The sequence below is a fragment of the Labrus mixtus genome, chromosome 7, assembly GCF_963584025.1.
Source record: "Labrus mixtus chromosome 7, fLabMix1.1, whole genome shotgun sequence".
Classification (NCBI taxonomy): domain Eukaryota; kingdom Metazoa; phylum Chordata; class Actinopteri; order Labriformes; family Labridae; genus Labrus; species Labrus mixtus.
The window spans coordinates 17,341,101-17,485,279 of record NC_083618.1 but is presented as its reverse complement, the minus strand read 5'-3'; the positions used below and the strand labels follow the sequence as shown (position 1 = coordinate 17,485,279).

The 144,179-nt window shown below is 39.4% G+C and overlaps 9 protein-coding genes across 11 annotated transcripts in view; 3 read left to right on the top strand and 6 right to left on the bottom strand.

Annotated features, from left to right (window-relative positions):
- Window positions 1-21,498: 21,498 nt before the first annotated feature.
- On the top strand, window positions 21,499-36,776 carry apcdd1l (adenomatosis polyposis coli down-regulated 1-like). The gene is made up of 4 exons (XM_061043345.1): window positions 21,499-22,026; window positions 32,112-32,295; window positions 33,736-34,255; window positions 34,603-36,776. Exons 1-4 carry the CDS (start codon window positions 21,942-21,944, stop codon window positions 35,368-35,370), a joined length of 1,557 nt encoding a protein of 518 aa, XP_060899328.1. The 5' UTR covers window positions 21,499-21,941; the 3' UTR covers window positions 35,371-36,776.
- Window positions 36,777-46,111: 9,335 nt separating this feature from the next.
- LOC132978214 (vesicle-associated membrane protein-associated protein B/C-like) lies at window positions 46,112-68,001 on the bottom strand. Its single transcript, XM_061043344.1, has 6 exons — window positions 67,742-68,001; window positions 61,910-62,062; window positions 54,193-54,296; window positions 52,026-52,106; window positions 51,106-51,285; window positions 46,112-48,831 (listed from the first exon to the last, which is right to left on the bottom strand). The coding sequence occupies exons 1-6, from the start codon at window positions 67,797-67,799 to the stop codon at window positions 48,676-48,678; spliced, it is 732 nt and encodes a 243-aa protein (XP_060899327.1). The 5' UTR covers window positions 67,800-68,001; the 3' UTR covers window positions 46,112-48,675.
- Window positions 68,002-70,601: 2,600 nt separating this feature from the next.
- Window positions 70,602-84,737, bottom strand: rab22a (RAB22A, member RAS oncogene family). The gene is made up of 7 exons (XM_061043343.1): window positions 84,397-84,737; window positions 83,068-83,147; window positions 80,945-81,026; window positions 76,772-76,843; window positions 75,565-75,671; window positions 74,900-75,009; window positions 70,602-74,241 (listed from the first exon to the last, which is right to left on the bottom strand). Exons 1-7 carry the CDS (start codon window positions 84,430-84,432, stop codon window positions 74,144-74,146), a joined length of 585 nt encoding a protein of 194 aa, XP_060899326.1. The 5' UTR covers window positions 84,433-84,737; the 3' UTR covers window positions 70,602-74,143.
- Window positions 84,738-84,874: 137 nt separating this feature from the next.
- ppp4r1l (protein phosphatase 4, regulatory subunit 1-like) lies at window positions 84,875-102,887 on the top strand. 2 transcript variants are annotated; one of them, XM_061043341.1, is made up of 20 exons: window positions 84,875-85,024; window positions 86,953-86,997; window positions 87,507-87,636; window positions 90,214-90,320; window positions 90,518-90,660; window positions 90,816-90,962; window positions 91,330-91,437; window positions 92,529-92,594; window positions 93,026-93,184; window positions 93,959-94,083; window positions 94,580-95,058; window positions 95,143-95,477; window positions 96,101-96,187; window positions 96,343-96,528; window positions 98,056-98,217; window positions 98,400-98,500; window positions 98,716-98,836; window positions 99,540-99,674; window positions 100,238-100,379; window positions 100,799-102,887. In XM_061043341.1, exons 1-20 carry the CDS (start codon window positions 85,018-85,020, stop codon window positions 100,942-100,944), a joined length of 2,931 nt encoding a protein of 976 aa, XP_060899324.1. In that variant the 5' UTR covers window positions 84,875-85,017; the 3' UTR covers window positions 100,945-102,887. The 2 variants fall into 2 exon arrangements, with proteins under 2 accessions (XP_060899324.1, XP_060899323.1); XM_061043340.1 differs by having other exon boundaries at window positions 84,876-85,024; window positions 94,541-95,058.
- Window positions 102,888-103,165: 278 nt separating this feature from the next.
- Window positions 103,166-104,735, bottom strand: LOC132978212 (pre-miRNA 5'-monophosphate methyltransferase). Its single transcript, XM_061043342.1, has 2 exons — window positions 104,488-104,735; window positions 103,166-104,200 (listed from the first exon to the last, which is right to left on the bottom strand). Exons 1-2 carry the CDS (start codon window positions 104,686-104,688, stop codon window positions 103,643-103,645), a joined length of 759 nt encoding a protein of 252 aa, XP_060899325.1. The 5' UTR covers window positions 104,689-104,735; the 3' UTR covers window positions 103,166-103,642.
- A 978-nt stretch (window positions 104,736-105,713) lies between these two features.
- LOC132978210 (cytochrome c oxidase assembly protein COX14 homolog) lies at window positions 105,714-107,430 on the top strand. The gene is made up of 2 exons (XM_061043338.1): window positions 105,714-105,867; window positions 106,947-107,430. The coding sequence occupies exon 2, from the start codon at window positions 106,957-106,959 to the stop codon at window positions 107,131-107,133; it is 177 nt and encodes a 58-aa protein (XP_060899321.1). The 5' UTR covers window positions 105,714-105,867; window positions 106,947-106,956; the 3' UTR covers window positions 107,134-107,430.
- Window positions 107,431-107,475: 45 nt separating this feature from the next.
- Window positions 107,476-132,138, bottom strand: cers5 (ceramide synthase 5). Of its 2 annotated transcripts, XR_009673876.1 has the most exons (11): window positions 131,868-132,138; window positions 118,994-119,099; window positions 117,829-117,959; window positions 117,471-117,528; window positions 117,293-117,343; window positions 115,701-115,793; window positions 113,728-113,860; window positions 113,075-113,177; window positions 111,901-112,057; window positions 111,261-111,409; window positions 108,421-108,558 (listed from the first exon to the last, which is right to left on the bottom strand). XR_009673876.1 is itself a non-coding variant. In XM_061043337.1 (10 exons), the coding sequence occupies exons 1-10, from the start codon at window positions 132,038-132,040 to the stop codon at window positions 108,394-108,396; spliced, it is 1,170 nt and encodes a 389-aa protein (XP_060899320.1). In that variant the 5' UTR covers window positions 132,041-132,133; the 3' UTR covers window positions 107,476-108,393. The 2 variants fall into 2 exon arrangements, 1 of the variants encoding a protein (XP_060899320.1); XM_061043337.1 differs by lacking the exon at window positions 111,261-111,409 and having other exon boundaries at window positions 107,476-108,558; window positions 131,868-132,133.
- A 2,916-nt stretch (window positions 132,139-135,054) lies between these two features.
- LOC132978208 (glycerol-3-phosphate dehydrogenase [NAD(+)], cytoplasmic-like) lies at window positions 135,055-141,129 on the bottom strand. The gene is made up of 9 exons (XM_061043336.1): window positions 140,986-141,129; window positions 138,219-138,396; window positions 137,944-138,084; window positions 137,669-137,807; window positions 137,041-137,153; window positions 136,571-136,807; window positions 136,355-136,461; window positions 135,434-135,616; window positions 135,055-135,387 (listed from the first exon to the last, which is right to left on the bottom strand). Exons 1-8 carry the CDS (start codon window positions 141,027-141,029, stop codon window positions 135,520-135,522), a joined length of 1,056 nt encoding a protein of 351 aa, XP_060899319.1. The 5' UTR covers window positions 141,030-141,129; the 3' UTR covers window positions 135,055-135,387; window positions 135,434-135,519.
- A 2,457-nt stretch (window positions 141,130-143,586) lies between these two features.
- Window positions 143,587-144,179, bottom strand: part of smarcd1 (SWI/SNF related, matrix associated, actin dependent regulator of chromatin, subfamily d, member 1) — a 14,348-nt gene continuing 13,755 nt past the window's right edge. Inside the window, exon 13 of the mRNA XM_061043335.1 lies at window positions 143,587-144,179. This exon is cut by the window's right edge and continues 887 nt beyond it. The gene's annotated coding sequence lies outside the window, so the exon portion shown is untranslated.

The following is a 144,179-nucleotide window of genomic DNA, read 5'->3' as shown; positions in this document are numbered from 1 at the left end:
CATATATCTGTGGTGGGCAGAGGTGACTCTATTTACATGCAGGCTGTCTTTCAATATCATGACCTAAATAGATGGAACATAAAACATACAGAAAAAAGATAGTTCTTTGGATATCCATCAAGGTCATAACAAATGGTGGACGTTACATTATGAAAAAAGGCTGTAGAAGATGTGTAGAGACATCAAGACAAGAGAATACTGAGACTATTGGACCGACAAGGAGAACTTGTAGCAATATGGATGAAAGTAAACCATCAAACATGATGAAAGATATGATGTTGTTTATTCTAGATAGGCTAAATCACGACTACAACTCTTACCTGTGTGTTTTTTTTAATTATGTCTAAGCAGCTTTACTTCTACTTGAGTTAAAAAAAAAATCTGCTCTTACACAACCTCTGATTATTCTTGGGTTTACACTCAAAATTACCCCATTGGTGCATAAATTAATAAGAACGTCACATAAGCAGAGGATGTCAATTTACTAGGTGGCCCTACGATATGGCCAATTACGTATACATGTGGACACATGGTGGGCAGACTACGTTTGACTGTGCTCTTGCTTAATGAATCTAAAGATTCTGAGTGAAAAAACACAACAGATATTGAGTATTTGTTTACATCGGGGAGGAGGCAGAAGGGTCAAATGTTAGATATAACGGTGAACTGACCCTTTACTGCATGTTCAACAATGTCTTTGGATAATTAATAGATTAAATATTCTGAAAACTGTGACATATTGGGGTCAGTTTTGGACAGAGAACAGAGTGTGTCTGCGCTCACTCTTACACAGTTACTCCATATCGACTCAACGTGATGGCGTGTCTGTTCCCATACAGCAGCCCATACATCAGCCTGTGACCGCACAGCCTCCAGTGGTGCAACAGGGCACAGCTGAGAGCCCACTGCCAACAATAACAAGGGCCTCCTTCAGTGCCACACGGCCTCCTGCAGCGTCGCACCTGTCGCCATGTGTGCTCGTGTGTGTGTGTGAAGCATGCAACTGAAAAGACATGTGGTGCTCATACACATTCCTTCCGCCCGGCTCATGAATCACTCTGCCCCCTCCCCTGCAGCCACCAGCCCAGGGTCCTGAGAGAGGGAGGAGGAGGAGGAGGAGGAGGGATGGGAGTGTGAATGAGGAGAGTGTCAGAGGTTTAAGTATGTAGTGTGTAACAGCCATGTGTCATGTGCGAGCTATCCGCTTATCTAGATGTAAAGGTTCAACCGCTTTGATACAAGATAGACATGTTGTTTTACAGATTGTACGATAGGATTAATCTGAGAGAGATAAAGAAAGAACAAGCTGTTTAAAAAACACACATTCATACCTACAGTATGTTTTAGACCGTGTTTCCTGTGAACAGATAAACTCCAGCTGGCTGTGACACTGCCTGAGAGAGTTGTGAAAGGAATAGCATGTTACAATCTGCCAAAAACTTCTTTTTTTTCCAGAAACTTTTAAAATCTACTTTCCTGAGGGAAATATTCAAATACAACTTTCTCACAGCTTTATGCTTCTGCACAGTTCAATCAAATGTACATATAGGCTTAGTTAATAATCCATTTTCTATTTAAAAAGCCAGGGCACGATTTCAAATCTAAATATATAGTCGGGCGCTTGCACACACTTTAATAAAACATCTCTCAAAGCTCGGGACTAAGATTAAGGGAGAACCAACAAGTCGTAATTTCACTCACAGAAAATGTCTTCAGGATAGTGGGCCTATGGCAACCCAGAAAAAAAAACACCTTACACCTGTAAGCAAAAAAATAAGCATACAAAGTGAATTTCCAAAATCCTAGTTATTGCTTTTATTGCAGTACTTTTAGTAATTCCCACATGACTGCAGCCCACTCTTCAGATATTGCAGTTGTGGATGTTAGGTGCTTGACTTAAAAGTATTTCCTTGTAACTCATCCTGACATCCTGACATCCAATACAACAAAGAATACAGACTGGAGCTGCTGTTTTTGGAAAGTGTCTTGTGATTACATTTGTTATAAATTGGCGATATACATTACAGATAAAGAATGATTTATTGACTGATTGATTGACATATGTATGTATGGAAACTTGTGGGTTGTCCTCTTGAATCGAAGATAAAGTTTAGTGGCTGTAAACACATACTGGCTGTTGGAAAATATGGGAAACTTTTGTTTGTTTGTTTGTTTGTTTATTTGGATCCCAATTAGCTTCAGCATGACCTATGGAGCTATTCTTCCAGGGGTCCACAGTCTACCTATGACAACACAATTCACATTTGAATTATTCATGACAAAACACAAACATTACATATTGCACACAAATTACAACGGATGGTGCTGGATCCAATTCTGATACTAGATTATGTATGAGAATATATAGAGTACGTGTAGCTATTGAACTTTATATGACTGACGTAGGCAGCGTGTTATTCACACTGGCTTCCATTAATGACCTCATTAGAAAAGGAACAATTCAAATGTTGTCTAAATGGTTTGCTTTAATGATTGACCATGATGTCTACTGGTTTTTGTTTTCAATCATGTCAAGAAGAAATAACAATTGAATTGTCTTGTTGTCTTAGTAACTGTTATTACAGAGAATTTCATCTCATTATAGTGTAGTTTAGTTTATATCTTTATGTTCTTGTTTGGCCAGGCAGAATGATACAGTGTGAAGTCCCAGTGCTGTTGTTCTGTTTATCAGCACTCACAGAATGCCTCTGGTCCAATCAGACCTTCTTGTGGTTTTTTAAAATATAAAAACAATGAAAGCCCTTTTCTTAAAACCAGTCCAACACTGTGTCCTGAGGAACACTGACACTGGCTGTCTCCTGTCCTCTCACACTCTCCCATCGGGGGCCCAACGTGCCCCCGGTACATAATGTCAAATTCCACATGGCTGAGCTACCTGGCTGAGCTATTATTGGCAGGCCGCATGCCTGACAGGACTGCAGGAGAGAGGGGCCGTGAGGAGACAAAAAGCAACTGTGAAGAAGTTGATTAGCAAGGTGCTGGAGACAGACAGGAGGACAGGAAGCACCCTGATAGATAGATACAGTAGATATTACTCAGAGAGGGAAGAAAACTGATAAAACAAGATACAGCATGACCAACTACAGTGACATGATCTGCACCAGGTCGGCTACTGAAGGCTTCAAAACTGACCACATGAGAAAAAAACTAAAACAAAGGAAGCTTAAAAGTAGACATACCACAACATATTGTGTTAATGATGCAGAGGCTTTACACTTTGATGACATTTGTCTTCCTTATCATGTGTGTGATTAAAGGTATCGTCCATAATGTAAGTACACAACAGCTTTTTAGGAGGGATAGCTAGCTTAATTTGTTAGCATTAGCAGTTTAAAGGTTAAAGCTTTTTTAAGATAAGCTAGAGATAGATTTTATGATTGTTCATGGCTGCTCAGATTTAAAATGACTTACCGTTATTAGAAAATTCAGCTGACAGCAATCAGAATATTCCAAAAGGAAAGTATTTTCATGAAAGCCTCTTCTTTGCACATTTGAAATGTTTTCAATGGACAGTCGGTTAATTTATCTGTTCTTCTCCATTTAAACAAGAACCTGAGATGCTGTTTAGAACGACTGGAAGATAATCTGGTGCCAGAAGAGCATGAGTTCATGACTGAATCAGCAGAGCTGTGATCCATAATAACCACACATTACAGCCAGACGTTGTTGTGTTTGGAGAAAAATGTGACGATCCAGTGCTCTGGTTTCCACAGGGCAGCCGTTTCTCACAGGGAAACTCATATATTTGTTGCCTCCTCTCAGTGCTTCAGGCCTCCTCTTCCTTCCCCTCCCAGGTCAAGGATGAATGCAAGAAATGGATCAAACTTCTCTTCAGAGAGAAAAAAAAAAATCAAACGGTTTTTCAGGAGGTCTGCTGAGGAGGACAGAAGAAAAGTGGAGCTGTGGGAAAGCTGCACCGGCCAAACACAACAGATGTGCTGCTGTGGACATTTGTTTCAGCTGCAGGGTGTGAAACAGAGAGATAATAATGTGAACTCGTCTCTTCCTCCTCTTTTACTGTCCTCCTCTTTCCTCTTTGCATTTCTATACTTTTACCCCCCTACATCCTCCTCCTCTCTCCATTCCCTCTCTTTCTCTTACCCCTTTCTTCCTCTCATTTCCTTGGATACTCCTCTACCATCATCTGCCCTCGTCCTTTTCTCTGCTTCCTCCTCATCCTCATTACCCCTTCTAGCCTTTCTTCCCCAATCAGTAAATCGTTCTCTCTCTTCTTTCCCTTTTCTTTCTTTGCTTTCTTCTCTGTCTTCTCGCCCTGAATTCTTTTATCCCCCTTTTTCATTTCCAATTTTTGACCCTCTTCCATCCTCTCTTCTGATCTTTCATCTGTGGCTTTATGGATTAGTATTTCCTAATGTTATTTGTAGTTTTAAAAAGTCTTGTGTCATTTGAAATTCCAGGGATATAACTCTGCCACAAACATCTTGTTGATGAACAGTTGACCCAGTTATCACTGAATCTAAGGCTTGAGGTTTTTTGTTTTCAGTCTGGAGAGATGATTTGTGTTGAGACAGACTCAAACACTCCCTCCAATCCGCCTGCAGCTAACAAATGGATATCATTATGTGTGATTGGAGGGTTTGGCTGACTGTCTGTGGGACGGACACACTGGACTAACCAGCAGCTCTTAGATGGAATTTGGGATAAAGAAATCCTCCTTTGAGCATTAAAAAGGCCTCTATAATCTCCATATCAAACTCATTCACTGTTAAGGGTCTCTATTGTGTTTAGCAGGGATTTATCTGTGTTTATCCCACATGCAGCGATGCTTTGTGTTCAAGCTGAAGATTCCCATCAAGCAGACAGAAAAGTCCACATGCCAGAGTATGATAACGTCTCAAACTGGATAATTAGCTCAGACCTGTGTTTTTTTTTGTCTTGCTCTCTGTGTTCCTGACCTATACTTTCTCTCCTCCTCCTCCTACAACAGTTTAATCTCTGTCCCCTCTCTACTCACCCTTCCTCCCCCCCCACTCCTCTTTACTTTGATGTTTAGCATCACTCCTCCCTGTCCGCCACTAACCCCCAGCTCCCTCCTCTCCCCAACTCCAGACACCCTGTTGGTCCAGATTACAGGCTGGTGGAGGGAAGCAGACACACAAAACAATCATTTCTCCTTTTTGCTGTCTATACATGTATATATCTGTGTGTGTGTGTGTGTGTGTGTGTGTGTGTGTGTGTGTGTTTATTCCTGTTAGTTTTTATATACAGTATACTGTATATATATATATATATCTTTTTCAACCCTTTTATTTGGCCAGTACCCAAAAGCACAGAAATACATTTTGGATTTGAAAGACTACATTACATTACGAGCATTGTCTCGTTTCCTCTGAAGAACCCGCAGCCTTTCACATTCTTTTCATTTCAACAAGAAATAGTCACAAAAGAGGAGAAATTAAGTTGATGATTTGAGCAGGTGGTGCAAAGATTTATAAGGAGTCAGTCGTTTGGGTTATAAGGTCACAGTTAGTCAGACAGGAAAAGAAGCAGAGGACAGTTGACCCACCTGATATGTCTGTGTTCACTTGTGGTTATGTGTTTATGTTGTCATTGAGCTACTGTATATGGATTCCTGTAAATCTACAGGGGGGCATCACAAAAATGTCTGAAAACGCTTAATTTGGGACAAGAGTAAGTATGTCTTTAAAGTCAAGAGTTTCATATTGCCATAGAGTTAAATTAACAACAAATCTCATTGTAAAAAAAAATGTATCATGATGTACCCCATTACTATGTACTGTCTATCTTTAAAAAAACATTAACTGTTTTATTTCTTTGTGCCATAGACTTCTATTGCCAAGCCAATAACAGAGACACTTACGGTACAAGTCCAAAAAGTTTCCAACAATGTCTTTAAATTCCTGCTTGGAATTGAGCATTTTGTCATATAAACGATTCAGTATGATGGCCTTTGTAAATGTTGACAGTATATTTTCTTGGGAGCAAATTAGCTAAAGACAAGCCGGGACAGTGTTGAAAGATAAATTTCCACTTTGTTCGTTTCAGTGAATAATGTGGAATTGGCTGATAACAAGAAAAAATGTGACATAATTATGGCCTAATCCTTCAACTGCAAACAGCAGTATCAGATATAGAAGAAGAAATTTGGTCAACACTTTTTATGTTTTCTATTTCTTATTGTTCTCTGATAAAACGCAATAGAGCAGCAAAGGGGCTGAATCTTCTGCCTCCAACATGCACCCTTAAGAAAAAACAACTGTGAAGAATAATTGAATATTTATCAGCAGCAGTCTCAAAAGTAAAGGACTACCAAACCAACAAAAAGTGAATTAACTAAAACATTCATGATGAACAGGTGCAGCCAAATAACATCTACCTAGATAGAGTGCATATTTGAAGTTCTAATGACCAAGTTACTAAAAGTCCCTGAAGTGTTTACCTCATTTAGTCTCCTTTTGAATGTGGTTTTGTTAATGAAATTCCTAAAGTGTGGCCCCCTGCATCATCCACATAAACCCTTGTTCCCTTAATCCTCTTGGACTAATGCAGAGACTTGTAAAAGAACAAGTGAGATTTTCTTTAGCGGCTAGACTGCTGCCATGGAGCCTTATCCCCTTAAAACCCCACAGAAATCTCCTTATCTTAAACCCGTCCCCTTCCCCGCCTTGTCTCCACCGTCCACTCTGCCCTAACACCCTAATCTTGACCCCAGCTTCACTCAGCCCCACTCCCCTAATCCTGACCTCCCTCCCTCCCTCCCTCCCTCACCCTCCTCCTTCCTCCTCTTCTGGTCCCCCTGGCTGTGTCAGAATAATGAATGCACCCCCGTCCTGGATCCCAGCATGCCGCCGGGCCGTGATGGATGTGCACATCACAGCAGCAGTTTACAAAGCCTCCGTGAATACAGTGCAGCCACCCCAGATGTTGTCAGGCTCAGGTCCCCCATGCGTGGACCCTTAACGCTGCACGCAGAGGGGCTCCACGCTTGTAACAACTCTTAAAAACCTGATAGTGGAGATGGTGGAGAGCCTCATCCATAAATGTCAACTCTTTCCCCCCTTCTGCAACGCCAACAGCAACCATGGAGAGTTTGAGCTCACTCAGGCACTTTATGGGGATCTTAAACGGGAAAACTCTGGTGTGAAATTGAAGATGAATTGTCGTCACTTAAGAATGCGGTACAGAGAGTGATGGTTTAGTTTGTTTGTGCTATAAAATTTGTTCTTGTCTGACACTTTTTCTTCCACAATGGCGTTTTTTATTTCTGCAGCAATGGGCAGTAAAACTGTAAATCAAACCGGGATCCTGAGGCAGTCACTCAAACACCAGAGCCCCCATCAATAACCCCTCACCTCTGCGCGAACTGGCAGAATATTACATCGACTATCTTTTTCACCCCCATCCTATAACTCTGCACAACCCCGGAGCCGTGCACCCGCACAGAAACCTGAGCTCTGGCATGATATTGCAACTCCCCGTGCAGGAATTGTGTTTGTGTAGCTGTGTGTGTACATAGGAGGAAGTGGCGGATTGGGGGACAGCGTCAGACCTAAGCCCAAAGATCAGCCACCTGTGTGTTATCAAGGGGCAGCCTGATAATCCTCCCTGCCCTGAATCTGCCCTCTTTGCCGCCGCACAAACTGAAAACACACTGCTTGATCTACTGTCACTCTTCTCCTCAAAATATCGGCATGGAAACACCCTCCAGATGATGAGAGTCTGCATTTGTGATCTATTTTTATTGCCGGGTGTTATTATCAAACGCAATCATAACATTTCTCGTGTGAATTCGAGGCTCAAAAAACGTTCAACCTCCTCAAGGCAGCAGAGAAAATAAACCCCGCTTCACTTCTGATGATGAGGGGGGGATTTTCTCACACCGCATAATTCAAACTTAAATTGAAGCGTGGAAGCAGGTGAAGACTTCAAGATGCAAATCAAGAGAATGTGAGCTCCAGTGTAGACTATAATTTCCTCATCAAGAAGAAAGACAAACTGTCACAAGAGCTGCTTCAATCCAAACCACATCTCAGCAGGTAATTAGACATCAGCTGAACCTACACCCGGGTCTATTTGAGCCCACAAACGCAGGAGCCAACATGTCAGCCGTAAAACAACCCCGACGCTCAATTTGGAATTTTTCACTTGCTCCCGCCGACCTGCTTTTGCGATTTATTCCTCTTTCCAAAGGGGGAACTCCATCGCCGAAGTGTAGGTAAGCCTATCCAACAAGGGAGCCCATTCTTTTGAAGGATCACTAAATTTCAGGTGTAATTTAATTCCCGCATGCCTCCTGTCCCTTATCGAGGCTGCGTGTCTCCGAGGTACAACACCACAGTAAATAATGGCCGTGGGCTCCACCTCCAGTCGCCAGGCTGTTATTCCTTTACAGTAGAAAAATCATAAAGGGGCTGCAGTCGTAAATACACATCCTCCAGCAGCTCTATAAAGACTCCAGATGGGAATTATGGGCACATAGAGACATTTGTATAAATCATATACCGTAAAGCCTTGAAATAGAATGACGATTGTTACAGTGAAGGAGAGCCTTATACAATGTGATGGCTTGGTAAATTGAGTTTGGACAATGCAACGACAAGAGCTGTAAAAACATTAGTGGACAAAGAAGTGGACATACCTGTAAACTTGAACAAAGAGATAAAGAGCACAAGTAGGGGCTTAGACAGGCAGTTGAAAGATAATGATAAAGGACGCACTTATTGTTTTTTTTTCTTCTTTCGGTGTCAGATTTCCACAATGCCAACATTTTCTCACATGTTTCACCACGAAAAAAGAACAGAGTTTGTTTGACAGGTGACTTCCTCTACCAATTAAAAAACCTCTGAATCAGTAGTTAGGTGAAATAGAAGATGCCAGTGTTAAATTGATATGACACAGAAACAGATAAAACAACAGCTACTGATGTGTTCATGCCACATTATTTGTCAAAAGGCCGATGCCTGTCAACAGGACCGATATTGACCAATACTGACATTAAACAGATGCATTTGTGCATCTTTAATAATGGTGAATTTTTATTAAGACAGGACTTTAGGAAAAATAATAACTGAACACACAGTCTCAACTGTTTGATTTTGATTGCCACTTAATCCCAATCATATGATAAAGCTTAAACCCATTCCAATATGTGACACCTACTGTTGATTCAGACAAAGATAAACCACAGAAGATAATTTATAGTTTGTATTTAACATGGACGTTGATGTCACACTGATTTCTGAAGAAGTAGTGAAGACGTATGATGACAGTGGCCATTTTGTAAAAGCACACTGGACAAAGGTCCAGAGGGAGTGAAATGTAGTTGCTTTTTCAAATAATGGTGATGCTGAGCAAGAGTATAGTAAGCAGGATTTTCTCTTTTAAACACACGTCCTATGCACCTACTCCATGAGATAGTTGGATGTGCGAACACCATCAAATTCTTATTTAAAATCTAGTCCTTAGTTTGCAGTAAAACTTCTCACTATGTTTAATGAACGTTTTGATGATCCCAAAGAGTCCTACATTTTGGTCTTAGTTCCACTCCACTTCCTTGGGCCCCGCCCTGTAAGCCGACACCACTTCCCCTCTTCAGCAGGAATGAAATCTATCGTTTCCAGATCAGTGGAGGAGGGCGAGCATGAAGGGTGGAGGAATAGTGTGACCTTTTTTGATCCCTTCTGAAGTTCTTCCTCGTTCCCACCCTCCCTCCGCCCTCCTTCGCTCATGTGCTTGTTCTGCCCTGCCAAGCACCTGTCTACAGGTATGAAATTAGAGAGAGAGAGGGGTTCAGAGCCCTGGCCTCCACACACAATGTCTTCTATGGTCTCACCGGCCTGTCCTCGTCCTTGCCTCTGCTTATCTCTCCATCCTCGTCTGCTCCCACTGCATCTGTCAGCATCTACATCTCAGAATAAATTAAAGCGCTGGAGTGGCACAAAATGGAAGCAATGATGATTACAATCAGACAAGGGAATCTGCGATTCAGAGGTGCTCTAATCCAAACACATGCTGCCTCTTTCGTCTTCTCCAACAAGTAAGGACCTTGTCGACTGAAAACTAACCAGTGAGTTTGAGAAAACGCCTTCTGCAGCTCCCTATCACCTGCTGAGTCTGAAGAAATTCCAAAAGGATGGAGAGGCTTCGTTTTGGTGACTAAGAAACCTTCGGAAGCTGCAGACAAATGTCAACCAAAAGTGGTGTCAGTGGGATAAAACTGTGTTGATGTGAAAATAAAGCTCTGAGAGGGTTTAGACAAATCCAGCCATATCATCTTTTCTTGAGATATCTGTATAATAAGTAAGTAAAATCCATCTCTAATATTCACACACATTCATTTAGCAAATGTGTGAGTGTTTCCACCCATGTACCCTGCAACGCTTATTGTGTAAGTTAAACAAAACGTGTGTTTAGGGGAGCAAGCGTTATGTGACTATATCTTTAGGCTTTGGACCGAACACAGTGCTCTGTAACAGAGCTTGTTTGGCTACGTTTTCTTCTACAGAGTTTTGGTGTGAAATTCTTCCAAAAAATTGCATTAATTTTATCTGTGTATCGGGTGTGACAAGACTAGGATGTACTGTGATTTGTTGCACCACTAGTGCCTATCTGTATATTTATTTTATTGTTGGTTATGCTTTAATCAACAAATGTACTCTGTATGCCACAAAGTGCTTCAAACACTGGGTGAAATGAAACAAAATAGTTTAAAAAAAACTAATCTCACGTTGGTATTATTTGTCTGACGATTTGGCCTCTGGGGGATCTGTCTATGTTGGGCTTCTTCTGTAGATCAAGATAAAGACTTTCTTTTCTGTACAATGGATTTTAGTCCATGTAGCAACGTTGAATGCAAGAACTGGTCGAAAAACAACACATATATATTCAGATAGGCAATTCATTTATGGATCATAAATAGCTGGTTTATTCTGCCTGTTTTTCTCTCCACACTGGGTGTTTTCCTGCACATAACAAATTCCTGCTAAATATGTATGGTCAATGTATTTACCCATTGTGTATTTATTGACCGTTGTCAACAATTGCATTGTATGGCTGCAAACAGAAACCAAAATAATTCTGACACCAAAAATCTTGTCCCTGGCCTTCAGATGCTGCAGAATCTGTTTGTAGAGATTTACCAACAGCTTTAATACAACATTGTTAAACATAAAATGGCTCACATTTTTAGTAACTGTTTGCACTCAGGATTTTAAAAGACACAATCACTGCCTGAACCTTCCAGTCAGACCACCATCAGAGGACATGAAACTGCTGCCGTTGCCCCTCGAGGTGCTATCTGTGGTAGGGATCATGTCTCACCTCTGAAGGCCTCCCCGTGTCTTTCTCTAATCCCCCATTCTGGGACCAGAAGCCCCCTGCAGAGACCTTTAGAGGAATGTGACAAGTCATGAGACCGCCACCACTGCATCCCTCCCTCCTCCTCTGTTTCTCTCTCTTTAATACACAGACTTTGCAGAGTTAAGCTATAAACTGGAGGATATGAGACACAATAGTAGCTGACCCGGGTCACTTGAAATACTCGAGGTGTGTTTGATTTAACGCACAAGGTACAACGGCATTGCTGTAAAACTGGAAAGTGTGTGTGCCAGGTAGGATAAATCAAGAAAAGAACTCGTGCTGTAAATCGAAACACATGTTCAACGCAGGGATGGGACCATTTTTAATACCTAAAGATGTTCTGCACCTATTACATAATCATCTGCAATTTCATGGGAGGTTGATGCTGAAAGAATGTGATGATAACGCGTTACGTTGCTCATAAATCATGGCAGCAGTGGGTGGGTGGTGTCAACATTTCATGCGTAGGCTGTAAAAGGTCTTCCTCGGCCCGCAGATTTAATCCAACATGACTTTTGCATGTCAGGATCCCATTTGCAGCCGGGGACCAAATCTCTTCTGCCGGCTGAGGTCGAGTAAAATAATACGTGGGCATATTTGGAGAGACAACTGATACGGATCCAAATGGCAGATGACAGCAGCAACAGAGCTAAGAGCTAATGTGTGCGTCCAAAAAGAGAGTGTGTTTGTTCAAGTGTTTCCTTTTTACATATCTGTGTGTGTGTGTGTGTGTGTGTGTGTGTGTGTGTGTGTGTGTGTGTGTGTGTGTGTGTGTGTGCGTGTGTGTGTGTGCAGGAGATCCATCATCTGGGTCAGATTTCAAAGCGGCGGGGATCCTCGGTCAATTCCGGCTGACGGATGAAAAGAAGACCAAAGATGGCAGCTATGTCAATAACAGGAGTGGCCTCTGCTGACATCTGCCAGCCTCAGACCCTCACCCCATTAGCTCTGTTTTGTACGATACACCAACCAGATGTGACTCCTGCCCACATCCGTAACAGCCCTGACCCCTCACCCTCAGTCAGATTTTAATTCTATTCTTTCCTTTATTTAGCTTTAAAATAATGCCATTTATCTGATAATAGATCCACTCATCTCTTTCAGAACAAGCCTGCCCTTAAAATAGCAGCAGTGAACCGTACAGTATGTCACCATGATTTAATTACTTTTGCTGAAATGTTTTCTCTAAATTGCCGTTTGGACAATCGTCATTAAAGTGTTTGCACACAACTCCACCTCATTTTCTACTTGTAGAGACTGTGACATTGCAAAGTCTGTGCGCAAAGTAGCATAAATCAAGTAAAGCTCATATAGCATAAATTGAAACACATGTTCAATGCAGCCACTGGCTCATTTTAGCTAACGAGAAACACTTGAATTTAGTTACAGAGATTCTGCGTGCATTATAATATCTCTGCTGTTTCACAAGGTGAACAGAGCAAAGAATAGGGTGGTCACATTTTTTAAGTAGCACATTCCTGTACTAGAGGAGGATTTTGTTATCTATTATCTGTCCTCCAACTGAGAAGATATGAGAAGTTAAACCACGGATACGTCACATGACATGATATTATCCAGCTCTTGAAAGATAGGAATAGGGAAAAGTTTCCATCCTCTCATCCTCTCTATAATGTCACTACATGCTGTCATACATTTAGTCCTATAGTAGACTAGAGTAGAGAGCTAAGACGCCAAAAGTCAGAGTGTTATTGAAATTCCCATTAAGGATCCCTTCTAAACATTTATGCAGCCATACCATCCAGAGCTCTTGATGAGAGTACTATATACACTCTGCAAGTTTATATTACAGGAATTATTTTTATCTTATTAATATCGGACTCAGGTAAATAGTAAGACAAAGCTTTTATGGCAATTTTGGCTTTTACCACATTTTCCATCAACTCTGATCCTCAAAATTCACTTTCTATAAGGTTTTGGAAATAGAAATGTCAGTATAATACTACGAGATATCCAAATCCATACAATTCTTAATTCATCATATAGTTTGACAGAATCTATAAACATTCACATCTTACCACAATGGATTTCACTGGCATGTATGTTTACTCCATTTAATCCCCAATTCCACCAAGCAAGAAAGATCTTGGGAGGCTCGAGGTCTTGTATGTGCAAAATTTAATTTGCACATACCAACTAAAATCATGATGGGACACTTACTGGAATGTTTATACAAAGGTCTTTTGGTAAGAACAATTCTGTCAAATTGAATGCAGTGTATAGTCTTATCTACTATTTTAGCTGGAAAAGACTCCAGGGACTGAAGAGGGCAGGTCCTGTTAAACTGGTAGCCATTAAATCAAAACATTAAACCTCAAGGGCAAAAACAGCTCTGATCTGAAGGGTCCGATTACTTTTCTATTAAAGTTTGTCGCCAGACCCATTGAGATTCCACGTTCATATTTAATGTAAGTTAAATAGACATTTAGACTTAGTCTCATTGACATCCCCCCTTTGGTTTCTGAAGAGGTATTACAAAGCCAATCAATGGTCGTCGCCATATTGAAAATCTTGAGTCAGTCAAAAATTGGTACTTTAACATTGAGCTTAATGGGAATTTTTTTAATTTATCATATTTGCAGCCAGCCTCAAGTGGACACTCTTGGAAAGCAGGTCTTTTCTGTCTGCTGAAATTGCTTAATTTTTCAGCACCAGAGAAGGTTGCTTGCTGTATAGTCACAACCATTTGGGAGAGTTGTTAACATTTCACAAAGCACTGCAAGTCCAGTTGTTATTTTTGAAATGATCTGAAAGGTGTTCAAGGGTTTCTATTTTACTATATTTTACTTTCTTACATTACTATAACAATAACAAACATTTTCTGGCTGTTCAATGAACATCAAACCTCAGTATCACACACTCTGAGCTTGTGTTTTGGAATAACAATAAAACATGTTAACACCAAGAATCCCTTCATATAGCTATTGCCCTATACAAAACATTTTAGCAAGACGAGAAAACTGAACGCTAACAACTGCAGTGGCTGTGGTTGTGACTGTAAAAGCGAAACTTTCAAAATGCAAACTGTGCAAAGACATTTTGACACATTACATTTCACTAATGAAGATGGAAACTTTGCAGAATTGGAGTGACAGTTGTGTCAACCTGCAGTCTGGGAGTAAATAATCCTGAGGCTGATGATCATCTGTTAGCTATCAGTGCTTCTGAATATTTGCTCAACTTTTCCCCGGGTGTAAAATATCTGCCAGAGACTCTCCATCTGGCTCACACTGTCAGTGTCATGAGACACTTTGCTTCATCATGCAGACACTTAACCTCTCTATCTGTGTCTCAGCTGCCAGGGTCCTCTTTGAATCAGTGTATATGTAGTGTATTAGTGTGTGTGTGTGTGTGTGTGTGTGTGTGTGTGTGTGTGTGTGTATGAAACTGTCCTCTTTCTATACACAGGTCTGAATGCATGATTGTGTATGTCTGGACATTAACAGCCAGGTATATTAAAAATAAACCTCTGAGGAATCTGCTCAGTGGTTGACTGTGAAACTATGAATCTATGTGATGACAGATCAAGTTTAAACCAACACAGAGCTCTCACTGCAGCTCCAGATGCCAACCTCAAATTGCAGTGGTTTGTGTGTGCGTCTGTGTGTGTGTGTGTGCGTCAGTTTGATAAAGCAGCACAGCAGCAAAGGACTTACAAACAAGCTTCTTCTTTGCTGAATGGCTGACAGATTGTTCACAACCCGACAGTCTGACTAACTGTGTGCGTTCATTGACTCATCAAAATGCTTTTATGGTAAGTTAAAAATCATGGTCTTGGTATGATTAAATTGTCTCTAGTGGAGTTATCTCTCCATCATTTTTATTTTATAATTATTTCCCTGTTGTGTTTGTTGATGAACAAGGAGACAGTCCACCTCAGTGGCACCCCCCATTGGTTTCTAAAGAGGCATTATGAAGCCAAACAATGGCGGTCACCATATCGGACATGCTGACTCCAACTAACTACTGGCTCATTGAGAGCCCGGCAAAGAGGGGGAGCTGAGGCAGGCTGAATTAATATATTAGTTGTTGAAATACGCACATCTATAGCTGATCTCATTTGTCATCTAGCTGTTATATTTCAAACAAGGAAATCAACACGGACAAAGAGGACAGTTTAAGGTCAGAAATGGCGTGAAGCTTATAGCCTCCTGGCAAACACCTACAATATGCTCCCCTGTCAATTAAATAAGCCACTTCTCCTTAATTATCTCTCATTAATAAGACATTAACATTTTTATTTTTTTTTAAAGATTTATTTAGGGGCATTTTGTGTCTTTATTGGAGAGATAGGACAGTGGATAGAGAAATCAGGGAGAGAGAGAATGGGGATTGACATTTGAACCTGGGCCGCCCGCTTGGAGGACTACAGCCTTCATACATGGGGAGTGCGCACTAACCACTGCGTCACCAGCACCCCAGACCTTAACAATTTGATGATGGATTTATAAATGGTAAGACTGAAGTTGCAGTAAATCAAACAGTCCTTAAAATGAAGTGAAATGTCACAATTGCAACCAAACATCCAGTTTGATCACAGTAAAGTAGATACAGGGTCATGGCATCTCTTCATGTGGTTTTGGTTGAAAAACTTCAGCTTCTTTGCAGTATTTGTGGGCTCCAAAGTTACATTTAAGATGGCAGAAATGAAAGCATTCCTCCTGAGTCTGCACATCAACGTGTTTAGACACCTGCAGTGGGGTGTGATTACAACATCAGACTCAAACATGGAGCCTATCTTATCATCAGCACATTAAGGAAACATCAAAACATCACAGTATGTCAGACCTCACCTGGTTACACCACCCAGCACCGTCAACAAAGCCAAAGTCCCTGAAAGCAATCTACATTGCTCAGCTCTGGGTGACAGCAAGAGCGAACCCCTGCACATTTGAACTCTGGATTACTTTCTTCAGCAGAGTGAAAACTTGCAACTGTGAAGTAAAAGAATAAGGTTCAAACCATGTGGGGGTCTTCCTTTTACTGGCTGCATGTTTGGAGTTATGCATCTTGGAGATAAGAGGCAGGGATGTGAATGTGTGATGATTAAAGAGCCGGGTCCTATCTGAAGGAGGCTTCGCATGTGTGTGGTTGTATGTCAGAGAGGCGGGCATATATCCTGTTCAACCCAACACACAAACACAAACCAGACACACACACACACACACACACACACACACACACACACACACACACACACACACACACACACACACACACACACACACACACACACACACACACACACACACACACACACACACACACACACACACACACAAACAACACACAATCGTCAAACAGCGGAAGATGGAAGTACGTTTGGTAGAGAGGCAAGTGAACAGAACAAAAAAGACCAAAAAAAACTAAAACCAAGGGAAAAACAGAGAAGCAGATTTTATTTCTCTCTTTTTCTCGTCTTTAAAGTCGATCTTGATCTCTGAGCAAGCTTTTGCTGCAACGTGGGGAAAGGTGAAAGATGCCCTCCAGTTTGCAGAGACAGTTGCTCTAACCTGCGATTGGTTGGACTTCACAGGCCACGGAGTGCTACAGGCCATGGAGTAACAATAAAATATCTTTCTTTATATTGAATTTAGTCATTCCAGCTGCTGTAAAGACAGCTAACAGAATTGCTGAGTTTGTTTGAAAATTATACATAAAAATATAAATATTTAGCCAGAATTCATGACGGATTAGTTGACTTCAGATGGTCAAGAGCGAGACATATTTGTTCCACAAGTGGATGCTGTTTTTAAAATCAGGTCTCTCTAAAATATTTAAAGATGCACGTTTACTTTAATCCCCACTGGGGGCGCTATTTGCTTGTTGGGGTTCAAACCGACCCAGACTGACCAGCATGAATGAATCCAGTCTGATGGGCTCGTACATGTTTGATTTTCAAGTCATGTGTGTGTGTGTGTGTGTGAGAGTGTGTGTATGTGGACGGGTAGGATAAATGCCCAAGTAAACACACGCCACACATGTAGCCCACCGTAGTCGATCGTTCCTGCTCGGTGGAGAAGTATTAGTTTCAGGATTGAGAAATTTTGATTATAAAATAATGTTAAGTGTGTTTTCCTGTGTGTGTGTGCCAACAGGCTGCGCCCAGTATGTGTGGGAGTGTGTGTATGAACGTGTGGTGTATGTGTGTGTGTGTGTGTGTGTGTGTGTGTGTGTGTGTGTGTGTGTGTGTGTGTGTGTGTGTGTGTGTGTGTGTGTGTGTGTGTATGTGTGGGTTGTTGGGGGTGGATGTATGGGTCTGTGTATTAGTAACAGGAAATGGAAAAAGGTGGTGAGGGTGAGATTAAAAAATTGTGTATGCATACATTCAAGGTTACTGTACATCTGAGTGATTTTGATGATGTTTTTGATGTGTGTGTGTATGTGTGTGTGTGTGTATGTGTGTTTGTGCATTCCTGAGAGGACCCTGAGTGGATCAAAGTCGCTGACACCCCAGGCAGTGTCGTCCTGAGGGAGCCAGCTGTCAGATCTGGGATCAGAGATCAGCGGCGTCCGTCCTCCCTCCTCTGCGCTCTCTGTGGGGTCTGTCACAGCAAGTTAGCACTTAGCCAGAGGCTACGATCGACAATCAGATTAGCCACGCCTAAAATAATGACTGTGAGGAGTGGACTGTCCACAAAGAGAAGCAAAAGCAGGAGTGCTGTGGGTTTTTTTATTTGCTGTGCTGAAGGATAACAGATCCATCAAAATGAGATGAGGAAACTTTTAAACCAGAATATCTTAACAAGTGAACAAGTGGTCAGATAAATCTTTGTTGCTCTTATTTTTAGAGGCAAGTAAATGTTGACCTTTTTCTGTCTATTACATTTATGTATAACTCAACTGAATCAGCATATATGTTCTAGGTGTTTCAGAAAGCCTCAACAAGCAGCAATGAAGTCTTTATTTCAGCCAACCAGTCAGAGAGGAAATATTGTAACCCTTTATTACATGTTTATTATCTTAATTTAAAGGTTTCATATCAACCTAGCATTGAACATATCAGTAAAATGTTCACTGACAACATGTTCTTGTTTTCCTTAAAAGTTCAACTTACTGAACTATAGCATTATTCCACTCCTGAGGTACCAATAGCATTAGCTTAAAACACCTGAGGAGTTTTCATATGGTTATGAAATGGACTTAATTTGATACTGATGCCTCCATATGACCAACAACAGCAAACAAGGCCACCAGGGACAAGAGTGACGATTTCTAAAAAGTAATTAATGCCTGTAGACGCTGCATGGAGCATGTGTCAGATGAGACAATTTCCAATAAGCTGCAGGAATAACATTTGTTGACATTTTTCAAACCGAATATTCTCTCTTGAAAGAATGATTTTTGTTTTTGTCAGAAAACACTACATTTACAGGAGACAAGATCAGTAGGGGGTAAAGGGAACCACTTTTTCCCCAGTGGTGCCAAAATCCCCACAAACCAGAAGTTCCCTACAGAAGCTTTTAAGACTGAGGTCTTTGCCAGTCAACATAATATAAAAAGCAGAAATATCGACTGTAACAGGGCCAAAAACTGTATATAGACACAGTTGATGCTGATAATATTGTTTTACGTGGAGAATTATCACAAAGAAGGTTAATTTGGATAATGAACAGGCTTTGCAGCCCCATTGGCTGGTCCTTGAAGCACCCTTGAAACACACCAACAACTTCTGGAAGAATATCGCAAAGGGTTTATCCTCCATAGGTTTAAATAACATCTAACCTTGGGGAGTGAAATGTTATTACAGATAAGAACAGAAGCAAAAGCTGAATGATATTTTGATACCAACCATAATGTTTCATGACCTTGACAACACGGCATAAAGACTGCGAGAGACTCTGCGAGTGCTTTGAACATACACAGATTTAGGCAAACTGACAATTGGCAAAGAAATGTTAATATAAGCAAGATGATGCATGACAGATCTGCCATATAAAACACAACACTGGTGGTAAAATTACTCGGCTCGATTGCACTGGCCATGTGTGTGTGAGTAATGGTGTCAGGGATGTACGCAGCCCCTGACTGCGTGCCAGGCCTCCGGTCAGCCCACCCGTCCTACATGTGCTGCCAACTCTAGCTTGGCAGGAGCTTTGAAACCGTCTTTACCTCTGCAGCGGTCAGCAGTGTCAACAGCTCCGTCAGACCACATGTAGCTGATGAATCAGTGTGACTGCAGCGTCTGTGTGTGTGAGAGAGAGCTTTTCGAACGGGGCATGATCAAGGTTTGTGCAAACTGTGTGTGTGTGTGTGTGCAGCTGCTGTAGATATGAGATTACTCATTTCTTCTGCTAAATTTCTTGCCGTTTAAACAGTTGGTTCACCCCAAATATTAAAAGAAACATACTTTCCCACTCAGGTCTCTGGTGGTATTAGGTCATGCTGATTGCTTAAGTTGTGACTGTAAAAGTGTTGATGTTCGTCTATGATATTTCTGCCTCCACTCTAAAATGACTGAGGTAGCTGGAGTTTTATTTGTGGATCTCGCAGCATTAAAAAGTCAATAGCGGAATATTTCCCAGACAGAGTTTCCCGTTACTTTGAATAAGCCACAAAGCTCACTGTCAACAGTGTTCATTGGGACTATTGCTTTGGTATTTGGTAGAGCCATGGTTCCAATGAAAACTCTCAACAGTGAAGTCTGTGAATTATCCACAGTTACCAAGTGACATTTAAACTGTAAATGTTGACATTACATTATTTTTCTATATCCAATCTCATTTTGTATTTAGGCAGACCACACCTATCTACCCTGGAAAATGTTCTGACTGAACCATTCAAACTCTGCACAATAGTTAAGGGAAGTTTCAACTTCTATTTAATAATTTAAGATCATCTTGGATGTGCCGAACCCAGGGTGGACCTGGCATCTCCACCTTTATCCTGTGACCCCGAGACGTATGTAGACCCTGGTATAGTTTTGATGTCCCGCCCCTTCTGATACCCACAATACACATTGAAGTTACAGATAAAACAGCAAAGATCCCTCAGGTCTGAACAGTCAACCACAGAACAGATTCTTGTGCCATTATGAAGCAGACACTCACAGTCATGTAAGATCAATGACTCTTGTGTTAATAGTGTTAGATATTCTTTCCTTTTACTTTTACTCATCATACAGCGTCGCAGGAGCCACTTTTGTTAGAGAAAAAAAAGAGGAATTGAACACAAATCGGCAGTAATGATAACTCACTATCGCAACAGAAAATGTGCCCAATGTCCCATCTGTTAGCAACAAGGAGACATATTTAAGGCCTATACTGCAACCAGCCAGCAAAAATCATGGCGAGAGAGTGAATTACATTACGTAAGCGAAATGCCAATTCTTGCAGAATTGCGCTGAGAGTGCAGAGGCTAACGTTCTCATAGCGGCAGGGTTTGAATCTGACCAGTGGCTGCTTTGCCACATGTCATTTCCCTCTCTTTCTCTCCCTGGTGCTCTATTCTAACCACTGTCCTATCAAATAAATGCATAAAGGCCCAAAAATATAAATTTTTAATAAAACATAAAACTTACTCAGAACACATAAAAAGACACACTTTGAGTCACTGGAAGGTATATTTCTTCTGTTTAGAAGTCACTAATAAACTCCCCTATAACCTCCAGCTCCTGTGCAAAAGCCATCACGTCCCAGATCTTTTAAAGCTAAACATTTGTAATTTTTCTTTAGTTTAAGCAGAAAACAACTTAATGAACATGGGGAAACTCAAAGAAAAATACATATCTGCATTGCTGGACACAATAGAGTGACATTAAGAAACCACATTTCCATGTGGACCCCAGGAAGAAGAATTGTTACTGCGGTACCAACGAATGGGGATCCAAGGTAAATAAATAATTTAAATAAATATGCCTCCACAATCAGATGTTTGGAAGCTCTGTGGCTGCCGACCTCCTACCGGCACCCTTTTGCACCTTGCTCTAAAAGCCCCCAAGAGTCTTCACTTTAGGAAGTTTAGAGTTCAAACCCCCTCCTCCACACACACACACACACACACACACACACACACACACAGACACATTCTCTGCCCTCTTTCCCTCCCTCCGTTTCTCTCCGTCCTCTCAGCTCAAAAATATAAGAGCAAGATAGAAGTGCACACACACAAAGTCCTCCTCTCAAGAACGCACACACTCTGCACATGCATGGAGTGGAACTGATCCGCAGGGCTGCACAGTAGTGAGGCAACAGTGTATGATCCAGGGGAGGGGGTTGGAGAGAGAGAGAGAGAGAGAGCACTGACTCTCCCTCTTGCAAACTTTAGGAGAGCAGCAGTGAGGGGAAGTTGCATGAAGCGTGTGGTTCCAACTGAGGACTTTCCTATCAGACCATGGAGACCAAGAAGTGGAGGTAGAGGAAGAGGAGGAAGAAGAAGAAGAAGAGAAACAAAATCCTACTGGCTGAACAGGAGATCAGAGTTTCATTGAGGGATTACTGGACTCTTCATTTATGTGCACATGTCATGGTGATCTCCTACATGAGCGTCTCTCGTTGACAGGAGCTCCTCTGTGTCTTGGATTTCTCTGGGATCAAAGTTTGTTTTCCAAGAGGACAGCGTGAATGAAGTGTGCGGAAGCAGGAAACATGTCAAACGGACGTTTCAGTCACCTGTTGAAGGGAGTTTGGCTGCTGTGGCTGTGGCAAGGTGAGTCCATGCTCTGTCTGCAGGATGGAAGTTTTTCCTCCTTTGAGTCTCACAGCTGTTTAAACACCTTTTTGAATATATGAAGCTCTTCCTGTATTACACCTATAAATGCAAAGTTTTGTCTCTATAGAATTCGGGTTAAATTCAAACAAGGATCCATTTTTGAAAGGAAATATTTGAAGGTAAATGTTTGTTCAAGTCGGAGTACAGGATGCTGGTTTGCATAATTACTGTCTTTAGGTTAAAGAAAATGCCAAAAAAATTGTAATTTACTTTTAAAATAATTTTTTTTTTCTCTTTTTTGTTTATGCACTTTTTATTGGTTTTAAAACATAAAAATAGTTGTAAGCAACAGACCATACGACGAAGATTTCATTCACAAATAATATTATTTCAAAGGAAAAAACTTGACCTGTGCCTTTATTTAAACAAAATGAACCTAAAAGATAATGATGATCTGTAAGAGAATTAAACATAAAAAGCATTAAAAACTTGCGTTCCAAACTTGAAGATTATTGCAGATTTCCCCCCTTTAATCCAAAGCTCTTCCAGTGTGTAAAAAAAACCGAGATAAACGCTCTCTCATGTGAGAAATCAGCTGAAAACTTGTGGATTTAGCTTAAAGAACACATGGTGGGACACCGAGACAAAAAAAGGAAGGGATTATCAAGGACAAAAAGTCATAATTACCAGGAAGTTATTAAGTAATTTGTCCCGATTTAAATGATTTTACAAGGTTCAACATGTGGATCAGCACTTTGAAAAACAAAAACACAACCTATGCTGAGGTTACAGATGTATGAATAGCTGGTCTGTACCCCCACCCCCCCTCCTCTGAGTGTCTTCAAAGCGTCAGTGGGATCTGTGGACGCTGGAGGAGTCTTAAAAGGAGCTCTGGCTGGTGCCTTTAAACAATGGTTCCCTAGGAGCAGGGAAGCGTGGCCCTGGAACTAATGTTGCCATTATGTTAATGGTTAGAATAACAGGAGACAGCCATTACTGACCTTACCTCAGGCTGCTGCTCTGAGATTGTTGTCCAGCAGCCGCAGCCAGGATCGCGGAAGCGCAGCGTTTTGGCCTTCAGGGTTTGTTAGGGTGACGGGTGGCCGGAGACAGACAGGAGGAGGCATCTGCCCAGACCTAATCATCATCTAGCAACCCTCGCCAAACCCCCTCAAACCCCCTCCCTCTCTTTCTCCATCCCTGAAGCTGCTTCAACGGCTGACCGGTATCTGTGAATTGTTTTCTTTTTCACAGCTCACGTCTAGTAGAGGAGACAGGCGAGGTTGAGTCATTGAACCTCAACAGATGCTGAATGGAGCTGAGCAGTTCTTCTACATAAACAGAGCTGAAAACTAGACATAATACCAAATTAAAACAGACAATTAACATTTATTTCCCCCATGATTTCTGACAGGTGTAATCGGATTTCTGAGGGAGAAAGCTCCCCAAGCCGTTGTGTTTTAAACTGATGATGATGATGTGAATCAAAAAAAGGTTGATTCCTCATGTCTTAGCCCGCTTTGAACCTAAACTTTGACGCTAAAGCTACAAACACTCGGTTGTTGGAGCCGTGCCTGTCTTGATGAAGTGTTAGAGAAAGATAAAAGAGACGACTTTGCTGAACCTGAATGGAGGAGACCACAGTGAATATTTGGAAAGAGTCTGGTGGATCCTCGGACGCAAGAATTTCCTGTTTTGTCCCAAGTTTCCTGAACTTAATTGAACTGAACTGGCTGGGAACGTTTTGCAATCCAAAAGTCGAACATCTTTGATATGTCTTGAGACAGACAAAACCCTTCATCATATTCAGAAAAATTAAACCTTGGATGCAAGTGTTCCTGTTTTGGGCCTTTGAAAGTCCAATTTGAAAATCCTCTTCGAAACAGCCACTGACCGGATCTCCCTAGACGTCTCCAAACCGAGCTTTTGGTTTAGGATGAATTTGGTGTAATCTCAGCTTGAAAACATCAGCGGACCATCAACTCTTTTTGTACACTATCTACATCTCTAGTGTCTTGTCTCTCCATCAAGAAAAAACACCACAACGCACGACAGAGGCTATTACAATCAGGATCATCTCCAGTGTCTGACAGAAATAATAACTACTCCACATCCATCCGACCAAATTACAAAAGACACAAACAGGGAAAAAAGTATGACATGGTGCAATAGGTGAATGTGATATTGTTGATTTTCCAGCTGTTTTCTTCATAACACAGGTGTGAGGTGCAGCAGGACGATGTGTGTTGCTGCTTTTTGAAGCCTCTAACCACAGTGGAGCTGGCAGCAGCGTCCGCTGGGCAAACCCCTGTAGATCCCTTGTCTAAATAAACGAGGCGGCTGGATTAAGCAGCTTACTCTGTGATGAAAAGACAACAGTAGTCATGCATGGTCTGCCCCGGGGACAGAGAGGGGGGACTCCTGGTCATGGAGACCGCTATGAGATGTTAGGGTTAAAGCCCAGGGAAAAAAAAGGGAAAGGAGGGACTCAGGGTTAGAATAACACAACAGACCTCATGTTCTTTGAAAAACCTCTACATCAACCTGACCGCAGCCTGACTTGGGGACAAGGGTGGAGGGATCGAAAAGAGAGCCAAACAGGGAACTGCAGCAGGAAGGCCTAAAAATGAAGTTTGGAAATACTTTGCATATTTTCTGTAAGCTGTCCTCAGTCCATGAAAGTGAAGGGCGGTCAAATATTACATTAAATAACAACTTGTTTGACAGTTTAAATGATCATAATTTGATCATTACATAACACTATTATATTCTTGTAGTTTTGTAGTTGACATGTTTTGTGACTTCAGGCTCTGTTAGCTTAAGCAACAACAATAATGGCAGAAACTTTCCGTCTGTGACATTAAAATAAACCTGTTCACAATCCACCAGATGTTAAGAATTCACCTTAAAGAGGTGTCACATCTTGGGATGAATCTTTGGACTTATTTGAGAATGTTAAGAAATGCATGTTTTGTCATGCAGGTATGAATATGTTTTTTAAGTTTTGAAAATTCAGAAATTCAGGCTGAAAGTCGTAGAGAAACTGTTTTTTGTTTCCTCCTTGTTTTGGTTGGGTAGTTGAGCACACTTTTTGAATAGTCATGATGAAATTTAGCATTACTAGTAGAAAAAAAGTTCAACAATGTACAGTAAATAGGAAGAGTGGACCTAAGAAGGCTTTGACTTTATGAATGAGCTGTCCTTGCTTTTAACAATGAATATGTTCATCCTGTGTTGTGCATGCCTTTCTCAGAAAAGAAAATCAAGAGGAATCTGTAAAAATGAAAACTGTGACAAACATGTCGCAGGTCAAAAATCTGAAAAGTCTTAATATGAGAAAAAATAGTTCACAACACTTTTTGTGTTTGTTATTTGGACCCTTGGCAAATAAGCTTTTGCGTCTCTAAAAGTTCAATAGTTTTGGCCCTGATGGCCGTCATTTCATCACTTATTGAAATGAAACAATCAGAGACGTTTAGAGAAGAAAAAAGGTTGAAGCTTACGATACATGATACTTGAATTGAAGTGAAAAAACGAAACAGTCTTGCGTTGAAAGCGCCGTGAGCCAGAAAAAGTTGGGAATCACAGTCTTATAACACCTCTCCAAGATCTGGAGGACAGCTCAGAAACTCAACAGTGGCTGAAAAAGCAGCTGTGAACTGAGATTAATGTGAAGCAGTCAACTAAATACGTGGAATGAGCAGAATCTCCACAGAGCTACCGTATCATCGGACACAAAGAAAAACACGCTCTCACACACATGCACCTCACTAATCTTGTCATGAAGGAGCCTCATTCCACCCTTATTCAGCCCCTCAACTTCATTCACCTCATCAAACACAGACAGACAAGGAGGGAGAGAAAAAAAAAGTCAGGAAAAGAAAGTAAAGAAAGGAAGGAATCTGAAATCCATCCACATGAAATGAGCCGTAAACATCACGGCTTTTTCATCAGAGGAGGGGGGCAGCAATCAAAGGAGGGGGAGGAGGACCAAGAGGGTACGGGCACTTCAGGGACAGTTTGGAGAGTGCTGTCCTGCACGATTTAGACACAAGAAAGTGACAGAGGCTGTATGAGACACAGGGGGTGACCACACTGAGTGAAATAAGGTAAGGATGTAAAATAGAAAGAAAGAAGGAAACACATGAGGAAGTAGTCAAAATACTTGAACATGGAGGGATAATTCCTGGTTTGCCATCTTTTCAGCGCACCAACAACATTTATTTTAATTTCACAGCCTTAACTTTCACAGTTTTAATGACTGTCTGTTAAAACCGTTGATAGAAGCAGCTACGAAGCAGACAAAGACGTCTCTCTCTAATTAAAAATTACCTAAAAGTCAAGCCCTCGATTCCCCCCTGCAAACTCTAAATCAAACCTTCCTGGATGTGGTTCTTGTTTTCGCAGGACAGCTCCAAATAAAGAAGCACATAAAACTGTATTTTTACTGTGGCTCTGCGGATGAGACTTGAGAGAGGAGAGCGACGGCTGCCAAACCCTAATCATAAATGCAAACAAACAAACACAGTGTAGCATGGAGGTCTTTTATAAATGGTGTCCCTTCTGTGCTGTAAAGCATCAATGTGGGCTCTGTGTTTTTGTGTTTTTGAGAACGTGCATGCATGCATGTGTGGGCAGTATAATATTGAAGCTCAAAGACAGGTAGATTACTTTGGCTGGTCATCAGTCGGCTGAAGCGAAGGCCGGTGGTGGCGACAGACTGTCAGTCCAGACCACACGCAGAACACAGGCCGCTGCACTGACCCCTTGTGGGAGAACGGGGACACTGCAGGAGGACAAACTGGAAATACATTTTGTTTGTGCATTTCTGTTATTTAAGATCTTGGGTGTGTTGTTCAGGTGCTTTTTTGTCAAGTATAACTGAAGAAATGGCTTAAAATCATTATAGCCTCATCTCAACTCAAGCTCGCCTTTTAAGTAAGACTTCAACCCGAATCGGTTAAGTCTAAGTTGCCCTTATTCAATGTATAAATTGCCCTGGTCCATTTGAGCAAAATAAGATTGCATTTGGTTGTAACCTCTCTGGTGTTGTAGCTTTGTTATAGCAATCAAAGCAATATGTGCAGCTTAAATGTTGGTTGTGTCTTAAAGGATTTCAACCTGGGATAAAATCAATTTTCCGAGTTTTATTGAAAAACATGTCTAAAAGTTTATTTGCCGCTAATATGAAACTTCAGAAGCTGAAATAATAAACTCCAGTGAGTGTCCTCTAGAGTGATGTTGAGCTGCAGCAGAGCGCAAATCCAGAAAAGAAGAACACTTTCAGTTAAACTTTTTCTCTCAAACTTGTTTTTTTGTGTGCACAAATTAGGGAAATGAGGACCGTGGATGTTGTAATTGATCCTGTCAAACTGGAATCATATTACAAACATATGCAGCAATGGTAGGATGAAGATGAGGATGATTTTTTTTAGCCAGCAATCGGTTTCCCTTTTCACATGTGCATCCCTCTGTTATCAAAAGACAAACCTGAAATATATAACCGTGACCTCTAACCTCGGAGGAGCCAGCACAGTGATGAGATTTTATTGAATTATTCACATGCTACATATTGACCATGAAGTCACTGATGTTTGTGACATGTTTGGATTTATTTAAAACTTGAGTCGAACCCGATTGGCTTAAATGTTTGTTTTTACACTTGATGAGGTGAATAGTTTGTCAGTTAGAATAAAAACCCTCACAGATGTCTGTGATCCTTACTGTTGTGCAATGAGGCTTTATAATTGACATCCACATGATTTCAATAAAACATTTGGAATTTTTTTTACACACAGTAAATGTAGTTTGACTGCTAGTTTATTATGTACATCTAGCTAAAACTAATGAAGTCCAACACACCAGTGCTTCAATAAATCTTACCTTAATGAAGGTTATAAAGTTGTGTTTAATGTTTACTGTCTATTGGAGGCTCCTGCTGACATTCTGGTGTGTTAAACTGTGAGTATCCATCAGTGTGTTCACACATGTACAAAACTCAGGCATGTGTATTAACAGCTTTTGATTATTGTGAAGGTGGGCTTTAAAATGGAAACACGTGGGTCGTGGTAGCCTAGTGTAAAGTGCGTGCACGCCATGTACCCAGGCTTAAGTCCTAGAGAGCGGGCTGTTCAGACCGGTCCAGTTCCGACCTGTTGCTCCTTTCCAGCACGTAGCTCATCACTCTCTCTCCCAGGTTTCTGACTCTACACACTGTCCCATCTCCAGAATAAAGACATAAAGAGCCCCCAAAATATCATGCAAAAACAAATTCAACACATTTTCTCAGTCTCTAAATTGTTGTGATAATAAATCAGTCCACGACTCAGTATTAAGCACATTTGCATGGAGACAGTTTTGATAACTTAAATAATCCAACATAAACCTCAAAAGTTACTAACTGCATGGTTAATAAATGAATCTGACAGTGAGCTTTATTGGTAAAAACACATTATGTGTCTCTCTGAAGGTTGCACTCAACTGTTAGGCTGCGGTACAGACTGAATCAGGGAGACGTTTAAGGCCCCATAGTGGAAAAATAAATCAGTGGGAACTATTTCAGGGTTAAACTAATCATATCTGACTGCATGTGTAGGAAGTGAATGAACTAAAACAGTCCCCCATCTCCTCCAAATTGAAATGGGGGTTGAATATTTTCATATGTATTACAACATCTCCTCACTTGTGGTTGGAATAGGCTCTTTTGTAGAAGAAAACCATGATGAGCAATTTTGTTTTACTAAGCTCTGCCGTTATGAGCACTGTTTTAGTAAATGCAACCATATGCCCGACTGGAACGAGATCCAAGAGAGGGGAGGGGGGATGAATGACAAGTGACCTCAAAAAACACTGTATAGAAATGCTTTGGCAAAAACAGAAACTGGAATATGGCAGCCAAATGACTCCACAACACATACAGGACTCTGCCTTTTGCCTCATTGTACATTCAGAGTTCTGTATGGGAGGAAGCGCTCAGGCAACATGTTGCTCGCAGCTACAAAAGGCTAGATGGCACGAAGCAGACCGACGGGATGACTTGCGAGATACAGTGGAAATTAATTAATCCTGATTAGTTTTGTTCTGCGAGCACTCCTGTGGGAGCTCAGCTGGTTCCAGCTGACCGGATTCCCTCGCCAGCTGCAGTGACATGGAGCATAAACAAACGCATCACCGCGTAGGGGAAGATTGCAAACATGTTTCATTGCCTGTGACAGGATGAAACAGTATTAATCATATCAAAGAATTGACAGACTGCTGGAAGAAGGGGAAATGCGCCTTGAGCTCGAATCTTGTTTATACAGTTCAAACAGTCCAAATAAATGGATATGTTTGTGTGTGTGTGTGTGTGTGTGTGTGTGTGTGTGTGTGTGTGTGTGTGTGTGTGTGTGTGTGTGTGTGTGTGTGTGTGTGTGTGTGTGTGTCAGGTGAAAGGATGTTGGGAAATGGCTGAGCTGCACATGTCTGTGGTTGTGATGAACATATGGTAAGCAGAGACCGAGGAACAAAAATATCCTCTCTCTGACACTAACAAGATTAATAAACACCTATCACTCTGCAGCAATCTTGGAGCCCTTTGCAGAAGAAAAACATTCAACAATCAGAATCCAAGACTTCCCTTTTAAAGTAAGAATTTCCTTCAGCTCTATCTGGTCAGTCGTAAAAGAGCAAACTGACCCGGGGCTCAACTGGAAAATCAACAGGTGATGTTCTCCCAAAGTGCATGCAAAGTCAAACGAAAGAAAAGTGCTGCGAGACTTTGCTTGTAAAGCTGTCAAACCACAGATGACCGAGAGGAAAGCTGAGACGTGAGAGAAAGAATGTGAGACCTCTGAGGATTAAAAGGAAAGAGGGAATAGAAGGGAAATAGAGGAAAAAAGCAGACTGGATACGGCGACTTGAAAGAAGAAAATTCAACATTTTCTGAAATACTCTTCTGGCAGACATCTAGATCGTTAGATTTAAACCCCTCTCATATTTGTCTGTTGAAAATAATGCTAGAGTCAGCAGTTTAATGTAGTAAAAAAATGTGTTCCCTCCGAAGGTAACCAAGTCCACCTACCATCAGACGTGGAAAAATACACTCATTATTTATCGAAGAAGAACTGAAGGTTGAAGTTAAAAAGTAAAGAATTTTGAAAAATAGTCTCTGATGCACATTTCTACCTGAATTTCAGAAGTATGAACAATTGATTTGAGATTATGTTCAAATCAGTGGGATGGGGAATATCTTCTTTTACAGACTCTGCTCAAACATCAGCAGCAATGTTGACCGTCATAGACATCACGATCGCCTCTAGTTGTCTCCTTTTTTGGTCTGTTAGCATCTTCATACATTTTTTTCATGTTGATCACGACACAAACGGACTGTTACTGTCTCGTCCTTTAAGGTTGAAAAAAGACTTGATGTTGGGAAAGTGGTGTGCAATGATGCAAAAATAATAACAATGATGATGATATATATTTTTTTCAAATATGTAAAAGCAAAGCAAAGTATTCAGTCTGTTTTCTAAATAATGGGGAGTAGAAAGAACATATCTTTGTCTTGAAGTCCCGGAGGTGTCAGAAAAATCAATCAATCAACAGAAACTTTGCTTTTGTACTTTGCTTGTTTCTACTAGGGATGTTCCTGGTGACTAATTTCACTGTCGACTCTACTCAAATTTAAATTCAGACTAGTTTTAGACAGGTCTAAAGGTATAAAAAAAAAACATTCAGAAAACAGTCAAAATAGAGCACAACTCTTTTTACACAGCTTAACAAGGGACCACAGTGTCTGTGGATAAACACTGTAGTACTGGTTTGTGAGTGAGGCTAACTTTAGCAGTGCTAGCACCATCAGGCTTCCTTTTCTCCTTGCAGGTTAACGCCCACATGCCTGTGATAGTTTCACCTTGATTCAGTCGATGTGCCAGTTTAACTTGACACAGCATACAAGATGCCATCGTTCTGTGCTGGTTTACAGCCAGGTAGAGCTTTATGGCAGTATTACAGTAACCTCGTATACATGCTTTATTTAGTTTTTAGTTTAATCTGCTCAAAAACCGAGATAAAAAACAAGTAAGTAAGATAACTATGAGAGGAACACAAGAGGAAAAGTCTGAGAGAAAACAGGAAATCAAGGTGCAAGTTAGAACTCATCACCACTGATTATGTACATTTGTTTGGGACAAATGAAGCTGAAGCTATCATTTCACACACACGTTGCCAGGACAGACCCCAGAAGGTTTGCAGCCATGAGGGTGTAATCAGAAAAACTCCTTCTCCTCTCTTTCAACTGAAAGCAGAACAGAGCACTTGGTCTTAGCGTGTTGACAACACATGCACCTCTGTGCAGCAACATGTAGAAAGAGCAGAAGGTGCAGTTATGACCATTGACAGGCAGACAGATTGCAAGTCAAATCAATAAACATGACAGAGTGAATAATGCTTTCACTGAGATTAACCTAAACGCCATAGTTTAGGGGAAAACTCAAGCGAGAACATTAATCACTGTAAGTGTCTTTTAAATCATATTATCAACAGATGTGTTTGGCTCGAATAGCCTGCTGCTGTCAGTGACCCTCTTGTTGTGGTGTCTTGATGATAGCAATGCATATACACAAAAAAACGAACACATTTGCAGGCGCTGATGTGCACAAATGCCCAACAATCACCTTCACATACCCCTCCTGACCAAAAGACACGGCCATGTTGTTGCAGCTGCAGGCTGATTGAAGTAACAAGCCAAAACTGTCCACATCCAGGCCAACATCCTGATTCCCTGCTATGTATGGTTTCTATAGCACCCGCTTTCCACTCATTACATGGAAAATAAAACAAAATTGCAGCTTGCAGTCAACCAGAATTGTAGTTTGAGGTAACAGGGAGAAGATATAAATATTCCCTTATGGCTGTTATCCGTTCGCTTCACTTTCTGAAAGAGGAGGCCGATAATCAACTCTGCATGTAGTCAAAATAGTGTTCCCATTTCCTTAATCCACACATCATCAGCCTGGAACTTTATAGAGCCTCTGTGTTGATCTGATTGCATATTAACGTGTGCTTTACTTACTATGTTTTCTGACTTTTTTCTGCCTCTGTAGTTGTGTTTGTGGCTGGAACTGGAGGTAAACTATGGGAGGTGCCCACAACTTCCTTCACCTCTTCCTCAAACCACAGTGAGAGCATGCAGTGGGAGCACGAGTGTCAGTACCGCCACCTACAGGACAGAGTGAAAATTACAGCAGACAGCCCCCCGAGACTTGATGGCACATGGGTGTCAACAAGGTAAATTCTTCAACTTAACAGTGTTGCAAGTTGAAAGGGATTGAATTAAAGGTCAAAGGGAATAATTCAATCACGCTTTGAATCTTGAATACTGAAAGCAGCACTAGACGTTTTTTTCTTCTCATGTATAAAAAATAGATTTTCCCGTTTTTACATTTTCTGCCAATCATTTTAAAAAGCTGTATTTTAGTATTTTATTTTAAGTAACAGTATTTTCTTTTCCTACAAAGCATTTCAAATGTCTGATGACTCATCCTGCACTCAGGGTTGTTGACAATTTGTTTTTGACAAATTAAAAAGTTTTGTTGAAGCTAACGATCCAGTCAAAATCATGCCGACGTTATGTCCCGCCTTCTATTTTGGGATTGATTCTATCCTGTTTCAGGAAATTTCATTGGAATTATGTCAAGATGTGGAAGTTAGATACTCTCGAAGTTCAGATTCATGGGGACTTAAAGAGGTGTTGCTCTAAGTTCCACTCTCCTTTATCATGGTTTATGGCTTTTTTCAATTCATTGTTTCTTTTTTTGTCTCGGCCGTTTCGATATCAGGGACCAATAGGCATAACAACAACTCTATGTAAACCCTTTGTAGGCGACCTGATAGACACCATTCACAGGTGCTGTGACAAAGCCGACTTAGTGTATTATTTTGCAATTGGTGGAGACAAAATCAAAAGTATCACAGAGTGACTCGAACTTACATACACAACTCCAAAGTTATGCAATTGTAGGCTGCTAGGCTGGACAGCTATCAACAACCATCTTTAATTGGCTGGTAATTCATTATATTGAACACAAAGTTTTCACAACAAGTCTTAAAACCTAACCCCATCTTTAATACTGATGCCTCATCAAGTTCAGAAAGTTTGAAGGCAGCCATGTTGGTTTGAAACAAACGTGCCTCAGCGACACTCCACTGTAAGGTCCGTCATCATATTAGACCTGCTGCATATCAGATAAACTGTTGTGATTGGCCTGACCAAATTCAGGCTAGATAGATGTCTGCCTGATCATGAGGGGGGCCAAAACATCTCTAAAGCAAATAAACATGAGCTTGTACATTTGTGTGGTTGTTGCCGAACATCTGTTAATGCAGGTTTGATTATAAAGTCAACAACATGAAAAGGATTTGGATCCAGTTATATAAATATGAATGTCATAACTATGAAAAAATGTTCACCATGAAACCTGACAGTTTTGTTGCTTTCTGCCCCGAAAGATTTAAGTTTGAATTGCCAATAAAAACTAAAAATGTGCCCTTATAAAGTCAAGACTTGACTTGTCTAAAACGACTGAGATTTACCCACAAAACAAAGACTGTTCTGAATAAAATGGCAGAACACTAACGTTTGCTCACTACTGCCTGAAATGTAAACATGACACAAATCATTGCTAAAATGATTACCCCGTGTTAACCCTCACATTGTTCTGTGTTCAGGTGTGAAGTTCGCCCTGGTCCAGAGTTCCTGACCCGCTCCTACACCTTCCAACCCAGCCGTCACTTCCAAGCGCTGCAGCATTACTACACAGACAGCAGCTGTGCAGATCCCGCATACTCCCTGATGATCAGGGGAAGGCTGCGCCTGCGTCAGGCCTCCTGGATCACACGAGGGGCCACAGAAGCAGAACATCATATCAGTAAGGTGGGCATTGTGGTCCACAGCCCGGCAGCAAAGCAGAGGCTGGCCTCAAGGCTGCCTCAGGCCTGCGTGGGTCCGACCCTGAGTCGAGTGTTGCCGGGGAAGCTGTTTGAAATGTACAACACCCGGGCAGGGAGGGGATGCCTGGCAGCCCTGGGTTTCTCTATGTTGGAGATGGAACTGATTCGGGTGGAGACGCAGCACCACAGCCATGGAGGAAAAGTCCAGGAGCTATTTTTAGGGGACATTCACACTGACTGGACTCAGAGGACTCTTTACAGACCTACAGGGTACCAACAGCCACTGCAGAACGCCATGGTGAGACATAACGGTGCATTCTTTCAGCTTTAGTTCACCAGAACGTTAACTAGATTCATTGTGTGAAAAGGCAAAGACTAAAAATGTCTTGAGTTGTTGGTTGCTATGTAAATGAGCTCTGTGTTTTCATAGCCTTTGGATAATTAAGTAAGTGTGATTCATTGTCAGAAATGTCCAACAGGAAAGATCACAAACAAGAGCAACCACAAAATGGCAGTTTCAGATTTTTTTAAAAAGTTGTAATTTTGGACTGTTTCCGAAACAAAACAAGCACTTTTGAGGGATTATTAACCACACTTTTATATATGATATAACAAACAATTAATAAACGTATTTGTTGTTTGCAGCATCACATCCACCCCTGCCCTGTATGTGCCCTGGTGTACCGCTCCTCGGAGCAGCGCCCCCCGGGATTGCCCCGTAGCCCTGCAGCTCAACTGTCTTTGTCGGGCCGCTGGGTCAGCCAGGGCTGTGAAACTCGTCCTAATATCCTCTTCCTCACCCGGGACTTTACCTTTAATCCTGACCAGCATGCATGGGAAGGCGTCTACCGTCACTTCTCTGACCCCGCCTGCACTAAGCCCACATTCACACTGAGGGCCTCGGGCCACTACGCTCAGGGAAACCCCTCAGTGAAGATCTCAGGGGCCACCGAGTTTGTCTTCAAGGTCACCCAGGTCTTAGTCACAGCTGAAGAGGAGTCCACAGCAAAGTTGTTGAACGGGACAAGGCCGGGAAAGTGTGGTCCAGTGGGAGGCTGGGAGGTTGGGGTGGAGCAGGACCTGACCCCAACAGCTGGATGCAACCTGCTGGGCATCAAGCTGCCACACAAAGAGTATGAGCTCTTCAAGACTGAGCTGGACCACAGGAAACACCCGCTGCTTTTCATCGGAGAGAGACCGACCGATGGGTCAAGTCCAGACCGACCACAGAGGAGACCCACGTCCTTTCAGGCTCCCATGGTGGTTTGTGGTGGTGAGGAGACCCATCCCTCACATCGTTATGGCTTTAACAGCAAGCAAGTTCAGTCAGCAGCCAGTGGGACAGGCAGACTGGCACAGCTGGTGTTATTGGTGCTGGGATGTGTGCTGTTCAGCTGGTTGTGTTGTTTTTAGAGACTTTGCTCCAGAATCAAATCTGTTACACAGCTGAAGTCATTGATGGACATTCATTTCTGGCAGCTGTCTTTCACTTTTCTTCCATATGATGATGAACACATGCGTGATAGTCAGAAAAAAATCATGAGACACCCAGGAGGGCTGGATAATGTTTGGAAATCTGGCTCTCAGATGCTGCCTGTAACATCACTTTAATGACTCTTAACTTCAACTGCATTTCTACCTAAAACTAATCTGTATATAATCCAACGATTCATAAAAGTGCCGTCACTTCAGCATGTAAAATATATATTATTGTAAACCCTGTTTCTTTTGTATAATGATCAGATGTTCTCATTTATCAGATTTATTTGTTTTTAATACTCTTGGGTTCGTCTTGCTTCTTCATCAAAACTGAAAGCTGCGGACTTTCCAGCAAACATCACTCAAGACTTTATTTTTAACCAAGATGCAGTATAACTAATGCACTTTGTACAGAACAATGTCTCCTAACAAACTGGAAAGAAAGATGGAAAGTACAAACATTTGTATTAAGCCTTCTAATAGCTGTCATCTTCTTTGGTCGGATGCCACTGTAGTGAAGTGTTGCCTTGTCTCTATTGTCTTTCAAAGCTTGTGCAGTTTTATGATTTTCTTTCAGCAGTAAATCCTACAATTCAGGCGAGTGCTGCACAGGGCAAAAAAAAAAATAGAAAAATGATGTGAAGGAATCAGGTGCTTTTCAAGGATAAGGGACAGAGGTCAAGTTGCAAGTGAATAAAAAATGACTGACCAGGTTATTTGGTTTATTCAAATTAATTTCATGGTGTAAAAAAAAGTCTGTAGCACTCTGATACAGTATAAAAATAATTTTAGGGATGTGTCTACACGTTAAACTCAACTAAGTCTTCACCAGGACATAATGGACAATTAAAAAACAGGAAGCAGCCATCTTAAAGAAAGGACATAAGTCAATCATCCCTTCATGTAGTATACAGATGTCATAATATAGCAGAAACAAATCCTGCAAGTATACACAGGAGGATATATCAAATAAAGTGTGTGTAATCAAATAAATACATGTCTATATCACATAATTGATAAATTTTACCTCAAGGCCAGCAGACGACATAGCATGACATCATAAAAATAAAGTATATAGTATAAACAAGATATAAAAGCAGCCATGTCTAAAGTGCCTCAGATTTTCAGTTCGCACTGCAGACTTTTTTCACCATGAACTTTTTTTTGCAAATAACCTGAACAGACATTTGTTATTTATTTGCAAATCATAAGAATATTTATTATAACAATTTATACTTAACTTTTTGATAAAAGGAATATTTTTGATCCAATGTTTCAGTTACTTTTGCCATTTAAACAGTGATTTTTTTTCTATGATTATTAAAAATGGCTTTTCATAACATTGTGTGGTCTATGAGTCATTAAAATAACAGAGTTTCCTGCTTTGCTAGCCGCTGGCTGAACATAGCGGTCAAAAAGCTCCACCAGCACTTTTAACTTTATTAGACCAAAGCGTTTCGGCTTGTAATCAAAGTCATCAAGGAACACATCGCAAGCATCATCTGAACTTAAAGACCTTTTAGATCAGCCGTTAGTATGCTATGACACTCACAACAGGGATGCCAACATGACCATTTTTTTTTTGTTGCTGTTTTTCATAGCGGCATGATATGTTTTACAAAATCAAAAAACATAAATAATTTAATTTAATATATTTTATTCTATTCCTAGTTGAGACAACAACTTCACCTTGGTAACATGTTCATATGAGTGTTTTGTTTTGTTTGTTTGATTTGCATGTTTTGGCAAGGCAACCCATTCAATTGTTATGGGGGCAGTAGTTCAGTCTGTAGGGTTGGTGCGGACCAAATATGGAAGTTGGTCTGGTAGCTGGAGAGGTGCCAGATCGCTTCCTGTGCACTGCCGAGGTGCCCTTAAGCAAGGCACCAAACCCCCTACCCACCACCAGCTCATGAGCGCCTGCTGTGGGCTGCTCCGTCACTCTGACATCTCTCCATTAGTGCATGTCCATAGGATCCTGTTTATGCATGTGTGTATTTCAGCCTATGTGTGTGTTGCATGACTTACAGAGTGTAAAAACAGAATTTCCCCTTGCAGGATCAATAAAGTAAATCTTAATCTTAATCTTATTTTAATATTTTAGCAGAAACAGATGTCATTGTCAAGTTGGTGCTTCCAGAAAAATCAAGGAATCAGTACAGTCAGTTGGATTATCCTCTATGAACCAGGAATGTCTTCTAAAAGTTTCACGACAATCCATTAAATAGTTGTTGCCAAAAGTAGTGGAGAGACACCAACCCACTGCCACAAGTAAAACATTTTACAAGTGGTGTGTCCCAAAGCTGCTGTTTTCTCTCAAGTACCACACAGAAAGTTGTGATTGTAGCATCAGCTGGATTTCATCCTCTCGCCCCTGCTCATACTGTGGTCTGATTCAAAGCCCAGATAGTCGGTGAGCGTACAGCCGTATGATAAATAACTGTCATATGGCTCACACATTACACAAGACATTCCAGTACACGTCCAACCGCAGAAAACACACACAGAGGGATATCAGATTGGATGCACAGAGTATCGTAAAAAAACACACACACACACACACACACAGCTGTAAGCCAACATAAATAGATTTTGCAGTTGCTCCAACAATATATGAGCCGAGAGCAGAGCAGCAGTTAAAAGAGACAACAGAGAAATATATATAGCCACCAGATTTTCAATGTTATGACTGAAGCAAGTGAAGCATTTTGCTACACTGAGAAAACCCTTCAATTTCAATTCAGGGGAATTTAACTCAGTTTAGTACAGGTATCACTCCTGATACGCACCTGTGTCACAACTTTTACATGCAAACATGTTTGTTAGTTAGCTGATTGGTTGGTTGGTTGGTTGGCGAGTTGGTTTGCTGGTTAGTTGGTTGGTTTGTTTGTTAGTAAGCTGGTTGGTTGGTTAGTTAGTTAGCTGGTTGGTTAGTTGGTTGGTTGGTTAGTTAGTTAGTTAAATGGTTGGTTGGTTGTTTGGTTGGTTGGCGGGTTAGTTAGCTGGTTGGTAACTCTCAATAAGATCTGATCAAACTACACCTACACAGTTCTATTAAAAAACTAATGTCAGCTAAATTCTACATTTGGCATGGATATAGTTTTTGTCTTTTTGCTCACAACCAGCAAGGATTTTTAAGTTTTAAAGAGCCCATATTATGCCCTTTTTGGGGTTCGTATATTTAATCTATGTACCTACTTTTGTAATAACAATGACGTCACACTGACAAATTTTTATTGAGGGGGGCTAGAACCGAGCGTTACATGCAGCTAATGCTACAGCTAACAGGAGGACGTAGGAGAAGCCGCGTTTCCGCAGACTTTGAATTTTTGCACATAGATGTGCCTAAACATGCACAGGACACTTGGAAAACACACTAAAGAGCATATAAAACCAGAAAAAGCATAATATGGGACCTTTAAAAGCTGTTCCTTTATTTCTTCTTTTTGTTTTGGTTTGATGTGGAGGCTTTAGCTTTAGCCATCTCTCCCGTAGTTCTAACGATGACAAAGATTGAGCTGAAAGATTTTGCAAGCCCTGAGGAACCACACACTCCACGAGTAATTCTTTGTGAGTTGAAAATATTGATCCTCAAAACCCATTAATCAGATCTTCAAAATAAAGAATGGCATTCCAGGTTTCTGTGCCCTTTTAAATGAGGTAATGGTTGTGGTTTCTGTAAAAAGGAAAACATAATGAAGGAGATAAAACATATAAGTTCTCTCTCACAGTCAAATTGTGGGGACACAAAAAGAAAGAGAAATAAAGTGGCAGTTCTTTCCAGAGGCTGCATATTGTTCCTATTAACTCCTGCAAGAATGCTGATGGCAGCTGCTAGACCAATGAGGTCATCATTCAGACTTGGATACAGAATTGAGGTCTGTAACCCTCCCCCCCCCCCCCCCCCCCCCCCCCCCCGCAAGCCATGCAAGGAGATGAGAGCTGGATACAAAGAAGATCCAAGAATGGATGATTGACATTTATTTGTACAATGATGTGCAGAATCTGTTATTAAATTGATTATGAACGGGGATCATTCGTATTAGTAACCTGTGAATCCAGCAGCCAAACCATGAAACATGCTGTTTGTGTGCTGGAAATGCTTGAGTGGAGAGTTTTAGGTGAAGAGTTAAGGAGCTGGAGCAGCACTGTTTTTTATCGTCATTTTGTGGTTTCTGTTGTGTACCACAGAGAGACTGAAAGGCAGAAGAGAGTGAGTGCAAGGGCCATCCTGTTAGCAATCAGGCCTTGTGGCTTATTGAAAGCATCCACTCAACAACAGAATAAAAACGAGGATGAAACCAAAACCTCATTTATTTAGTAAAATACAAAAGAAGGCATGATTGCAGTCTGGATGGGTTTGTTTCCTCTGGGCTAAAAGTCTGATATTTAATAATTTGAATCTCAGCAGAGAGTAAACCATTGAAGGTAATTAGCATTTGTATAATTCTTGGAGCTAGAATAATTTATAATAATACATTTTCTAACATTATGGGAAAAAATTCAATTTGTTTTTTGCCCAGAATGAGATAAAAACAAAAAATAGAATAAACTTTCTTAAGTTTGAGACTTCAGACAGGAGTGGTAACAGTTAGCACTAATGCTGGAAAATCATGTTATCAGGGCCTTTAACACACCTAAAACTATAGTATAGTAGCACCTATTTGCTGTCTGAGGAGTGTAGAAGAGATGTATCAAAGACCAAATGGATATCTCTTCTTAAAGCTACAGTCAGTATTCAGTTAGCCTAGCTTATTTAAGCTTAGCTTAGCTTAGCTTAAAGGCAGGAGGACAGTTTGCCTGCCATCTCTGAAGATTAAACACATTTAAATTTTATTTAAAAAAATGTATGTAAGGAAATTTGAGTCTATAAAAAAATCACAAAAACATAAAGGGACATTTGCATTACTCAGTATTTTAACAGAAAACGTAGCAAATTTGCAACAAGTAGCTTAAGGAAACATTCTGTCTCAGCATCACAAGACTAGAAGTTATGTACGAAACAGATGTAGGCCTATACGAGGAAACTCATAAAGGCCACAAGCACAAGAAGATAAACAAAAAGCTGTTTGTGGGCCACCCAAACACATGTAAGATTTAAGGTTATATTTCTTTAATAATAAATCTCTTGAGTTTGTTGTTTGACTTTCTGTAAAGTAGGACCATGAAAGGCCCAACCTCTTCATAGGGCTTCAAGAAAAATGTTCCTTTAGTCAGTAAAAAAGAAAAAACAAAAACAAAACAAGCCCTAAGGAGTTTCCTTTCAGCTTAACCAAGTTTCCAAACCGCTAACAGTTTGGTGGTTTTTGTCTGACAAATGTTCTGGTAAAAGAAAGACACAGTTCTGCTTTTGGACAGAGAGTCAATAGAAAATACAGCAAAGGTCCGATCTCCTGCCTTCCCATTAAAACATTTTTTAAATACAGTTAATACACACACACCGCACACACACACACACACACACCAATGGTTGAAATGACATCACTGCAGTAGTACGGGTAACTTCCAGCCCTCTCCCTCTTACTCATTCAAATTTCAGGCTCTGTGAAGAAAATCCCATTATTTCTATGAGAATATGAGCTGCAGCTGCCTCATAAAAGATAACATCAGCCTTCACTCGGCTGGCTCAGTTGAAACAAATGAGTTTCTATTGAAAAATGTGTCCCCTTGGCTCTGGGACAGATGAACAAAGTGCTATGTTTTGCCCACAGAGCTGCAGCTCAGGGCAGCGACTGCACTCTCCTGCTTGATCTCAGGCCAAACAAAAAGCGGGTTCCTTTCTGTCATGACCTCATGCTCATATACTTAACCAACTACTGAACAGGTCCTGCCACATACCGGCAAGTCATTTTCTCCTCAGCCATCAGGAAGAAACCAGAACACGGGCACACATATTCAGATTTTTTACACTGGCAAAAAATGTAATGTAAATTCTGCTTTTACAGAAATTGGTCTCTTTGTCTGATAATATACTGTATATTTAAATTAATGGCATCATTTCCAATGTCCATTTGACTTTTTAAAATCCTATTTTCATATCTCAAGATGAAGCCTGAAGCCCCTACTGTAACAGAACCATACGCATAAGAAAGGAGGACTACATGCATCACTCATAGCACTCTGAATATAATAAATCATCTTAACTTTCGAGAAAAATAACTAGCTGTCAGAGAACTGTCTATGAGCAGCAGTTTGAAGAAGACATGATAATACTCAAGTTAAGTAAAAGTACATAAAGTTGAACTCAGGAAAATTGACTACATCATATTGAATCATCTTTTTACGGCTTAAAAGATTAGTCCAGTGCTTCTCTATATCTGAATCAGCCCTTCCAATGTGGTTACTTTTGACAACTGCAGGACAAATTGTATCCCAGAAAACAACAAAAACATGACAGATGGACAATAACGTGTATCAGTCATCATACGAGACAATCTTTTTCACATATTTGTTGCCTTTTGGACTCATTTTGACAGAGAGAATCCCCCTAGGAGCTATCTGTCAGTTGTGGTGGCTTATTAAATCAGGTCATGTTTCTTTTCCAGGGTTAAAATCACACAAATGATTGAAAAGGTTTTTGCTGGACTGATCTGCCACAGGCCTGTTCTTCCAGACTGCATCCCTCAGTGCCAGTTGTCCTGCCTCCAACCTTTCTGGCAAGCTGCAGGTCCTTTTTCAAACAGTTACAGCTCCAAAACTCTTACAGGGACCTCTTGTAAGTCAAAAATCTACATGAAATGTGGCTTATTTATGCGCCAAACAACTATGCTGTGCAGAGGATTTGGTTTCACTGTGTGCAACTTTGAGGGGGGAAATTAATCATAGGTACATATAAACATGCCAAATTTGTAAAAACCTGTAGATAAAGCAGAAGATAAATAGTTTTTTCTCATTTGTGATTTAACAACACTGTAAAATTATACTTAACGAGTTGCCAAAAGTAATTACAGCTCAGTTAACACCAGGAATAGGAGTGTGACGGGCCGATGCATATTTAAATATTTTATATGTTTAATCAAGTGGAAGGGCGGCCAGACATCGGGTTTATTGTGCAGACCTCATTGAAGACCAGATTCAGTGAAACAGGCCAAGAACAGGGTGGGAACGAGTCAGACTAAAGATCAGTCTAAGAATCCGAACAAAGGATAAAAAGACATCCTCTGAGGTGGTCAATGAGGTGGTTTCAATTAATAATAAAAACAGCCAACAGAGTAAGAGCAGCAGAAAGTCAAGAAATTGTTGACCTATTCCTGTAGGCAGTAATTGATTCCCTTAATGTTAGCTCAGATCTTTGTATTGTCCTTACTTGTAAAGATGTAAACATTTGTCTGGAGGAACACTTGACCGACATACACATCATAGAAAGCTGATTTTTCCAATATAACATTGTTTATTCCGTTTGTTACTGTTGATTTTTCGTGTTTTTGTCCATGAGATTCTTCAAAAAACCTGATGTGGACCCAGCAATAATTCAGAAGACATGAAACTTAAGTTCCAGGGATCAGAGTCCCCTTGTTAGAAATATGTAAATAATTCAATATTTATTTGTACAACATCAATTCATAGCAAATTTTAGCTCAAGACACTTTACAAAAAGATCTAGACTGTACTCTTTGTTATATTATTTAAAAAGCCCATGAGCAAAGTCCTTGGGAACTTTTAGCAAAGTCTCAGCGGCAAGGAAAAACTGCCTTTTAACGGCAGAACCTTGGAGCAGAACCAGTCTGCAACAACTGTGTTGGCTTTAGTGCTAGCAAACTTTATCCCACTGTCTTCTTCATCTCCTTTCATCTTGCTGTCAATTTCTTAGGTCAATTACCTTCCATTCACCTGCCACTTGTGTAATAAAAGCCATGCCATGAGGAGGAAGAAGAAGAAGAGAGGAGGTGATTCAAATTGCCAGAGAAATCTGTTAAGAGGGCCATAATTTTTTAAACTTCAATTATTATGAAGACCTAATTTAGATGATTAAGGAATCTCTTCTGACAGGGTCAAGACAAACATGTCCGTTGCTATGTTGCTCTGTTCTTCAGGTGAGCAGCAAACCTCAGGACCCCTGGTTATTTTAATATTTTCAGTATTTTAAAACATTCCACTGTGATTTACTTTGGAAATGGATTATTTCCCTACAGAATCTAAAAAAGTAAATTAGTATTGGTCTGTTTCCACCATTGAGTTCGCAGCTGTGTTTTGCAGTGGCCAAGTCAAACAGCCGAGGAGCTACCGAGCCCAGGTGCACCGCGGGGGGTTCCTGACACTAACTCTGCTCGGCTGCCTCCGACCACGAGGTGAAGACAGAAGCACTTTCTGGTTGTTTCTGACACAATAACACCCAATTAATCTTCACATTTTTATTACATTCAACACCTCAAGTGCAAAAGTAAAATAAATCCAACCGGTAATTACTTTTCTTGCAGCTATTTATTTTAACACTCTTTTCCCTATGCAAATGTTGGTACTGCCAAATCAAGCAAAGCAGTAGCAACTAACAAGCCAGGACAAGTTTGGATGTGAGCAGAATTAGTATGTTGATGACACATGAATGTAGATGAAGCTGTCCTTACGATGTTTTGCAATAATAAGAAAAACTCTGATAAGCAACTATGAGGTAAGGTTATCTCAACTGATTTAGTGTAATCACTCATCTTTGTGTACACCTGTAATGTTTGTTTGTTATTTTTTGGGAATGCTATGGTTAGGAGTGGCACCGGGGAAAGGTGATCAGGGGGGATCTGGTTGTGCTTGGTTGTTTTGCGTTTGATTAGCCTACCTAGAAAAAACATCTGTAAATCAACAAACAAAGACAAAAATCTGTTGATTTCTGTGAAGTGCCCCTTAAGTAAGATAGATAACCACAACAATTAAATAGCTAGCTGTGGTATTATATATTTTTGACATATTAGTGGCTGGATACATTGTCAAATAAACCCACAAATTACCTAGTCAGCTCTTTGAGATGGATAACTCCCTAGAACTAAAGACTGCACATGTGGTTTAGCTTGCTAGTTAGCTAACTACATTATCTTACTATCTAGCCAAGGTAGCTAACTAGCTGGCTAACTTAGCTAACTAACTTAAAAACATTGGCTTCATGAGTAGTTATTTGATGGCACTTTGAAAACAAGTAGCTTGCTAGATGGCTAACTAGCTAGATTAGCTAACTAACTTTCAAATATGATCATTGTCATCAGGAACGCCCAGGAGTCAGAACTCGCTCTTTAGAATTTTAGTCTTGTTTTTGTGTAATGAAGTCAATCACACTGTTGGTACCATGTAAGTTCTATCTGTTGACAGGTCGTCATGCTGCTTTCGCCTCAACTATCATGTGTTCTAATCACCTGGTATCAGCTTACAAAACAAAGGTAGGCCTACTCCTGGAGGCGTCCATGCTGCTTTTGCAACTTGTTGCCAACTTGTAACCGGAACGAGGTCAACTTGGTTGTGACGAAATTTCCTGCTCCGACATCCAACTTCTGAGGTAAATGGAGCGCACCATTAGCTCCAAGGGAATGGTGGCCATCTTGGATTTGACCTCTCACAGGCCCTCAGAGGTCATATCTGATTTCCATCCACATCTGAAAATATACCTTATGGTATAAATATACTAACTGTATCCTTTAATTTAACTCTTCAGACATGATAGATTCTGTGTAGGTCGATTTGCTACGGTATTGAAACGTTGTAGTGGTGAGAGTCCACTGAGTGTTTAAACTAACTTTGCAAAGACGTAACCAATAAAAGCACATTTGATTATCAGACCCAGACTCAAAGGATGATTATTAAATGTAACGTTAAATGAGGGGGTTTCAAAATATTTGTGGGTCAATTTAGGGTTTGTTCTTATGAAAATATGAGAACCATTTAGACATTTCAACCTCATTTGCCCACTACGCTCTGCCAATGAAAGGCGTCTGATCCAACCTTCACAACAGGGTCCTAAGTCTCTGACTAGACTCTTCTCCTCTGTCGCCCCCCTGGTGGTGGAATGAACTTCCAAACTCCATTCGATCTGCAGAGTCCCTCTGTACCTTTAAGAAAAAGCTAAAGACCCAGCTCTTTCATGAATACCTACTGATGATGGTCTCAATATTATTGATGATGATGACGATGGTTTTTGTTTGATAATGATGACTTATAAGATGGTTTCTATACTGATTAGAGCTCTCAAGAACTGCCGTCAATGTTGTGCTTTGCCTCTGTGCAATGCCTGTCTGCACCTGTGTGTCCAATCGGACTCAAAACTGATCCGTTTGCTCTTACTGACATTGTTCCCTTTTTTTTCCAGATCCTTGCTTGTGTTGTACTTACTCTCTGATGTACGTCGCTTTGGATAAAAGCGTCTGCTAAGTGAATTGTAGAAGTTGACACATTTTATTGACTCTATTCTTTAAAAAGTTTTCACATGGTCAGAACCTCTATAGTCTCTATTGCTTTTGAAAGGGGAATAAGCTTTGCCTTTATGTTTGTATTTTTTTTAAACCTCGGACTAAATGAGCTAACCTCTGTAGCAATAGTTGGTGGAAGACATCACAAGATAACACTTTCTCTATACTTGTTCGGCACATTTCAAATCGTAAACATACCCACACTACAGGAACTTAGGGACCACCTTTGTATAATGCACTATATACTGTATATGAATGTTCATGACAACTAACAATGACAATAACTTCACTCGGTTTGGTAGGGGCTTTATTCATTTAATTTATTAAGATGCTACATAGTCCAACCAGGTTGGGTAGTTTTTATACACCAGAGAGACTACTTGACTAGGAATATTAATCTTCTTCTCAGATAGACTTATTTATTTATTTATATACATACAAAACAGTTTCCCGACTGCTTACATTGATCACGGTGATGGTCAGAGACTCCAGAAAAGGTTAGTGTAGTGTGTTTTTACAACCCTGCCTGGATCAACTAGTATTTACATTTTATTGTTAGTTCCTGTTTGGAGTGCCCGATAAGCATTAATGGAATCAGAGCCGGACAGTGGTAAATTAATAATCACGCAACAGTATATTCTGGTTCTTTTAAAATATTTTACTTGTTTAACATGTTCTGATACTCCAACCAGGATTCAATGAACAAAAAAAAAAAGAATTCTGCAAGTACTAAGTGACCCAGGTCTGATGGCCCGAGACTTGACTGTAGCTCAGGATCAGCTCTGCCCTCCCTTTAAGCAGCAAGTCATCCTCAACCCAACGACTTTACAGAGATACAGTTAAAACACAAGCTGATGTTTATTTCAATTATTAACCCAGCAATCAGATCCATTGTGTTCCACCCCACTTTACACGAAACGATGGGGGCATTTTGTCCTTTTTCTTTAATTTTAGCAAAGCGGGGAAACACCCAAATTTAAGTGGATAAAATGGGATAAATAATTTACTCTTTTTCTGTCAAATATTGCAAAGCAAAATGACATACTCTTCTTCTTATTTCCTTGTGCAAATTTGGATATGGAACATTATGACAGTTCGTTTTTTTCCCTGTTGTTTATTTTTACGAGAAAATAACCATCAGTTTTTAGAACAGTACATTGTCATCATGTGGTCCCATCCAGGCCAGTCTGCTGTATGCTTATTTCCACCCCCATCTTTCTTTTGCATAAAAAACATGTGGTATGCTGAAGGAAGATCAAAGAAGAGACACTCTTAATCTTTGTGCATTAAATACAAACACAACTTAAAATGCAGTGAGGATACAACGTTAATAAGCAACGGATAAATGCTGAACAAACACCCAAAAATTAAACTGCAGTGGAGTTGAAAGAAAAAACAGCAAACTCACCAGCAGTGGAGGACATGCGGCTCAAAACACTCAGTTGATCTCTTGCATACATTTGCCCCAAGCAAAACAGAAAGTCAACAAATGTATGGCTCAGTAGGAAACAATAAAGAGATGGAAAAGACCAAGGTGCCTTACACTCTTACAGAACCTTGATGTTGTTGAAGTTGGCAAGGAAGGACATAACCATTCAACTCTGCATGCACCTTCTGTCCATTCTTTCCTCACTACAGTATATGTATGCATGCTTTCTCTGACTGTGCGTGTGTGTGTGTATATATATGTTATTGTACTGTGTGTATATATATATATATATATTTATAAACCTCCATCTTGGCCTGAGAATAACTTGCCCAAACAGGTCACAAGGCAAGGCTTTATCTGGAGAACAGAAATGAACTAATCATACAAATCTGGAGCTCATTTCTGGTAGCTGCAATATTCTTAAATGCTTCAACCCTAACAACAACAACAAAGAAAATTTACTTGAAATCATAAAAATGGAACAAAAAACACAAAAGAAAGAGAAAACAATCAGAAAATGTAGTTGTGCAAACCTACAGCCAAATCACATATTATTATCACCATTTAAAAAAAAGCAATTAAATTAGATTGAAAAGTCCAGATGCAACACTCTGTTGTGTGAACGCATGCAGTCAAACATCCCCCTCAGACAACCGGGGGTGTGGTGAGCACTGAGTGAAAGGTGAGCGGAGTAAGGTAGAGTGAAATAAAAACACGAGGAAAGAAAATACCTATGGTATTGTGTTTCATCCACTGATCAAGGTCGCTCTACAATCAAGGATGAGCTGATTTTTACAAAGCCTCTGATTGGACAAGTCAGTTTCTTAGCCCTGTGTGTAACCCCGACTGTGCGGATCATCTCTCTGGTTATTCCCTTCCTTAAAGGGGGTTTAGCTGGAAGGAACACCTGGATGTACTGTACAGTGGGGAGAAGGGGGGGAGGGGCTTTGTTTAAATATACATAGGCTCTGGCCTCTGCCGTTTAGAAAAAGAAACAACAATACACTAAAATGACATTCGTACAATTGCAAACTGACTCAATCACACCAACACCACTTTGCCGGTGTTAGAAAATCCATTGGTCTGAATCACGAGCATTTATCATGTTTTTGTTAACCCCCACCCACAAAACCATTCATCTATACAAGAAACTTTGGGAAGAGGACCAGAATGATTATGTGATGATTACGCAGAGGCAAGAGCTGTAACAGTAGGTTTGTTCATAAGATCATAAATCGTTTTTCTTCTTTTTTTCCTCATACATTACTTTTGAAAGTTTTTTACATAAATGAGACTGAATCAAAACTAGTACCACCCCCCCACCCAGCGACATTATGGCATTTCTGATCCAAAAATCCCAGATCCCGTGTTTGCTTTTCTTCCCCCCCAGAAAGCATGCTGCGGCCGACCGAACTGCGCTGCCGTCTACAAGACCAACTTGCCCACGATGACGCCCACCACGAAGAAGAGCACGATGAGGGCCACTGAACGGGCGCTCAAGCCCTCCTCTCTCTTCATGCCAACTGAGGAGTGCTGAGATGACATCATGTTGCTCTTCCTCATCCGAAGACCGTCATCCTCCTAGAGCAATAAAAGGGTGTGGAAAAAGACATGAGTTAGGTATAAGGCTTATTGAGGAATAATTAAATTAGTAAAAAAATAAAAGAAAAAAACAAGAGAGCAAAATAAATGAAGTGATTGTTGAAGTAGAAAACAGTCAGTTTGTCATCAATATGATAAGACAGTATTTATTTACTAGCTCAAAGAAATAGGATCTGCTTAAATCTTCATCTGACCAAATCCCCCAGGGACGGCAGAAGGCGCCAGGCTTCAACACACTTCATTTCCCAGCAGCGGGTGGGGGGGGGGGGGGGGGGGGGGGGGGGGCTCTCTGTTAGTTTAATCTCAGCCGCAGGAGCAGCCAACAGTCGTTCTGCCTCTGGCAAGAACTGAGAGGGGAGAAGGAGGAGGTGGTGATGGTGGTGTTGAGGAGAGGACCGCTTTCCCTTAGCTGTCTGTGGTGTGTGTGTTTGTGACTCATTTCCAGCCAAACTTTAATAAACCCCCAATTTTTTAAATCTTACTTCATTGATCGTTGTGATGGATGTCACACTCATTGATTTCTTGAACCCTGAGGTCTGCCACTGATTATAGAAATGAGCAGTTTTACTTCTTACAAACCTCAATCTGGAGTTAATGTTAAAAAAACACTAAAGGGTGGAGAACACTGCAATGTCTTGTGTTTCCAATCAATTTTCTTATCTTGATTGTGAACATTGATCAGGACAAGAAATAACCAGGAACCACTAATGTAACTGTGATCTCATCGCTCATTTTGTTGATTGAGATAAAACTTTGCTCATTTAGCGGAAGAAAAAGCTCCTTACAGTTTTTAATTTAAGCCTGAAGACAGATGGGTTGTTTGAACCATGTGTTACGAGATTAAATATACAGCAGATATCATAGTTATTAGAATAGATTCATCATTTTCTTAAAAGAGGAACATCTTTTAGTCTTATTTTAAGCAGTGAAGCAGATATTTCCCTCTTTTAGCTAGGGTTGTGTATTGGCAGGAATCCTGCAATTTTATACTACTATCACTATAATGATAGTGATGAACAATTAAGTTCATCACATCTTATTTTTCTTATTTATGGAAAACTCTTATAGGATGAAGACACCACCATTGCACAAAAAAGTGGACTCTGCATTTGTTTTGATCACAGTCACAATAAAGCAACAATATGTAACTTTTCCACTTTAAAATAGAAGTTTCAAAGGTCAATTTTATAGCACAATAACTTTCAACAGGAAGAATGGCATCTGTCCCATGTCCATAGCGTAGCACGATCGCCTGTTTACTGCAATATGTAACCTTGGCAGCGGGCTCAGGTCATCTCGTGAGAAATCCGTACATTAAGAAGCAGAGAGACATCGCTGCTGATATTATACAAAACAGATTGTGATGAAATGACTGTACGGTTATCATTGTCTCATGTTTAGCAGCTTTACCTGGTAACCCAAGTTATGTCTCGGGCTGGCATACAAATAAATGAATAAATTCATCCTACGGCAAAAAGTTTTCTCTTACATTGTTGATCTTCAAGTTAGCTCTATACTTTTGGAACCTCACAAACCTAACTCAACTCATGTAATGAGTGACCCACTCCGATGCATCCATTTAGCCACGAACTACAGACATTGTGGCAACAGTTGACTACACATAAACAAACTCAAGCTGCAAAGTTTGCAAATGGGCACAAGACGCTTACAGAGTCATATTAGTGCAAAGTGCAGTAATGTTACTGTACCTTGTCAGTCGAAATTAATATTTAGCTTTTCACAACGTCTTTACTGAAAATCTCAATCAGATCTCAGAGGAGTTCTTGAGATATATTGAGAATCGTCATACAGACGAATAGATGGACACCGATTTTTCTTGTAGTAAGACCTATACAGCATCATCTGAATGCAAATCAGCAGGTATAGCAGGTAGAGCAGGTATGTTTAGTGAGTGAAGAGCTGTTGCAATGACTACACCTGGATCTGTCTGATTCAGCTCAGTAGGTGAGTGATCACATCCAACGTTTGCTCTGCAGTGATTAATACAAGCTGAAAGCTGCAACGATCAGGAAAACTGGGAAAAGTTTTACCCTCAAGAGTCTCTGCAGTTAGTTTAAAGTGCAGAAGGCAAAGCAAAGGCTAATTGTATCACCATTCTTTGCAGTTCTCCTTGCCAAACACAACACAAAAGAGTGTATCAGTGCCACTGACACTAGTGATACCTGTGGCTTTGCTATATACAAATGAAATATACAAATTTATCAGCTGAAGTCCTGGATTCCTCTTACTCACCCTGATCTGTTTGTTTTCTTCCCGTAGCCTCTGAGCCTCCATCTGCAGCCTCTTGCACTCCTCCATGATCTTCTTCACCTCCCCGTCGTCCAGGGTGGAGCTCATTGACTTCAGAGGCAGCGAAGAGGACTCTGACTTCAGCAAGTTGGACGACATCATCTTGTTGGACTCCATGTCGTGCTGTAAGAGTTACAAGTTATCATGCAAAGAGTTGTCTTTTGCTAAAACAATGTTTCCACGTTGATTTTGTCGATGTAGCTGCCTGGCACATGTATATTTTTAAAGTTTACATGAGGAGACTTGTAGACTTTTAACAAACATTACTTCTGCGTAGTCACAGGCCTGCAGAAACACAGAGCCTCTACCTCTATGTTTGGGGTAGAGTTCACCCAGGGGTGCCTTTTATAAGTGGAACAAGTTGGTTTCAATCAGCATTGTCGTTGTGTAATGGACTCTGTGTTGCTCAGTGACGACTGGGAGTCATGTGTTTGCATTGCACAGCGCAAGATGAATTGCAAACAGCTACCATGGGTATTTTTCTGCTCCTTGTGATCATGAAGGCAGTAGAAGTAGCTCATATCATGACGAGATAACATCCCTAAAGCTGCGTGGGGTCCGAGAAGAATCAAAACCAAGTGCATGTGAGAATAAATTTTAAACAAAAAAACGACCTCTAAAGGGAAGGGATGCTTGTAAGTGTAGCTGAGAGAGGTTAAGAAACTTTAGAGACAAAAAAAAAAAGCCATACAAGTAATAAAAAAAAAATCTTTGGCACCCTGCTGAGGCCAAAAGAAAATGAGCAGGAGACTTCAAGATGCATATTTCCCTTGTAATATTTATATATATTTTATTGTATATACAGTGATGGTGAAAACTGACATGGTGAGGTGTAGAGCAGTGCAGAATAAGCATGTGCTTACCGTTTTTTCATTCTCGGCTGGCATGTCAAAAACACACCTCAGCTTAGAGTCCATCAGCTCGTCTGGCTTGGCCTCCTTCCACTAGAGACACATAAAGGAAGAAAAGTAAATAAAAATAATTCCAACAAATGATACTTTTAAAATCATATCAAGGCACAAGGGACCAGTGTAACATAGCTAAAGAAAGTACAACCAACTGCAACATTTGTCGGTGTAGTTTTTTGTTTATAGCAAGTCAGACTGAATGGCTTCAAAGATGGCTGTTATATGCCAAGAAGAAAGACAAAGGGAAGGATAGTTTGAATATTTCAGATCAAAAGCAGCAAACTCAGGTCACGGTTACACTGGCCATCCGTACCGTGCCCAAGCACGCTTCAACGCTAAAGTCCAGTTCTTTTGACCAGTGTGACCGCTCCGTATCGTGCTCAGGCACGGTACACTTCCTTGGCTTTGGCACACTTCGGAGAGGTGTGCTTCGGCACGGTACACTTCATGCACGAGCACAAGCACGCGGGTAAACAACGTTGATAGCCTTCATTAAGGAGAAATCCAGAGTTTCATGGCTGTATCTGACTAAATGACACAATATAAGACACAAAGTAGCTGTCATGCTCTGTGTTGTTCTCCGATGTGCGGGCATCCGCGCGGCCGAGTCCGTGCGAACGCCCGCACAACGGAGAACAATTAATTTATTGCTGTGTCTGATTAAAATGGCTTAAAATAAGCTGTAAAGTCAGTAAAGTAGCTGTCATGCTCTGTGTTGTTCTCTGATGTGCGGCTGCGGACTCGCCTGTGGACTCGGCCGTGCGTCTATTTTATTTTTAAATTTATGTACAAGAGGTAATCGTGCTTAGGCACGGATAGTCCTGTGTAGTGTGACCGCGGGCCGCGCCGGCCAGCGGGAGAATGGCGCTGCGGGGGGGCAATCGTGCTTGGGTACAGCACGGTACGGATGGCCAGTGTGACCGCGCCCTCAGAGTGAGGAGGGAGCTGGCTGCTGATTATGGCTCTTCACAGGAGGACTGAAAGCTCCAATAACACCCCCACTGGGTCCAAGGCTGAGGCCACTGAGTAGAAACACCAGAGTGGTGATTTGCTGCTCAGCAGAATAAGTCATATTTCAAATGTAATCATTTCAATTTAAGCAAATGATGACTTTGACGATTATTTTTACAGTAAGATTGCCGTCAATATAGCATGTAAGGTGGGCGTAATTTGAATCTTTCAGGGTACTGTGAAATTATCTGAGTGGGTCAAAGTCTTGCAACCTTTAGTTGTTCCAATTGGGTGTCTGACTCCACTTCTCATGTAAAGCAGGGGGTGCTGCGTTGCGGTCTATCTCTGGTGTGCTCTTCTGATTTAAATCTAATTTCTGTGAAGGTTACGGACACAGGCATGGACAGTTATGGAACAGGATTCAGGCTGTCTTGCAGTGGACTCTCTCTATTGTTAGAATGGCTTAGGTTGATTCAGTGTGTGTAGGTATTTTTTATGTAAGTGTGAGTCACTACATCATGCAACACATTTGCAGGCAGATTAAAGCTATCCAGGTGGTGGTGTAAGGTCCCGTTCTCTCTGCAAGCCTTAAAGCTCAAATCAGAATTTTTGCTCAGAAACGTTTTTTCTTGTATGGCTGTTCACATTACAGCATGCGCAGAAGAAAAAACCCAATCACATCTACAACCACCAGTAAAATAAAAAGTGTGTTCTTCGCAGTTATTGAGGTAACTTTATGGTTAACCCTGTTTTTTCAGCAATACGAAGGTGTTTCACTTCTTACTGGGTTAGATTACCGTTAAAGTTGCTTTCCGACCTCACTGTTCAGACTGAAGCCACATTGGAAAAGATCCGGACTGTATCCGATTTGGATTCACATATTAAAGTGGCCAAAATCTGATTTGAAAAGATCAGATATCATGTGACCTGTGCTATTCACACTGTCATAAACAAAATCAGATCTGAGTCACAACGGAGCAAAATAATCTGACTCAGATTGACCTGCTGTGTGAGCATTGCCTAAGAGATGAGACCACACATGCTGCTTTGGCTTAACTCTCCTCATTTTCTTTTGCAATGTGTCAGCGCTATGACACGACCTCTCACCCTGGCTGATTGACTGCCTCTTTCCTTACAGTAAAAGTCATTAAATCTGAAGTGAAACACTCACCACTCCCTCCATGTCGGTCATGTCAGGAGGTGCTAACAGGGACTGGACCATGAACTTGTGTTTGCTCTTCTCATTGGGATCGTAGTCAAAGGGCTGAAGCATAACTGAAACACAAAAACACAACCAGTGTCAGCATAGGCAAGAGAGCATACGTTATAAAGACTTCAGGATTCATTCTCTCATTCTCTGTGAAAAGAAAAGTTAAAACAAGGTGATAAAGGGTAAGAAAAGACTGCAAGCTCTGGTTGGGTTGTTAAAATGATTAAGGACAGTGGTTCAGGGAAATCCCTGCAAGAGCGAACAAGTTTAATCTGCCGGATCCAGAAATAATAAACGAGACAGGAAAGAAGAAACATAATATCATTTTTGTGAAAACTTTAAAGGAGAAAACCCCTGTTTCATTGCACTGCTCAAAGATATAGGAAGGGGAGGAAAGCAAGGCTGCATTAATGTGATGTCTTGTAAGGACCTTAATACGTAGTTGTTCAATGTAACCACAAATGATCATTAAGTGTGGACATTTTCAGCAAACACCATGAAAGATAATTACATACTTGGCAATTGTACTCCTTGGTTAACCAGGGAAAGGTAAGAGATGTCAGGAAATGAGGGGCAGAGAGATGCAACGAACATTCCCTAATCAGCCAGACACTGGGACGGAAATATTTACGGTAAATGTGAACACTATCAGTTTGTATTGGTAATATACTTTATTTTCATGTCATCATAAGCTGTTAAAGTATAAAGCCACACATCCAGTTAAATATAAGATTCAAAATATTATGACAGTTATTTGTTTCTATACACGTGTGAAACCACTGCCGTAAAGATTGATACTAAAACTATGAAGTCCCTTTAACAGAAATAAACTTCAGAATATCATATCTTTTAAGAGGATCTATTATTTAAGTACACAGCTGCATGAAAGGATTTACGTAAATCATGAGGAGAGGGAAACGGGTGTTATGACAAAGGTTGCACCACAGAAGACACAGTCTGTCATCAGGAGGTCTACCCATGATTCCTCTGGTCACTTTGTGTTGATGTGACTCCACTTAGTTTTGTTTCCCTTTTTCAGAACCTCGTCCTCACTTCCTGTCTTCACCCAACATGTCTGATGAAGTGTCTTGTTAGTGCCCTTCAAACTGCTGCAGGAACACAATGTGATTTGTGGGAGAAACCTGCTGCACCACCAAACGCAAAATAAACACTTCTGAAACCCCAGCGATTAATCCGTTACTTTTCTTTGTCAGCATCTTTCCTTCGCCCTCCCTTCCCCAACTCTGTGTCCACTCGTCTGGATTAAATTTGAATTAGTGAGTATCAAATACCCATGAATTTGTCAAACAGTAAAGTAGGGCCTCCACGTCTTCAAGGCTCTGGGCTTGCCTCTGCTGCACGGAAAAAAGTGCTGGAGATGATTTATGTCCAAGTTTGTGTTACCATGACGGCGAAACACTGACAGATCTAGAAATACCCCAGGGGGTAATCTTTCTAACAGCTTCCAACCCTGTTTTTTTTCTTTCTTAACGTTACATATCCCTCTAACAAAAAGCAGGTGTGGGGTTGGAAGACTACTTTAAGGCATCACCACATCAGGCCTCTCAGTCACTGGTGTGTTATTTGATGTCATTCCAATGACTGGGAAGGTATTTCAAAGCTGTAACGATGATTTACAATGATCACTTTCTTATGTCCGTTTTCCAAGTGGAAGGGAGGGGATGAAAATAGCTATTGATTGGTTATCTATTTACTCCTTTGACTTCAGCTTTGAAATTAGTAATTGTGAGGCATATTTGACATCAGTACCACTGTTTTGGGTGATTCTTTGGCCTTTGCTTGAAACAAATGACCTCCTAATTTCAAAACAAGCACGGCTATCAGGATGGTTTTCATACATGGCACATGCCAATTCTCCCCAGAGTGGAAAACCACGGAGATGTAGTGCATCATTAAAGCAATCAGGGCGGTTCAATATCCCAAACCAGAAACAGACGGCATGAACAGATTGAGAACGTCCTGTTTGAGTCAGAACCAATTTGCACGGTCATCTACCTCAGGTCCGAGGGGACAATACTAGAGATTGAAGGCAGGATAGCATGTACGTTCATTGAGAATCAGCAAATAACACGAGAACTAAAGATCCAGAGCCACAGCCTGAGAATGAAAACACACACATCAAGCGGGGAAAAAATGATTTACAGCTTCTTTGATCTACAGTCTCTGAACACACTTTTACAAAAAGCTACGTCTGCTAATGGCCTGACTTATTCCTTCTCCACGCAGTGTAATCATTTATAACACTCACAGAGGCTAATTGTAGTCAACACGGTCAAGCAGGAGGGTTATCGCCTGTCTGCTTGTTTATGATGAATGGAACCATTAGAGGGGTGAGGGAGGAAGGCAAGAAAACTTTCCTTTCCTGTCGCTAATTAAATGTGTCCCACGAGAAAAGGCGCTCAAAACAGTCCCTGCTAACTATTTACCTTGAAGTGCTTACAGAGGTCCACCCAAGGTTCATATTACCTCATATTCACAAATACATGGAGCCAGTTTTTCAGATACATTTAACAAGATAATACAAGAGTAACCAGTAGGGATGCAAATGGGTGTCGGTTGAGCATCGGTATCAGCCAACATCGGACTTGTTGACAAACATCGCCAATCGGCAAATGATGAGGCAAACACTGATGTCAGTAAACAATGTGTCTCCATTGTGTCACTTCAATCTAAAGCTGGCAAGCTAGTACAACTGTTCCTTAAGATAAGAGGAGTTTGATTTGGCAGAAGACGTCAGCTGTTGGATAAACTGATTTGTTTTCAAGGTCAAAAGTGACAGACAATGTTGGCAGTTTGGGAGTCTTAGAGTCAAACTATATCTGACAAAGATCAGCTATATGCACTTTGTAAGACCTGAACTAATGACATTTCAATACTCCAATAGCATAGCTCATTTGAAAAAGGGACACAAAGAATCATCAGAACCAGTTATCAGCAACATTTTAATTTAAAACATTGGTATCAGTGGTTTACTTATCGGTGCCTCTCTAACCAGGAAAGTTTTATCTTCCAACTGTGAAAAAAAAGAAAAAAAAACTTCATAGATCTAAATTTTGACAATCATCTTTCTCCAAAAAGTTCTGCCAAAACAGAAAAATATTACCAACTCAAATCTAAATCTAATAAAATCCAGACATGAAATAATTTAAATCAAAAGTGAAGTTAAGGTGAAATGCAAACCAGAGCTGTTCTGATTTTAGCTTAATGTGCAAAATGATACCGGTATATGGGCTGAGGATGTGTGTGTCTTAGTGTATTATGCTACGTGTACGTCATGTTTTTTCTGTATATGATTACATATCTGTAGGATATTGTGTGTTTTTATGAGCTGAAAACTTATATATTATAGTTTCAGTATTATATAGTTAAACTTTAGGTGGAAAAGCCCAAAGAGGGTAAAAGTAGGAAATGTAATTGCCCTGATCAATTATCATTGTTCCTTTATGTGGATTCCTACATATGGAGTAGACCTACACAAGGTTGTATATTGCTGAGCTACATCTTTGTTGTCCTTGTTTAAATCAATTAAAACAAACCAAAAATATCCAAATATATAGTTTAAAATGTGTCTATAAATATTTTGTTGTAGTCACACAAGTACAGCCGAAAACCTATGTATTATGCAAAAACGGAGTTAAGTAGCAAAACTTAACTTTTGAATTTACACAGATTTATTCAGTCAATCTGCAGACTTATTATAAATCCATTATTTCATCACTTCTGGAAAGTTTTAAGTGCAATTTTTGAAAAATGCAATGCTTAATTTCAATGTCCATATGGTATGATACAAGAAAAACAATCTGTATTCTGTCATCCAGTTTCAATAAAAGTATAAATTGAGACTTCAGCACTTCTCTGACCCACTAAATATAAATTCTCAGCCGCATTGCAGAAAACAAATACTGTGTCTGACAAATTAATGAAAATAAAGAAACAGATGTGGCAAAAACAAAAGATAATGTCTCCGTTTGATTACGAAAACACTGCACTGACTAACGGAACAAGATACAAGGTGGATTAGAAGGGGACTTTAAGACATGATGCGAAACGAGATATGATATGACACATGATCTCACACTGCTCGTTGTGTGACACCCCTATCTATAACAGTAACCTTTTCACAGCGACTCAGAGAAGCCTCAGTTGTAAACGACTGTTCCCCATCTACGTTTCTCTATATTGCTCAACACTAAAGCTTGGTCAAAGATCAGCAAACCTACAGAGACGATATAGCGTGGGAGTGAGAGAGAAAGTCAACCAGAGCTGTGGCGATACAGGCCTTGAGGGAAAACTCACCGGGATGTAGGAGCCAACTCTCATGAAACTTTCTCATATTCAGGCTTCTCGTGGCAGCAGGATCACACACATTCTGATTGTGCTCTCCTGTGTCCATCTAATTCAATATCAACCAAAAAGGATATAGACCAGATAACCCATTTTAACAACAACCCAGGAGTCGACAGCAATACATCCACCACGCTTTTAAAGGAACCAGCTGAACACTGAGAAGTTAGGTTCTGTTGTGGAAATCTAGTTAGTGGGTTAAAATGTCAAAAGACATTTTTTAAATATAGGAACAGGCTGAGTTGGAGCATCAAAGCATAAAAGTTATATTGAAAAAAGTCAGGAGAATAGAGCTGACCTATATTGAACTATACGTTTTATGAATTAATTTAGTCCATTCAGAGTGGATTATTCAATGATTTTTCAACAGTAAGAGTCTGCGTATGTACTGAGAAAGCTGCTTTACAAACTAGCTTCAATACAGACCATAGTCTTCAGCTGTGATGCTTTCCTACATTTGCTGCAGACTATGCTGATACTAATGTCAACTATAATTTGAGCACACTTTACTGGATAAACTGTGTGAGTCCATTTCTAAAATCACAAGCATCGTTTCTGATCTATATGTTCACTATAAAAAGTTTCCATACCAGGAAAATGTGCAAGTACTGGTAAATGTCTGAAAGGCAAACACTCTTAAATATGTCAAATGTGCGAGAAAGCGAAACAAGTTTCATACAGAATGGAGACCAATGTGTTAAATGTTTATGATTTGAAAAATAAAAAAGAGAAAAAGTTTGAAGTGACTCCTTTGGCTTCTTTGTCCTGGCATCATTAACTCACATAAGCAGGAACTGCTTTGTTTCAGTCTTTTATTCAGTATAATATAGGTCAGCGCAGGCTTATGAAGCCTTCAGAGATAACAATAGAGTAGTTACATGTTATTGTGGTGTTTTTCTTTTTGCTTTGTGCCTCCATTAATTTTATATAACATGTCCTGAATATGTCAGACAACTTTCTGACATAATAAGCTCAATATTTGTGGACACAAGGATCTTCAGGACGTTGACGCCACATATTTTCCACTCGAGCTGCTACATAACACCAATCAAGCTCAGCAACATTCCTGTGGTCATGGCTACATTATATATTACATATACAGTTACAGCTGGGTTATGCTTCAAAAGCACTATGTGTATCTCAGCTAAGCCAGCAAATGACACATCTCCAGTTTGTAGGTATCCTGTGGCAGACAGCTCTCTTTCTCAGTGCAAGTGGATGTGTGTCTAAGTAGCTTCTTTGTGCTGATTTTTTTGTAAATTACAGGCTAGAAATACGAGACAAACTAGACTGGAAAGTGTTATATATCAATGCAGTCTTGTTAAATTGAGGGAAATACCGTTAGTTTAGGAGTGACTATTTGTGAAAAATTCTGAAATTCTTTACACGAGACCCCTTTTGAAATGTTTTGACAACCAAGACATGTTTGTTCTACTCTATTCAGAGCTGTTTTGTATGCTCAGGAGACTTTATCAGTTAAGTATAATGTAGGAAGAAAGAAAGGTTGCCTGTGCAGTTTTGTTGTAAACAAACTTAAGTTTACACACACAAAGAATATATTTTGATGTATTTAATTATATGCTTACAGTCTTTTTCTGAACTGCTTCTGCACTGCTGCATATTTGGGGGTATTAACTCCACCATCACTTGTTCTGTATGTTGTCATCCACTAAAAAAGCATGGATGTAAAAAAAAAAAAAGCTAACATTCACCATCAAGCATCCAGATCTTATGCAAGTCCTATGATTTGAAGCTCATGCCACACTCACAGATCTCTCCTTGAATTTTAAGGTGTTATGAAAAATGCTGTTGTTGCAGTTTGTAATGGTTACACTGCAGCAAGATTCGGGAAACCTAGTTAAAGAAGTACAGCATGTAGACAGGAATGCTGGGCTGTGTATGAAGCTGCAGGTTGTGTACAAGGCTGCAGGGTTAATACTGACATGAACAAAGCAAGTGCTTTTAGACAGTCCAATGTCTATACCATTAGGTATCAAAATTTTAAAAAAAGTGAAACGTTTGTTAATCAGTCTAACTTGTCCCTTATGTTGTTGCTACATGTTAAGATACATTTAAGGGAATAAACAGAGGTAAAGTCAGATCTATTGAGCACAAATAAGTGTAGTAATAAGGCTTATTTGGCGCATTCACGCAGTCCATGAGTTTTTTTCCTGCCAGTTCTTTCTGCATCTGTTGCTGCAGCTCTGTTGACTGTAGTCTGGATTATGTGTTTACCTTCTTTATATTTCTTAATATCATTATATTATCTGAGTTTTTAAACTATGACCAACTCCTGAAGGCAGACTCTTTCATGATCGTGATAGGTAATATGGAGCTAACATGGCTCCTCTTATGTGAATGCCCTAATGGAAACCCTGGGTTTGACTTAAAAAGGTTAATAACCAACTTTGTGTGACTGCTTTTATCAGGGTTAGTGAAGCAAGATGACCAAAGAATAGTGTGGTATGTTGATAAACCTATATGTTTCTTTAAATTAACTTAATGAGTCCAGTTTAAAAGCATACAAAGCCAACAAGTTGAGAGAGCACAACCCCTTGTTATCCTGATAAGTTCACTGCTTTTGAGTGCTCCCTAAACACAACAAGGCTACATGTGTTTGCCCATACTAACTACATCCGCAGAAAACAATCTCCTTTTGGGGCTCGAACCTGTGACCTTTCTCAACCCAATAAGTGGAAGAAATGATGGCAAGTGACATAGAGAACTGTGCTGATTTTTCGCCCACTTGCTGACTGCAGGCCCCTGTGACACAGTTTGCAGTTGTTGACACCAGATATGGGAGTTTGTAAATTGAGCCCGTGGCTGTAAAAGGCAGAGGTGGTACAGTGTGGAAAAAGTAGCCTGTACCTGTCTCGACTGGGAATGAGGACTGTGCTCTAAAGAGTAACGTATTGTTTAAAAAAAATTTTTTTATCCCTTTTGAAACTTGTCACAGGCACAACTGCTATAACATGATCTTGAAATAACATCTGCATTCATCATTTTACCATAACATTGTTTTGCTGACTCAAAAATTAAAGAAATCTCGGTCAAGTGAATAAAAAAAAATTGCGATTACAATTAGTTAAGAGATGTTTATTTCTTGTCATTTGTTCTTTTTGCTCTTGAAGGATGTCACGTGTCCGGTAAACGACCATTTTAGAGATTATTCTTTCTCACTGATCAGTTGTCTGCAGTGTTTTAAATCCTCTTTTTTTACTATGCTCTGAGATAAAATGGACCTCGACATGTGGTTATACCACAGGAACCAAGCACCAAGTACCATATACCACATACTCTCTTCAATCCTTACCTGAGACGTTGATTGACGTTCCTGCATCGATGATTCCGCTGTTTGGCCGCACACAGTACCGGCGCGGCGCTGTCGTCTTAACCTTGAAACACACATTCCTGTCTGTAGGGTTGGAGAGCTTGAGAATTGCTGTGACCACGTCTGAGAAAGGACCTGCGAAGAAGGAAGAGCAGGAGGTGAAAACCTAAACAACTCTGTATTAAACAAGACAGGGTTAGTTCAGAAGAACATGTATTGGTTTGAACTTATATTATGTCTTCTAGAGACTGCAATTTTAATTTTAATTTCAACATACGTAAAAGAACTAAAAAGGTTTGGCATCAGATAACATCACATCAATAAAAACTGAGATCTATTTTCGTTTACATTTTTCGAAGTGTTTAACACGTTTGGAGTTATGATCTCACAAACCACATTGATCAAGTTGATTAAAATTCCACATGGTTGGAGAAAATCACACATACACAGACTGATGGAGAATGAAACTGGCACTGGCACAAAAACTCAAAGAAGCCTGAAGTGTGTGTGAGCTGAGGCATCAGAAAGTGACTCAATTAAAGCAAATGAGTGTCTCTTAGTAAACTAATTGACATACATAATCAGCACGCAATATCAAATTCATTATCTGTTGCTACACAAAATTATAATGAATAGACCTTTATGAACCTCCCTGACAAACAGAAAATAAAAACAACTGACAAGAACTGCTTTTTACTCTTAATTGTTTAAAAGTTGCTGTTATATATTGCAGCATTAACATAGAAACAGTGTTGAAATTGTGCAACCAAAAAATAACCAAAAACACAAAGTGATACTGTGTATAGAGTACACATAGCAAAATCAATAATTTGAGATTTTAAACAGAGGTTGCTAAATAATCAGGACTAATATATAAGCATGTATTCTTTATTTTATCTGAAATTTTAGATCATCATAGTTTTGCTGCCAAGTGCAGCAAAGTTTGTTTTTAATGATTGATAGTTTTACTCAAGATTTAATAAAAAGATTCCCACAATGCCATCATTGTCTCTCATGTCTGACACTGACTCCAACAGGTGACTTCCTCTGCTCAATGAAAAGCCTCTTCTCAGCGTGTAGGTGTACTACATGTCAGCACTGAATCAATACGACACCACAGGTACAACAACGGCTACTGACATCGGTTAATGCCACATTATTTGCTGATGTCTGTCAAGAGGACCGATATTGGCTGATACAGATGTTAAACCAATGCATCAAAGTATCCTTATAGATAAATAAAAATAGGAATATAACATATATGACTCTTCAGCCATGCAAGCTTTAGATTGAACAAACTCATTCCATGAATTATCTGTTAAAAGGAAGTGTTCAAACAATGTGGAGCTATTGTTTAAAAAAAATCTGATTTGAATTGATTTACATCTTCTTATTGTCCATATTTAATCCCTTTACACCACACAGAGAATTCATTAGCGTTGCAGTTTTTCCAACCTGGGAAAAAGCTCTCAATATGTGCCGGTCCTATTTAAACTGCTGAAAATAATACAAGATGTGGGAAGACTGAATCAGAGGTCCAGAGGCACCAGACAGATTAATAAATTCAGTTATTGCTCTTAAATTTAACACCAGCCAAAAGAGCGGAGAGCACCTTTGATTCATCCTAAGAAGACGAATGAAGTGAAGGAATTTCCACTTTAGCGTGAGGTTTTCTTTTCATGTGAGTGATAATGACATAAACAGAAATGTAAAGTCTGTTGGACATTAGAGCTCTTTGGACATTAAAATGTGCAAATCTAATCGTGCTAATGGATTAATGCTGGGGTAAATCCAGAGTCTAATGAGTCTTATTTGATATTATCTGCACATTACTCATTATGTACAGGTTGTGCTCTTACTTGTATCCCCCATTTAATTCCAACAAATCTTATTCCATGAATAACCAAAATGCTCCCTTACAAAACCACAGAGTTACGTGTCACTAATTTATTCTCATTTTATTCTGGCAACGGTTTATTTATTGACAGAAGTCCAGAAACTGTTCAAAGAAATGCGTCCAGATTAACTAACTGGCAACTATTAGTCACTCCTGTGTTTTTCCAGAACGTCTGCTGACATCAGAGCTAATTTATAGTCAACTAAGGGGCTATATGGAAAAAAAGGTACGTTAACTTCACAGAAAGTTAGGAAGTTAAGTGCCAACACCACTTATTTCTAATCAATTAAACTTAAGAAAGTCACTGAAAATAATTTTGAAGCTTTACAGTTTGTTAAAAAAATTACAACATTATTCATAAATTATCTTATGTCAATGACAGGAATAATAACTTTTAGATCTTTTAGGAAGGCCTGACGCAGATTTAGAGATGCGTCTAATGATTATTTCCATTGACATCATCGGTTATTTTTATGGTCCATAAAATGCGAGAAAATGTTGAAACATGTTATCTATTCCTAAATCCCAAGATGTCATCTACTATCTTGATTTTGTTTTTTCCCACAACCCAAAGATATTCCCTTTAACATCAAAGACAAAAAAAGAAACCAGAAAAAGGTCTATAAAAAGCTGGAATCAGACCATTTTGACTTTTTTTTACAGAGTCACACTAAGACACTTCTTTTCTATAATTATTTATCCATGTTTTTATCACTGTACTGCTGCATATTAAGATTTGTTCATCACACAGTATCTGAACCACCCGATTGTCAGCAATAAGCAAACATCTATAGTGGTTGTTGTTGGTTTGAGACACTAAGACAGTCTTGTGATGTTTTTTAAGCTGCCGAGGCGATAAATAACTTCTATGTAAAACTCATGATTTCTCACAAGTGTTCACAGTGAACTTAACATTTGATGACCAACTTCCAGTTTAAATACAAACAAGATTGGAGCTGTAAATTGTAATTCATACACACAAATATAAGAAAAATACAAAACTTAGCCTAGCCAAACTTTCTACTGAAGCATATATTTCAAACTAACTTGTAAACTAGGTCGCTGCTGTTGCTAGTATGGCGAGTAAAGCCAGTTCACTTGAAAGAGGCCCCCTCACTGTGCATGAAAACATGGAACTGTTTCAGAATTAGCACATACACCAGATTCAAGATAAAATTTCAGCTCAGCAAACATCCAGAGCAACTGACACTTCCCTTCTCCTTTGAGCAAAGACAGAGAGGAAACTCAGACCCTCACAGGCTTGGCTCAACTTCTAAAGGCCTTTAATGAAAGGGACTCACGCCACTGACTACTGTACACCTGATCTACTACTTCCTGAAAGTTTCTTGGGAGAGCACCCAGCTCAAGAAAAACCACAAAAGGCAGTTAAAAACTATTATGAAGAGCAGATATTTGAAGCTGTCGACTCTCAAGGTTAGATTTAATAAATAGGAGATGAAAAGTGGGGAGCTGGCAGTGTTTTGTAAAGATTTGTTAACAGCACTCCTGACGACGATGAAAATGATTACAAAATGGAGAAGCCCAGTCCCTAAAATTTGAGTGTTTGGCTCACAGATGGTCTGAGACTTTGGCTAAAAAATTGTCCTACGATCCGTTTTACTGAAATTTCACACGACATGCCTACATATAACATGGAGCCTGGAGCATGGGATTTCTTGTTTTGTGTAATATACTGAGAAGGCACATAGCTCCTTTCTTTGTGGTTAATGCTCGTCCATGTAAACATATGATAAGACACCAAACATATGGAATATACTTGTTATATTGTGTTAAAATATATTTAACACAATTTCGGTCAACGATTTCAGTTATAAATAAGCTTGCAAGGTATATCCAACTACAAGTAACCATAGCAACAGTTCATCTGTTTCATGCTAAGTAATCTGGAGAAGGATCAACCAGATCATGTTTTGTTTGTTGTTGTTCTTGTAACACCTCAAGAAACAAAAAACTGTGTGGACATAATAATCAATGAGCTGCACTCTCCACTGCATGGCATATTCCTTTATTACAAGTAACATAAGGGGAGGATTATTTTTGAGTGAGTTCCCCATCATCCTCATGCTGGAAACACTCACACACCAAAATTGCAAAAATTAATTTCAACAAAAAGTTGAAATCCGTTTTGGTGCATGTTTCTGAAGCGTATCCCACTACCATAGAGCTCTGTTGCTTCCTTTTGGCCAAAATAATTATTAAAAATTATTCTGTTTTTAGTTCAATTTGACCAGTGCCAAGAGCATCACAAGTCTAATACCACTATTCCTACAGTATTAATAAGAATAACAGCTGGTACAGTGTATGTCTGATGGACTCTGCTTGTATAAAGGTGTAACAACCTGGAATTCAAATTAACTTAATTCGACTCTAAAGAATTTGATTAATAAACAAGTGCAGTCCAAAATGCACAAATGTTGAATGCACAGGTGAAACTAGGAGTGTACGTTATACAAGGTCTAAGACAAATATCTTAATTGTTGTTTTAACAATGTGCAGAATGACAATATCGAGTATGTCAATCATTTTGCAAAAAACTATCAAAACACGCCTGCTGATTTGACAGTTTTTGTATCGCATTAACCTGAATAACGAACAACTGTTTTTTTTTTTTTTTAAATAAGCTGTTTTTACTGTTATCATAAACAAAATCTAATATATTATTAACAAGAGTGTGATAAACAAAAAAACAAGACTTTTCCAAACACATTTTTGAGATTTGCTTTACACGTTTTTGAGGGATGCAAAATTTTGTCAATTAACATTATAAGTAAAATCCTCCAAAATATTGCGATATTATATTTTGGTCAATCATGCACAGCCCTCAATGCACCTCAAGCCAACTAGCAGATTTACTGCAAAGCTTTTATATAATTTAATGTTACTTTGAATGTTATTTCACATACCTGCTTTACTACTAAATGTATAAACTATTTTGTGATGGTCTATTTCCCATAATCCCAACTAGCTCATTTTTGTTTGCACTTGTATCAAGGCAGCCTACAACTTCAAGAGGATGCATAATAATGTATCTCCAAACTTCAAGAGGATGCATAATAATGTATCTCCAAACTTCACTCCTGATTAGAGTAAAAGTTTGAATGTGTTAATCTCGTTTGAGAGGCCAACTTTCGTTTGAACAATTTAAAAAATGTAAGAAACAACTAAGCTTCTTGCTCCAGAGTTCAAGGTGCAATATGTCACACTGTGGCAGGATCTCTGTAATCTTTTCAAATCGGATATAATAGCACCATATTTGTTTATGTAACAATATTTGGGCCTAAAGCAACGTGGCATCTTGCAGCCAAATGCAGGGATTCACTAAGAAGTCTATTAGCGATAATAAAGCTCAGGCATGTTAATGACCCGTGTGTATACCACATGAAACAGGAGAGGTTGTCCTGCTATTTCGTCCTGTGAGCTGTCAGGTTATTAAATGACAGCTGGCTGGACAGCAGAGCGAGACAGCCAATCAGAAAGCGAGCTAATGTTGGCTAACTACCCTGCTAGAGATGTTGCAGTTCATGTGCAATGAAATGTAATGAATTCACAAAGCTATTACGTTGTGAAATATTTATGAAGACTGGCGTTTTCCTAGTGGGCATTCTTGGCGTTTGTTTCACTTGGTAAACCCGATTTAGAGGGAGCAGAAATGTGGTGACAGGGCCCGGCTAGCTTAGCTCACCGGAGCTAATCCAGCTAGCTGTTTAGCGAGTTGACCTACCGTCCCTTTTTGGGGCTTTTCTTTTTTTTTTATTGCATATACATCATCAAATGTCTACTGCAAAGTCTACCCAGTTTGGTGATCGTAACACCGATCAGCCCCCTCCTCACCCAGCTGGCAAAGACAGCTCCCTCCCCCCCCCCTCTCCCGTCCAAACCGGGCCCTCCCCTCTTACCTCTGAATTTGAGTTCGTGCTGAGGCTCCAAGAGCAGGACCTGTTCCGGCCTGGCCATGTCCCAACAGCTGGAGCGGGGTTATCGCGCTGCAACCAGTTCCTGTCGGTAGCCCCCGTGTTAGGATGTTTTTGAGGGTTGAAAACGCCAGTAGAGATATTCTATCAATGAATTAGCAGTGTGGATATCCTGTCCCCCCGGTCACTGGTGCTACTCGAGCTACTAACGCCTGTTGTGATGCAGCAGGAAGGGACTGAGAGACAGCCCGGTGACGTCACTGCCTCTGCAGAGCGAGCCGCACGGCGCGTGTGTGTGTGTGTGTGTTTAGTGCTCCCCCCCCCCCCCCTTATGGCAGGGTGCACCCATAAGGCTCTGGGTGCACCTACAGGGGATAAAGAGGGACCACCACATCGTTTTAAGGAAACCTGAAGTATGAGAGGAATAATATTGTAAAAAAAAAAAATGCAGGCTCTCAAAAAGTTTAGAATCCAAGTTTCTAAGTTATGATAGCCTTATTTCACAGAGTGCTTTTATGTCTTTACAGTTGTAGAAAATATCATGGTGGGAAAGTGCAAAAAAAAATAAAAAATCTAAATAAAAATAATAATAGTGATTAGTATTAGAGGTAGAAGTTGTAATGTTTAACAACAATTGTAATCATTAAAGAAATCATACCAATCGTAATGTCAAGAAATGTGTTTTATTAATTTAATAATTTTAATACACTTAAATCAATACTGTCAATAATAAAATGTACATGTATGATGAAGTCAATTTTAAAAATATTTTTTTTTGGCTCATACAAATTACTTTTGGTTGACAAAATGCCCAAGATGACACAAATACAAAATATAAACTTATTCTGAATGTTTTGTAGTGAGATACATTTCAATACCCAATTACAAATGTACACGTTGCTTAACTTTTTTTTGTACATGAAAATTTTGACTTGAAATCACAGGAAGGCCGTACTTATTCTATTATTGATGGCTCTATTCCAATTAGTGTATCACAGAGCTGGTGTGCACAATTTCCTTAAGTATCAAATTTGCAGCAGTCTTTTAATGTACTGCAGGATACCCTAAATGACCTGCGATTAGTCCTCAATGCTGACAAAACTAAATGTATGCTTTTCTCGAGAGCTACAGAAATTAACAAAAACGATATCAAGATAGTTGCCAGAAATGGGCTAATGATTGAGAGAGTCACAGAATATAAATATCTGGGTATGTGGATTGATGAAAGACTGACATTTAACTTCCACATTAATAATCTTATAGGAAGACTCAGGCAAAAAATTGGTTATTTCTACAGAAATAAAATTGTTTTTCCAATGTTCTGTAGGAAGAGGGTTGTGGAGTCTGTTTTTATGTCAGTCTTGGACTATGGTGATGTCATCTATAGGCATGCACCTGCCACAACGCTTAAACGTCTCGACTCTGTCTACCACTCTGTATTAAGATTTATTACAGGTGACCCCTATGATACACATCATTGTATCTTGTACAACAAGGTTGGATGGTCATCTCTAACAGAAAGACGTGATATGCACTGGCATCTTTTTATTTATAAAGCTCTCACAGAAAAATGACCCTCATACCTGACAGAACTCATACATCTCTCGACTGGGCGTTACCAGACAAGTTCCTCAAGACGTTTACTGTTGAATGTTCCTCGAGTCAGGTCGGAACTGGGTAAATCTGCTGTTTCTTATTCTGCATCAGACTCTTGGAACAACATACAGCATCTTCTTGAGGGAAATTAACTTTTACCTTCTGGGCATTTTAGAAACCGGATTTTAAGCCTCCCAACCTCTGTTTGTAACTGTTTTACATAAGTGTGTTTATTTATTGCAGTTTTGTACTCGCTTAATTATCTAAGTACATTTTAGCCTTTTTTTAGACTGATTTTAGCAGTCTTGTATTATCTGTCCCGTTTTTCTTTTTGATTTAATGTCTGTTTTCTAATTATTTCTGTAATGACTCGATGTCATTGTAAATGAGGGTTGCCTCCCAATGATCTTTCGAGTATAAATAAAGGTTGAATGAATGAATGAATCTGTGAACACACCTGGTTTATTTTTAAGCTACACCTGTGTTTGACAGGTTATTCTTACAATATGTAGTCAAAAAAGTGAAACCCTTGTGTTTGCCTGACTATGAGGCAGCTTACTGGTAGAATCATGTAACAGGAATCATTCCAGTGTGTCATTGCACCTTTAACTGTTGTCATTAATCAATGAACTCTTCATTTGTTCCCGCTTATTTACAAACTCCCCTGTTATTGGCAAAATACCATGCAATGATTGATTAGAACAGTGATACTTCAGAGGAGCACTTCATTATAACAGGTGTTATAGTTTACACCATGCTTCTCACATTTCCCACTTACCAAAGTTACATATTAATGGAGACACCAATATACATTGAATCAAAAGGTTCCAGCACTGTATAATTTCATTGTAAATGTAATATAGTGAGGTTCTTATGACATAAGGAGATTGTTAAATAAGTGGTCCGACCTCTCAGGGCTATTAAAAGTGGAGTGAAATGTCTTCTGTCGGTCAAACTCACATCTCAAGTGTCGTGTTCTTATTTATAGCCAGGCGGCAGGCTGCCAACTGAACAACACAACCAATCACCACCAACATGGTCACTGTATTCCCAAGGAACATGCTCTCTCTCTGAGGAGTAACACAAAAGAGTGAGGAACTTAACACAGACCAAGACACAGATTTTCCTGGATGTATTGATGTGATATTAATATTGCCATGATTGTTAATGTTCTGCCATGAAGCTTATTTAATAAAACTGAACACAAAGGACTAACACTCTCTCCGACACACATAACAGGAGGGGCAAGTTATATTTTTTGTCAATCTTTTATTAGGAAACCAATTGACAATACCCTTTTTACACATTTTGGAATACACTGCAAACATTTTTTTTTCAGGCAATTTGTTACAATCGATATGAAACATAGTAAAAAGCTAAATATGGTAACTACAACGCTGATAGAATTACTGCACATTGTGTACAAGTCTGTTTCGGTCACACAACTGGCTTGTAATAGAATATAGTCATAGAAATGTGTGCAATTGACGGTATTTATTTACAAAGAAAAATAAACATGATACAGATAATCATCCCAGGGCCAGCCCAAGACTAATGCTATTTTTCAATGCAAAACGTCCATACTGTCAGTATCCCTCCTGTTTTCAGTTAAATGGGACATTTTTAAATGTGATTTGTTACTGTCATCATAACCATACATCATCAATAAAAAAAGGTTGATTAAGTGTGGTGTAGTTAAACAGCTTTGACATCATTTGGCACCATATCCTTCATAGCAATAAGAGCCGGGCAAACCGTCAAAGCCTAAAATAACGTCAGGGCATGTTAAGGAGTCCGACACCTCTCTAAGTATATTTCATCAAGTGATTTCACAGAGATAATAACAGACGGCAGACAGATTGAGCGTTAGTAATAAAGGCCAATGAATACAAAGTGCTCCTTTCAAAGTACCGGAGTGATTCCCTTTTTTAATAGAATGGCTTGCGCTAGATATTAAATACTAGACAGATTAACATCATGACATAGTGCAGCAGAGTAAATCAATAAATCAATTGGAAGTTTAAATGTTCAAATGTCACTGTTTTTAAGGCATTTGATTTGCTCCATAACACCACTCCAATGACAAACTGTGTGTGCATAAAATTGCCATCAAGTCAACAGAAAAACAAGGTTAATGTCATTATCAAGCGTTTGAGACTGAGGAAAGGCCATCACATTTTTGTACGAGTGTTAGCTCTCACTCTGTTACAGATTTCTTGGGTTAGGGCCCATTTTACATAACAAAAAGTATTGCACTACAGGAAGTAGAAAGCAGCACTGCTCAGCACAGCAATGATCAGTAACAGATCCTTTTTAAGATGCTTGAAGGCAAATAAGTGGCTTGCACTGACAGTAGAGTGCATAATCCACATTTATAAATGTGGATATGCAGTCGACTTGAAGCCACATCTGTGTTATTTGGCAACTTTGTAAAGAGGTTTTTGGGCTAAAAGGGACTCTCAGGAGATACAGAGGAGCATGAGATTACACAAAATTATTACGTCCGTGGAGAGCTCATGATTCAACTTCTACTGAAGTTTAATTAGGCCAATATTAGAGGGAAATTACTCTACTCGAACACAGCTTAAGGATTTCAGAGGAGAAAAGTTGTCATGTTTTTTTAAGGGGATGATAGGGCCCTGTGAACGCTGCTGTAAAGTGCACCACATTTCTCTGAAAGCTGGACTTACAATAAGTGCCTGGAATTTAAAGGAATGAGTCAAAAGAAGCTTGGAGAAAAGAAATTACAAAGCAGAGGTTTGGAACAAAGCACATACAGTAATTCAGAGCAGAAAGGAGGTTCATTAAGGGGTCAGCACGTTGACACAGAGCCACGTCTAATTCTCCACCTTAAACATTATGCAAAGGGGAGATTTAAGCTCTTAAATCTGATTTTCCTCTAAACCTTGTCAAGTTTTCAAGATCATACTGTTTCCATCGCAGGCAAGGTAGTAAAATAACATTACATGTGCAATCTGATTGAGGAAAGAAACGGGAAACCTAAAAAAATGTTTATGGGACAATTAAAAAATTTGGCAAGACCTCATAAACATTAGCCTGGCCTGTTAAATGTTTTAAAGCTGCAGCAAAGTATAGAGGACAGGCAGGCTCTCCAAAGAACATGAGAGAGAAATAAAGCTCAAGTAATATTGTGAGACAAACGGTAGTATGCTGCATGCAATATGGGGAACTTCATAGTCAGTATTCAGTTAATACCTTTTGAGTAATAACAGGAGGAAACGTGGAGCACATCTGGACTGTTATCATATGATAATAAACTTCTAAACTGTCATAGTCAGCACTTTCTGCACTGCTTAAAGCTCCATCATCAGGAGATGTTGACTGGACAGTTCTTGTGAAAATATTTGACAATAAGTCGTTCTCAGGGGGAGTTGACCATCAGAATACTCCCCAAAAAAATCCAAAGACAGAAGGACAACAAGGTTCACAATTAAAGGAATATTTTTTTTCTAGGTAAAATCATGTATTTGTTTTCTTTCAGAGGTGGATAAGAAGAAGACAAATACCTTCCTTTATCTGTCTGTTGGATATATGCAAATGACATCCACATATTAGCTTACCTTTGCATAAAGACAGGAAACTGGGGGAAACACTTTGCTCTCCTTTGTTTGATAAATCCATTCAAAAAAGGATAAACAAAAGGCATTCACTATTGTAAAAGGGTTATGTGTTGTGAATTTATTTGCTGGGACCAGTAACTTCCCAATATATCCACTGGCCAACAAATCGTTGGCCAAATTAATGCCTGAACAATGGAACATTAGTTTGGTTAAAGGGTGGTATTAACAGATATGATGTGTTAATTAAGTAGATTTATTTACCTTTGAACAGATTTGGCCCTCTTCCTTTGCTTTCCTGTTTCCAGTCTTTATGCTAAGCTATGCTAATCGGCTGCAGCTTCATATTTAGTATTACAATATGACAGTAGTGTTGATTTTTTCATCTCATGTGCAGCAAAATTTGAGCCAGCATACTTTCCCAAATTTCCAACTATTCCTTCCAATGCAAAGCTTACAGTTCCACCATGTGACCACACTGATCGCATATTAACACTTCAGTCTAATGTGAACAATCCCGCTGGCTTGACCCTAAATCAGCAAGATCTCTTGAAATAACCTTTCAAACAGCTCAACAAATTGAGATGACAGAATGGTATTGATGTTTCTAACCATATCCTGCTTCAATAAAATCTCATGATAAATATGTGATTATGCACATGAACTGTATAGATGGATCCTTCACAAAGTTGAAAAAAGGAAATAACTTACATAATGGCAAAATCATTTGGTGAAATTGAACAATTTTCATTCCATGATTTAGTTTGAAAAATTGTAGATTTGTACAAATTTACAAGTACAAACAACTTCTGACTTCTTTAAAGATCTCTGGTCAGCATAGGGCTATAATACACCAAACAGAGGTCAGTGTCCATTACAGAAGCCAGTAAAATGTATTTTTATATATATATGTATATATATATGGGGGGCTTTTATACATCAAAAGGTATAAATGCATGTTTTTTTCTCATTGCTCAGTATCCTTGAAGTACGTCTCCTACAAGAAATGTAACAATAGCTGTCTTGCGGTAAAAATGCTTTTGCTCAGCTATCAGTCTGCTAATGCTGCATCCGGGTGTCACTGATGGCGGGTTGTGTGGTTGTGACGGTTTTTGGTGCCTGTAAGTTGGAGCAGGTTGTAGACACAAGGGGAATGGAAAGGTCAGGCTACAGGCCACGGGGGGGGGGGGGAAGACAGTCACCAGCATCAGCATCAGCAGCACGTCCTGCGAGACTCTGAAGCCTGTCGTCCCAGTTTGAAAGCTTTTCCTGATGTTCCTCCTGCTGCTTCTGCAACAGGGATCCGCTTACCTATGAGATGACACACACAAAAAAAAATACATGTATGCAGATGTAAAGCATGAAGCTCATCACTATGTCACCTTGGATTTAAATCCCCCAAAGTCCCATATTGGTCAGGCACTAACACAAGTATTTCTCTCAAAGTTGTTTCTACAAACATTATTAATGATACAATAGTTGAGCTATGGATGTAAATCAAGTTTTCATGTTTTGACAAAATACAGACTACATACTGAACACGTGCTCATGGTTATTTTGTATTTCACAATCACGCCTACATTGTTCTAAAGTTGCTATTTCCTCTTTATGTTTAATTTTTCAGTTGCTATACCGAGAATGGGTTCAATTGCTCTCGTAAGTAGTTGTCTGCAATTTTGTCTTTCAGAACATGGTGTCAAGATGTCCCAATAAAGTGGATTCTGCTTTTCTTTCACCATGGAGTTATCTGTAGCTTATCCTGAACAAGCTCTCTCTTCTGCCAAACATCTGATACAGATCCAGTAAACAATAACACTGTTGAACTGAATCAAAAATCTGGTCAAAACATTCTCTACCTGCTTTAAAACTCCAAGGCAGACGAGATAATTATCTTAAAGCAGCACAATAGTTAATTAGTCACGGCTCAAAGGGAACCTGAGGACGAGCAGGCAGAAGAAAACACACTCACTTATCTCTATAAACACCTCGTTGATGTTAATGGCGTTCTTGGCGCTGGTTTCTACGAAGATGGCATGAATGGAGTCAGCATAGTCCTTGGCATCCTTCTCTGGCACTTCCCTGTAAACATCAGAGACATGTTGGAATAATAACGGTGTAATATGTGAACTAAATCTCCAATTTCATGCATCATATGATAATAATCAAATGTACTTCTACAGCTATTACATGGAAGACTGACCAATTTCATGGACAATCTTATAAACAAAAGGCTTTTTTATTTTTATAACAGATAATAATATCTTTAACTTCTCTTCAAATATAAAAGATTAATGAGCCGTTTATTCAAAACATGTTTGCTGTACCCATCTCCAGCATCTCGAAAGCGATTAAGCTGACTATCAAGGCCAAAAGAGGCGAGATTCTGATCACCTTATAATTCACAACAACCTGTTTACACAGAGAACTAAACAGTATGGGAGCCAATAATACTCCTTCATTGCAGTGGAACATATGAGCCAAACATTAAATATTATTCCATGTTTACAGTTTCAGCATTGCCTCACAAGATTTTTTCACTCAAACCAGACATGTGAGATCCTGGCATCACTCTAAGGCTGTAAATAAAAAAGGAATAATCACAGTGCACATTAGAAAATATAATTTCGGGCATACCTTGCGTCTAAAAGGTCACATTTGTTGCCAGCGATGGCAACCACAATATTAGGGGGGCCGTGCTGTCGCAGCTCCTTCACCCAGTTCTTCAGTGTTTGGAAGGATTCCTGTGAGGATCATACAGGTGAACATGTTAAAGTCAATAGCTCCTCAGAAGTCTGAGGATGAACATGTTGACTCGAAACCTCACTTGACCATAAATCAATAGCTTTTAAGTTTTTATGCCAAGACTTAGATTTTTTTTGTTTAAAGGTGCAGTATGAAGTTTTGGGAGAGAAATGTGAAAGTTGGAGAAATTTACAGATGGTATTTGTTCATAACTCTCTACACAAACTGTCCTCAGAGGAAAATGTGGTCCCTTCAACACTGTGAAGATGAAGATCTATGCGAGAAGTTATGGTGGTGGGCCCGCAACAGTAAAAACATAACTCTCCTGGTAGCTTTTTAGCTCCAAACAGTGTTCAGGGACCCATTTTTTCCTTTGAATAAAATTTGTGTATTTAGTTCAGAAAATTTAGCATATAATTGTTTCACTTCTCAAACTTTCAAATTTCAGTAATTAATAATGTGACAGGGAAGGTCAGGGAATAAGACTTACAGTACATCATATGATAGATGTCAGATGTTTCTTTATATTAAATATAAAGCTTGAGTCTGCCGTCTTTTAGCTTAGCTTAGCATGAGGACAGAGAATGGGTGGGAAATGGTAAGCCTGGCTTTGGTCCAACGTAACTAAACCTTTATACCTTAAGTCCTATGTAATTAACACGCTACACAATGATTTTTAAATTCATTAAAGAATCTGATTTGTTAAAACGTTAATTTTAAAGGGGGGGTCATTTAATTTCTGGAGACTGGACTGGAGACTACGTTTTTATAATGCTCTTCCATTTTTATACAGATAGACAAACAAGATATAAGGTGAGTTTTATAAGGAAGTTTTATAACTTTTAGAAAAGAGCAATGCTAGCTGTTTTAACCTGCTCCAGTTTGGGGGTTTACGCTAAATTTAAGCTAACTGTCTGTAGCGTCACAGTTACCATGTAGACATGAGAACCATAAAGAAGAAAATTAATGTATTTTTAAAAATACAGAGGAGTTACTTCAATACCTATTCATTCAAAAAGAAGGAAAGACGTAACAAAACAATGAAGTAAGTAAGTACTTAGTGGATTACTCGGTGTAAGGATTAAAAAGTAAATAATACCTCTTTTGTGATGTCATAAACGATGATGGCCGCAGCTGAACCTCTGTAGTACATCGGTGCCAGGGCACGAAACTGTGAAAGGACAGCGAAGGGAAGCAATGATTAGTAAGACAAGGATGAAGCGGGGATTTCTAAAGCCAGTGGATATGAAAAATCAAAAAGGAGACGCACATCCCTCAGTGAGAGCTGGATCAAAAAAAACACGATTAGGTAAAGAAAAGCAAACAAGATCCCCACCTCAAGAAGCTCCCGTTTGAAGGATTTATTGAATAAACCTATAGTATGTTCTTCTGACACTACTATGTCTTTGTATGGCCTTGAAACCTTTTAAAACCATAAATAACAAAAGGAGTACTGACCAGTTATTTTAAAAATCTTTTCCAGACAATCAAGTTTGAAGACTGTTCACCTTGATGTTCTTGAAATGTGTTCATTATATATGCGAGTACATGGCTGCAATATAATGCGCCCTCATACATTTCCACTCTACAAACAAAGATTCAGACACAATATTAGGGCTTTGGGTGGGTATATCCAATCCATTACATAGTCACAGACCGTGGTGATTACATAACTGCGAGTTTTATCAGACTGCATTATTAGTGCTGACTGTGAAAAACACAAAAAGTAGACTAAAAATCAGAGAAAATTCACCCTTATATCATTTTCAAAAACTGAACGCCCAAGTGGTTTGATGTAAAATGTGAGTATGGTGAGACTTTCCACACAGACCTCACACATGTGTTATATATCAAGAGAAAGATGAGCAGAATGTGTCCAAAGCTGTTAAAGTTTTGATATTTATAGAAGACCAGTTGATCTTAACCCAATAGATCACAAAGCACAGCGTAATCACAACAACATGTGAAGAAGCCTGGGAGGCTCAGGGGGGCCTCCTGTTGCCAGGTTTTGGTATTTTCCTGGTTAAATTTCTTTCCAAAGCTCGCTGAAACATGGCTTCAACATGGCTTCAACACTTAGCCTGGACTGGTTCTATTTAAAAACCAAGTGTTTGAACCAATGCCAGCTGCATTACTTTATGGAATGAAATCATTCTCTCTTTTCTCTGCTACTTTGATCCAGACTTAAACATCTAAACTAGAGAATGGATCGCAAAGATGTTTGATACACAAATTCATCTGCCCAGAGCACAACACTCACCAGCATGAAGCTCTCTAAACTTTTACTCCACCATGAGGATCATTTTAAATGTTTTTGAGTTGAATGTCACAAGAACTAATTCACAGATCTTCATAAAACTTGGTACAAACATTCATATTCCTTCAAGGTAATGCAGGTGCAGTTTGTGACCATAAGAATTATTACTTTTAGGGCTGTCCAACTTTCAATCGCTGAATTTCAATTGTTAATCACGAATTCCATTATTTTGGATGAAAACAGCTTTTGTTAGGCTTTTATTTTGAAATGTTGTACTGTCTTAAGACTGAGGGTACTTTAATTCCTTTTTGAGTACAAACTTGCATTTATTTTGAAATAAAATTAGGAACTATTAGTAGATCGTAAGTTAAGAAAAGCAAACACGTTAAAGCTATAAAATGCCAGTCAACATGTTTATATGTTCATTTTAGCATGCTGCCTTAAAGTTCAAAGCTAATTCGTCTGTATAGTCATGGTGTAATCTTGTCACAGATGAAGAGCCAAGGTCTGAAAGGCATCGACATCTCGATAAGATAGGATACAACACGATACAATATCATCTCTGTCCACCCTGGTTGGACAAACTCAGATATTTTGGTCATCAAAAAACACACCACAAGTCTAAATCCATGAAATTCAATCACTGTTTTTTTCTACTGTTGCCACAAGCCCTTGATCTCAATACAGTTACTACAGCCTCTACACGGTTTTTAATTTGCAGCAGCCTCTCTTGAACTCCTAACCTTTTCTAAGGCCTTCTTGCAATATACTGACTGTTCTGGGGCTCATTTTGCTTGTGTCAAGTTTTAAATAATGATATTTATTTAAAAAGAAACAACCGTGACTGAAAACGACCTTCACTTGGAATGACCTGGACCTTCCCGCCAATTCTATTTTCCTTTACAATATGATGGAATAAACTATCCATCTTGGAGTGACAGTGTTACCTCAGGAAAGCACACATTCCACATAATTACAGTTGTTACTGGCCCCAAGTCCACCAACGGGAATCCAGCTTTGGCAGAGGCACTGTGGAGAGGGCCGTCTGTATCACTGCTGGTTTTGCACCACCAACAGTCCTGTGTGGTCTCTCTCTGCCTTAACCCAAAGAGTAATCACAGCGAGACCAGACGTCTGACCACACAGCAGCCCAGAAAACAGCCCCTGTGAAGCCCTGTAAGTGCTGATTAATTACCGAAACCACAAGCAAAAAGACTACAAGGGTGCATAATGAAAGAAACCCTCCAGTTCTTGTAGGCTGATGGTTCGTCTTGCCTATTTTCTATGTGAAAGACCAGCCGGAGAGGAAGGTGCTCAATGGGCTGTTGACAACTGGGCTTAGATGTACTCATGAGGCCTCATCTGGTCTTGAGATATGGATTGTAGAAATCACAGAGCTTCCTTTCTGCCCAGCCTCCCCTTGCATGTGCCTTGGCTGGCTTTGTTTTCCCCTGTCTCAAATCAACAGCTTTTGATCGGCCAACACTCCGCAGAAGTAAGAGAAACAAGCACAGAAGGGCTTCAACATACCACGGCGCAAAACCTACCCAAGGAATGCTGCTATTTTGCCCATTGAGAATGGAACCTTTTTGGAGACTGGGAGGCCACATGGTAGTGAAAGAAATTGGAAAGAAGAGGTGGAGAAAATGGAAAAGCACACAAAGCAGCAATGACAGAAACAAAACTGATTGTTGCCAAGAAAATAATTGAAAAGAAACACTCCACAGGAGAAAATACAATAGAAAGGGAGAAAATAGCACAATCTGACATGGAGATGCTGTGTCTGGAAGATAAGATACACTGGTAGGCAGTACATGTCAGTGATCTGAGACAGCTAGGGTTTCATCCTCTGGTCTTATCCTAAACGAGGGCTGCATTGATGTGCCCCTCAAGGGTCTAGAAGAGGGCCGAGGCCTCTGGAGGGAAAAGGAAGATAAAAGGCCAACAGCATCTTATCTCACTCTCTGGAGAGGACAGCAGCAGGGATAAGGCGTTACAACAGCAGGGGATTGTGCAGGAGAAAAGGAGAAGGGTAGCTTAGAAAAAAAGGGAAGAGTCAATGCAGGGAAATGTGGGAGTGAGTCATGGGAGAAAGTAGTTCCGTACGCTACAAATACCTGGGGTTGATGCTGTTGGTAAGGACTTTAATACTCAATTTGACTTAAAAAACAAAAAATATAATGTTTCTTCTATAATCTGTAAGAGGCGTTGGGCCTAGACATGAAGCACGTTTGGGTTTAAAAAATGATTTCTGCTTTCCACACACTGGTTACATAGAAAAGTGGCATATGATAGTTACTAATTGATTTGTTATATTATATGATAGTAACATGCACATGTGTTGTTTCTGAATGCTGCTGAATCATTGTTTGGTATAATTTCTGCTTGTTATAGTCTGTTGCTTGCTTTGGAACTTTTTATGCAGCAGTCTTGGCAATGACTCTTTTTGTAAAAGAGATTCGAGAACTCAATGGGAATATTTTATTAGAAATATAATTAAGTTACAACTATAAAGAGGAATAGTAAGGCAATGACACTCCATCTGTATCTTGAAATATATGAACGCAATGAGGAAGAAAAAGTGCAATGGAAGAGAGATGCAGGGCACCAATCAAAAGAGTGTAAATCATGAATATACCACACATGTCTTTTGAATGATGGAAAAAGGGGGGGACTTCTGTTACAAGAGCATTAAAAAGGGGAAGAACTCATCAATAGAAAGGTAAATGTTGCCCCCTATCAGAAATATTGAGTAACTGCACCTTTCACTCTCCTTGAGGCTGATTCAGGGAGTGGTGTGAGCATATGCGTGTAACTTTCTCACTTCCTTTAACACCACATGGGAGGAATCAGTAGATTTTCACATCGGCCAAGTCAAACCGATTGATTACAGTATCATAACTGTGTGCAGTTGTGGTTAGGCTGCACAGACTTAGAACACTCAAGATTTACAATGCTCCACTAGTCTATTCAAAAACAATGTGAAGGGCCAAAACCTCAGGGCATATCACTCACCCGCTCCTGTCCTGCTGTGTCCCAGATCAGGAACTTGTGCAGCTCATTCTGGTATTGCACCGTCTTGGTCATGAAGGAAGCCCTGGTGAAGAAGACAAATGACTGTTTCAATTGTTTTGAATAAGACACAAGAGAAATATTAGATGATCAAACAAATAAAACAAATTCATAGAGCTGCAACTTAAGATTCAAGGTTTTGTCCCAAATACTGATATCAACCTGTGCACCCTGTCCCTGCTTTAATGTAAATACTGTAAAAAGATGAAGAAGATATAATTTATAAATCCCGCGAGGGGAAATTCAATTTTACACCCTGTTGTAGAACATGCTACACACATGTAGCTACATGCACTAATTGAGAGATGTCCGAGTGAGGGGGCGAGCACTCCTGAGCTGGTGGGGGGGTTCGAGTGCCTTGCTCAAGGGCACCTCTGCGTTTCTCAGTAAGTGAACTCGAACCTCTCCAGCTACCAGGCCAAATTTCCAGACTTGGTCCGCACCAGGACTTCAACCGAAAACTATCTACCTCTTGTAAATTAACCCATCTGTTGCCTGATTACATCATTTATTATCATGTTCATTTCAGCATTAATTGCACTTTTCATCACTGCACTATTGCATTTTTTAATTAGTCCTTCTTTATGCATTTCTTTACTGTTTCATATTTAATGTTATACTTTTGTACACAGAGAGCACAGTTTACCAAAGTCATATTCCTTGTATTTGTGAGCCAATAAAGCCGATTCTGACTCTCATTTTGAAGTCTGAGACAGTAACATCTTTATATCCTCATCTGGTTTGTAGTATTATTACAATGTGTACCAGCTTTAGTAAACAACAGACTCCCAAATGAAAAACTTTCCCTAAGACTTGTAACAATCAGAGTTAAGCAAATAGTTTATTTTTGTTATATAAACATTTTGTTTTGGTTCTTAAACAAGCTTTTGATTATAAATTCAATAACAATATGTCTGCCAATATTTAATGGTTATTTCACAAAAATATCCAACTGTGTTTGTTAGAGTCATGCAGAGTCTGTTTGTAATTTAGTGCCTCAAACAATCAGCTGCTATCGGTTTGTTATTAGTAGTTATATAGGCAGCAAATAATGTCCAATATTTTGATCAATACTCATTTATTAAACCAACTTTAGTGTTTTACTGAAAGTATGTTCCATAAGATGTAAAACATGTCTTCATGTCCTGTGATCTGCGACTCGACTGAACAAACTGTGAGCCTAAATCCTCAGGAAGATGTTCTGAGGTGGACTGTTCAAAAGAATCTGTTTCGATTGGGTGAGACCAGCAGGTGAGTCTGTGTCCGGCGGGACAGGAAGACTCTGTAGTTAGCAACCTCAGAGCACTGGATTCTTGTGGGTGAGCAGAGTGGATCACTTCTAGTAATCGTTAATTATTATTGACAGACCCAACACAAATCTCCATAACAAATCGGTGAATATATTTTATATTCTACTATCATGTTTCTGTATTTCTTTTGGATCATACTTCATTAATTAATTTATTTTTAAACATATTTTCCTATTTAAGCTTTTGATGCTTTGTGTGAAGCACTTTGAATCTCCTTGTTGCTTAAATGTGCTATACAAACAAACTTGCCTTGAGTTGATTCGCATCCACTAAAACCCTCAGCCTCTCAGAATCAGAATCACTGCTGCAGCTAATAATTGAACGATTTGCCTACTATTCCTATGAATCCATTAACTAATGTTAGGCTGATAAAATGGCAGCACAGAATAGAAAAACAATTTCCAAAAAGCCCAACGTGAAGCAAATTGCTTTTCTTAGTCTGCAAGCAGAAGACCTTTAATGCAGTCTCATATAAGGCAAAGATAATAAGCCACTCCTTACAAAGAATAAGATAGAAGCAGAAACATTTTGGAATATTTACAGAAAAATTTTATAAGCAATTAGTTGAATATCAAAATTGTTGCTAAATAATTGTTTTAATCTTTCAACTTTTATGGGAATGACATGTTATTACATGTTTCTAAAGGCAGAAATGACCTGACTTCACAATTATGTCCCACAACACTAAACACACACCGCTGAAACAGAGAAGTAACATGACTTGTAGCGTGGGAGAAAGCAGTAACCCGAACTCACCCGATTGTTGGGTTAATGTTTGGGTCAAAGCTGTCCTCCACAAATCTCCAAACAATACTGGATTTTCCAACGCCAGTGTCCTGCGCAGACAAAATAAAGAAGATGCTTACTAAACACGGCCATAAACTATTAATAGAAGTGTAATCACAACTATAAAAACACACTCTCTGGCAACGTGCCCAGACATTATGGCTTTTTCATGGCCGCTTCTTCCTTCCTGCTTCCCGTGTAGGTCTGCAACTTTGTAATAGTTAAACAGGGAAGACGCAGTTAAGCTTACATTCTTGTTGCATTGTTGTTTTGATGTACGGTATTTGAAAAAGGAGGAGTGGAGGATGTTTCAACTGGAGGGGATATTATACAAAGTTTCATAATGTTAAATATGTATTAGGGCTGTAACTAATTAATATGTTTATTACTGACTAATATATCTGGCTATAAAAGAACAGCAACAATCCATGACTTCCGCCTGGAAAATGTAGGGAAAATTTTCTCCGTGCAAGTTCAAATGTTTTGTTTTATCTGACAGGCAGTCATAACCCTTTAGATATTAGATTTACAGTCATTGAACCTCACAAGCATATTACTGGGAGGAGGCTTGAGGTGACTTCAAGAATTTCTTAGGGAGATTGATTATAAGATAAGATAAACTACAACCATTATGGCAAGAAACTATGTGTGCTTCAAACACAAAAGGGGTATTTATCACGTGTAAAGACCTGCTGTCCATACATTCATAAATGTCATTCTTACCTTTGTAAATACTGACCAAAGCAAAGATCAGTGATATTAAATAAAATACACAGCTAATACACATGTACGGCTGAAATAAGCAGTTATTTTTCTGATTATTATTAGTCTATAAAATGTCAAAAATAGTTACAGTGTGCCATAATAGAGTCCACTGACCTAACCTGACAGTTTTCATACGCCTTGATTTGAGCCCAAATTGATATAATCAGCAAATTCTCATTTCAAAATATGGAACCAGGAAATGTTTGGCGAGTTGTTTTTCTTTTGCTTTTACTTATTGTAGATTAGGGAGTAAATAGATGCCATAATGTTAAAAAATGATGTGGACTATAAGCTGTTGTGAGACTGTTGTTCATCCTGACTTAACATTGAGAAAGTGATCAAAAGACAGTAAAGTAATCAGACAGTTTAATTTATACTGGCTCACAGATTATTAAAGTGATAAACAGAGAAATGTCCATCAGTCTGATGAAGTCTGATGAAGGAGCAGTGTTGCTCATGTGATGCCAGGTACAGATAAATGCTCAGTATGAACTAGAAATACGCAGGTTCAAATAAAAGTCGATGCACACTTACCCCCAGGAGACAAACCTTCAACTCTCTCAGGGCCATCTCGATCTCCTCTCTCTCTCTCTCTCAATTTGACTTTATGATGAAGAGCATTGACAGTTTTCTCCTCTGGCTACCTCTTATGTTGAATATTCTTCAGGAGGTCTTTGTTTACAAATAACCTTACCTCATCGTGGCCAAAAGCTGCCAAATGCACATCTCAAGCTGGGTTATAAATCTACACTGTCAAAGTTAAAAACGTGGTGTGGTAGTCCGCTGTTATTGTTTGTTATTATTAAACAGCTAGCTAACAGTGAAGACACCAAAATCGCTCAGTCTCCATCTTGAACTCCTGCGCGCGGTCACGTGACTTTTCCGGCTCTTTTTTTTTTTTTTTTGTTGTTTGGAGACACACAAAGCCCATAGGCTGTGTTTATGTTCAGGTATGTCGAGAGGTAGAGCCGTAGCTGAGACGCGCTGATCAAGTGACACCGTCGTTGTTTTAACTTTTATAATCAACCGGGTCTTACAGCAGCAATCAGGAAGTACTTTCAGGAAGTAGTTATCCTGCCTTGTTTGAGTGACAGCTGTGCGGTGGTGACAGCCCACACGGGACGGGCAGCCCGCAGAGCCGAGCCGATACTCAAGATGGCAGGTAATGGCACTTTTTAAACACTAATTTCTTCCTACTTTTCACGTCGTGTTGGCACCTATTGTGCTGTTTTTTTAATGCGCTCCAGACTCGCAATACTTAAATAAGCGGCTCCTGTTTTCACTACATTGTCGGCGGTCTCAGACGAAGTGCTAGGCTAAGTCGAGCTAAGTCAAGCGAAAGGGCTGGACAAGCCGTGTTAGCAAACTTAGCACTACTAGCCAGCTAGCTTACGAAAAGCTTCTCTTGGGTTATCGAAAATGTGTGACTCCAGGGCTTCATTTAAGTGGTTGAATATTCATTGTAAGCAGGTGATTTCTTCAACTACTATCTGCTTAAGACATTGGGTGTCGTAGCATTCCTCCAGAAGCGATAATTATCGAACTGTTGCCATAGCAAAGGCTAGCGAGATGACCTAGCTAACGTTAGCCATGTTGCTAAAGTCATTTTCAGCCATTAAGCTGACCAAATCCTCCTTTTATACCATAACAAAGGGGAGGTGTTGTTTCTTTGCCGACATGGGTTTTGCGGGGTCTTGTTCAACCAGCTGCAGTTACGTTTAATCTACTTGTAATAAAACATGTAATCTGTCGTTTCAAGGCAGCAGTTGTTTTTCCACATTTCGTGCACATTCCCTTGCTTGTCCAGCTGTAAACACTGGCTTATAGCCGTCCCACCACATGCTGCTTCTTCTGGGATCTCTTTCTAGGGTCTTCTTTTGACTACCCTGCACAGTGCTGTTGACAGGACTGAGTGGGTTTTTTTTATTTAAAAGAAACAAAACACGTTTCCTTGTCGTGTTGGTGTGTGACTCTCTGAATGTCAAGTTTGTGTTCCTCTCATTGGACTGTGCGATACAAGGATACAAGAATCAACCAAAATAGAAGCTAATGTTAGAGCATTTTGTATTTCTCAGGCTTTTTATTATTATGCCTTAATGCCCTAAAGTTACTGGAAACTATCTTAAAGATCCAGCTTAAATATACATTATGTATTTGATCGTTGTTTGAAGGATTGTATTCCTGTGTGGGAGACAGTTAAGACACGAAATAAGACTGCATTATATTGAAAACACAAACAGGGATTTGCCAAGCCTCATGCTTAAATAACTCCAGCAGAATAGAAATGTTAGTACCCCGTTTGAAAGGTACTGTAATTTAGCTTGAAGCGTCATTGCTGCAAAACGAATGCATGTAAGAGATATGCTACTATAGAAAAAGATCCCAATTTACATTATGAGCATCAAAATAAACAATATCCCAAATATTATCGGCAACTTTTAAGGATATCGAGACTAAAGTGGAGGTAAATATAACGTTTGAAAGAATGTACACCCCAGAGAACATAGTCAGGTGGTTGGTTCGGTGTCTTATGACTGCAAAAAAATCATTGAGAATATGCATAGATTTGCAAAAGTAACTTACTCACACGGAAATGAAAGCTTCCTGCTGTTTAACAAACAATTCTTAGGCCATAAGCATCTGTACCTCAGGCGAATACCCATATGAAGGCAATAAAAGATGTTTGTTCGTACATCAAAATAACCTGTGGCATTCTGTTGGAACAAGCACCTTTTACTAGATACGTTTTTTAAATGTTCCTCATGTATTTAAGAAATGAACTAAGATACATATTAGCTTCAAATCCATGAAAATATATCACATTTATCTTTCCTGTCTTATTTTGATTTCTTCTTTTGTGCATCACTACACTTGTGATGTCATGTGAATGCTCAGCATTTCAGTGGCAGCACACTGACTTATTGTCTGATTGAAGCAGACTTTGTCCCTTCTCAGTAATTGTCAGCCTGTAAACCTGCCAACCCAGTTCTCCTTTCATTTTGAAGGGGGAGTGGTCCTATATAGATAAATGGTATGTTGATGACATGTTGTTCGCAATGGATTCCCCCTCTAATCGCCTTATCCTTGCAGGTCTATCTTTATACTTTGAAGATGGCCACGATGATTTGGATGACTGTGAGTACACTTGTTTTTCTTTATTATGAAAAAACAAACAATATATGGATTGACAGTTTAATTCTGAGCAAATATGTGGGACTGTTGGTGTTTACTAGACTTGTTGAGGTATCATCTTTCTTGGCAGCCCCATGCACCCATGTGAAATTCATACCTGTCAACAGTATTTCAGGGTTTTACACTATGCTATTATTAGCATTTATATAGACCAACAGTCCCTGTTGTCTGCATTAGCTAGGGTGATGAAACAGCGTTTAGATCCAACTGCAAAGCCAGTGTGTATTTATGGCCGGAAAATTAAATAATTTAAACCATTAGACACAAGACTTTCTGCTTTATTCACACATTTAGTCTGACTCACTAAATTCAACATGGCGCTTTGATTACTGTAATTTATCTGTCAGTCCTCATTCAAATGTTTTGTTTTTGTAGACTGGCAGCTAGCTGTGTGCTTCAGACATGTTTCCAGTTTGTGTGCTTATAAATTGATCTCTTCTCCATTCCTCCAGTTGGGTTCGATGACTATGGTTCAGAGTGCGACGGCATCCGCATCACAGCCTTCCTCGATGCGGGACAGGACAACCTTACTCCTCTCGGGAGGCTAGAAAAATATGCCTTTAGTGAGAATGTCTTCAACAGGTAAGGGGAGCCCTGTGGTGTGCTGTTGAGTCAACATTGTGCAAAATCAGACAAAATGGTGAACATCAAATCAGACAATGACAGTAAATGGAGAAGACATGTTGTTTAGTCACATTCAAGAATGATGTGTTCAGGCTTTGACTCTAGATGAGGTTAACACAACTTGTGCATGCAGAAAATCAAACATAAAAACAAAATAGAAGTACAGTAAAGCCTGGCTCAGACTGCAGGATAATTGGGCCGATTTGACGTCCAATTCCTTCCCGAGAATTGCAGGGTCGTTCCAGACTCAAGGCTGGTGGAAGCGATTTTCTGCTCAGATTATCTTGTAGTGTGACTGTTTTAAAGAACCAATCTTAACGCCCCTGATCTGTTCGGAGATCGTCGGGGACGCCCCGCTTTATTTCAAACATGTTTGATATTTAGAATTCAAAATCTTGATGATTACATCATGAAGGGGTCTAGCAGAAGTCGTGTGTGACTACAATATAATCACAAGAGACAAGGGAGGACGGTAATAAGTGGACAGTAGTGGCGACAGGACGCAACCTGCACAGGTGCACCAGACAACTGTAATGCATATGACGGTTACAATCTTACCTCAAGCTCTCACTGAGTAATTTACAATCCATGTGGTGCATGTCTCCCCAGACATATTATCACCCAAAACATCTTTGTTTTTTTTACATGTTTTTCCTCTCTGAACAAAGCATTAGAATCGGAAATTTCACTGCCAGTTATTTGGTTAACATGAGGTCGCGGAAGGTGATGGTTCCTCGGCTGGGCATGATAATCTTAATAAAATCCAGTAGTCTGTGATGTGCCAAGATTTTCATATCTTGTAGTGTGAGCATGTTTGAGATTATGGAGAAGAATATTTGTTATGATTCTCCTTATACTCCGTATTATAGTCTCCTTATTTCGTGTGTGATATTACCCAAATTCAAAAGTGTTTAAAAACTCCTGCAGTGTGAGCTAGGCTTTAAAAGTGTCCTAGGTACTTAACTGTAAGAACTGAATCAATGTGTAATATACAGTCTAAATGGGCTGTATGCTTTGGTAGCAGACAGACAGACAGACAGACATCAATAAGTTGCTGTCCTCATTGATTGGAGAATTTTAACGCAACATGGACAAGCAATTTATTTTAGTTACACTTGTGTACTGCTGCTCCTGCTGTTCGTAGCTTACGTTAATGGATACAATAAATTAAAATCAATGACCTCTGTATCTGCACTTTTTAAAGTTAAGGTATTTCAAGAAAGCTTTATGGACTAAAGCCATACACTTACCAATTGCCACACATTGCCTTTATTCAATTATGTTTCTTTTTTGACCATGGCTGTTTCCACAATATCATTCAGGAAATGGAAATTCATCCTTTTTTCTAAATGGCCTTCCATTTACAGTAACCAAGCTTATATCACCCTTTATGTAAATTTTTGTTCAGTGTGTGATTAAATTAAAAAAAGTACTATGTTTTAATCTGTCTTTAAAAAGGATGACTTCTTTAGTATTTTTGCATTGCATGTGAAAGTAAACTTTGGAAAACTACAAAGTAATTAAAAAAAAAAAAACTTGGGTGTGATTTTGAACTTGACCTGCAGTTTTGGTTGATGTGTCTTCATGTTCATGACTTGTGTTGCAAGCATGTTTCTGTCCCCAGTGGTTTGAACATGAAGGAAACATCTGCAACCAAGTGGAACTCTGTTTCTAGGAAACATCTGTGAAATGATTGAGGTGTCACTTCTTGTAGAAAAAGTGATAATAAAGATTGGACCAGATTTTTTAAATGCTCTTTAAATTGTAAAATAATTTTTTGAATAGTGTTTGGCGCTAATTTAAGTTCCATGTTCTATACTGTATAAACATTAACATTATAAACAACATATAAACAAGACAGTTTCATTGTTAGATTGTGCACATTGTGTTGCCTGATTGCAAAGTAAATGGCTGAATGAGCCTTAAGTTACTCCATGATACATTTTTCATATTTTTTTAAATGCTACTGAATAATGCATTAATTGTATCATAAAATAAAATATTTGAATGTTAAATTAACACATTGTTCCATCTCAAGTCATCTCGATGAGTTTTTATAGTCCTCTGGATAACATCTGCATTCCTGTGTATTTACTTATCACATACCCGCTTTAACTCTATAGTGCAGGAATGCCAAAGACTTCAGCCAGGGGCAGATGGTGTCTGTCTGAACATGGCATTTGTTTGACAATGCTAGTTGTATTTTTCAGTTTTTCCAACTTGAGAAACACTTAAATTTATATATTCTTTTCAGAGAATTATGATGCGCTACTTTCTGTGTAGTGAAAGCGAGGCAGATAGCTTCTCTAATACTGCTCTGTTGTCCTCACAGAAACATGTTTAGCTCTTGTCTTAATGCTTTTCATGCTCAGCTGTGCAGGGTTCAACCCTCCTGTCATTTGTGTGTATAATGTCCTTGACAGCTCTCTCTGTACTGTGTGTTATGTTGTGTGTGTGTGTGTGTGTGTGTCTGCCCTCAGCACTCCTAGGTATTGGCAAGCACTCCACTAACTTGACGCTTTTGTTGCTTTCTAGGCAGATCGTGGCTCGCGGCCTGCTTGATGTGCTTCGAGAGTTCAGTGACAATGAAAATGACTTTATCAGTGTCATGGAGACAGTTGCCAGAATGTCAGAAGATGGAGGTAGATGTATTTTCCTCTTTATTTATTTAGTAGTCATGTCTCTGGATACATTTGAGCCTGTTGACTGCCTTTATTCCTTTTAATTTGTCTTTATTAAACACTATTGAACTTTTAACACAGTACGTGAACATAACACTTGTTGCCCTGTAATGAACACTTTTTATGTTTGAAAGTCAACCTTCAATGTGTTCACACAGAGCCCACAGTACGAGCTGAACTGATGGAGCAGGTCCCCAACATTGCCATGTTCTTACATGAGAGTCGGCCCAACTTCCCTGCTGCTTTCTCAAGATACTTGGTTCCCATTGTAGTCCGATATCTCACTGATCCTAATAACCAGGTAGGATTAGTCTATTACCTTTCTAGCAGATCTTTTAGACGAATCTCTAAGCAGTTCTTTCTTTTGATTGGTTCTTCTGCCTGTTTCTTTCTCAGAGGAAAAAGGAACTTGCGATAAGAGTTCAAACTGTTTTTTCTATCTTTCTATCTTTCCAGGTGCGAAAAACCAGTCAGGCAGCGCTGCTCGTTCTGTTGGAGCAGGGTCTGATATCTAAAGCTGATATGGAGACCAAAGTTTGTCCAGTTCTGCTTGAACTCACAGAACCCAGCAGTGACGATGACTACAAAATCGAGGCAGTTGCGGTAAGATTTAAGAGAGATTTAATAAAACTGATTCGTTACTCATCAACAGGGTGAAAGGCTTTGATTGAATTTAACGCAAAAGACATGCCACGAGACAAACAGCTGTTAAACTACAGGCCCAGTGTCTTTCTTTAATAACTTTACTTTATGATTGGTCACTGTATTTGTTTGGATGGAGTATGACTGATGCCAGCAGAGATTGTGTTTTTTATATCATATAAACTGAAATATATCATGTGTTACTGAACTGTCAGTTTTAACAGCTCAGTGGTGACTGTGATTATGATTTGTATGCTACTGTAAATGTGGTTCAGTCTCTTTACACACAAACCTCCTCATTATTCTCTCCATGTGTTTTCTCTGGCAGATCATGTGTAAAGTTGTCACCATGTTGAGCAAAGACACAGTGGAGCATCTATTGCTGCCACGCTTCTGCGACCTGTGCAGCGACGTCAGACTCTTTCAAGTCCGCAAGGTAACGCTCTAAAACCATTTTCACTTCCTCTAAAGGTTCAGGAACTTCATAAAGTCTAAAATTACTTTACAACCGATGAGATAATCTGTTTCAGGCTGCAGTCACAAACATTTATTTGACCTAGGGTTTAACTGGTTGTCATCAGGATAAATGCAATAACACTGTGAGCAGCCTTAACTCTGTTTTGCACATCACTTACTACGCTGTTGGTTTCTTTGAGGAATGTTTATTCTCAGGAATATATATATATTTAATTCTGTGACTTTGTTCTGCTTTTGTGTAGTCATATTTTTTATTTTTATTTTTTTAAAGACTGAACTTTGCAGTTCATTTGTTTTTTGCTATTGTTGCCCGGGGCAACAGTCTCGATAAACATATAAATCCCCATTTCATTCAATGAGTCATCAGAGAATCAGCTTTTGGTAAATTGAACAACATGACTCCAAATTAACATATTATATCCATGCAGAGTATCAATCTATTGACCACATTTTAATGATATAATATAATAGAAGTACCGGTAGTGTTTATTGTACTGATAAAAAATGATAAAATTTAAGGCTGTGTGTGTAAGAAATGCAACCTAAGAAAGAGCTACAGAACGAGAGATGAAAATATGATGAATTTGAGGTTTAAAATAATAGTTAAGTGAAGCTTTTTCTGCTAAAAGTCCAGATACCAGACTGTTTGGGACTTTTCTTTTTTAAATATGGAAATTATATTCACAAGGTCATGTAAATCCCACGTTGAAGAGATGCAAACTGCCCTCAAGACATTACACAAAATAGCGAATGCATGTGGCTCTTGTTGCTAAGTGACCAAAGTTAAGATGAAAGACAAAGTTGTACACTCACACTTAATGATTGGAGGAGATTTAGTAACTTGAAATGTCTTCATTATGATAGTTAACATAATAACTTTTGATATATACTGTAATCTTTCTATTTGTGTTCTTATAGCCCTTAAAAGACTCTATGCACGTCTGTAATATTTTTTGCTTGATGTCCGGTGGTTAAAGGAACGATCATTGATATTTATTTGGCATGTACACTTTGTTGAGTTGATTTTCATGTTTGTTTTGTGTCTTTCAGGTCTGTGCAGCTAACTTCGGAGAATTCTGTTCTATTGTGGGTCAGGAGGCCACAGAAAAACTACTGGTGAGAGACTCTGAGATGTGAAATAAATCTGATACTACAATTAAACACACTGCAGGAGTTTTTAACTCATGCAGTCTTGTTTTACATTCTGTGAAAAAACTAAAAGTAAACCAAACTGTCAGCTAGAAGATAAGCGTATCTATACAGTTATCTTTAGACACCTGTCAGCAGGTCAGATGTGATACAACTACCGTTTACAACTTTATGTAACACATAGGCTTTGTACTGATGTCCTTCACAAAACACATCAGAGAAGTGTTGCCTTAGAGCGTCAAATTATCTCTGTGTTTTTATGTTCCTAAACTCACTTCACACATCACATGGAAACATGTACACCACAATTGTACCCTTATGCATCTGCTGTTGTCATATGCTTTCAAGTTAAAAAGTTCAATAATAAGTTATTCAGACTCTGTTCTGGTTGTTTTTAGATGCCCAAGTTCTTCGACCTGTGCTCAGACAGCCTGTGGGGCATCAGGAAAGCGTGTGCTGAGTGCTTCATGATGGTCTCTAATTCCACATCTCCAGAGGTGCGACGTGCAAAACTGTCCCCACTGTTCATCAGTCTCATCAGTGACCAGTCTCGCTGGGTAAGACAAACACACACACAAATACACACACAAATTGAGGACAATTTGAAATTCATAAGCTTTCATAACATCATTTTTTTTTTTTTGTGTAACTTCCTGAACAGTTAATTTTAGAATCCACTGCATCATCACTTCCTGATTTTTTTTTAATTTTTTAATTTTTTTTTTTATTCATTTTCATTAGATTTTTTTTTTTTTTTTTTACACTATCATACTGCTAGATAAAATGTAAAAAATAAGGGAGCAAAAACTTAATTCTGCTTATCGAAAAACTGCAAAGTAATTCATAGAAATAAATCTTTTTCCACAAAACAAGTGGTGGGGTGCTGATGAACACAAGAGAATTTGACTAACTGATGCACCTATTAATTGGCAATTAAATATACTACTTTGAATGCAAATGTGATTTTCAGTATGGCTTGAAGCTTAAAGGATGTCAGTGTTCTGGCCTTAAAGAGTCACTAGACTTGAGTGTGATGTTTATTTTCAGTGTGGGTCCATGTGTTGTACATTTGGCCTCTACACACGTCCATGAGGTTTCACACACAGTTGAGAAAGTTTGATGTTGTCTGCATATGCAGACACTAACGTACAAACAGACCAGCAGTGTTGTTGGCGGTGTTCTATTGTAGATTATGTAGATTAGTAGGTATGAAATGCTGCTCAATTCAGATAAACTGCTCATGAACAGATGAAGATCCTGCTCAGTAGATTTAAAAAATCTCTGTGGTGATAATAATGGAACTGACATATTTCCCCGTTCTCTACTTTTAGGTGCGACAGGCTGCCTTTCAGTCTCTGGGACGTTTTATTTCTACCTTTGCCAATCCCTCCAGCACAGGCCTTCACTTCAGGGAGGATGGAGCACTACTAGAGGTCCCCAGGTGTACATTAGACAGGTAGGTTTCATCAGCAATCTTATTTTTCGTTGAGCATTTTGTGTATTGGTACAGGTTGTATCTCTTTTATTTGTTGTTTATCTTGTCAAGTTTTTAAAAGGTGTATTTTTACTCAGTAAAGTAAACTCTATGTTTTGGCAGTAAAACCATTATGAGCGTTTCTTGGCACAGATGCTGATAATTATTGCATCACTGGTCCGTATTCACTGGATGTTATCAAGTCGGACCGACTTTTTCTTTTTGTTGGAAGGTTTATCTACAAATCAGGGATGTAAACGACTGTATGATGGCACTGGTGTATTTCATGAATCCAAAGTCATGTTACCTTTTTAGATGTGCTTTGTTGAGTTTAAATTTACTCTACTTATGCTACAATTTGAGTTGGTTGACCAATCTGTTCCTTATCAGTGGTGACAAAGTTGTGTTTAAGATATATATTTTGTTACTCTTATTTCAGCGACTGCTCCCTAAACTCTCTCAACTGCTCCGACTATAGTGGCTGCCACACAGGAAGAACCATCACTCACACGCCTCCCAATCAAGACGGCCGCGCCACACCTTCCCCAGAGCACGTGTCGACAGCCGATGATATGCACAACTATGACGACAACCACGCTTCAGTTCCCAGAGAGATGCACAGCAGCTTCGCCCGCACGATTTCAAACAGCAACGCCAGCTCAAAAACTACAAACAACGCTAGGAACACAAAAGACACAGAGCAGACAGACGAGAACTTTAACTCTTTCCATTATTGGAGATCGCCCTTACCAGACATCAGCGGGGAACTTGAAATGCTTGGTAGTCAAACATCAGCGGAAGTGACAGAGAATGAGGAAAAGCAGGAGGAGAAAGAGGAGGAGAAACATGAGGGCAATTGTCCTGATACCAAGCCCAGCCCCAGCCAAGCTACAAGTGACCAGATCCAGAAGGTCTTGGACTGTTTGCAGCCTCACATGGATGACCCTGATGTGCAAGGTTGGTTTAAGAGTGTAGTATTTGTACAATTTTGCCAATGTATTGTCTACATTACATTCATTTTTTTGGTGTATTTACCTTCAGCTCAAGTCCAGGTGTTATCAGCAGCTCTGAAGGCAGCCCAGCTCGACAGCCCCACAGACGAAAGCCCGACAGACCCCATGGACCCCACGGACCAGACTGAATCGCAGCCAGAACAGCAGAGTGAGAGTGACTCTGACAGCCCCTCTGTGGAGAGCAAATCTGTGGAGGTTCAGTCAGAGAGTGAAGAGAGTCCCACAGAAGAGGAGCAAACAATGGAAACCTCTCCATCATCAGAGTCGAGCCCTGTCCAGGAGCAAGGAGATGAAGAGACACAGACTGAGCCGCTGGAGGACCAGGAGGACCAGGAAGAGTCGCCATCTGACTCGCCTGTTCCAGTAAGAGACTATTTTGGTGCAGCATGCAGATTTGCTGTAGATACAGATCGTTTAATTTATAACTCAACATATCTCTCAGTGGTTGCACCACCACTCGTCAGATATTTCATGACATGGTTAGCTGTGTCCTGCTTCAAAGAATAATTTTTAGTATTCAAACATATTCATGATGATGTCAACATTAGTAAAAGATAACGTTTATAAAAATATGCCTTCTTAGTTATAAGATCAATTTAATTTTAACAGTAACAGCCCGGCTGTTGTCTTCAGACTTGAGGGGTGTTTCTTGATCATATTTATCCAGCATTTTACTAGAGAATGAAGCAATTAACTCCACACCTGTCAGAAGACTGGATTTAAGTCCTCAATCTTGATTTGTGCATCTCATCAGTCTTGAAAGTAGAATATTTTTGAAGAAAACAGAAGACCAGTCGTATCCTTCACATCTCTGTAGGTCCAATGATAGTTAAAGGCTGCCACTAACTCAACCAATTGATTAATGACCTTGTGACCTTTGCTAAAGGAGAAAAATTAGCTCCCTTAATGTTAAATGTATCTTAAATTTGCAGTGCACCTTCTTGTTTCCTAATGGTGTGGGTGGGTTTTTTTGGTTTTTTTTCAAGGAGTCTGAACTAATTGAGAGTGTGGAGGAGGAAGGAAAAGAAGACTCTGCCCACAGCCCAGTGTATGAGGAAAAGCCTAAGATCCAGGTCGGTCAGCAACTTCTATCAATCATCCTGCAAATATTGATCAAAACCTCACAGTTAGCATAGATAAGCACATACATGGATTATTGAATACCTGCTCCCTATGCATCCTCTCTCCTCTTTGATCATCAATCTTTTTAATCTCTCTCCGTTTGCAGAATGTCATCCCGCAGCAGCTTTTGGATCAGTACCTCTCCATGACCGACCCAGCCCGGGCTCAGACAGTGGATACAGAGATTGCCAAACACTGTGCCTTCAGCCTGCCGGGGGTCGCGCTCACTCTGGGACGACAGAACTGGCACTGCCTCAAAGACACCTATGAAACGCTCGCTACTGATGTGCAGGTAGGCAGAGAAATTCAATTTTAGAGGGTCATGGGGGATTTGCTGTTTAACTCTGAGACGAGCTCTAGTATTGTGATTTATGCAGATATTGAAGCCACACTTTGATGTGACTTTGATGTAAAGCTCTGTTTAATATAATTTAGCTTCAGGCTCAGCTGTTTGGATTTTTGAGCTGTGGGAATAATGATTTAAATTTGTTGGAAATCAGTGCAGAAAACACAAACTATAAACAGCTGTGGTCGCAGAGATTTAATCACTGAAAAAACGTCCAGTGCATTATATATATATATATATAATTTAAGAAATTGTCAATTTAATTCTTTACAGAAGTACATGCATCTTAACTTTACATACTGGGTGCTAGTGGTGTGCAAAACTGACCAAATTGCTTAATGTTTACATGTGGTGAAGCAGTCTTGTGTTGGAAATGATTCTCTGCTTCCAACTTAGACATTGTCTGTAAATCTTCTGTAGATTCATCAGCTTAACTAGTCAGTGCTCTTGCAGCGTTTTAAATGTTCATTCTGGTAGATCAGCATTTCTGTAAGTGAGTATAATTTGATTTGGTGGGATTCTTTGTGTAGGCTTGATACCTGTCTGCTCATCACTGTTTGAAATCACGGGACTCAGTTCTAGATTGTTGTTGTTTTTTTAAACGAGGTCGAGAAGTGAATGTTTAAAGCTGCTACCAGAGTTTCTTTCAGCCACCTTATTTAGAAACACATCCTCAACATTGTGCGCAATTTTCTTAGTTGTGTGCTTTTGTTTGACTTGAGTAACACTTGTTGTGTAAATGAGTTACTTGAGGATTTGTGATTACGAGGAAAATGTGTGAGAGGAAACGTTGCAGCGGAGGGCGTGTGACAGCTCTCAGTCACACTGCTGCTCATTACTTCATCACAGCACTGACGATCACTGTTAGCATGACAACGCTTCACTGTTCTGCTGCAGGTTCAGACCGGTCACGGGAGGGGCTCAGATTAATGCCACAGCATGTTTGTTACCTTTAAAAAAAAATGTTCTCATACATTGCATTATCATTTAGTATGACTACAAATACAAATCATCTTTGAAGCTCTAATGTAGTCTACTATACAAAATACCAACAATGTTGATAATAGATTTATCTGTTTACACTTTCTCTAAGGGTTAACATTCCTCCATTCCAGTTTCTCATTTGTTTGCTTTTACACCTTTTCTGTTTTACATTTTTGTCTGGTTGAAAATAAAGGATATCTGAGGGAGCTGTCTTCAGCTTTAGGAAATGCTTATCAAGTTTTTTTTCTACTTTTTTGGACATTTTATAGAACAACAACTTATTTGATTCATAAAAAAAATATCACAGATTAAATAACAATGAAAATATGTGTAAGTAGCAGCCTTAAATTACATCAAGAAGTAGAGTTCCTATATTAGGAGCATTTTAAAAATACTTTTTCTTACCAGGACTCCTGCTGGATCAAGGCTGATAATGTAACCCTTTTTGGGTCCCCCCCCCCCCCCCCCCCCCCTCTATCTCATTCGCAGTGGAAAGTGCGACGTACGCTGGCTTTCTCTATCCATGAGCTGGCAGTGATCCTGGGAGACCAGCTGACAGCAGCTGATCTGGTGCCCATCTTCAACGGTTTCCTTAAAGACCTGGATGAGGTCCGCATTGGGGTGCTCAAACACCTCTACGACTTCCTCAAGGTGAGATATGACCGTTTTTTATTCAGTTTTAGTTGAAGATGTGTCACCAATACTGTAAAGGATGACGTGGCTGTTTTGGTTACAGTCAAAATTACAGTTTCAAACAGAGAGAAAACGGTAGGGTCGGTAGCTTTAGAGGTAAAAGATAACAGAACTTATTTGTGTTTTATTTCTTGTTTCAGCTGCTTCACGCAGACAAGAGGAGAGAGTATCTGTATCAGCTGCAGGAGTTCATGGTGACGGACAACAGTCGCAACTGGAGATTCAGATATGAGCTGGCAGAGTATGTCTCCTTTCCCTTTACTCATCAGAATATTATACAGGCTCTCTTGTCCAGACAGTGTCTTTCTCATTGACAGTAAGGTAGAACTTAACTGTGCTCTTGTAATTCTTTGTTTGACTTAGAGTGCCTTTTAAGTATTGCCAATAGTTAATTTCCTAAATTGATAATATTAATCCCGTTTGACAAAAGTGTTCTCTCACATCCTCTCTCTGCAGGCAGTTGATCTTGATCATAGAGTTGTACAGCCACTACGACGTGTATGACTACCTCAGACAGATAGCGCTCACACTATGCTCCGACAAAGTGTCAGAGGTCAGGTGGATCTCCTACAAACTGGTGAGTGAACACTTGTTGTTTTTTTTTGTTTTGTTTTTTTTGGAGGGAAAGGGAAAGAGCTGGCAAATTGTGACAGATGTTTAGGACACACTGACGGATGATGTGTCTGAGTGATACAGTAATGCCCTGACTGATTTAATCATCTTACTGTATGTTACAAGAAAAAGTAATCACCAGAGGGTGCAGAGTAATTTGTTTTAGGAAGAGTTTGACTTTTTTTTTAATACCTCCCCTTTATGTTCTACTGCAAGACCACAAGAAGTTGCACCCCTTAACTTTGATATTGTGGTAAACAAAAGAGAAATAACGTTGTATTCAGTGAATGTTTGAGATGCTTGTAGTTAGATTCTCTTACCTTAAAACAGAGTCAGATTGGTTGTTTCTTTTCTTAATGATAATCATGTTTGTAGCTTCCTATGACATAGACTGTTAATGGACAGATGTTTTGACATAATTCTTTTGCTGCATAATTTAGAGGATGACTGTTTCTTTAAATGCAAATGACAGCATGCAACTTTTTATCTAAATAGCTTTATATATGTAGCAATCTTTAAAGGTGCTGTAGAAAATACCTCACCATCGATGCTAAGACAATCTGCTCATATTCTGCAAGTTAGAACAGTTAGTGTTAGTGTCTGCATTTAATACTTGTTAAATAAATGAAGCTTACAATTAAGTAATACATCACCTCTTGTGTTCACAGGTTGTAGAGATCCTCCAGAAGCTGTATGCATGTGGGGCCGATGAGCTGGGCCTGAACTTTATCAATGAACTCACCGTCAGGTTCTGCCACTGTCCCAAGTGGGTGGGGCGGCAGGCCTTTGCCTTCATCTGTCAGGTCTGTAACGATTCTCTCCCATCACTCGTCTCTTTACCTGCAGTTCAGCTCCATAGAAAGCTCTGTATCTGTTTGATCTCCTGTCTGATGTGTCCAGTGACTTTGTGCAAACAGGATTGAAACATGTGTAAGAGGACAATGATTTTCAATCTATTCATAAGTCTTTTAACATTTGTGACGGTTTCCTTTGATGTTCTTACTAAAGACACTTTTATGTTTAAGATTCTACATTGAAATGGTCATAAGCAAAGATTCTTTTTTGAACAATAATTTATTCTAACATGCTATTATTTCTAAATGGAAACACAACCCGGTTGTTTTGGTATGTAATTGTCATGTAACTCACATTTTTATCCTTCATCTGACTCCAGTTATGTAATATGGTAATACTACAGTAGTTCACTTTTTGTTCATGAGCCTGTTTGTCGTCCGATCATTCTGTTTGGATGATTTTGATCAGCTCTGTTGGCTGGCTCTTGTGACGGAGGTACATCCTCCCCTCTGTGTTAAACATGCCAGCTGTGTGACTCTGCGTTTTAATGTTTTCCTTGTATTGTCTGCAGGCCATAGTGGAGGAGGACTGTATGCCCATGGAGCAGTTCAGCCAGCACCTCTTGCCCAGTCTGCTCAGCCTTTCCTCAGACCCAGTAGCCAATGTCAGGGTACTGGTGGCCAAGGCTCTACGACAGAGTGTCATGGAGAAAGGTATTAGCACACAAGATTAAATTATTTATGTGATCGATTCTTTCAGTGTCTTAATAAGTTTTCTCTTCCCTTAGCCAGTGGATTCTTTGTCTGTAAAGAGATCATGTGTATTCCATTTTTTTTAGTCATTTTCTCAAACCTCAGAACATTGTTGATTCAAGCAAATGTTTCTCAAACAAAGGTAAACTGGGCATTTGTTAGAATATGTCCTGTCTTTGATGTTTTCGCAGTAGCAAGATATAGAAACAAACAATAACCCACAGTCTACTGCTTATGTTTATGTAATGAAGGTGTTTATTTGTTTATTTGGTGTTTTTGGTCTCGTCATGGGTTCAGTTTTCAATAAGCAAACTAATCCTGAATGCTTTACTATTTTAGTGTTTCTTTCTAGCTAACCAAGTCTTTTGTTTGGTCAACAGCATACTTCAAAGAGCCAGGCTGTGCCTACTCAGACGAGCTGGAAGAGACTGTGATGGCTCTGCAGTCTGACAAAGATCGAGACGTCCGCTTCTTTGCCAGCCTGGACCCCAACAAAGGCCTGATGGACACAGCTCCCTTGATTTAGTCCCAGCTCCCTGAGTCCCGTTACAACCCACCTGCCTGTCTACCTACCTGTCTGTCTCACTGACACAGTCAGCGAAAACCTGCAACACCAGCACCCGACCAGATTTCCCCCCCCCCCCCCCCGACCACTCACCTGCTGGGCAGACCTGAACCAATCACCTCTCAAGAATCATGTCAGATGTTCAGACTCCAGTTTTAAAGTACGAGCATGCTCAGAACAACACAACCCAGTCTCTGGTTGGGCACTACAAAGCGCACATTCACAACAGAAAATGCAGAACTTGTCAGTTTTCAGAAATGAGCAGGACTCAGAAGTTATCGGCAGTATTTACGCCTGAACTGTTTCCCCATCTTCCTCCTTCACACTAACATCAGCTCTGCCCTTCCCTAATCACAGACTTGTAAAAACTACGACGGGCTCTTTTTCTCTCTTTCTCCAAAGCTAATTGTAAGCTTGATTATAAAATTGATTTTTTTCTTAATACTTCTTTTTGTGGATTTCTTAACGAACAACTGGGCTCCGCCTGCCTGACTCTGACGTGTGCACTAACTCAGGGGGACTCATCTGAACCTAGACAGCATTATTAGCTCACATGATAAGCAGCAGCAGCTCCTGTTTCCCTGGTGACAAAAAACTCCAGCTGTCTGAGCGACACACCAGCCAAACCAAGTAGCTCTGCTGGTGTCTGTCGCCTCATTCTCCTCCTTAAATGCCTCTGTTGTCTTCTGAGATGTCCTCCGGTTTATCGTCTGTTTCCCCTCTCACTCTTATTCTCTGCGTTTCTCCACCCGGTCTTCATGGGCCAATAAAACCACTACTACTGCACAGAAGAAACCGTGATTCTGCCACTCAGCGTAACTCTTAATTCAAACCATATCATGGACATTTTTAAACAAACACCTTAATAAACTGTTAATCCCCCTCCCCTCCTGGGTCTGTTTACCAAAAATGTGACAACGCGTCTCCCAAGCAGCAGGAGACTAATGAAATACCTCTGTGCGGACGTGACTGGCCAGTGTGTCGTACGTGTGGAGGGACATTCGCGGTCCAAACTGGCTCTGACTGTCCTCGATGGGTGATTCCTTTTTGATTCTGTGGCGTCAAGTAAAACACCTTAACAAGGGCTCATGATGAAGTGACAGGGTGAATCTGAGAAAGAGGAAGAAAGCAAGCACACTGATGGATTATGCATGCCCCCCCCCCCCTCCTCTTGTGTATAGTCTCTTCTAATTCCTTAAGGGTTGACCTCCTGATGTTGAATTATGTGACCATGGTAGCTTTCAGTGGATCTGACTGACCAGTTGTACAGTAGGATATAGGAATGGCTGTGTAACGACACTGAAAGACGGCTGATCGTTGTTTCCCTGTCTTGGTGGAATGATTTTTAAGTATGAGGTTTCTCAAAACTCTTTGTACAGCTTAAACCTGTGGAAAAACAGTGTGTGTTTATGGAACCAAGGCCAGTTTAGTCGAGATGTGTGTGAATATTGGGAGCAGCATCCAAGTCACTGTTTGTAGTCTTTCGAGCTTGTTGGTTTTCCTCTGTTGTAAATGGTAACCCCTCAGACACCCCCCCTCATCTTTTTTTTTTTCTTCTTTTTTTAAAAACATAAACCGGACTTGAGAACTTAAGCTGGTTGTGGCGTGTGCTGTGCATCTCAAGTCTTTCTTCCTTCGAAAGGAGAGCTCACTGCGGTAATGGCGGTGTCCACTCATCTCGTCTGTCTGCGATTTGTGTCCATCTCATTTTTTATGTAGTAGAACAGTTAATATATACATTTTATGAAAATTATTTTTCTTTTCAATTATGCACCACTGTTCAAAGATTTTATATCCTAACTTTACAAAATTTACAACCTTTGTAATATTCAATGGTTTCTTTTAAAAAGACATTTTATGTAATGTTATTTTTAGTATTCTGTAATTAAAATGATGAAAATTAATGTTTGTTGTGCTCAAGTTTTATTGTGTAGTTTGTTATTAATGAAGCCTGAGGTTCAGCCAGCTTTGATTTCAATCCAGACATTTTTAAAACATCAGAGTTGAGGCAGAAAGTGTAACATATTTTTTTTAACGATTGGGGAAAGTAAATGGCATTAAAAAATATATTTCATGGTTTTAGCCCTTAAGATTTTTGTTCAAATTTGCTGTAGCCAAATGTTTCTATTTTCATTATTAGAGCTGCAACAATGAGTTAAATAAGCACATTACTGCTCATGAATACATTTTGATTTCTTTATTATTTTAAGATTGGGACTGTTGGTAACATAAAAAACGAGACATGTGAAGAGAACTCATGCTCTGGACATTCTTCACTTTTTGTACTGACATTCAATAGATTCAATGATCAATCATGAAAGAAATGAGAGAATAACTTTGTTGATTGTAATGACAATAGTTATATATTGCAGCCCTTCATGTATAGTAGATGTAATAATATAATAAATGGACAGGTACCATTTATTACATTCATTGGTCACTACTTGCATCTATTAAATGTCAGAAAATAAATGAATGTTCTTTGAGCAGGTGCTGGAGCCAAATTTAACATCTTCAGGTTACAGTAAACAAAACAAAGTGTTTACTATCTTTTTAGTCAAAGATGAACACCTGTCTGTACACAAAAGCGTTAATATTTTACACAATATGCAGGCGAGCTTGAAAATTGTTAAACTGCAGCCCAATGCAGCATTGACGCTCAGTCTCGTCTTCTTTTAAAAAGCATCAGCTTCCGGGACCACGTGGTGCAGCCAAAGATCTGTAAGAGCTCCATGCTGCAGTGTTTCTCCAGATGTTCCCTGACATGTTCTGCTATGTCCCCTTGGATCTTCAGGGTCTTAAAGTGTTCAAAGTCTGAGCGGCCCAGCTTCCTCAGACGCCGGGCTGCACTGCGGTAACACTTCCAGGGCTGCACCTCGAGCAGGAGATGCTGGCTGATGGAGGCAAGGTGAGAGAGCATCTGCAGCAGGCTGGAGTCTCCGTGGTTCAGGTGGATCCACATGGTGACAGCCAGGCACGCACAAAGGTGGAAGTGGGAGCTGCCGTGCTGGTTGAGGTAGTCCTGCAGCTGGTGTGTGTCTTGAGTGATGTCCAGAGGGATGAAGGAGATGTAGTCGGGCAAAGGGTTGGTCTGCTGAGCCCGCTGGATGAGCTTCTCGTCCAGGTCGAAGCCCAGGAGGTGAACTCTCCTGTTTTCTGACTCCTCTGCACATGCCGGCTCCTGAACCAGGTGCTTGTATAAGGCCACACTCAGATCCTGACACAGGTAAACAATAAAAGGACAGATTTGGAGGTATTGTGTATTTTAATTTGCTTAAATTTTAAGATGAATCCCAAAGGTGCCATGTTTCATCATAATGTAAAGCTATTAGTTATGCATCACAGATAAATGTTTATATGCAGATAATTCGATTTGGATGATGACAGCTTGTAGATTTGAATTGCTGCATACTTTAAGAGAGGTAAAGGTAAATATTAGTGTCCGAATAATTTAAGTTTGCTTTTAAAAAGCTTTGTTAATAGAGGGTGTAGATCTCTACTTACTCCTGAGTTACATCCCACGTCCAGGACCAGCGTGTCTTCATGAGCCTCGCTGCGTCTTAGTTCCTGAAGGAGTGTAGCTGGTATCAGTCTCAAACGCTCTTCAGGAGGATTGAAGGTGTAATAGTTTATGAAGTTGCCATGAGGTGCAGCTCCTGGATCTGTGATGTCTTTATCATCGGTACTTGTCGTGCATGTTGCCATTGTAGTGTGTCCGCCTCCAAAATATGTCCGGGTGAAACGTGTCCCATAGTGAAAAGAAGCTCTGGTCTGTGTCTAGACAGTGTTAGACTGTAGGCTGTGTCATTTACAGTCATTGGTCTGTGTGCCTGGTTTATTACTGTATTTGGTCGGTTTGATTAAAAAAAAAAAAAAAAAAGGACACTTCAGACCCAAATTCAAGTTTTTTGCTTTTTTTTATTTATTTACTAGTGGTTTATTATTAATGCTTCATCCTTATGTAGAAATCATGCTGAAGTAGATCATAATGTAACTACTGTTCAGGATTTCTTTACTTCTACCTGCTTCTTGCTTTTAAGGATGTTAGCAGAATAAAAAACTGACAACCCTGTTTTCCTACTGTGACGTTGTCGCAGTAGATATAGTATTATGAATATAACTATTCTAATACGTGTTCATACTTCAAGACTTGTCATTTAATACCCTGTTCTTCAGGAATTCACAACATTAAATCTCGAACCAGGTCAGGCGGTAAAGCTGCTTGTGTCTCTGGTAAATCGTGGGGCTGTAAAGCATTGACTACGTGTTACATTTTCAGCATTTGTATTATTAAAATATAAATACATACATCATTATTATGATACAAACTTAATTATAAATATATGAGATCTAGGCATGTTTTATTATTTTATTTTATAAACGTGGGCTGGGTTTGAGTCCTAGAATGTTACAATATAATGTATGTTTTATAATAATAATAATAATAATAATAATAATAATAAGTATTATTATTACTAGTAGTAGTATTAGTTGTACATTACAATTTCTAATAGGAAATGGCATTTCTCAGTAGACATCATATAATCAAAAAAGAAGAGAAAGGCATTCATAAGAAAAACATTAATAAATATGTTTAAAAAAAATGTATACAAAATAGTAACAAAATATATAATATTGACTGTATGATAGTTTGGATATAAACGGGACTATATGTACTGTATTACTCCGCGTCTGTAGGTGGCGCTGTGTAACACTGCGCGCACTTTTTACAGCTGAAGACAGAAGTCCCCTCTGGCTTGCCGTATCTTACGAAAGCAAAGGTTAGTTAGTCTGCGTGCTAACTTTGCATTTTGCCGAGCTGACATTGAGGATAACTCACCTACAACCTGTGTTTGATATCGTTCTTCTCCTTAACAGTAAAAGGTAAGAGAGCGAACGTGAGAGCGTGAGAAAAACGTGATGAATCAGGATGCACTGAAAAGCTGAATGAGCAGCTAGGAGTGATACAGTGATCAAACACATTCATACATATTTACATCACATACTGCTGAGAAGAGATTCAATGCGCTTTACAGAGTCAGCAGTTTGATGTGTGACTCTTTATCAGATCCTCTTCAGTATGGTTTAATCACAGACCATTTACATCTGAAAAAACACAAATCGTCGAAACTTGATGCACCTGTGCAGAACAAAAACGGTAGGTGTTTCATAACTGCACATTTACTTTGAATTTCTGTGAAAGAGCCACTTTCTGTATCATTTTGCTACCACAACACAGTATTTCTTAGTTTATTATCAGTATCAAAAAACCTACTTTTAGTTATGCAACTTGTCCAACTACAAGTAGTTAACTACATTGTAAGCAACATTTTGGTATTGAAGTGTCGCTTACATTGATTTTTATTTGTTTGTTTGTTAATCAATCCAAAAAATATTTTTCCAATTAGGTCTGCATGTAAAAATATTTATCGGTAAATAATATCTCACTTGAAATAAAATATAAATACTCAAGAATATGCATTTGAAGAACCTTCAAGGTTTGGTATGTTGGTATGAGAAATGTAAATGTAATTAAACAAAGAGTACGGCCCTGTGAGAACTTTTGTTGGGATCTGGTGCAACATATAAAAGGTGTATTGATTGGGTAATGTTAAAATTGGAGTATTGATGTAGCATGATATTGAAAAGCTTTATTTAAAACGATCAATGAAGACAAAATACCAATTTCTATTTTTAAAAACTGTAGATCAAAGAACTTCAATCATTGCAAAAACGAAATAAAAACCTAATACGACTGTAAAACTATCCTGACCTGCAGATTTCTAATGTTATTTAACACATATACCTTGTATTATGTCAAATCTCAAAGGATATCATTTCATGTCTGACTTTGTTCTCGTCATCATACCCATACTTGTAAAAAAGTTAACCTAACCTTCCTCCAGTCCAGTTCTATTTTGCTGCTGATCCTGCTCTTGACTTTGGCTTTCTGGTTCCTTCAGGATCATCATCATGGTTTCTGGAAAGCGCCTGGCTGACATCGGCTATCGGACCTTTTCCGCCTCCATGATGCTGCTGACGGTTTATGGAGGATACTTGTGCGCGATGCGAGGATACCGCTACATGCAGAAACAAAACCAGCTGAAACTGGCAGCTGAAAACCAAGATCCTGAAATCATCAAAGACTGACATTGGATCGACTGCTCTTCTGTATTTGCACAAATGTGGACATTGCCCATTCCTCTTCTGTTTTCTCATCCATCACAAAATCATGGAGATTCAAAATCTTCTCAGGATATTAATGTGTGCCAACATGTCCTCCACACAAGGAAGACATGTTGTTAGAAGAGCTGCACCAAGCAAATTTACAAAAATCATCTTTGCATCAACGACCTGTTTAGGATCCATGTTGTAGCGGCCACTGTTGTGAGAGTGATGATGGCTGTAACTGTTTATATTATATTAAATTAAATGCCTTTAAACACACAGTATATTTTAGTGTTTATAAACACAACCACAACAAGACAGACATGTTTTTACAACAGAATATATTTGGAAATATATTTTTTAAGGCACTCAAGTGAGAGCACGATACCAGACATGTGGTAAAGTTCTTATACCTGGATTCCTCTATAGGCAGTGACGTCAAACAATTTCATAAACATTTGGTCTCAAAAGTCGTCGTAAAAAACATTAAAACAGAAATAAACAAATCACAAACGATGCATTTCAAAGGGTAACTCCAGGATAAATCTCACAGGGCAGAAAACTGCCGTTTCGAGAGAACTGCACTTTACACACAGTAGGTGCCCTTCTTTAAAGCGCTGATAAAAACCAAAGCTATAGCAACATCTTTGTTTATGTTCCATACCTGCTGTGAAATGTAACACACTTCAAAGTTTTGACTTTAAAAGAAGCAGTTTTCAGCCCCCTCACGGTCCAGTGTGATCAACCCTTAACACAAAAATAACCAAGTTCATCTGACCAATAAAACTGGGACAGAACATTGACACCAACAAACATCTGGCAGCAAATAAATCCCATAACTTGAAAAATAAGGCAATGCAAATCACTCACTTCAACTGATTTCCATATGTCTGTGTTCTCTGTGTTCCACATCGTTACAGGGCTCCTTAAAGCAGATATCAGCGTCTCTTTATCCACCTGTGTGTGTGTGTGTGTGTGTGTGTGTGTGTGTGTGTGTGTGTGTGTGTGTGTGTGTGTGTGTGTGTGTGTGTGTGTGTGTGTGTGTGTGTGTGTGTGTGTGTGTGTGTGTGTGTGTGTGTGTGTGTGTGTGTGTGTGTGTGTGTGTGTGTGTGTGTGTGTGTGTGTGTGTGTGTGTGTGTGTGTGTGTGTGTGTGTGTGTGTGTGTGTGTGTGTGTGTGTGTGTCATAAGACATGAACACACGAGGGACGGACTGCAGGGAGCTCCCAGCGTCAGGCTTTGTGTCACCAGCTGTTGTGGTTCTGCACCCAGGCTTTGGAAGCAGCACAGTGGCCGTTAGTGCCGTTCTCTCCTTTGTTAGGGTGAGGAGAAGCTTTAAGGCTGTCTGAGGGCGTGGCGGCCTCTTCCTCTGAGCTGCTCTCGATGTCACTGCGGACATCGTTGCACACCTGGGTGGCAGATGGAAGCGTAAACGTCAATACACAATGAACAAAGGCAGAGGTATGACACAAATAGAATACATTTTACGGACCCTTTACAGTGTTGTAAATGAACAACCTACTTGAAGTTCAGTTCATCTTTTTGCTGCAGGATGTTGTGATGTCTGTGAATTTCTGTACTAATCATTTAAAATAAGTGTTATTTTTAAATGTAACTTAGAATAATTATGAGATATCCTAACAATTCAAAAGTGTTTTATTTTTGTTTTGTTATTTAGACCATCAGTTTATATACTATCACTAATAGAGATCTGTTCATCATCAAGAGAAAAGGACTTTTAATAATAGACACCTTAAAAAAAAAATATATACCATACATATGAAGACAGGAGTCATGGGGGAGGTAATAAAGCTTAAACTCATTTATGTAAAGCAAAGTAATCAAACCATGAAGGAGCACATACTGTAGTTTGAATTTGTATCATTGAAGTGTAATGGACAACAAACACAGTGCATGATTCTCTATTTCAAAGTCAGATAGGAGACATGAAGCGTTAACAATCCATTCCTACATTTTCACCTTTCTACAAAACTATTTTATTTTTTTATGGTACACCAGGGTTTGAATTTGTAAAAAATTAAATTCCTTAAATCTGTTATTGTCAAAAAGAGGGGAGAATTTCACATGCTGCAGAGATTCAATAATAACAAGAGTTGACTTGAGTCTTAGATACGAAGACGTTTTAAACATTACAGTTCACATAGAGCACATTCATTTTTAGAAACTCAGCTGGTCTGTGATCACTTTAATACCAAAGTGATGACAGAGAAAGATTTCATTAGTGTCCAGAGCTACATGCTCCCTTACTGCCCTTCAGGGAACAGAAAATGTTTCTACTAGAGATTTAAGAGGAGATAAAAAATGTGAAAAACTAGTCAAGCTGAGTTTGTGTACTATTTATGGCCTCAACCTATGTTTAAGTTCAGGGGTTCCCAAAGTGGAGGTCGAGGCATATGTAACGGGTCGCAAGAAGAGTGTTGTAGGTGAGAAGATGATTTCCCATGGAGGGTTTCTCGTCTTATTCTCATACGTTTTCAGACTAAAATCGTTGCTTCTTTTTGTGCAATATTATAAATTACTCGAGAAAAAGAATCACTCTTAAATCTGAACTAGGGCTCCCCTCTTTAGGAAACCAGCAGAGTTGACTGTAATTCCCTGTAATTATTATTACAGGGAAACAATAGGTAACAGCATGGATACTCTCAAGTTTGTCTGACAGTAAAAGAGAACTTTGATACAGAGACAGAGCTCATCCGATAACAGGGTAAACTGTGTCTGTTCGATTTTTAGACTATCGGCTCTGGTGCTGAAAAGTAAGATGAACAAGTTTACAACTTGAAGTGGTATCTGTTCAGCTTGACAGACAGTTTGGCTTCATATTGAAGGATTAGGAGCAAACCGGGGTTGGTAACCACTGGTTGAGTCTAATGACAGGAGTAGCTGCAGTGCAGATTGAGCCTCTTCTGCTCTGTTTCAGAAACCTTTGACACGTTTCTTTAAGAACTCCTGTAAATCTCTATTGTTCATCACAACCACAGGGTGGTGGTGCGGTGCAATTTCATCACACTACCTAATGAGAAACAGCTGGACATACCTGTCATTCATGACACTATAACAAAACTAGTCAAAAAACCCACGCACATCACTCAATTACGGTAGGTGCTGAGTCGACAAAAGTAATCGTTATGATGCAAAAAAAGACTCATATACTTAATTATTTGTGATGAAAAAACATGGCCATTGGAAAAGACAGTAAACATCTCAACATGTAGATCACATTGGTCGTTGAGCATATTGTTTAACCTTTGATTTCAATCGATTTGCCGCTCTGCGAATTGTCAAAGTGGGTGGTTTTTGTTGTGAAGTTGCACTCAGTGGCGATTCTGGAGTATGTTGGGGCTTTAGGCATATATCAATTGGGGGCCCCTCCAACCAGCGTTCATCTACTTTATGTCTGCCAATGTCCCGGCACTTACCGTACTCCTCTTTCAGCTACAACTCATGCGACGCTTAGCCGGGCAATGAGACAGAGGTCTGTCAGATGGGGCCCCCTTAGGGAGGTTTACTGTCGTTGCCAAACTTGCACATTTTGAGCCACTGCTTTGGTTTAACTTTTTCAGCCGTCAGGGGCCCCCTACTGTTCTGGGGCCCCAAGCAGTTGCCTGCCTTGCTTGTTGACAAAAAGCGCCTCTAGCTGCACTGCATACAGGAGTTGCATCTGAAATTGCTTTGTAGGTTATCCACATTTTGATGAACTCCAGGTTCCTGAAGCAAGACAATGTTGCTTAGAAGCTCCGTCTAATTTGCCCTATTTTGATGTCCACGCCCACAGGTTGGACTTCATGTTGTGTTAATAACACCTGAACCTGTTTTTGAACGTTGTGTTCCTTAAATGCACATAACAAATCAATAATTATATATTTGGGAGCCATATTGTTGCGAGTCTTTGTTTGCATTATTACTATAACACAACTACCCATCATTTACAACTCTGCCCTCACTGCTGTTTCTGTGAGTGAATCTGTGAGTGTTTACATTCTGCAGCGGTCGCCCAATTTAACCCACTAACTCCACTGAAGCCTCATGGGAAATTAAATGAAATTGATAGAACTGGTGGGAATAAGAAGAGTAACTACAACAGAAAACTTACAGCAACAAGAGAGAAGGTGAAAGGTCTCAGATGGACAAAGTAAACGGAGAGAAGCAAAATAGCAGAGGAGGAGGGGCTCACTGGACAAAGACATAGAGAAAGGCAGGATCTCCCTCTCTCATTCCAGAGGGAGAGGAAACAAACAGCCTCTGCAGAGAGAAAAGACAGATTCAGGGACAGCTGGGGGAAAAAAAAGTGTAGAGGCAGCCAATTCATTCCCAAAACTAGCTATGTTGTGATGTTCATTTCTATGAACATTTGGAGTATAGACAGATGCCTGACTGGGACTAAGATTTATTTGGTGCCCTTTATATCCTCTCCACTACTTACCTTAGTGTTGTTAAAACCACATTTAATCATAAACAATTTGACAAGCCTTTGTTAGTCACCGCAAATGTTTGTAGTACATGTTATTCAGATGAATTGTCTCAGGTCTATCAGGTTCATCTTTGCTTACACAGCAAAGGACGGTTTTAAACAGTGTGAAATAAAGCTTCAATCTAGGTCACTTCAAACTGATTTTAAGATTCTTCATTTCACGTGTGCAGATTTCTGTCCTTTCGTACATTTCTTTCTTTAAATTTAAATACCAAAGATGCTTGTTAGACTTGTATAAAACTACATTTCTGTAGTGACCCACCTTGCCCCGCATAATGGCTTTGATAGCTATCCGGGCTATGAGGTAGGCCCAGATGATGTGCAACAATTGGAGCACGAGCAGTAAGACGTTGAAGACCCACCAGGAAGGGTACGGCCCCACTATGGCCCAGCTCTCAAACATAGTGGAGTTCAGGACCCTGAAAAACCAGGGACACAAAGAAGTGTGTGAAGGCACATCATTTACTTCATGGTCTCGTTCACTCTGACTGACACACATGAGAAATAACGTATCCCATGGAGAGGAAACAGTAGTCAGGCTGCACTTTCATCATATTATTAATCAGCACTCCTCTAATGAGACCTATTAAAGAAAGACAGGACTGTAATTCCCATCTGGATGCCAATGGCAACAAAGCAGGGGAGTTACATGGACGGACTGTACTGTCAGGTAAGTGTTGGTGAGGTCATGGCTTCCTTTAAATCCAGGTGAGTGACAGCAGGTAGCCAACAGACCCTCCTCCCCCAGCAGAGGTTTGGATTTCAGTCCAGATAGCTGCAAGGGCAACACTAGCTTTATCACTCATCCCCACCAAGACACTGAATATGGCTGCTCAGGTTACTTTCACCAATGATCAGGTTCCCTATTGTCTGCTTCTCTGGAGGTTGAGCTTCAACATACAGGTCTCTGTTGAGGATGAGTCACTTTCCAGACAGCTCCCTTAGCCCGAAACACTAGCACAGGTATCTGCTATATAAGAAGTGTCGGTCACTGTAGGGTAGGGGTGCTGGAAATAGCCTCTTATGGCTGTCAAAATGGTGGTTGTTTCATCTCAAGATGTTTTTCTATACTACGGAGTGCTTGGGTTTTACAGAGTCTAGTTTGTGTGCTGCTGACCAGAGTTACAAATTACAGCTACAGGGTCTGGGCTGAAATTGTAGTAGAGGAGATAAAAGCTCAGCAGGAATCTAATGTTTTTTGTGCAAAAAAGCCTAAAACAACAGCTTACACAGTGTTGTGCTCACAACTTCTTACCACACCTCCGCATTAGACGTTAAAGCTAGCATAAACATGTCCAGAAATATGTTCCATATTGCCAGCTTAAAAACGTGTGAAATCATAAATACATTTGCAATGGAATCCAGCACATTACTAAACAATGAACTATTATTCCTGAATCGCTTTAATATTCACTCTGAGGTCTATTAGAACTCACCATATTGGATATATAACAAGTCGTGTGATGAAGAATATCACACTAAACAAAATGAACAGGGAGTCACACAAACGCTGGTACTTGGCATAGTTGGCCAGCTTGGCTGCCTGTAGGACAAAAAAAACAAAACAGGTGTAAGAGGTCATTATAACCTTTGTGTGTAGAGCATTTTTCTTCCCCCCCAAGCAACCAGTGAGTCTAACCGTGGAGCTGATTATGTATTTTTTCTGCCAAGAGGAAGGAGCTGATAACACTAAACAACAACAACACAGTGTATCTTTATTGTCCAGGCTAATGATGAATAACCGCAGTATAAAGGTTAAGGTTTAAGTCACATGACCATTGTATCAACAACAGTAGTAGGATCCTATGTCTTCTATAGGTTTCTTCTTTTGTTTAGTATCAGTAGCAAAAAAAGGTAATTAAATAAACATTCCCTTTTCATGAGTATGAAGTATAAGAAGCAGGTGGAGATAAATGAGTGTATGTCAAAACAGCAAAAATGCTAACATCAATCAAAAGTAGATTTTTAGGTTTGAAATGTGATTATAAATTATAAATAGTGCAGTTCAGTTTGTGTTACCTGGTTGCTAAAAAAAAAAAAGGAAAAGATTAATTTAGATAATCAAAGAGCATGTGAGCACAGTCACCACTGGCCTCTAGCAGGAAGTCAGAGGCATCGTGGACACACATCACCAGGCTTCCTACTCGCGCCATGTTGTTAACATAGGAAAAGCTGATGAGACAGACAGTAGCCAAGTGATGGATGAACATGATGAGGAAGTCCTGAAATCAAAAACAGAAAGAGGGTGTGTAAGATGACAAGGTCACATGCAGTAGCGTTATTACAGTGTCACACCTCTTTGTTTTGCAATCCAGGGCATTTGTGTAACAAACATAATGCAATTGAGGATTAAAAGCTGACACATAGGGGGCATCCTAGTGAACTTGTGGTCTAGACGGATACATTTAACCGCAAGGCGTGACATAAGCCTCTTTCTTACCCAATGTTGCCATGCTTAAATTTCAAATGCCCGAAAACAATAATGTAAAAAAACATAACAACATGGATAAAACATTCCATCTGTGTCAAAAGATATAATTTACAGTACATAGCCCACGGACACATTATCAAAACAGGAAAATTGAGCTGTCATCAAGAACTGAAAGTGAATGGCTCTAACCACCATGATAAGTAGAATGAAGTAAACATCAAAGACTATTAATAGATTCAAATCAAAGATCATTTAAAAAAAGAGAAAAAGAGTCCATACAGCAGTTCTGACACACACACACACACACACACACACACACACACATACTGTATATATACACAGTAGATGTATATATTGTAAGCCACTTCTGCAGACTTTCACACATTTGATTAAATCATTTAACAATGATTAGATATCTCTTCAGTATGATTGATGTTTGTTCAGTTTTATTCTTGTAAATGTTATTTGGTGGAAATAAATGGCAGACTATAGATGAGGCCATAAATCAGTTTTCAAAAGAAGCTTCGGCATATTCACAAATGAAAGGCAATACTTTTAGTTTAGTCATTTTTGTGTACAGGAATAACTTCTACAGCCCATATGATAGGTTTGTCTGGTCTTTTAAAAAGCTCTATTGAAAAGCCTGATGTGCAGTCAGTGTGAGAGGGAAGGTCAAATGTTGCTCGAATGTTCAGAACTGACTTTTCCAGAAGAGGAAGCAGGTGAGGGAGATTACATCAAACTTTAATCCGACTCAGAGCTCACCACGATCTTAAATAGAGGGAGCAGATTTAGGTGAAATATTAACATGAGGAAAATCATAGGACAAAAACTTGGCCGGAGACTTCAGATGGAAGCTTAAGATAAGAGACATTTGTATCTGACAGATCAGTCATCTGGTCTGACAGCAGCATACTGCGGGGGTGGATAGATAGATATGTAGACTGAGGGAGGCATGAAACGAGAAAAAGGTAGAAATGGCGGTGACCTGACTACATCAACCTTTAGTATCTTACCACAAAGACTGAATTTATGAAACCAGCAACGTGCAACAAACATCTTTACAGATCTTCCCAAAAATGTTCTTATTTACTCCATACCTTTATGATGCACACATGAATGCACATGCATATAAAGGCCTTAGGGCGATGAACACACATGCAGTGCAACAATCCATTTCATATATATTATACAGGATGCCACTTAAAGGTAGCCTATAATGTAGAAGTGTAGTAAAAGCTCTGACCTACTTTCCCAGAGTCATTCCAATCATTTGCTGAATTAAACATTAAAAGCTAAGTGTCTGCGTCTGGAACTAACTCCAGCTCTAACAGGCGGGTCCTCTGGAATTTCTGTCATTCTAATTGAGTTAGGCCCACTCCATCCTGCATTCACATGACACCGTGTGCCCTCATGCTGAAAATCGAAAGCATTCACAGACTGAGCAGCACCAGGCCCCGGTCCAGCCCTCCAAAAAGACATGAACATGTGACTTGAAATAAAAACCCACATGGGCACACATTCCTACCAACATACTCTCTGCCAAATGAGGAACAATAGGAGTATTTAAAGGGAGTGGCAGCTCTTGTGGTTTTACCTAACAGAAACAGATCTACTGCAGTTCTGCTTACCTTCCTTTTAATGTCTGTGAACTGGGAGAACATGAGTGACCAGTAGAAAGCCAGCTCTGTCACATAGTAGTGGTAAAGACCTGGAGTCATGACCTGCAGAGACAGACAGGATCAGAACGTTTCAGGGAGGCAGTCAGAATAAGTGTCTAATTCATTTTTAAAAACACAATCTGCTGAATTTCATACACTACTAAGAGTGAGAGATTGACAAGTGTACAACTCATCCTCACATACATCCTTACCCAATGAGTTGCCCTGATGTCAAAGTTACTAAAGCAGCGAGGTGTAAGAAGCCTCAATGTGAAACTGCAGCTTGAGTCAGTTAACAGCGATCCTGTCTTATATGGACACTAAAATGTAGATAGAAGATATTAAATGTTAATACTAATTAGGGCCTGAGCATCGACCTCGGAGTGAGGACCCTATTGTATCTGTAGGAGCTTTTAGTCATGGTTTTCTTTTGCACAAATTAATCACTTATTTGGGGGCCTTAACGTGCACGAAAACTCACACATTTTTGCAACCGGATCGGGAGTGCAAGAAATTTACGTATTTTAGTGTTTCTGTACAAGTGCAAGGCAAAATGGCTCAACGGCACCCCCTTTTGATTTTTACAAAATGTTTTTTTGACTACCTACATGAACATTTCGCTACATGTTAAGCATCCCAATAACTACAAAAAGGTGATTGGAAGTCATCATGTAATGTCAACAGGAAGTCCGCTATGATTTTTTCAATGTCAAAAAAGCACCATTTTCAGTGTTTACAGGGTACCTACTTGAATACACCTGCTCGAGACCGTTTATCTGATCAATTCAAATTTGGTATCAAATGAAAGTAGACAAGTTGAAGATTCATAGTTGTGCGAATCACAAGGTTTCACCATAGGGCGTGGCCAGGGCGTGATGTCAAAATTTGTCGTCTCGCCAAAAAAAGGAAATGCTTATAACTAATATTCAGTGAGCAATCATCACCAAAAAAATTCATGCATGATACGGTACCCATCCTGAACACATCTATGACTGAATTTTTTTTAATTAGTCACCTGTTGACATAGGAAGTCACTAATTCTGAGCACTATTTCATTTGCATTAGCCATTGCCACGCGGTTGCTCATATCTCCCTCAAAATCGCTTTTGGCCATCCCAAGACTGCTTTAGAGTGTCATCTAAAGCCGCAACTTCCCATAAAATAAGTCAAATGCAGACTGCTTCGTATAGCTGCATAACAATGTGCTGAAAACAACATGAGTACGAGTACATCTTCATGATGTGAACACTTGTATGACTGCTTTTTATGACACATTTGTATTCATATAAGAACAGTAAAAGGGCAGTGAAGTAAATAAATGCCAACAATGCTTAAGCTGTTTGCTCAAGTGTCAGGAAGGAGAGGAAAAAAGTCAACACAAGCTACTTTTCTGCTTTCCATGATTAACTGTGCACCAGTTTATTACAGGGCAAAGTCTTGTAATTCAATACAACAGCCCATGTTTATTTTCTGTTTGTTCAGCTAGCCACGTAATATATGAAGCTGTAGTTGTATTGGAGTGCGCTACGGATTATATAGATAGAGATTTAAAACCGTCATACCTGATAGGGATAACCGTACCAGCAATGCCGTGTATCCCACATCCAGGGGCACTAAAAAAAAACAAATAGCATTAGTTCTCCAAGCTATTCATAATGTTTTCATTTGTAGAAATATTTCCAGCCAATCAAATAGTTGCATTGGTGGTTCTTTCATTGATAACAACAAATGTTTGCCCACCTGCCAAAGAAAGTGGAGCCCGTAGGTAAATATGCACAAATAAAATGTAAACCTCCACCTAGATAAAGAGAAGAAATGTGTGAAAGACAAAAACACACACATAGTCCAATATGCACATCTACTTGCACATACTCCAAAAACCAGCAGAGCCTCACCACAGAAACACACACACACACACACACACACACACACACACACACACACACACACACACACACACACACACACACACACACACACACACACACACACACACACACACACACACAATGTCACACCACACCTGCACAGAAAAAAACAACCATTGAGTGCTCAGTGCTCAGAGGAGTAAAGATGAACACAATAGGCATTAACCTACATGCTTTCGCAGAACTTAGTGTGTGTGCTTGGTTTATCTTGGTTCCTGCGGTGTCTGAACCAACGCTGGACCTTTCGCACCTCCCAGTCCAGCTGTTTGGAGAGGCCACTGAGGTGGCGAGAGTCTGGATTCTGTGCACACAGAAAGAGAGAGAGGAAACAGGAAACAAGTCAGTTAGGATCAAAGAGCCAGACTAGAATGAAAGAAAAGCTACGCCACTACATCTACAGTATCAGTATAAGCATTAGCATTTTGCAATTCTGCCGATGATCCCCTATTTTGGCTTTAATCTCAGAGAGAAGCAAAAGATCACAGACTCAACGAGAGCATTTGAAGTCAGCAAATCCTAAACTGGTCAGGGTGAAGGTTGCAATAAAAGTTTCAGTGAAAAGTGCAAGCTACCCTTACTGAAGTTAGACGTCTCTGCCAAAGTTACATTCAGGGCAGAAATGTTTTGTCACACTTTGGCTGGGCAAATCTCAGTTCCTTTAATCCACCAAACAAATCAATGTAAGATTGTTCCTGTTCTTTGTGCCAGTAAAATTAAATGGATCTACTATGAATCTTTTGATTAATTAAGGGCATTGTTTAATTGCCTTAACGCTACGTGTTTGACTCATTTGTTCTCTGAAGATTTCAAGAAAATAAGGCATGAAATTGTGAATTCAGAATCTGGAAAAAGTTTTCACTGAACTCTTTTATTTACTGACAGACATGAGATCAGATAGACTAGTGTAGTGTAGATGCTGTATTTTCTGGAACCGTCTTTAATGATGACATATCACTCCTATCTGAAATCCTACGAGGAAGTGTAAAGACTAAAACACACACACACACACACACACACGCACGCACGCACGCACGCACGCACGCACGCACACACACACACACACACACACACACACACACACACACACACACACACACACACACACACACACACAGCCTAACATCCTTCACTATTCATCTCTCACCAAATCCAAATTTAGTCAACATGGTGTTATAATCCATAGGCAACTTTAACTTAACCATTACATGACTTCTGTACATCCTCCATTTATTATTTAGTTGACGGACAGAGTGAATAATGTGGTATATTATCATCCATTACTGAAACAAATGCTTCTCTAATAGAAGCAGGAATATGTCAAGAATGAGACCAAACCTGTGTGATGGATGTAAACACTTTCTCCAGCACTGCATTGGGCTGAGCTCTCCGCCCAACACCAGGATGGATATGTAGACTGCGGGCACAGCTACTTGCAATAAATCTGTATCAGAGGTAAAATACAAAAACAAAGGAGACATGAAGGGTCACAGGACATTTTTAAAACTTACATAACAGTTTTGAAAGGAACAAAAACGACAGGACTGGTTTGGCCGAGATTTTACATACCATTCAATCAATGATCGGAGTAAGAGGGTTTCTTTGTACATGCAGAACCGTCAAACTGTCAAATACCTGATATTTGAACATCATTTAAAGTCAAGGCTCTTTTTTATATCAAGTGGAATGCAATTCTCAGCAGCAGTAATATAAAATGAGTTGCATGAATATGATTTCCAGATGGGAGCCCAGAGACACGGGTAAACAAATCAGGAATGAGAGCTACAGCATGAAGAAGGTCTGCTGAAGGTTTAAAGATAAACTGTGCAGCTTAAGACTGCTGGTAGAACTAACAAGCTGATATTCTGTAGGAAGGTCTTTTTTATGTGTATGTTTGCTTAAGTACGCATATCTTATACACATGCATGCAGAATGCACAATATACCATTCTGCTAATTGTGCCAAGTTATTGCAATGAATTACAAATGCATTGAATTTACCAAAATATGCAGAGATGTACCAGGAAAGGCAGACCTGAAAAAACCTGCTTGCTAGTTAAAAGTAATCAATAACATTGCAGGCTTCAACAAGCGTGAGATGAGGCAGGAAATGCATTCATGATTTTCCATAAACCGTTTTAACACATGCAAAAATCTCCTGGTAACTTCCCCAGGGTGAGCTGCATGTGTGAAAACAGCTGCATTTATTTCAACCAGCGGCCTAATTATTTATCCACGTGAAGTCTCTGTCGCTGAGAAGATATGTGAACACTGCAGTGATGTCATATATCTAAAGCCTAAAGGTGCTATGTTCGTGCACGTAATGAATCTGCTTTATTATGTTGGCTGCCAGCCAGTGTGTTATTGAATAAGTGTTAGTTGATACTGTGAATAGGTCCAATTACATGTAGCGTTGATATAAAGACAAAACAGTGTAATTTTAGAGTTGGACTTTGTCACTTTGTCCGCACTCTTAGATTTTCACAACATCAGGAGTCTTGCCTCTTCCTCCACTTCACACCTTGAGAGACATTTTTGAAAAAGCAACTCATGAAGATTTCAGTCTGTTCTGAAATTTTCTAATAATTTTCAGGAGTGTATGTGTGAAGACAGATAGGACTTTTTCTGAAGGGCCCCTTTAAAGTCTCTTTAAGAATGTCTGGCCAAAGAGAACCAAATTAGTATTTTTGTAGATATTCCTAATGATAAGTGTTTGTCTTATCTTGAAATTATCTTAAAATGGGTAATGACTCATCCTGCACTCAGGGATTATACTGATTTTGCATCTTATGAAAGACGTTCTTGACTTTTTATGTCCCATCCCATGACGCACAGGACAAATCTCTTTCAAGACACATAGATATGCAAAATCTAAGTGTTTTCTAAACTGTTAAAAGTATACTATGCACAACATTAGCCACTATGATGCTAGTACCAACACAACCACTACAACTACCACAGACCAGTTCTCTACTGTAGTATCCTCCCACCTATCAGCTGTTTGGAGGGAGAATAATACTGTTTGTCCCTCTCCTATCTCTGTCCCTTTCCTGCTGTGGCTGGGTTAGGGGTTATACTTAGGGGTTAAAGTAGACTGGTACTTTCTGGTTCAGTGGCAGTCACGCTCGCACTTTCAGCCAGAAAACACATCAGCTACCGTTATGTCATCTTAAACAACAGTTTGTCTCTTTATTCATTGCTTCTAAGTCGTTCCGAATTGCTTCTGAACTGTGTATGCTGTGTTTTGATCTGTGTTGTTTGATGGAGTCTAGCTGCTTTTCATTACTGCTACTGTAGCCTGTCAAATTTGCCTAACATGCCTATCCAGATAAACCCGATGAAATTAAATGCTGTTCTTGAACCGTTTGGACTACAAGCACAAAAAGGATTCTTTTGAAAGCTTAAATTCTGCAGTTTCAGAATATATTGAAATTCCTCAAAAAGTCATCAAAACGTGTGTACGACTGTTGAAATAAAGCAGGCCTTCGTCACAGATTGCAATCTGTTTACCATTAGATACGCTAAGCAGCATCTTCCGTGCAATTGTAAATGACAATAATTGCTTCATAAAATTTTATTATTACAGAAAATGCAGTGTGAAATTGGGGAAAGCGGTGGAAAATTTGAAGCAATCGTTAGATCTTTATGGCTGTAATGTGTTTGGATTAAGTCTTTCCCTGGATTTGGATTGTGGGGAGCCTTGCTGATGCAGCAGGACTGTTTTTAGCAGAAAAGTTTTGGTGTTTCATGATATTCTGTTTTATTCCAACAAGACAGACGGCAGCTCAGACAAGCTGTTTGTGAGGTGACAAAGAGGGATTGCACTGTAATACATTTCCAAGGTATGCTACTGTGCATTGGTGTTTCTTTACTTCATAAACACAGCGCATGCCAAAGGGCACGTTTGATTTATTGGTCCGGGACATTTGATGTCAGATGTTTCTAATTTATTTCTACTCGATACAGGAATTAAAATATTGAAACATTTCTTCTTTAGTATGTGACTGTGTGTATCCGAGTAGAGGTGATCAATATGAAGAAAGGAAGGTTGTGGTAGTAGTATTAGCAAGCATTTAAAACTACTCTCACCCCTGGTTATACTCCAGGGGAGAAAATATAAACAAGGAGTGCGGTTAATGTGTCCTCAGCTAATGATGAAATGAATGAACGAATGAAATAAAACAAAGATTTGCTGAAGGGGAGCTTCCCAAATCCCCAGTGATTCTGGGATATCTGCTTTACTCTTGGAACACTATGACCTTGAATGCACCCTGCCTGTAGGTCTGTTCTGCATTATGAAAACACTGTCACGTTCAGCTGGAAAAGAAGCTCTTAGCTTAACATAAATGTTTTTCTGAAAAAGGTGGAGAGAGCTGTGTCACAGGTAAGACAAATGGTTTATTATGTCAAACATGACTTCTGCCTTAAATTCACTACTGTAAATAACTATCACAAATATCTCTTCTTGGCTACTATGTGCGCTTTAAAAAAAAACACTTTTCATGTCCAAACATCAAGAAATCCTTTTTTGTGAGGAAGGCATTGCTCCAACATATCAGGTTGAATTTCAGATGGAACCTGTGAGTCAGGTTCAGCCAGGTTGAGGTTCACACACTTTGAGTTTGGGCCAGATTTTGTGTCTGTCGTTTGTCTGCAAGAACGGGTCTTTGTGTGTGGTAATACACTGAAAACCATTTCGTCCAAATATTGATTTGCACTATGAAAAAGCCTGACAGGACAATTAAAAATGAATCAGAAAAAATAACATTTTACTTATATTTTGTTTTGTGTTATTAAGAATATGCATGTTGTGTTGAGGCTTAAAATCTCACAGCTAAAGTGCTACCAAAATACATAAATGTAACCCATACCATCTATTTTAAAATAAGGAAATGAGAACTTTCCCTTCACACTGTTTTGTTTAGCAGGATAGTAAGGGGCTACATCAATCATTGACAGTGTTGTTGTTACAAAAATGTAAACAGAAACTGTTGGAGAAAAACATTCCTGTAGTTGTAATCTGTGAGATCTATAAATGTGAACGTGTCCCTCTAAAATAAAGAATAAAGACAAATACAAATACTTCCTTTTGTCAGGGGAAATGTGGAGCTACTGCACTGAAACTGACTTCATAACTCAGACACAGTGGTATACCACAGTGGCTTTGTAAACAGCTCCCTCTTTCAAGTCCTCGAGGTCAACCCAAGGTATTTTAAGTCAAGTACATTTAAAACAACCAAAGTTGACCAAGGTGCTGTACAAGTTAAAACACAATATCAAAAGACCAATATGTATAAAAACAGCAATAAATAACACAATAAAAAAAATCCCATAAATAGGAGACAAATAAAAAATGTCAAAATGTCAAGCTCAACTAGTATTAAAAGCCAAATTGTCCAACAGAAAGAGTTGTGTCTTAAGCAAGTTACTTGATTGAGCAGTTCTGATATTAACAGGAAGGCGGCCTGCTTGTAGAAAAAATACTCGCAAATGCAAAGTAAAGGAAGACTAACATCAAAAACTGGAAAATAAATATCAATGTTATTCTGTAAATCTACAAAACTCCAACAAACTTCTCACTGACACACAAATTGACCCTAAAGATGACACGTGAATAGTAGTTTGTGTGATGAACTCTTGACCTTTCAGCTGGAAATTCCTTTCAGTGTTAACGCAGACTCCAAGCTATTTTCATGTCTCTGAGGAAAGTGTAGACAAATGAGTCAGTAAGTGGTGCAGATAACCGCCCACCCACAGTCTGAAATGTCACAGTGTTACAAGATCATGTGACCTGATCATGCAGCTCTCAGAATGTCAGCTGTCTGGGTTACAACTATAAATATAAATATATATAAAAATATAAAAACAGCAGAGCTCCAGCTGACAGCTTAAATAGAAGAACATACAAATATAAAGTCTATTAGAAAATATAGAATATATAATAGAATATAAAAAAGGTTAAACACATATCAATATACAAGCAGGCAATAAAGGCCATGGACCAGAAACCCATGAGACAGCATCACTGTGACATTTTAAGAAAACAATTTTATACATTGTAGCAACCTAAAACTAGTTTTTAAATGTCTAAATAATCATTTTCCACCACTGTTTTCTGAATAAGCCATTAGGCATCAGAGCTCTCATCAGTGCGATCAAAAGCCATCATCAGTGGTGATTTTCCTGTCACACTGTAACAAAGACTACGACTGTACTAAGACCTTATTTTGTCTGATTTATCTGCAGAGGGGGCAAAACTTTGGAATTCTTCATCTACCATCTTAAAATTAGAGACCTTTAGTAAAACTTTTAACGGAGGACTAGCTGAAATAAAAAACCCTCCACGCCCTTGCCCCTCTCCGACTGCCTTCACCTGTACACCCCATCCCGGTACCTCTGCTCTTCATACATTGGTCTGCTTTCCATCCCCCACACCAGACTCCGTTCCTATAGAGACCTTCAGCGTCACAGCTGACACCCTCTGGAGCACCCGCCCTTCAGACATTTGCAACACCCCCATCTTTGGACACATTTAAAAAGCTCCTCAAACACCATCTGTTCACCCCAGCCAACAGTCTGTCATAACTCCGCCCCTCCATCAGACCCCCACCCTTTGATAATTGTCTCACTCTTTTTTTGCTCTTTCTTGTATTCTTCTTATCTTATTCTTATGTTACTCCACCATGTAAAGCCTCACTGGGTCCCTTGAAAGGCGCTATATAAATGTATTATTATATTCCTATAGCCATTTAAGCAAATATATTTTTAAAAATTCAACCCCTCGCTCTTCAGTATTTTTTGTTTTTATTTGTGGGTTGATTTATTAGGCTATACAAAGAGCTAAATGTAAACCCATTTTTTTGCCATTACAGGTTGCTTGCCTGCTGTCTTGCCAGCCATATGCAAAGTGAAAACATTTAAGGTCAAAATGTTGTCCTTTAACCCTGTCTACATTAAATAAAGTCTGTGAGCTTTAATTCAAAGTATGGGATTACTGATTTTTCTTCAATGGATATAAAAAAAGTGCCTTAACAATAAACATGCAATATATTTCCATATGATCAGACGGAACTAGAAAATACCAAAGATAGTCGATGCAAGAAATGTGAAGTGACACTTTACCTCTAAGTGCTCACCTTTTGGTGTTCAGGAAACTGTTTTATAAAGAGAGAATATTATTATGATGCAGAACCACTACTGAAGAAGAGCAACAAATTGGCTGCACTTAAAACTACCAATCTAACCCAGACAAGGAAGCTTTGCCTACTCATTCAAATAGTGCCACGCCCAGTGCCCATATAAGCTCAACAGCCTGATAGCATCAGGTGAACCAGCGTTGAGCCAAAGTGAAATTCTCTATATGATGAAACCAACATTGTGTAACTGTTGATAAGGAGAATGTTCCAGGTAGTAGGAATCTGACACCTGCCACAAAAAAGCCAGAGACTGTATGTTTCTTTAGGAGGAAGGCCAAGAAAGAAAACTTTATCTGATTGAAAAGCAGTGCTCCTGTTTTTGTCTCTACGTATGATCCAGCTCTTAAGCTCCAAGTTCTTTGTTCTCCTTATCCTGAAGTGATGTTTAATTCAGAGTGATGAAAAGTATGTGGATCAAAGAGCCAGCTCTCATACCAGACAGAAAAAAGACTTTTTTTCAAAAACAAGGCCTTTAAACCTTTTTTTCTAAACCTTTAAGTCACCTTTGGAGAAGAGTTTTAGCTTTGCATGATAAATAACTCTTGTGACAGTGAGAGTGAACAGGCCCAAAAACGGTGTTGTGCTTATCACTGCAATTGAAACAAATCAAAGACGGCACGTTCTGCAGAGCAGTTAGACTGGATAGATCACTTTCATGTTGCAAAATGTTATCAAAAGTTACTCAAGGCAATCTGCATGTCTTTGTTTAAGTGCAGTATAAGCATTAAACATGTTTAATGAGTAGAGCAAACATGCAGTGATAGCTGTCTATAGTTTTATCAGCTACGAGCTCAAGGGCGGCAACGTTTTAAATGTGACACAGCTCGAGAGTCTGATTCATTCTGAGTTGACTTTACAAAACTGCCTAACTATTCAACAACCTCTCTCTAATATACTGTCCCCCCCTTCACATGTGTTGCTGACTTTGTCTAGGTTCTGCTGCAGGTACAGGTCTTTAAAATGCATGACACACAGGAGGATGAGTTGACAGTTAACTAGTCTGTGCAAGCCTGAGCCTGCAAAGCTAATTGGCAGACAGCAGCATGAGAGGGGGAAAAAGCAGGAGACACCAGCTAATCTATTTCTGTAAAACGTCAAAACATCCCTGTTCCCCCTCAGAACCTGACCACTCCAACATACACAGAGCCTGTAACCAAGGGACAGGATCCGTGTGGACACTTGTTGCTCTGATGGCTGTGAACAGAAGAGCAGCGACCTACATACAACCTTGACACTGTGAAAGCTTGACCCTATTCACAGCACAGAGCTTTATGTAATTGTGGCCTTTCTTTCACTCGCAAGGATATAGCATGTTTTGAAACAGAAGTCCCAGTTCCTGGAGAAACTTTGGGTAGAGACAATGCCAGATTATGTGTAAAATAAACAGATCTCTGAACAGGGAAATAGACTAGAAAGTTGGATTGAAATGTAAACATTAATTTATGATTTAAAAGTTTTTATTCTACTTAGATATTCACAAAATACTGAGGGGAAATAAAATCATTAGTACAAAATAAACAACAAAGCTAATAGAGCTGTGTCTGTTTCTGGAGGCTGTGTAGGCGTGGCACATCAGGTTTTGATTTAGTTTTGACAACCTGAAAAGCTCCAGCTTTATATGTTTGAGTCACTTCACTTAAATGTAGCCCATTAATCTGAGTATAATTGATTTCATTCATTTGTCCCTAATTGGCAAGTAAGAATCTGCTCTCCAATCCATTAGTCCTGAGTTAATACATGTAGAATCTATTGGCAATAACATGGCTTTGGGCATCAGAAGGTTTCTGGTTTCTGTTTCGTAGTCTGAGTATTATGAGCCACTAGCATTTCAGCAAGCTTTATTTCATGCTGGCAAATGATCTGTGTGGAGAGCAAAAGAGGAGTAAGCCTGAATTCTATCAGCAGTCATCTAACAACAATTTTAGATATCAAACTCTGATAACAGTCCTCTGCATCCAGGTGCAGCTAATCCACTCTTAGACATCACCTCTACACTCCAACAACACCATTGTTTCTAAAAGTCGTTAGTCTGACTGACTTCATCATTTACAGCTGGCTACCTTAGAGGCTGCTAAAAGTTGTCTGTCACAGAGACTATTTGTCGTCAGACTATAATTATGGATGCCCTAGCCAAGACACACAATTACTCTTTAAGCATAATAGTGAACAAACACACCCATTGTAGGTATTGATGTCCCTATGTGTGTTTATCAAAACACGGATGCAATGCTAAATGATGGCTCCTTCTGTTGTGTTACAAACATAATCTCACTTGACTTCTTCTATCAAAAGTAGATAACTTCATTCAAAACTCATACACTGAACCCTACTTTAATCATCCACAGATAACACTAACAGTGGGTTCAATAGCCAAATACCTGCAAGATTATTAAAATACCCTGACTATGCCCACTTCAATCCAAATATCAGGGAAAGTTACAAACACAATAGATTAGGATTTTTTAGATGTTTATATAAAAACCCGTTAATTGCATATTTAGATATGCTATGTACAGTTTTGTTTTTCAGTGGCTTTATTACATCAAATCCACTTTTTGTTTAGCATCTAGTTCTGACACAGTTAATACCTGGTTGTTTCATGAGGAAACAGTCAAAATCAGCCACAACAGATTTCAAGGCAATTCTGGTTTCTCCTAATCTCATACGCATACACAACACCAGTAGGCAACACATGACACAGCTTAGGAGAGCCCAGCCTTGCACACTCTTCACAGCCTGACTGCTCTCTGTAACAAAGTCACTGCCAAGTTAACCGGGAAGCCATGATTGTGATCAAACAAGAAGAAACTGGTCTGGGAGAGGAGGGGCCGGCTGTGAGAGCCATCACACCAGTCAGAAAAGAGGAAGTTGCATGTAGAAGAGAAATCCTGCAGATACTGTACATACTTTGATTATTACATGCCAGACCACAGCAGTGGCTGGTTAAATGTACCATTTAAATGAAATAAATATAAATCAAAAAATATAAATGTGTTACTGCCATGCCACCACCATACCTGTAAGTTATTATAGTCTTCCTAACAGCACTACATTATCTCTTCTTTACAGCATCTTAGCTCATATTATGGTGAACAAATAACAGTAAGAAGGAACATTTTTTACACAAACTATATGTAGAGAGCATAACTACAGCTAGAAGAGGCCACATTTTCTACATACAAATGTACACTGCTAATTGTATAATATAAGAGTTGAAAAGGCAGTCAAACAGAAGTACTGCCAGAAGGTCAAATGTCAAATGGTTATGTTTGAACATAACCACTGAAATAGCTTCAGCAATATTTTTTATAAACAGGGTAAATTGTTGTAGTATGAAAAGTCAACTACAACAACTAATATATTTATGTACCCTGGAATTACACTTCAAAACCCTCACACCAAAACATGTGGAAAAAAAACCTGCCTGGCCTTGACCTTAAAGGGCCAAGCAGACTCTGGTCACACACACACACTTAATACAGACAAACGATACCAGCCCTTGTGTCATGTGCCACCCTTTGCTAAAGAAGTACGAGCCCCGGGATAATGTGAGTGACAGAAGCGTGTTAAGTGTTTACTAGAAGAAAGAATATTTTTTATTTAAAAACTAGGGTACATAAATATATAAACAAAATTCAAAATATATAAACCTCCCAGCCTCACTTTGTATATTTTTTAAGTTTTATTTTGGGGCTTTTTATGCCTTGATTAGAGAGTCATAATTGAACCCCTGTACATGATGCGTGCAAACTGACCACTATGCCAACGTCGCTCCTGACTGTGTCTGGTCTAACGTTTTTATTATTGCTCACTTTCAAACATAAAATCCTGAAAACCCCAAAAATTAATCAGTCAGTTAATATGACAAAATCATTTTAAAAAGTATCGTCAAGCCAGGGTCCTAAAAGAAGGTTCACAAATTATTAAAATGATCAACATAAAAAGCTGCGGATTGAGATCTATAAACAGATCACAAAAGTGTGAATGAGTGATTTGACTATGCCTTGACTGCCTTCTTTTATTACAGCCACTGGCTCATGTGTTTGCAAGTATTTTGAGCCAATCTGCCAGGCAGGCCACAATAATGGACAGAACGTTACATTTAAAATAATTATAAGTATGCTTTTTAAAAGGAGCGTTTCTATTGTTAAGTAAGGATACTATTTGAAGAAACTATGGGGTCTAGTATTTCCTCTATCTCTACAACTCTTTTAAAGGGAAGTATAAAGAGAAAGAACGAGATAAGTACGTGTGTTTAGGACCTGCTGAGAGAGGAGTAGGACCTCAAGCTGTGGATGAGGGTTTTTTCCTGATAAATAAATGAATGAGGCAGCGGGCCGGTTAGAGTGTCAGACAGTGACAGAGCAAACACTCTCTGATAACATCGCTGTGAAGAAGTCTCTCCCAGAGGACAGCCTCACACTAGAGAGGGACAGACAGTCAACTCTGGCACCTGAGAAAAGCGGCCTCAATGCTTATCAAACGCCTCGACTAGACATCACCAGTATCTGATCGCTCTTTATTTACAGTTACTTGATCTTGTCTTAATCAAACAGACAAAGGGTGATGCTGTGCTTGGGGCTATTGTCAAGTCTAGAAACCATGCCAGAGTGATGACAAGCCATCTCCTGCTTCCAGTCCAATTCAGATTTGATGGAATATTGATGAAAACTATTATCAATATGTACTTCTCGTAATGAAAAGAGGACAACCTTTTTATCTGTGTTCATCATGCATAATAATACACCTATCCATTGTTGTCAGCAAGATAGATCTCACACATGAACACAACTTTCAGAATTTTTGATTTATAAATGCAATTGTCAGAGGTAAAAAGGCTAAAACAGTCACAAGATTTCAACATCAACTCCACTAAGTTTTCCAATAGTCCGAGTTAGATGTGATGACATCTTGCTAGCAATCGCAACACTTGTAATAACTTCATTATTCGAAGTGGGGTATCTACTGACATTTGATCTTTCAATAAGCAAAACTTCTAAATATTTAGATCTTGTTTGAACCACAGACTTTAAATCAGGCATCTCATCAGAGCTAGATTTAGAGAAGAGTGGTATTGGACTAAATATTGCAGCAGTCAATGTGAACCTTGATCAAATGACTTTTTATAGCCGTGTCATTGGGTAACAATCTAAACATCAATATGTGGCAACAGTTGTCTTATGACCATACGTTACTTCTTTACACTTAAGCAACAGCAACCTTAGCATAGACTGAAAGATTGACACTGACACTGTTTTCTGACAACTTTCCATCATCTCACATTCACTGTTTTGGCCTTTTTTGTTGTAAACCTTAATTAGTTTTATTTGATCTCATATTCATATTGAGATCTATTCTGGGCACTAATGGCCTAGTGGTTAGTTTGCGTGCCTCATGTACAAAGGCTGTATAGTTCTCGAAGCGGGCGGCACGATAAAGGCATAAAAGTCCAAAAATGAATCTTTAAAGAAAGATAAGAAATATTGAGATAACTATATCACACCCCCACCAAATGTCCCCCTCAACCTGACCTGGCTTTGACACTATGCCCCAAAACATTTAACCAAGCATTAGATTTTCATTAGGTTTATAAATATGGCTTTTTATTCTTTGATTGCCTTGATAATTAGAATCAACAGCCATGTTATAGTATTACACAATGCAACTCTCCTCTTCTTTTATACTGAAGCTGCAGTAAATAGGATGCCCAGCCACTATAACACATACATGTGAAATCTATCGGATTGATGAGAGGCCATACCCTAAAAGAATCAATTTGTCTAAGTTAAAGATAATACTAAAACCAAATAAAAACAAAATACAAGTTCAGCCAATGAGTCACAGAGATTATCCTGTTGCCACTACCTCACATCAAACGTGATTCTTCCAAAAACATGAACATCATATTTTCTTTCTTTCACACACACACACACATTTTTAAGGGAGGTGTTTTGAAATACGTTAGAATAATCTGGATTCACTTCTATTCTTGTTCTCCTCAAGGTTTCCGACAGTCAGAAGGAGTTTTTCCCTTTTCCATTCATCGGTAGATACATTTGATGCCTCTGTAAATACTATGATAGTATGGTCTAGACCTGCTCTTAATGTAAAGTATAATGAGATTACTTAATTGTTCTGATTTATGAATGAAAAAATATGGATAAAGTACTACCAGATACAGACCAGACAAAGCTACATACACTTGACCTGATATTGATTAATGTGTAACTCCACTCTTTCCTTTCTTATCAGCACAACAGTAGTCGCTCGAACCAAGCTTATCATTATTTGAGGAAGAGGGTCAAGTCTGATAACTGCAAAAACATCTGAACAATGCAACAACAGTCAATTTCAATAACAGGAACCTTTACTATAGTTTGGAAAAGTAAATGCCCTTCAGGACATCTCAGCCTGGTTGTGTCCGTAGTCCTGCAGATGGAGGTCATCCAAGTGTGCGTTGCTGAATGCCATGTGATCCCATTATTGCCTCCTTAACTTTTGAAGCCTGAATCAATGCACAGCTTCACTTAGCACAAGATTGAACTTGACCACAGTATGTGACAAGCAGATGTGTCAGTGTCACTGTGCCAGCAGGTATAGGGCTTAAGACACAATAATAAGCGGATTGGTCGGTGATTAGTTCGCCAAACAAGTCTGAAGTTATCCAATATAATCAATAGAAAGGGTTTTTTTCTGAGACCGCTTAATTGATGTAGGCTTAGTTGTAACGGTGTTTAGTGCACTTAGTTTGCAGCACTTAATTTGAAGGTAAATTCAGACCACTCCTTGCATTTAAGTAGAGGAGCAACCAGTAAAGTACAACTTAAACTATTATTTAAAAGGTAGAATAGGTGACAATGGGGAAATATTGGTGCTTAACAAATAAATAATCTTGGTTGTCCATGTGTAAAAACACAAAGCCAGCAAACCCATCAATCCATTTTGTGTTGTTCAGATAAAGCTCCCGTTACACCTATTCTCAGGGAATTTCCTCAAACTCACAAGGAAATTACGTACCTTTCGAAAAATATCCGGACGACAAAAATTCCCAAAGCCAGCGGTAAGGCAGTCAGCAAGTGTCCAGCTTTGGGGTACTCCACCCCGGGAGCTGGGTCCGCCAGATCCGCCCAGGTTACGTTGTGTGGCAACCAGAACCTCTCGTTCCAGAACCAGGCTGAAAGAGCAGCCATGTTTCACGGTGTTCCTTGTCCCCGGGCGGATAGACGAAATTACTTTCTTGTCCAAAAGAAAAGAAGAAAGAAACTTGCAGAGCACCTTTCTTGCCCCCCACCCCGCCCCTGCACACTTCTTCTGTGATGGTGACTGGCCACAGTACACTCAAACTTCACCTCTCCGGTGTGATGGAGAACAGAACAAAGACGGGACATCCGGTTTAGGGTGTCAAAATAAGATTCACATCGTTCGTCGTTCAATCTATGCTTTCGATTTGTTGTAGTAGTTTCAAGCAGCTGTGCAGCGATTTAAGTATCCTTTAACGTACTATGAATATGCCATGTTTTTTTTAATATCAGTTTTGGAAATGTGTCGGAATCATAAGAGGGTATGATCGCAATCGTGTCTCGGAAATTGATCCATGCTTTAACTTGAAGGCAAATGAGACTCGACCATAGACCGTAACTAAATATATTCAGTCTATGGACTCGACCAGGGATGGGCAACTTCGTTCACAGCAAGGGCCACATTCATTTAATTCTCACTGCCAGAGGGCCAAATTATAGCATACAAAAAACGATTACAGTCAATTATGTCTCAAATTTAACTCAACACTGATCAAATATTATTGTGGACATATTTCTGGTTTTCATGATTTCATGGCAGATTTTGTCATGTTTTCTTAATTTTTCCAATTAATTGATACGTAAAAATTGACCTGAGGGCCACGTTCTCATTGCCAGACCGGGCGAGTTAAGTCAATTATCTTATTCATGTTTATGTTTTGTTTTGTTAGTCTCAACTAAGTTTTGAGTGTAGGCCTATGTCATTAAACTTAATTAGAATATTGGATGCGCTAATACCCGGTCTGGGTCTTCAGTGAGGGTGACGCTGTGGCTAAGGCAGCCCTCTGCCTCCCCCTATGGTTTGAAGTGGTTTTGACCGTTTGACAGTGTGAAGTGGTCCCTAGTTGTTGGACGTGTGTGCAGTTGATTGCTGTGTATTAGTGTGCAGTGTCTCTTAAGGGTGCGTTTATCATCACTTGCTGTGTTTTTATGGTCATAGGGTGGCTACCTTGGCCAGTTTGGGTTTACTTCAGTGGGCCCCTTTTTTACCTAGGGTTTTTAGCCATTGTTCAAATAGAAATAAGTAGCCGGCTAGGGGGCTCTGGGGGGCCATGAAAGCCCAAATGGTGGCTTCTGGTTAATCTTTTGCTATCATATAGCCTACACTGATATTAATTCTATTATATTTGGTTGAGTTTGCAAACCAATTCTAACCATTTTGTGAATTATTGCAAAGGCCTTTCAGCATTTCTGTTCCGTGCACATCCAGTCTGTAAACGGCCATTCATTTCATAACTATTTGTTTTCAGACCAAACAGTTCGGGGCATTCGCACCACCATGGTACCTACTCTGAAGCAGGAGCTAAAAAGGTTCCTGTAAATTGAGTTCTAGGAACTAAAATAGTTCATAGTTCCTGCGGTGCAGAATCAATAAAAAGGGGGGAGGGTTCCAAAAGTTCCTAGAACTAAAGTTCCTGCGGTCCGAAAAAAAAGACTAATGCTATCCTTTATGTGTTTTAATTTCCTAAGTAAACAGCTAAACTTCCTGTGTTTGATGGCCATCACCAGCTTGACTTCTCTTGGACTGCCGCCTTGAGATAAGGACTGGAATTGAGGAAGTGAGGCGAGTCCCTCCTCCGTCACTAAGGGGATGGGTACTGTACATGCATGGCATCCATCCCTGTTGTTTCTCTTCAGAGCCAGTCAGCAACCATTTTATATTTGAGTTATTTTAAGTGAATTTATAATGTGAGATTTAACTGCTTGCGTTCAGATCCGCCTGACAGGTAATCTTGAAAAGTATTAAAGGTAGATAAACTGAGTGAAGAGAAGGGATCGTGATTGATGTGATGGCACCCCCACGTGGTCAAATAATGTACTACAACTACAAATTGTCAGAATATTATGTTACATCTATAGAAGTATAGCATATTTTATCTCTGTGAGGGATCAGACATGTTGCACCCAAGTGATAGTCCTCACACATGTAGTTATTAATTTAAAATGTGCAAACTTTGACAATAGCTGAATATGACACTCACATCAAGTTTTTTTTGAAGACAACACAATGGTGAAATATTTGGAAACATCTTATGCCTCTATCTGTGTTGTTCAGCAGGGATGAGGCAGCTGCAGTGCTGTCCAATGTCTAATTATAGATGGACATTTGCCCCTTTGGAGCGCGTTATTATTAGAGATCTCAAAAGGCAGTTGACTCAATAACTATGCAAGGGATTTCAGCGAGGGAATCTGGACTTCAAAAAGTGGGAAATGATGTAACTTTATGGCCCACAACATCACTAAGCAACAAAGCTGATGAAAATGAAGAAACAAAAATATTAAGTCTGATCAAAGAGCATACATGCAAATGATTTTTTTTTTTTTACTTTAGTGTTTTATCTTTTGGAATACTGGCAAGACAGACTGAATATATAATACAGTAATATTTCACAGCCAGAGGAAATAGGCTGCCCTTCTTTCTGTCAAGGCGCCCTTAGCTGAAAGTCTCACCCACAGTGACTAAAGAAACTTAACACTGATGGGATGCATTGGCATATGGTGTCAGTCAGGACAGATGGCTATTAATGAACACACATGGGCTTCTTGCATTTTAACAGAATCTAGAAAGAGATAGCAAGGATGTTTGTGAATGAATAAACAGCATACACATACAAGTTTTTTTGAGAAGAGAAGGAAAGAGTTTTCATTATTTGCAACTGAACTACATTTATAACAGTATTGTCAATAATCCCATACTGTGCAAACACAGCTATCACAGATGAGCACAGAGACAGGATGTGCTCTTACAGAAAGGTTGAAGTGGACGCTGTAGAAAATGGTAAAGGTGAAAAGTTTAGAGTGGCAGCACTGCTGAGCTCAGGTCATGTTACAGTGAGGCAGGAGAGTGTGCATGAGCGTTTCATGCATGCAGATTTCAACATCAAGTCAAAGTGAACACAAAGTCAAAAAGTTCAATAATTTATTCCAAAATAAATCTTTTGACATTTTTGGCTACATCTTAAGAAGACTCCAGGGAAAAAAAACAGTGCATTGTTTAACACTGGAAAGCATAAATCAGTGAAAAGGCAAGTTAAGGCACTTTTTTTAACCAAGAAATTACGCAACATTTCACAACATTCAGGTCGGTTTGTGTATTGTGTAAGCCAGAGTCATTCAAATTTAAGACTTGGTAGATTTAGATAACATTTTTTTTCCCACATGTATGCGTCTAATCTGTAAAAAAAAACAGAGTTCTGTATCGGTCAGTAACAGCAGCTCAGGTTTAGAGGGCGACTTAGCTACTTTTTACATTCAGCTTGATATTCAAATAGACAAGGTCAGAACCCCCCTCCCCGCAGTCACAAGTGTAATACAGTAGTGTAAAAGTCCTTTCCCAACTTCTGGCATTCGTCGGTCCTTTTGTCAGTCCTTCACATGTGCTCTGGGTGGTTCTGCAAACAGTTGATGAACTCTGTAACGGGGTGACTGTTGAAGCAGATCTCATACACAGCAGCGAAAAGAGGGAATCTGGAGAGGCAAAAGAAGGATTCATGGATGAAGTTAATTATTAAAGCATTGGTCAGACATTTTGGGAAATACACTTTTTCATGTCATTGCTGAGAGTTATGTGAAAATATATATACCCCTCTTGTGTCTGATCCGCTAAAATATGAGGCTATAGCTAGCAGCTGGTGAGCTTAGTTTAAAGACTAAACAAGGGAAAAGCTCATCTAGCTTTGTCGAAACAGAACAAAATCCATCTATCAGATCCTCTCAGCTCACTTTTTCTTTTTTCATAAAATATATTGTTTGTTCAAGCTCTACCTAAAAGAGCTGCAAGCTGTTGCTCTGTTAAACTTCCTGGAGTGTTTCCTGGCAACAGAGACAACAAGACTCCAGGAGTTGTTTCACATGGCTAACACATAATCCAGCACATAAGACTTCAAAAAAACACAACTGGTTGTTTAAAGCATTGTTTTATGGAAAACAAACATGGTAAAACATTCTAATTAATACTTTTTAAATTAGATTTTTAAATGTGTTGTACTCAAATGAGAATAGTACCAGTGTTGTTATTAAACTCCTGGTAACCGAGCGTACACATCCAGGACTTTAAACAAAGTTAACTTGTAATGTTTAATACCATTTATTTCATTAAATAACCAGTCAAATACCCATTCAAACACAGCCATTAAAAATAATATCAGGAATAAATAACAAGCCATCGTGTGATAAAGCTTCAATCTTTAAATTAGACAAACTTACTTTTCCAACATGTTTTTCTGCTTCAAGATTACGTGGACTTCAGATGCAGTTGCCGGACCTTGAAGCTTCTGTCCGTTTAGCATTTCATTTTCTAACTGCTCGATGGTCTAAACACAGAGACATTTGATTTTAAAGTATCAAGATTTACATAAAAAGGGGAACAACATGGCCATTCAAAGAGTGACTAAAAAGCAGTATGAAATCAGTTCCTCTTACTTTGCCGGTTTTGGCGAAAGCTTCTCCGATCTTGCGGTTGCGTCCCCCGTAGCAGGTTGTGATGAGGTCAGCGATGCCGCAGCTCTCCAGGAAGGTGGCGGGGGAGACGGGGCAGTCCGTGCAGAAGACCTTGGCGAAGGCGATCATCTCCATCAGGCCGAGACGGATCACTGCTGCCTTTGTGTTGTCGCCAAATCCCAGGCCGTCACAGAAACCGGCTCCGACTGCTACAATGTTCTACAGACACGATGATGGGGGGGGGTGCTTTATGTTATTGTGCTGCTGCTGCTAGGCCTACATGTTATAAAAAACCTCTGAACTTTAAATAGCCTAAGTCATAATGATTAGCCATGTCAATGCAGATGGTGAATTATATTTTTTAGAGCTACAACGCTGAAAGGTCTGCTTGTGCTCAGATGGTTGGTAAAAATCAGGATGTTAATCTGCTTTTAAAAAGGAAAGAAGCCGACCTTGAGTGCCCCGCAGATCTCCACAACATCAGACTCCTCGACCACAGTCACACGGAAGTTGGTGGTCTGCATCAGCTTCTTCAGGATGGGCCCGTGAACTTTGTCTTTGCACCCTGCGTCCAAAAATGACAAATCAAAACATCGTCACTTTCCTCTGGCAGCACTCGAGGGATGTATATTTTATGAAACAAACAAGCAATACAGAACAATTCACATATCAATATTGATATTTAAACCTCAGGATGTTTTGTTTGTTGGACACTGGGGATTTCATACCAATTACAAGAAAAAAAGAGAAAAGATTTCAGTAGGCCTACTTGTGTTTATGGGGCTTTACACAGTACACCAGAGGAACAGAGGTCACCACATTACTATAACTATTACTTGATATAAAGAGATGGAAAAGGCCGATTGACTATAAAAAATATTTCAGTGTTTGGAAAGACAGATTCTATAGTTTGAAGCCATGTCCTCCTTGACTAGAGCTGGAGCCTCCATGAACTGTTGATTATAGTATCTAGTAAACCTAAGCATTGAAGTGAAATGATGATCATTAGATTTAAATATACCAATAGCTGGGATTTAGCTCAATGATTAAACTTGTCAAATATTCAGTGATCCTCCGTACCGATGGTCGTTTCACAGAACTTCTCGTCAGCGACCTCGTTGGCGATGTTTGCTCCCATGAGGACTGTCGTGTCGATACCCAGCTTCCCTTTGATGACCTCCGAGATCAGCTTCAAGCCCTCAGGACCTGCATCCACACCCTACAGCAGACAGAAAACCACAAAATGAATCATGAGGGTATACTGTACATCCCACTTGTACATGCATTGAACTGGGAACCTTCTGTTCCGTTATGGTATTGTATATATAAAAATGTTCTGGTAAGAAAAATGGCACCTTGATAAGAGACATTCCTACAACATCCGCCTTGATGTGGTCTTTAATGGTGTCACAAACTCTAATAATGAACTGATGTGGGACCACAAAGATCAGGATGTCTGCTCCTTTCACGGACTCAGCCAAGTCTGGAACAGCCAACTGGTGAAAAAAGAGAAATAAAATATGGGGAAATGTTAATCCAATGGCAACATGGATCTATGAAAATAATAGTGTATGTACCTTTGACTGAAAAAATAGGTGTTAAATATGTCTTATAGTTATTCAATTCTCACCACGTTGGGGGGCAGCTTGTGTCCGGGCAGATATTTCACATTTTCATGGTCCGTGTTGATGATATCTGTGAGTTTGCGGCCGTTAATCATCTCTTCAAACACCCACATGTTCACAGTGGTGTCAAACTGGTCGTACTTGGCTGCGTTGGCGCCCACAATCTTGGCAATGGCAGAGCCCCTGTGGAGACATGAGACATACAATGATCATCAGTGACAGTGGCTGTTTCAACTGGCTGTTTCCCCAAACAAGCAAGGTGCTTTTCATTAGTTGCTTTTTGTTAAATTGAACTGTTTTATCATCAACTTTTGCTGAATTGTCGGAGGTCAAATGCTGACATTTGCTTCGTGAAGAGCTTCATGTAAGGAAAACCACACTTTCTTAAGTACTGTACTCTCTTTAGCCCCATTCCATGCTATCTTTTTTACCACTACCTTTACATCTCATAGAGAAATATTTTACATCCACTTCATTTGGTTTATAGTAGAGCCCGTCCGATATGGGGCTTTTTGGGGCTGATACCGATATCGATATTAGGGAGAAAAAAAAGTCTGATATCGATATTTCGGCCGATATCTTTTTAGATCTATGTTCGATCCGTAGAGATAGATACACATTTAACGGTTGATCCCTCAAATGCAGTTATCAAACACTTGTGAAAAAGACACACAGTATAACAGAGAGAAGATGATCACTCAACTGGAAAGTAACTGCATATATACGTGCGTCACAGCTTGACACTCTGGAGGGTGATGATGCTTATTGTGATCCATATAGTACACTAGCTGGTGAAAGTGAACTGCTATTGTAAAACAATAATACTCAAATGAAATGATATTTGGCTGGTGAGTAAATCTAGTAATATCAGCATATATCTGAGATAAAATTAGCCGATACCAATAGTCACTGTATAAGCTATTATCGGCTGGCTGATTAATCGATCAGGCTCTAGTTTATAGCTGGCATGACCACTTACTTTAGTTTAAACAAACACATTGATAAGAGTTTTAATACATTTAACAGTTTTCAATGTAATTTAAGCAATGTTTACACATTAGTCCATAATCATTTCAATCCAGTAAAACAATTTAATAAAGTTCTAATACTAGTACCGTTTTGGTCATTTGAGGCAAATTCTGATGCTGAATGTCCTGTTGTTTTTGGATCACATTTTTCAAAGGACATTTACTTGTACAGAATATTTAAACACTATTTGAAAATTATTTTAAACTTTGTGAGCAGGAAACACAAAGTCAAAATGTATAATGTACCAGTTTATTTTCAATCATTTCATAACTAATTCCTTAGAGTTAATTATTCATTGAAAGACATTAACTTATCTCACAGTTCCCTTCACAGTAAACAGACCTGTTTTAGTTTGAATCGGTGTGAAGATGTTTTGTGCCACATGATTGACATTGTTCTTCAGATGCTTTCACAGACAAGAATAAACACCAGGCGAGATTGTCAGAGCAAAAGAAGAGCTTCATTTCCAGAAAACCACTTTATGAGATAAGAGATATTTCAATATATCAATATGAAGTTGATATTTATTGCACATATCATTTATATTTTAGTCCTGTGATATAGCTGTGTGCTTAACAACACAGATAGAAGGATGAAATGTTTCAAACTGCCACACTACTGTGTTGCTTTCAAATAACGTAATGTAACATTTTTCATTTAAATTTTTACTAATTTTAAATGCGTAACTACAAGTAATTTAAATCCACAATTTCCCAGTTTGGGATCAATAAAGTAATTCTATTCTATTCTATTCTATATTCTAAGTATGTCTGATGACTTTCCAATGAGTGTAATGTATGCCATACTTACAAAAACTATGCTATACTTGCATGGATCAAATACAAGTAAGTATATCACAAATATGTAGATAACAATTTATTAGTACTATTTTTTTTCCTTTTAAGCGATTTAATAATATTTTCAACTTTAAAATATTGAAAATATGGATTATTAGAGTGCACCACTCAGATGTACGTACATATCTCGGTAAAACTATTTCTTATTTCTCTAAGTAGCCTACGTTTTAATATTGGTATTAAAAATGCATTAATATAATAAATAAAAATAAAACACACTGACAAAGATCACTCCTCAATTTAATGAGTACCTCTTTTATTTTAGTAACATCTACTGTATATGAGAATATTTCAGATTTATACCTTTACATCATTCTTAAATGCAGGACACTCAGTAGTGATGTAGTGTTTTTAAAATGCAGCAGGTCTTCTTTAACTTGAGTAAATATCTGAACACTTGGTGTTGCACTCCTTGAGTAAATGTCATGCTGGCTGAGGGATATCAACACCTGAAGGCTGACTCAGCATTCATACAGCTGTTGATAAAAGACAGGAGCTGTGCCTGAAAATCAAGATGTGTGTGTGTGTGTGTGTGTGTTTTGCATCAAAGGTCATCAAAACATTGACTGTCAGTGTCAGTCAGACCTCCACTCACACTGCAGGGTAAAACCTGTCTTCAGTCTATCAAACACCTCTTTATTAACTCATTATTTATCAGCTGTTAAAAGTTGCTTGTATTCTTCTATGCTTTCAAACTTTTTTGGCAGCATTCATAAAAACACCTTTCAGTGTGTGTGAAATCTAATCATGGGAACATATTTAAAGATATGGTGACTCTAAACTGTGCACTGACATGCCTCCCTCATTTAACGCTAAGCTGGTGCATATTAAAAGCTGCAATAAAGCTAATTCAAACTTTAAAGTATACAAAGAACCCTCCACTCACCAGTTACCAGAGCCGATCACACAGATTTTCTTCGGTGCTGCCATCGTGTGTTTGACTTTAAGGTGGAGCTGCTACCGGTGACAACACGGACTGAAGCCGGGAGTGAAGGTATTTATACCGAACACGCAGCTGAGGCTCCGGCACACCCCCCGCTGCTGGTTGGTCTGCTCCACCGTCTCTCAGGGACAAACTCTCTCTCTCTTTCTAACGTCTCACACACACACACACACACACACACACACACACACCATAGACTGTAAATATTAGGCACACACACACACACACACACACACACACACACACACACACACACACACACACACATTGTTGAAGCAAGACATGATACCAACTTAAATCAATAAAGAATAATCGTGATCATACATTTGGCTGATTTATCCCCCAGTAATAAAGTCCACACAGTCTCAACATAACAGGTCTCCAATAAAAAAAAAGTTGCTAGAGCTTTACTTTAGTTATAAGTAGAATTGATCATCTTAGGTTAGTGAATCTGCCACAACTAAGATAACACAATCATCATATCTGTACTTTTTGAGAGAGCTCATATTGTTTTAATCACTGTGGTGAAATGACATTTTCAGATACTCCCTCTTCATAAAGAATATTCCTGTTATGCTATATTTCTTTTACAGAAATATTGCCCCCTCTCATTTGTAAGACTATTGTTAATTATTTTCGGATCCAGATTTTTGGTCTTTTTAACGCCGTTATTAAAGAGAGACAGGACATAGAGTCAGAAATCAGAAGAGAGAGAGTTGGCAGATTGAAGATTCTGGTCGCCCCCGCTTGGAGGACTCGAGCCTCTGTTTATGGGACATGCGCACTAACCACTAGGCGCCCGTCAGATTCCAGATTTAATTTCAAAACGTGATGAATTGATTTTAACTTAATGATTAAGATTAAATCAGTTGTGCCACATCTTTGTGGATTAGCAAACTCTTGAGTAAAATACTGAGCTGTAAATAAACTATAATATTTTAAATGAACAACAACAGTAACAAAGATGATTGTTATAGATGTGTTACACCTTGGATGTTTGACCACACCTGCCATCATCTATCTATCTATATCAGCCTATTGGTGTTGATATCTGTATTTATGGGCGTGGCCCCCAGTTTTCAAAAACTATCAACTGAAGAAGACATCTGGTCGAAATTGTTGATTCAAATAAAGACTTTTTGTGGCATTAGATCAACTGTGCGGGCATGTCTTCTCCTCTCTGCTGTTTTTGTATTGCTCTGCATATACATGTGTATAGCCAGCCCATTTTTTCACCCATCATAATAACCCAGGCAACACAAGAACCCAACAACATGACATGAGACCACCTTAATAACCTTAGTAATACCAGTTATATAATGTTATTGATTAGGTCTGTCTCAGGGGGCTTACAGCACTTCATATCTACCTCAGCCTTTAATCTATAAACACCAAAGCCCCTTGACTCTGGCACTTTACCCTTTATTTAAGACATTGTGAGGGATGTTGTTTCTTTTCACATTATGTTCTCTGTATGGAGTGTGCTTTGTCTGTCTGTTTTTTATACATTACACACGAGTGTCCTTTGAACTTTTCTACACCAGGAGTTACACTCTATGCCCTTCTGTGATATTTTATTGTATCCATTAGGGCTGTCAGAATTAACTAGTTAATTTCCATTAATTCAGTTCTGAAATGTATGCTTTACATCACTTCATCGTGATTAATTACATGCTATTTTGTCCCTTTCCGCGTACCGTGAACAAACCTCCAGTGTCTCCCTGTAGTCACAGTGATGGAAAAGAACAACACATCTTTAAAAGTCTCATTTCACTTAAAAACACAAACTAACTTTGAGACAGCTTAGTTGACGAGCCAAAAGTAATATCCACCTCATGACATCGATATTTCAATTGTTAACGTCCTCTTAAGCTGTTTTCATTTTGATCAATGACAAGTTCCTTCTACGTTCCTTGTACATACCTTGTATTATTCTATTATTGTATTTTTTCTGCCTTTATTTAACTGATGTAAATATGTTTGATTTTTAACTTTGTTATTTTTAATAATTATATTCCTGTTTTCTTGAGCTGTTGTAACGCAAAAATTTCCCCCATGGGGGATCAATAAAGTTTATCTTTATGTGGTTGAGTTAATGTCGTAACCTCCAATCTACCAGATCCTTACTTTATTTCTAAATACGAGGGTTGGATTCAAACAGCAAGTAAAGACTCTCAGCTTAAGACTTAAAACGCCTCACAATTTGTTTTTAAATGCAAAATAACAGAATTTCAAACATAGGATTAAAGATGTGATTATCACGATCAAACATTTTAATCGTTTGACCTAATCCTAATTAATGACATCTTTCAATTAATTCTACAGGTCAACTTGTGTTTTTGTTGTACTCAGACTCAAATGTTTCATGTATGCAGAGGAATTTTAACCAAACTGGTGTTTATACAATGTATCAGTTGTGATCATGTGTTCTTGCAAATTAACTCTCCTCCTTTATTTGTTTACGTGTTTTTCCAGTTAAATCCAGAATAAAAATGAATAAGCCAAACATTATGTAGACGAAAGAAAACAAACTCCCACAAACAGTAACATTTTACATAATGCTTTATTCTAACATAAGAACATACAGAAAAATAGGTTTGGTCCATGAAAAAGTCTGCAGTTTGAAATAATACTACAGTACCCCCCCCCCCCCCCCTATTCCCACCTTCTTTTAAATCCTGTACCTGCCCCCACATTAGTGTCTTCTTGGAATAAGTGAATGAAATGCACACAAGCTAAAGTTTCAGCCAGGACACTCGCCTTTAACTTGAACAGGGAAACAACCGTTAAAATTAAAAAGGTGTCAGATCTTCAGCCAGTGTACAAAAAAGCTGCGACTTTGAAAAGTTTGTTCAAGTGTTCATGGCTTTTCTGCACAGAATTAAAATGCACAAAACTAAAAGCAGAAGATGTCATGTTTCCTCAGCTTGCAGACGACATGAATGCTGCGTACATTTTGTCCTGCAGATCAGCTGGTTTGTCAGATGTTGTGGCGCTGTCTTTTGTTTCGCAGAGATAAATCCCTGTGCTGTAACAATGAGGGCCGATTTAGAATATAAATACTGCTTCAACTATCTGAGCATAGACAAAAGAGTTAAGAAAAACATCTGCCAGGATAAGAGATACAATTTCACTTC

Coding starts and splice junctions, on each gene's coding strand:
- apcdd1l (XM_061043345.1), top strand. CDS start 21,942: ATGAAGTGTGCGGAAGCAGGAAACATGTCAAACGGACGTTTCAGTCAC. Junction 32,296..33,735: donor GGCACATGGGTGTCAACAAG/GTAAATTCTTCA, acceptor TTCTGTGTTCAG/GTGTGAAGTTCGCCCTGGTC. Junction 34,256..34,602: donor AGCCACTGCAGAACGCCATG/GTGAGACATAAC, acceptor TGTTGTTTGCAG/CATCACATCCACCCCTGCCC.
- LOC132978214 (XM_061043344.1), bottom strand. CDS start 67,799: ATGGCCAGGCCGGAACAGGTCCTGCTCTTGGAGCCTCAGCACGAACTC. Junction 62,063..67,741: donor GCACGAACTCAAATTCAGAG/GTAAGAGGGGAG, acceptor CCTTCTTCGCAG/GTCCTTTCTCAGACGTGGTC. Junction 51,286..52,025: donor CAGCCGAGAATGAAAAAACG/GTAAGCACATGC, acceptor TAACTCTTACAG/CACGACATGGAGTCCAACAA.
- rab22a (XM_061043343.1), bottom strand. CDS start 84,432: ATGGCCCTGAGAGAGTTGAAGGTTTGTCTCCTGGGG. Junction 83,148..84,396: donor TGAAGGTTTGTCTCCTGGGG/GTAAGTGTGCAT, acceptor TTGTCTGCGCAG/GACACTGGCGTTGGAAAATC. Junction 75,672..76,771: donor TTTATGACATCACAAAAGAG/GTATTATTTACT, acceptor TGATCCTCACAG/GAATCCTTCCAAACACTGAA.
- ppp4r1l (XM_061043340.1), top strand. Junction 87,637..90,213: donor AGTGAGAATGTCTTCAACAG/GTAAGGGGAGCC, acceptor GTTGCTTTCTAG/GCAGATCGTGGCTCGCGGCC. Junction 91,438..92,528: donor GACTCTTTCAAGTCCGCAAG/GTAACGCTCTAA, acceptor TGTGTCTTTCAG/GTCTGTGCAGCTAACTTCGG.
- LOC132978212 (XM_061043342.1), bottom strand. CDS start 104,688: ATGGCAACATGCACGACAAGTACCGATGATAAAGACATCACAGATCCA. Junction 104,201..104,487: donor ACGTGGGATGTAACTCAGGA/GTAAGTAGAGAT, acceptor TACCTGTGTCAG/GATCTGAGTGTGGCCTTATA.
- LOC132978210 (XM_061043338.1), top strand. CDS start 106,957: ATGGTTTCTGGAAAGCGCCTGGCTGACATCGGCTATCGGACCTTTTCC.
- cers5 (XM_061043337.1), bottom strand. CDS start 132,040: ATGGCTGCTCTTTCAGCCTGGTTCTGGAACGAGAGGTTCTGGTTGCCA. Junction 117,529..117,828: donor ACTAAGTTCTGCGAAAGCAT/GTAGGTTAATGC, acceptor CTCTTTATCTAG/GTGGAGGTTTACATTTTATT. Junction 115,794..117,292: donor GGTACGGTTATCCCTATCAG/GTATGACGGTTT, acceptor CTGTCTCTGCAG/GTCATGACTCCAGGTCTTTA.
- LOC132978208 (XM_061043336.1), bottom strand. CDS start 141,029: ATGGCAGCACCGAAGAAAATCTGTGTGATCGGCTCTGGTAACTG. Junction 138,397..140,985: donor GTGATCGGCTCTGGTAACTG/GTGAGTGGAGGG, acceptor ATGTCTCCACAG/GGGCTCTGCCATTGCCAAGA. Junction 138,085..138,218: donor ACAAGCTGCCCCCCAACGTG/GTGAGAATTGAA, acceptor TTTTTTCACCAG/TTGGCTGTTCCAGACTTGGC.